Source organism: Echiichthys vipera (assembly GCF_963691815.1).
Source record: "Echiichthys vipera genome assembly, chromosome: 14".
Taxonomy (NCBI): Eukaryota; Metazoa; Chordata; class Actinopteri; order Perciformes; family Trachinidae; genus Echiichthys; species Echiichthys vipera.
Genome location: NC_139839.1, coordinates 24,374,422 through 24,499,863, shown reverse-complemented (window position 1 = coordinate 24,499,863; position 125,442 = coordinate 24,374,422). Strand labels below are relative to the sequence as shown.

The 125,442-nt window shown below is 41.1% G+C and overlaps 4 protein-coding genes across 4 annotated transcripts; 3 read left to right on the top strand and 1 right to left on the bottom strand.

Annotated features, from left to right (window-relative positions):
* Nucleotides 1-14,591: 14,591 nt before the first annotated feature.
* On the top strand, nt 14,592-57,002 carry samsn1b (SAM domain, SH3 domain and nuclear localisation signals 1b; the record flags this gene model as incomplete). Its single annotated transcript, XM_083926543.1, has 6 exons — nt 14,592-14,723; nt 53,826-53,949; nt 54,226-54,377; nt 55,993-56,193; nt 56,296-56,446; nt 56,818-57,002. 6 exons carry the CDS (start codon nt 14,592-14,594, stop codon nt 57,000-57,002), a joined length of 945 nt encoding a protein of 314 aa, XP_083782669.1.
* Nucleotides 57,003-58,490: 1,488 nt separating this feature from the next.
* gdpd5a (glycerophosphodiester phosphodiesterase domain containing 5a) lies at nt 58,491-91,721 on the bottom strand. The gene is made up of 16 exons (XM_083927560.1): nt 91,550-91,721; nt 83,407-83,581; nt 73,573-73,676; nt 73,239-73,332; nt 72,878-72,937; nt 72,702-72,800; nt 71,803-71,896; nt 70,091-70,236; nt 68,500-68,582; nt 68,014-68,164; nt 66,956-67,186; nt 66,532-66,677; nt 64,599-64,746; nt 64,121-64,203; nt 61,242-61,354; nt 58,491-59,533 (listed from the first exon to the last, which is right to left on the bottom strand). Exons 2-16 carry the CDS (start codon nt 83,521-83,523, stop codon nt 59,442-59,444), a joined length of 1,761 nt encoding a protein of 586 aa, XP_083783686.1. The 5' UTR covers nt 83,524-83,581; nt 91,550-91,721; the 3' UTR covers nt 58,491-59,441.
* Nucleotides 91,722-97,575: 5,854 nt separating this feature from the next.
* Nucleotides 97,576-102,897, top strand: serpinh1a (serpin peptidase inhibitor, clade H (heat shock protein 47), member 1a). The gene is made up of 5 exons (XM_083926520.1): nt 97,576-97,747; nt 99,123-99,744; nt 99,826-99,924; nt 101,542-101,774; nt 101,882-102,897. Exons 2-5 carry the CDS (start codon nt 99,147-99,149, stop codon nt 102,182-102,184), a joined length of 1,233 nt encoding a protein of 410 aa, XP_083782646.1. The 5' UTR covers nt 97,576-97,747; nt 99,123-99,146; the 3' UTR covers nt 102,185-102,897.
* A 2,097-nt stretch (nt 102,898-104,994) lies between these two features.
* acer3 (alkaline ceramidase 3) lies at nt 104,995-115,223 on the top strand (the record flags this gene model as incomplete). The annotated part of the gene is made up of 11 exons (XM_083926790.1): nt 104,995-105,097; nt 108,097-108,207; nt 108,425-108,477; nt 108,733-108,785; nt 111,232-111,313; nt 111,405-111,440; nt 114,160-114,218; nt 114,336-114,437; nt 114,670-114,774; nt 114,872-114,917; nt 115,014-115,223. 11 exons carry the CDS (start codon nt 104,995-104,997, stop codon nt 115,065-115,067), a joined length of 804 nt encoding a protein of 267 aa, XP_083782916.1. The 3' UTR covers nt 115,068-115,223.
* Between the last annotated feature and the right edge of the window lie 10,219 nt (nt 115,224-125,442).

Sequence of the window (125,442 nt, the reverse complement as noted above, 5' to 3'; positions counted from 1 at the left end):
CTATTGGCAGAAATGGAATATACATATATGAATGTATTCATAATTATGCTTTCATTGGCGTATAGTTAAGAATTGTTAGCTTAGAACAGAGGTCTTCATCAGGGGGGCCTGTGACCCCTAGGGGGTCCTCAGAGTTACTGCAGGGGGGGTCGCCTAATTATTGCTTGGTCATTTTTTAAGGATTTTATTTCTCCTAAAATTAAGAAAAATGCCTGGAAATATACATTAATACGAATCCAACATATTAATATCAGTTAGCAAAGATAAATTGGCCGATTTGTAAAAAAAGATACATATTAAAAAAAAAACACAAAACACCACTCATAGACTGACTGCGCTAAAGGTCAGGTAGCCACTAACATTAACATTAAAACAGGATGTATAAATATATAAAGTATTTCAATAGCTTAGTGTTGTATGCACCAAGGTTGGTGTTTAGGCCACCCTACACATTATTGTAGGCCCAGTTTAATAAACGCCTCAATTTAATAAAATTAGGCCATATATGTAGCAGGGGGTCCCTTCTTCTCTCTTCCAGCTAAGGGGTCCTCAGCCTTAATAACATTGAAGACCCCCCCATTTAGAGTGAGTCCTTATATCTACATAGGGGGCAGGTCCTCTTCAACAGAGCCCGCCATGTTACACTACCAGTTTCTACAGTAGCCCATAACGGACAAACCAAACACGCTCTAGAGAGAGCCTTTTGCGTTTTTACATTACCTAAAGGACACCATAGTTGGAAAGGCGAGGAGTGAGGGCCTGGGTATCCATTTGGTTGCAATCTGCAACCTCACTGCTTGGATACAGTTCTGCCGATCTTCCAACAGTACTGTCCTACCAGAGAGGAGAGGACTCTGGACCTGATGTAGGCTAATATGCTAACATTAAGGATGCATACATCTCCTCTTCTTCCCCCCCCCCCCCCCCCCCCCACCCCCCCCTCTGGGCAGGTCAGTTCAAACTTGGTTCACCTCAAATCCTGTTATGTGCCTCTGGTGAAGAGGAAGCCTATGACCACAAGGACTGTGAGGAGGTGGTCTGAGGAGGCTTATGAGACACTGCAGGGCTGCTTTGAAGTGACTGACTGGCCTGCACTTTGTGAGCCGCACAGGGAGGACATCGATGGGCTCACTGAGTGCATCACAGACCATCAATTTTTGTGTGGGCTGCGATGACCCATCTCAGACTGTAACCTGCTACGCTCCAAGGGGTCCAAGGGGGAAACAGACTTAGGGCGCGCTCACACTATCCTCCCGGACCGAGACCCGGACTTTAGGGTACTTGTCCCCCCTCCCTCTCCCCCCCGCGCCCCAGCCCCGTTTGTACTCACACTACCTGGGCCTCGGCCAATGCTTCTTGCTGTCCATACGCCTTCAAGCCGTAACACGTCACACGCATTGATCGCGTGTGTGGCTTTGTTTACAAATCTTTCCATAGACCTCGGAGTTTTTGTGCGTCTTGTCGACTGTTTTTGAATATTTTCATCCGACCAAATCTGCAGTAAACACTCCACCTCCGCACCACACCAACTTGAACCTTTCCCCACCATTGTTGTTGTTGTTAAATGTCCGCGCATGGTCCGTCCTTCTATTTACATGTCAGAACAGGCGGACATAACGCTACTGCCGTAGGGCTCGTGCTCGTGCGCGTACACGTGCGCACGCTCATGCTCGTACATGTGCAAACGGCTCCGCTAAAGCCCACCTCTTCCAAGCGGGCCGTGGCGGCCCAGCTGGCCCCAGTTGAGCGCGGAGCGGGTGCGCTCACACTACTTAAAGGTACTAGACTTTAACTGAAAAAACGGTTTTGGCCGCGGCCAAAACCGGTTTTTCAGTTAAAGTCTAGTACCTTTAAGTAGTGTGACAGCGTGCTCACACTGTCCTTTTGGCCTCGGCCAAAACCGGTTTTTCAGCTAAAGTCTAGTACCTTTAAGTAGTGTGAGCGCACCCGCTCCGCGCTCAACTGGGGCCAGCTGGGCCGCCACGGCCCGCTTGAAATAGGTGGGCTTTAGCGGAGCCGTTTGCACATGTACGAGCACGAGCGTGCGCACGTGCACGCGCACGAGCACGAGCCCTACGGCAGTAGCGTTATGTCCGCCTGTTCGGACATGTAAATAGAAGGACAGACCATGCGCGGACATTTAACAACAACAACAATGGTGGTGAAAGGTTCACGTTGTGTTTACTGCAGATTTGGTCGGATGAAAAGATTCAAAAACAGTCGACAAGACGCACAAAAACTCAGAGGTCTATGGAAAGATTTGTAAACAAAGCCACACACACGCGATCAATGCGTGTGACGTGTTACGGCGTGATGGCGTATGGACAGCAAGAAGCACTGGCCGAGGCCCAGGTAGTGTGAGTACAAACGGGGCTGGGGCGCGGGGGGGAGAGGGAGGGGGGACAAGTACCCTAAAGTCCGGGTCGTGGTCCGGGAGGACAGTGTGATCACGCCCTGAGCGCACCCGCTCCGCGCTCAACTACGGCCAGCGGACCGTCCAGGGCCCGCTTGAAAGAGGTGGGCTTTAGCGGAGCCGTTTGCACATGTACGAGCACGAGCGTGCGCACGTTCACGCGCACGCGCGCGAGCCCTACGGCAGTAGCGTTATGTCCGCCTGTTCGGACATGTAAATAGAAGGACGGACAATGCGCGGACATTTAACAACAACAACAATGGTGGTGAAAGGTTCACGTTGGTGTGGTGCGGAGGTGGAGTGTTTACTGCAGATTTGGTCGGATGAAAATATTCAAAAACAGTCGACAAGACGCACAAAAACTCCGAGGTCTACGGAAAGATTTGTAAACAAAGCCACACACGCGATCAATGCGTGTGACGTGTTACGGCTTGATGGCGTGTGGACAGCAAGAAGCATTGGCCGAGGCCCAGGTAGTGTGAGTACAAACCGGGCTGGGGCGCGGGGGGGAGAGGGAGGGGGGACAAGTACCCTAAAGTCCGGGTCTCGGTCCGAGAGGACAGTGTGATCACGTCCTTAAAATCAGGGAGGCTAAAGACAATTATAGGAGAAAGCTGGAGAATACACTCGAGCGAAACAACATGAGGGATGTGTGGAGTGGAATGAGAACCATCACCCGTTCCAGAAGGCTGGTGGCATGGGGTTTGAGGACCGTTTGGACCAGGCCAATGAACTGAACCAATTTTTCCTGTTTTGCCTGTTTGGATATAGAAAATAGAAGGACGGACCATGCGCGGACATTTAACAACAACAACAATGGACAAAGGTTCACGTTGGTGTGATGCGGAGGTGGAGTGTTTACTGCAGATTGGTCAGTAAAACCACAAAGCCAAAAACGGTACCATGTTTTCTGTGCTGCTTTCCATTATGTGGCCAAAAGACTGCGCGCTTTTGTAAACAAAGCGGCGCATCGCGATGACGTCAATCATTGCGTGTGATGTGTTACTGCGTGAAAATGTATAGGCAGGCAAGAAGCATTCCGCCGAGGCCCAGGTAGTGTGAGTACAAATGGGCCTGGGCCGCAGGGGAAGAGGGAGGGGGGGACAAGTATCCTAAAGCACAGGGCACGGTACGGATGGACAGTGTGAGTGCAACCTGAGTCAAGTTTTCTGCCTTACCCTGCACCACCAGAGGGTCCCTGTGCTGTGGAAGACATCCTGCCTCATGCCTGTGCCAAAGACGCCACGTCCTAGTGGCCCTCAGGACTACAGACCGGTGGCCTGATGTCCCACATCATGAAGACCATGGAGAGACTTATCCTGGAGCAGCTTAGGCCTATTGTCAGGCCCTTCACTGATCCACTACAGTTGAGGACTGCATCACTTACCTGCTAAATAGAGTCTACGGTCATCTGGACAAGCCTGCGAGCACTGTGAGAGTCATGTTCTTTGACTTCTCCAGTGCATTGAACACCATCCGTCCACATCTACTGGGTGAGAAGATGGCTGGGATGCAAGTGGAGGCCCCCATCGTGTCCTGGATTGTGGATTACCTAATGGGCAGACCAGAGTATGCACGCCTACAGAACTGTGTGTCTGACAGGGTGGTCAGCAACACTGGGGCCCTACAGGGCACTGTCCTCTCTCCCCTCTCTTCACCCTCTTCACCTCAGACTTCAACTATTGCACTGCCACCTGCAGAAGTTTTCTGATGACTCAGCAATAGTTGTCTGCATCGGAAAGGGGGATGAAAGTGAATACAGGACTGTTGTGGGCAACTTTGTCACTTAGAGTGAGCGGACTCAGCCCAATGCGACTAAAACAAAGAATCTCGTAGAGGATCTGGGGAGGGTGAAAACACCTGTGACCCCTGTCTCCATCCAAGGGGTCCCTGTGGACACTGTAGAGGAGTATAAGTACCTGGGGGTGTACTTAAATAATAAGTTGAACTGGTCTAGAAATGCTGAGGCTAAAAAAGGACCAAAGTCGACTCTTCTTCCTGAGGAGGCTGAGGTCCTTTAACATCTGCCAGACGATGTATATATTGTTTTATGTTTCTGTTTTCCAAATATATAGTATATTGTATGTATATATATTGTTGTTGTCAATATGTTGTTTGTATAGCTGGAGTTTGCAACAAAAAAAAATTTCCCCCTGGGATTATTAAAGTATTTCTGATTCTGATAGATGTCACTAAATCCCACGAGCCTTTACAGTCGTAATCCATAAGATTTGAGATACCTTGTTTTTAGCGGTCTCTTTGGTGGTAAGATGTAACTGAAGGTGAGCCTGTTCTTTCAGAGCCCTCCATCTTGTCACAGTTGCTATTTGTGTTGACTTTTTGTTTTTCTCTTTACAATTTACACAAACCTGACTATTAAAGTCATAAATATGATATATTCAAATGGAGGATCATCCTAAAGCCACTTTTGATTGTTCTCCTTTTTTGGGCCAACATAAAAAAAAGAAATTTAATTAATCATTTATTACAGTTAGCACCTTTGTGCATGATGGTCCTCACATGTTTTGTTTTATAATAAAATAACAGTCAAATACCAATCAATGGGCAGTCTGAAATCAAAAACCTTAATGGAGACTATACAGTCATCCCATAACCAATCTCTATATAAGAAACAGGATAATAAAAATGACCTTTTAGTTAAATGAAGAATTAAGTAAGAAATGCCTCAAACAAAGTTCTACTCAGCATCCCAGTACAAATCATTTGGCCTCTCCTTGGATATGCTCCAAAATCTGAGTTAAAGGAACATATCGGCCATAGTATTGGAGATTTACTACCTGCCTCAGCACACAGTGACCAACTGGAGAAAATGAACAGTAACAACGCCATCGCTGTGTCCTTGAACAAGGCACTGAGGGCCCGTCCACGCGAAGAAGCGTTTTGCTGTAACCCCATTTTTTCTTTTTTACATTTTGGCCGATCATCCATACAGAAGCGACGTTATTGGATCCTGAAACCAGGTCCCACAGTGGAACTCTAACCCTGTGACGTCACATAAGAACAACATCAATGGCGGACTACATGCTTGTGTTCATGCTGCAGAAGCTACTGAGCCTATTAGGTTGACTACAGTTTACTACTTGTTGTTGTAGTGTTGGGTTTGTATACAGCGCGCAGGGTTTGTATACAGCGCGCAAGCTTTGTGTGCGTACCTCGTCTCCGGTTTTGGTGAATTTCTGTGGCAGAGTTACAGCGCCACATATAGACCTATCATGTGTAATACAGAGTTGTTAGTCGGTTTCAATGGTTTCGCCTGAACACATGTTCTTGAGACAATGTCGTGTGGACCGATAACTTTTTATGAATGACGGGGGAAAAACAGATTTGTTTCGATCGTGTGAACTTGTGTCACATAGGCATCATCCACACTAAAAACGAGCGTACGAAAATCTGTTTTCCATCATCACAACTGTTGTGGTTGTTATGTGACGCCGCGGGGTTAGAGGTTGAAGGCTACAGGGTCAAGAGGTGGGGAGATGATGTCATCGTTTACCAAATTATGTGGCTTCGCCATCCAGATGAGAACGCAAGGGGTTTTCAGCCTGAAAACGGTATCTTCTGATCACAAAACACTGTCTCCTTGTGTATGGTAGGCCAAAACGATACAAAAGTTCTGCAGTTACAGGAAAACGCATCTCCCTGTGGATGGGCCCTAAAGTGCGAAGCAGGGTGTCATTTACAAACACCACATGTGACCATGAAAACTTTTGAAACGACTTAAAATATCAGGAGTACTTTTGACAGTAGATTACATTTTCTTTTTTTCTTTTCTGACATCTTGTGCTAATCTGTGCTATCAGGTCCACTTGCCTGCCGTCGGTCTTCTCAACATGGCCTTGAACAAAACGTCTCTAAGGACCTGGGGAACATCAGTGTTCTCATGAATAAGAACACAACAACATAACCTACTTCTCTCCTAGCTCCTCCTCTTCCTCCCACTGCTCTGCTATCACATTCACTTCACGCTGTGTTATTGGTCACTTGTATTCAGCCAGTTGGATACTGTGCCATCTAACCTGCTGCAACCCCACGGTGGTGTTTAAACAGTCATTCAGTTCATTGCCAGTAGTATAAACAGAGGCGGCACTTAACATGTCAGTCAGGTAAATTGGATAGTTTTCTATACAAGGCTGTTGTTCACAATAGGTGTTACCTGCAATTTGCATTTTGAGTAGTGAACAGCAGTTAAAAGTCTGATCAAAGTCCTCCCCAATGTGCTATTCATAAAAAGTTGATGTTGCTGCGTTTGCGATTGCAGCACGAGTGCGGTTCAGGACATTATTTTCGTTTTTGTGTTAAGCCTTAACTTAGATGAGCAGGCTGGCTCAGCAATTTGGATGGTATCTCACCTTGTAACCTCTGAACTGGAGTGACCTTTCATCTTTGAACTTTGACCCTGAATGCCACATAAATGGAGATACAATATCCTCCCTTTCAGTCCTTCCCCCAACCAGAACACTCTGAACTTTGCCCCTGAAGCTTTTCACAGACATGTGGATCAGGAAAACTCTGTCCTTTGACCTCCTCAAGTGTATGGACAGATTGTGGCTAACAAAAAAGTCTGACGCCTGTTTGAAAACATTTTGTCATGATTTTAATTTATGTATGTGATAAAACAGTCTGGGAGGAAGTGCATTAAGAGGAGGCTGGTTACAGATGTCCATACAGCTATGGCTAGTGACAGAGGAAGTGAAGAAAATGGAAAAAATGTGTCACATTCTAAAAGGGAAGGGTAACAAGCATTTAAACATCATTAGGAAACAGACTTTGTTGTTTTACAAGACTGACTTTTTACAATGTTGTTAACACTGTGCCGTCGTAAGTAAAACAGCGCTGAAGTGGGATTTTGTGACTGAATTTTATCCAAAAGACAAACAGCTGTAGAGTACGGTGAAAATTAGAATTTCAAATTACATTGAAAGGCGTTATTCAACAAACGAGGCATATTGTCATGTTGAATTTTGCTTCTCTAATTAAACAACTGTGTAGCTGATTAAAACAGAGAAAGCATTCTATGAAGCAACACTGAAAAATCAAAAGCAGCATTACTGCAGTTGACAAAACTATGGACCTGATTTTTCATCTGTATAATACTGTAATATAGTCACCTTTCATGTCAGCGTGAGTTCACTGAGCGGTTACTGGGGCAGATTATCATACAAATCTTTGGATGAGATGCAGATTTGATTTGTTCCTCCATTGAGGAATAGAGGAATCTGACCCCAGCCCTCTTTCAAATTGGTTTTCTATACACTTATACTGTACTGCGCTGAATGTTTCAAGGTAAAGCAAAAAATAGATGGAAAACATATGAATGCGTGGGCAAAGGTCGGCTCTGCAGTGGCTTTCTCTTGGCCCAGAAGTACAAACAGAGGAGAGTTTAGATTCAGACGCCTGATTGTCTCAGAGGGAGGGAGCCGGAGTGTCAGCAGACATTAACCCTCCACCTTTGACCTCTACTCCCCAATTTCAGCTGCAGTGTCTCCCAAGGTTTGGATTGAAGGAAGGCCCTCTTGGGGAGGAGGCAGGTGCGAGCTTCAGTGGGAGGGTTCGCTGAAAGTCACACCATACTGTAACCTTTGAACTGGAATGAGTATGGGATGGTTGTGACATTCCCCATGTATACAACAGTAGTGCCATGTGACACAGCAAAAACCTGCCCACGAAGAGACAGATGAGCCATATTTGCTTTCTTCAATTGTTTTGCTTAAATAAAACCCTGCGGTCACATATTTAATTCAACAAAGTAAACAAGGAATAAGCTGTTAATTGACATTTACCTTTTAACAAAGTCAGTCCTCGAACTTTGAGCATTGTCATGAATGAGACATCTTTTTACAGACTCAACACTGGCCTTGTGATGAGTGGATTATTCATTAACGAGTGAAACTGTCTTTATTGGCGCAACAAACTACGGACTGGGATGAAAATGCATGACCTCTGTTCAAAATAAACAGACAAGAGTGATTATGACTGGATTATGGCAGACAAGCTAAACAGCCATCTCAGTAAATATTCCACTTTTGTCCTTGAAGTGTGTCAGGGAGATGAAACAATGTGCGATAGACAAAAAAGATAATTCCAGTACAACACAGCACTGCGCTAAGAGAAGAGATACATAAAAGTCACAGCTGCCACTGTCATGAAAGGTGTGCCAAACTACTGATTCAGTGCAATGACCCCATCTCTCCTATTTCACATTATTCTCTCATCAGACTCACAATCAGTACGTTCTGTGTGTTATTTAAGTTTGCGCTTCCAGGAAAAGGGCTCCAGGAAAACAACATCATATTTGACTGAGGTCATCGCGGGACATTGAGAAATGTCTTCTGGGGTATTGACGCTCAGACAGTTGATATTACGGTCACTGTCCAGGTATGTCAGTGTTATTTAGTGCAGAGCTCCGTGTTGAGTTTCTCCAGAGAGCCAATGATCTGACTGAAAGGATCCACTCTCAAGTGCAGCGTCCCGCGAAGGGATATCATGATGTTGGCCTCACAATAGGGAGGGTGTCTGCTTTCCCATTCAACAGTTTCTTCAGTCTGCTACGGGCAAAGAGAAGAATAGGCTTCATAAACACCTATGGTTTCAAAAACGAAAAAGAAAAATCTCCAAGGCCACCCTGCCTGGAGCTGTTTAGTTAAGGTGTGACCGTGAAACTGTGAGATGTAATTCAATATTCTTCATGACCTGAAAGCACATGGCATGTCAGGTTTGGAGGTGAAACAGCTCCAAAAAGGACATCATCACTTATTATATCTGTTCATTTCATCATTTTTGCTTTTACCCTGCAAAGCAAATGCACTGCCAGAGAATCAATTGTGAAGCTGCTGACAGCAGTGGGAATGTTTACATCTCCCTACGCCTGTCCTCATATCTAATGCTTAACCCATACACACTTGCTCTGAAATAGAAAAATCAAGAGGAATTTTGGAGTTGTTTTTGGATAACTGTCAAAGTATGGGAAAACAGGTCACTGCGTAAGCGTGGCTGCCTCTGCTTCTATGTGCGAGCACTGTGTGCGTATGTGTGTGAGGGAGAGACACACACAGTTTGCGCGTGTGAATGGGAACGCAGGCAAGAGTAGGTCGACTCCTGTGTGGGTGAGTTGCCTCACGTCCCCCTGAACATGCACTGGCCCTGCATCTTGTTGACCTAGTTGGTGCTCTTTGACTAATCCCTGATGATTCTGCTGGTGTTCAGGGAGGAGCTCTCCTCCAGTTTCCTCCGCATTTGAATATCAGATGGCAAAGGCGGGGCCTCGCGGAAAAAAAAAACACCATCTCTAAACTGCCAAGGGATTTGACTGGAGCGCCTGCCAACACAACATGCTATGTTTTTGTAGCGCTCCCTGCATCTCCTCTCTCTCTCTCTCTCTCTCTCTCTCTCTCTCTCTCTCTCTCTCTCTCTCTCTTCTCTCTCTCTCTCTCTCTCTCTCTCTCTCTCTCTCTCTCTCTCTCTCTCTCTCTCTCTCTCTCTCTCTCTCTCTCTCTCTCTCTCTCTCTCTCTGGTATATGCTATCATGGGTTTTCTTCTTTTATCCACTTGTCAGACATAAAAGGCACCAATATTTTTTTGCTCAGTGACCCACTGGTTCAAAGCCACACTGATACTTTAATTGTGTTTGTCCAAGAGTGTGTGTATGTGTGTTTTTCTTCTGACAAATTAGATACCAGGTTGTAGTCCTGATCATGCAGCCAACCACACCATCGAGCTCTCACTGCTGGTCTCTCAGCTTACACATGTAACAGGAGTTTTCCCACTGACACACAGCTGACATGCTGTCCTCTTGTATGAGGTTTTATTACTTATGTTTGGGTGATCCAATTACTCTTTCACCTTGTGGTTTATGGCTCTTCTAACCCACTCGTTCACTCAGTATGGGCCATTTGCAAGCATAATGAGTCAAAGCTACACTGCCAGATTTCTGTAAAACACCTTCAGAATGAGGAGACCGGGAGTGAAATGTAAAAGCTATTATCCAGTTTCTAATCTTGATTTGGCCGGGAACATATGATGTGCATATTTGTTTAACATGTGTGTGACCAGTGTAGCAGGAGAGCAACACCTAATCTGTCGTCAAAGCTGCTGTGTTGATGTTGGTTTTACACTGGGCGAGTTGCTTTGTTTGACTGAGGTTTTACTGGGAGGACACAGTGGGGGCTGAGATAAAGAGTCAAATATCAGGGACAGAGGCACCTTACTGTACACACATACACATGGTGGGGAGCGAGGACAGTGAAAACACAGCTTGGTGTCCCTGGGCCCTCGTCCTTCCTCCACCCATCCACCAATAGCTGTTCCCACGGGGCCGTTAACATCCTATTGACCCTGCTCACTCATTATCAGATCAGCATGAAACACACTGGGGCACTTTAACCCACTAGGTATACACGCACACACACACACACACACACACACACACACACACACACACACACACACACACACACACACACACACACACACACACACACACACACACACACACACACACACACACACTGGTTGCAGATTACTCTGCTCTCAGAACAGTATTTTTGCCCGTTGCTTTAAACCCACAGGAGTGCACTAAGCTAGCTCCAGCGATCACTCCTCAGTGTTGTTGTGTTACGACAGAGTGCTTCACCAGGAGCTCAGCGCCCACTGGTACGTCTCCTCCACAGATGCTGGCGAGTCCCACGGGACAGCCACGGCTTCCAAGCATCCCCCCGCTGATTGTCAGTAAACGTGTTGACATAAATGTAGCGTGGCTACTAATGAGCTGCCAACCAACCACCACTGTCAGACCTGTCAATATGAGACGGAGGCTGATTTTAGCTCATTACGCTAAGATGTCTAACAATAGATTAAAGCATAAAGATCACAGCATTCTACTCATTTGAAGGCCAAATCATCAGCCGGGAACATATCTCACAGACATTAGAATGCAGTGTGGACACGTGTAGTCTGTGACGGCCCCTTCCAGCAATTGAAATTCATGACAGGTCCGAGGTAGTGTGATACTCATGTAGGCACAAAGCCTGCACATCTAATGTTTATTGATAGCAAAGCCTACACAGGCTGTTATAATTTCAAGGCAGTATGGGAAGGCTTAGTTTCTGTGTGTGTGTGTGTGTGTGTGTGTGTGTGTGTGTGTGTGTGTGTGCGTGTGTGTACGTGTACACGGCCTCAGTGTTTGTTTATGTCACACAAAAAACAGATTAGCGAAAACACTGAGGTAAAATAAGCAGCCTGACCTTGCTCTGAAACTGAAAGGCAATCCTCTGAATGATCCGCGGGTCAGTAGCTTTGTCCTTCAGACAGTTAAAGTCTACCCCCCCCACCCCCTGCCTGTCTCACTGTTTCCTCCTCTATCCGTCTCTCTCGCTCTCTCTCTTTCTTCTATGGTAATTGCATTCACATTAAATCCCTCGTTTTCTACACCTTCTGTAAAACTTATTCTCCTCTATTCTCTTTTTCTGAAAAAATGCCTGTCTTAATGTGGTGCACGCACACACACACACACACACACACACACACACACACACACACACACACACACACACACACACACACACACACACGCACACACACACACACACACACACACACACACATATGCATTCAGAACTCTTCATATGCATGTCATCTTTTCATGTCTGGTCTTTGAACACGGCTGTTTGTGTTATTTCAAGACGTGATTGTTCCTCATGACAAGCCATGATGGCACTGATGTGTCTGATCTGCCGCTGCGCCTCAAAGGCAGACGAGCAAGATGCAAAGACTGCAGCAGATACTACCAGCCATATTAAAGACTTCCCCCGCACAGTCTTTGAGCTGTGAAATGTTTGACGCCTTAAAGAGCGTAGCCAAAGTGGGTTGCCAGGTGAGCAACTGGCAACCCCCACCCCCCCACCCCCATCCCTTCATGTATAGGATGCCTCAAGTCTTGCTGCATTCTTCTGGAAATTGCAATTGTGTCAGCAAGTTCCAGATGTCAGTTATGCAATGTCTAATTACAGCAAGGAGAGTGGCTTATTGTGTTCCTTGTTGTTTGTGTGCACATATGCATATTGAGATGTCCGCTCATTGAGGTTTATCTTTAAAATGGACATGCTTGTATTCATATTAAATATGCTGGCCCTTACTTTTATATTGGAATTTGTTTGAATGTGCACGTGTGTGCACTGCAAATCTTACACAATTTATTGCCTCGTCTCACCGGTTAGTTTACATTTGAAAGATTTTTACCCTGTAACTTGCTGCTGCAACACAACACATTCAATAACTAGATTGAAACCCACAGGTTCTACAATGCAAGACGTTATCACAGAAGCTGGGAAAGGGGTTACACGGTAAATGAACATTAGCGTGCCTTTCTGTAGCTTATCTGTGTCATGTTATAAAGCCTAATAGAGATGGACAGATAGATTGCCTTTTTTTTTAATAAATAGCCCAGTGGTATGTCAACAATCGCATGTATGTGAATTCATTGTACTGTACTCTGCACCATCCCCCAACTGTTTACAAATGTCTTTGTTTTTTCGATGCACCTATTGTATTGGAATATATCTGTTTATCTATATATAAAGATGGTTGATGCTTCTCCACTCCCGCGGACTGTACAAAAGTAAGGCTAAAACATCCCAGTAGATGCTAGTTTGCACCCGCTGGACGTGTCATAGGTCAACGCCAACACAGATATACTTTACAGGCGTCAACACTTCAACACTGGTTCTGTCTGTTATCTGCGGACTGAGTGATGGAGTATATAGCGACACTTTCTACCATGAAAAATCAGCAATAAAGGCTTCTAAACCAAAAACTACACAACTGGACATGTTCTAGCAGGACTGTGATCCAAAACTGGGGCAATACTAACAACAGCTGCAAGAATGTTGCACTTGAAATTAAAAATTAACCCTAATAACCCTATAACCCTAAATTGTGTTGAGATTTGTTGTTTGCTATAAAAGAATACCAGATTCTTATATGTAGCTTTTCAAAACATATTTCCAATAGTTGGAAACTGACACCAATGACTTTATTGCAGATTAATTTAGTGACCCCTACTCCCCCTCCGTCTTTGTCCCAGCCTGGCATGGTTTCCTTCTCTAACCGTGACCTTTTGCTGTGTCAGGTCTGCCTCCTGCCCACAAGAATAGCCCTGCATGGACTGCATCCATCACATTGAAATGCATAAAACAAAAAACTGACAACATAGAGCAGGCATGTGCTGCTGCATGAGGCATTTGTTGAGCAGGAAATCATATTCAATAGAGAAACAAAGCTGTTGTCCCTGTAGGTTTCTTCAAACATAGTTAAAGCGATGGGTTGATCAACGACGTGTCAGCGTGGTTATAAATACAGCTGCGTGTGCTGTTATGTTAAAAAAGGCTATTGTGTTATTAGAGCACACTGACCCCCCCTCCCTCCCGGCCAACCCCCACCACCTCTACCACTGCCACAGAATGACGGATCGATTGAAGAGTGACAGCAGTGAGGAAATAGAGAGACATTCAGGATTTACATCGTCCTCTGACACTCTCATATAAACGCCCTCCAATGATAAAGAGACTACACTCTGACAAGGACACCAGTCCTCGTTTAGCTGCTCACAAGTTAAAAGATTTGCCATCTCCCCTCCCTTGTTCACTCTCTTTCTCTCTGTCTCGCTCTCTTTTAGCAGATTTCAGTGCAAAGCATATAACCTTTGTGAATTATTTAGTTTATTGACCTCTGCGGGGATTTAATATGAAGGTCGTTTCCTGCTGGCAGAGCGAGCGCCGGCGGGGTCCTCAGGTGACACGGCCAAGGTCGCCCGTCTCCCTCCAGTTAATAATATATTTGTCACACGCAGTGTGTTAGCCCCCGACACAGCGCTACTGCCTTCCACTTGATTAGTGCAACCAATAAGGACTGCCAAAGATAATAAAGTAGACATTGGCTTAAGGAGATGTGTCAAATGTCCACAGCATCTCTCTCTATCTCTCCCCACACAGATACTCAGTGCGCGGACACACACACACACACACACACACACACACACACACACACGCACACACACACACACACACACAAAGACACACACACACATTCACACCCTCTCTTTCCCTCCTCCTCCTCCTCCTCTCTGTTCTTGTTTTATTGTTTCCTAGATGAAGGTTAAAGGGAGATGCTGAACAGACAGAACAGCCTGAGGGCCGTCGAGGGCCTGGCTTCCTGGCTGCGGCAGGCGTTGCTGTGGGTACCAGCAGCCAACCTCTGCACCCCTTCCATTCCGTTGGTGTGTCAGAGGGGCAAGAGTGTGAGTCGGCCAGAGCCACGGGGGCAAGTGGGTTACAGCATCTGATGTACATGGGGGGCAGTCAAGAGCTGCTGGTCCCTGACTATGCCTGTCACTGATAATAATCACAGAGAGCTATGTAGCCTTATTAGCACTGCCGTTTGGCTGAGACAAAATGGCGCCCCATAGGTGAAACTCAGGTGAATTATGGCGAGGGGAAGGAAAGCTTTACAGTAGGGGTAGCAAATATATTCTGGCAGCGCGCTGTAATGAAGTTGGTTGAGTCTGTGAGGATATAGAGCAGGGGGTTTAAATCTTCAAAGGGTGAACAAGCCTTAAGTGCAACATTATTGATTTGATTGTATGAGTGGGGATAATAGAGAACACAGGAGGCCCAGCAATGATGGGCAGATGATGGTCGTGGAAAAGGTGCTGCAGTCAAAGCTGAGCCGCAGCGTTTCTTCTGTTTTTCCCTTTCCTGGAAGAGTTTGCATCTGGAGGTCACTGCAAGGTTAGTCTGGCAGACACCTGTGAGTGACTGGAGATAACAAGTGTCAATGTTATCAGATGGGTATTACAGATGCTGTCTATATTATGCATATACAGTCACATACAGTCTGTCTGACTATTTTGAGGACCAGTTGTGCTATAAAGTTCAATAGCATGCCACTGCAGAGCTCCAGGCTCGGTCCCACTTCAGGCTCTGTTGGTCCCCAACACCAGGAATATCACCATTCTCCATCAAAACGAAAGACACCGGACTTTGATAATGACTTGAAGTAGGGTGGGTTCATGGGAGTTGTAATCGTTATTGCCAATGACAATCTATCCAATGTGACTCGGGCAAAAATAATGTTCACCGATGAGAATTTAATAAAGTTTTATTCACGTTACGTTTCATAACGTTTGTTCAATTTATGTAATTTCATTCTTATGAAATAGTGTTATGTCTTTGTGGTGGTAACCAGTGTAACATGAAAGCAAGGGGGAATTATCAAGCATCGTTATTGCCAGATGACTGATGACTGACTGAACTTTGCGTTTTCTTTAACCAATGTAGCTAAAAGCATGGTGGAATTAGCAAGCTCACTAGCCAGTCCTCCATCTCTGGACCTGCCATCAGCTCTCATCCCAGCAACTGATGGGCGGAGAGACTTACCATAAGATGTGTCGATTGCCCATACAGATAACGTTACTGTGGCTAACATGACTGTGGCTAAATTTATATGGCTTGGCCAATCATGGCGTAGCCCAGTGTTGTTATCCATGGTCAAAACAATCATACAAAAAATAACTTTATGAACATTTTTATGTTGTTGTAACGGTTAACGTCATAATATTACATTGTATCACATACATGGCACTGTATAAGTATTATAAGCTAAGCCACACAACCTCCACCAATAACATCAAGAGAAACAATAAAACCATACAACCTCAGAAAAAATTAAGCAGCATGCTGTATATCATGGTGTAATGTGGCTAACGCAAGTATTTAGATTACGTTAGCAATCTCACCATATTTTGTGGGAGAGAGGGTGCTGCTAATGTTAGCTATGTTACACAATGATTAACGTCACATTACCTAACTTCATGAGTTACAGTTCTATCAAAGTTTAAGGTTCTATTTTGGACCTTGGCATTTTTGGCTTATTCAGACTAATGAACTTAAGCATGCTGTCACTGTTTGGCTCTGTGTCCAGAGGTTTTCAAATTTTTTGTTCAGACTGGACTGAGTTAAAGACTTTCTTGCTGTTTCTTTGCGTTTTCTATATAAGTTTCTATCTGTTTCCTCAGTTATATCTACATGAATTACATGTAGGGGTTTTCAATTCAATTTTGAGAAAAAAATTCCTTGTTTCATTCATTGTTATTTTGTGTTTCCTGTTGTATTTTTATATAAGCACCTCATGTACTTCCTGTTTTGTCGGTTATCCATCCTTGGTGATTATTGTCTGCCCTGCCCAAACTAGCTTTACCTGTCCTTTGTAAACCATACCGTCACCTGACTCTCCCTTCAGACACTCACTAATCATACCAGCCCTTTATTTTTGTTGGCAGTTCATCTTTATTGATGTTGGAGTTTGCCTGTTACCAGCTCTACCTGTCTGTTTTATACTCTGTACCAGTAAGCCTTTGTTTATTAAATTATTTAACTGCTCCAGTCTGCTTTCGCCTGCATTTGGGTCCTCCTGATGCCTGTTCTCCCAATCATGACACATGCCATCGTGTCCTGATCTTCTCCTTCCTGGTGTACAGAGTGAACAAAGCAGCGAAGGCTGTGGCTGCCCTTCTAAGGTCATGTGTCGTTGCCTTCTCCAGGCTCGGGTCCAGAAAGGGTCAGATGAAGGAAGTGAGCTGAGCGTGAAGCTCTGCAGCTAGACCCTTCTCATTAAGTCTGTATTTCTCTCAGAAAACAGAAGCTGGCCCATAAGGCCATCTCAGGGTCTACTCACACTTGGCCCAGATGATCCGAGCCTGCTTAGAGTGATGCATGATATTTGTTATAAACGTTTTCTTTTACTTCTGTTTTTAGGGGAAAGGGGGGGATTTTTCTGTCGTCTATTGTGTATTTAAATGTTAATTTTAATAATGATACATAGAGTTAAGAAAATATGTTCTCCCTGTCATTTCGATAAGGCCAATTTTAAAACCCCAACCATTGGAGGGGAATATGTAGGGAGCGCTATCATGGCAGTAAATAGATTAAAATTCTTATTTTTAGCAACTACAGTTTTTGACCAAATAAAAACAAAATTAAGGCAAAACCAAATATGTCAAACAGACACAAAGAATGAATGTATATAGTGATTGATCTTCCTTTCTAAAAACGTCACTTTAACAGTAAATGTGTTGGTTACTGATCAGCAAAGTGTTAGCACAGGCACAATTTCAGTGATGTTCCTCAGGTAATGCCAACAGAAACAAACAGCCACCAGAGTTTGTGCTTCATTGGAGTTTCCTGAATATCAAAAGACAAACACAAAGCTCCTTTGAAATCATCACATGTAAGAGTGTGTTAGTGGGCTCTGATGAAGCTGATGTCATCCCAAATTAAACAGTGGAGAGAAAGTCAAGATGGGAGGTGAAATCTGCCAGAGCATTAGCATGATCTATGATTGGACTGGTGGAAGGACACAGTACATTTTCACAGAATGAATAGATTTGTTGAGTCTATTAATGACCTTCTATTCTAGACCTTTTTCCCTATTATCTGAACTGCACAGCGCCATCCATAACTCAGCCGATTCCTATCTTATAAATCATTGTTCCTATCCCCATCTATGCTCTATCATGACAATTAGGCTCAATGCTAGGATTCGTGTTTGCTAAATCCAGATTAACTCATCTCACCTCTGTATCTATAGAACATATGAGGAGGATTAATGGATACAATGCGCTCCATTATATTTGAGACTGTCTTGTGTCAGAAGGAATTAACATTAGAGAGACCTTAATCGCTGCAGTTAGTCCTAATTGTAAAGGTTGACACTTTTTTTAATCTCGACATTATAAAGAATTAACTTCCTTTTTACAAGTATTACTCCAGCCATGCTAAACACAACACTAACAGGCCGATATACTGGATAAAATGTCTGTGAGCATGTTGCTTGCAGATTTAACTTTGTGTTTATGTAAAGATAATGGCACCCTCCTTTGGGGATCTCTCCTGCAGGGCCCCCCAGGCATCCCACTGGAGAGGTCACCAGTGCAGACACTTATTGGCCTATTCATTAAGGCGGACTGGGGCAGAAGTCTAGGGTAAGGTCTCCACTTCCAAAGTAACTCAGCGGCTCAGAGCTCATTTGCAACCAGACAAGCCTATTGTAACAGCAAATAAAACAATATTGATTTTGCAAGTGGCAACGGGGCTGTGCATCTTATTGATCAGGATCAAGCACTTATCACTCTCCAGACCCAGAGTGTGCCAATGTTAAGCGCAGGTCTCAGGTCTTAATTACGGCGGTGGCCTTTACATGGTTCCTTGCCTAATGATGTTCCAATAACAGCGCTGCGTTTGACCTTCCCTATCAGCGAGGCAGACAGAGGTGCTGTTCCTCTTACATAGGATACAATTTTACTTTTCAATAATTTTATAAACAGAACTGACCTGTGTTTGACCTATATGTTGCATACTCTTGTTATTTAATATTTTAGGCCTCTCCTCTGTGTCATATCCACTTACACTGTTTAGCTCAATCACTCTGTCAGTAGAGATCTATAGATACCTGTGAGCACACGAGGTGTCAGGATGACCTTGTGCACAAAGGGACTCCTGTGTCAAAGGAAGATTACAGTTTGTACGTCACATGTTTGACACTGCATTATCTGCTGAAGAGCTGCTGTGCAAGGCACTTAACACCTGTGGGGGGAAGTACGTTTATTCAAGTATTGGACTGAAGTACAGTTGCTACTAAAATATGCTATTCATACTTGTACTCCACTACAATTCAGAGACAAATATTTTACTTTGACTCTGATCCACTTAGCTACAATTTGCCCCACCATGACTTGCTACAATGTTAAAGTGCTACGTTTGTGTTAAAAATAATGAATGATGTAACAGTTTGAATGTAGGACTTTTTTACAGGGTGGCAATGCTACTTTTAAAAAAACATTTTTATTTATTTTTTGCTCTTTTGTTAACTTTATTGAAACAAATTTACCTCGCTACTTCCAGTCAGTCCCTATATGTTACACTCTTAAACACACACACACACACACGCACACACACACACACACATACACACACAGGCAGATAATGTGCCTATTACACTTCTGTCCTTACTACAAGCCTGTCCCAAAGGGTTGGAAGATGCCGATTTCCGATTACAAGTGAACGCAGCATAACCGTTAGCAATGATCTGGGCCGGCAGACGAAGCGCTGTCAGCAGCGTCACTATCATGGCGACTTATTTACATCTAGAGAGGGAATGTCTCCACAGACACGGATATTAGAATACTCAACAATAAAGGCAACAAGTGATTTCATTAGTGGGTCATGTGATCAATCACCATTGTTTTTTACTCACTATTTGATAGAAATTAACTTAAAAGGCAAATAAATAGATGAAAATCTTACAGAGTACAACTTTAATGTGGCTCAGAACCCAAATATAAGATAAATGCTTGAATATTCACATTACAGCCAACAGGTCCCATAGAAAATGTAATTTAAAAAGTGATTGTAAGTATGCACTTTAATTCTTAAGAAGCTAAATCATCTCCTAAAACAGCTGACTATTGTGCTTTTTAGCTTAGAAACCCAAACAGCAGTAAATGTTGTATTTGTTGGGGACTATTTTCAGCTGTGGATTAATACACATTTGGTGCTCTAGCGTGTATTTACAACAGCAGGACGGTGTTTGTCGGACTGAGTCAAAATAAACTATAGAGTGTGTGTTTATGGTAATGAAGGAACATGTCACCCAGAGCAACAGTGTGGCTCAGCGATGTGTTTTTAATGGAGCTCTATGGCACAGAGGGAGAAGATATCAGCCTTTGACAGACAACAGTTTATTGGTAAGATCACGTTTTTCAAGTTGTGCATCTGTCCCTCTCTCATGAACATGATATCTCAGGAACACCTTGATGGGATTTCTTCAAATATGACACAAACATCCACTCGGACTCAAGGATGTGAACAAAAGTGAATAAACTTTCCATCAGTCCTCTGTAAAAGTAGTCTCTAAATGAAGATATGTTTCTCACTGGAAATAATTCACTGAAATCATACATGGCAATATAGTGACAACCTTTTTCCTCTATAAATGGCTGAACAGTGCTGCTGTGTGAATTTAACTGTGAGTATTTATGCATTTACAAGAGAAATCAAGTTGTTTGTATGCCGTGGTTATCATCTCGTCTCGTTAGACGCTCTAACAGGAGGCCCTGTGACTCATCTCACTTAAGTTCAACTCCACCTCTTTAAGTCTGCTGTGGCTGAAGCCTGTGCATATATATGATCACCCCCCACAAACATTATGATGAAAATAAAATGCAATTATCCTTTAATAGACACTTTAAGCCATTATACATACAAACTCACTGTGGCGTAGGGTAATGAAATTCACCTTTTGCATATGCATTTATGTTATCAGCCTTGGAGGTAAAGAAGTATATTTTTGATTCTCGGGGATGTCATGCTGTCTGAAAGATGCACTGCATTATAGAATAAAATAAACCATTCAGAAACTCATGAATATATTTACTCAGCCCCACCAGGTCAACAAACCTTGATAAGACCATGAAAGAAACAAACATACTGCGTGCACAGGCAACCATAATGTGCTGTGAGCAGATTATATTCCTAATAAGGTGATGTATTAGACATGGTTAAGATGTTCTTAAAGCCGTATTCAATGTGACAGTGATGGGTTTTCACAAGTACAGCTCCGTTTTTTTTCTGAATGCCTCAACATGTTTGGATAGGAAAAGATTTGGCCTCTCTCTGTAAAGGCTTTATAAAACAGTCCTCCCTGAATGTCTCAGGGATCTCCGTTGTAGATTAGCGGGCTAAGATGGAGCATTGCCACTCAAGGTTCTGCTGTCAATCGTTGAATCTCAGTACTACTAGGTCAATCGATGGTTCCTCTGCTCTCTCTCTCCCTCCTTCTTTTTTCCTCTTCCTCTCCCTCTCTTTTCAGTGATCTTCTCAGATCAGTGGAGGAGGGAGAAAAATCAATGGAGTAAAGTAATCACTTGGCGGAAGATACAGCGAAGGCCCGAGGCCCGCCCAGCTACCTGAGTTCCATTTCACGCATCAGCAGCTGCAACACAAACACACAGCACTAGCCTGTACTGCCATCTTAAGCAACATGAGCAGCCTGACGCGCCATACCCCTTGTGACCTATTCCTCCCCAGAGGAAACTCACAGATTGCACTGCAGCACACGGGCACTGTCTACCAAAAAGCCAGCTATTGATCTGCAGTCCTACACACTCAGGCTCTGACAGTGCTAGCCATACCACATTTCCAAATTGCAAAGTGGCCAAAATTTGCCTCCCTGCCCCTGACATCATCGGCTAAAGTGTACGGAGACAATGTCATGACAGGCCCATAGTTTTACAGCTCCACTTCTACAAAAAGCTGCAATGAACCATTTAATAAATAAAACAAAATGGCCCCATTTGAATTGAGTCACTCACCATCAAGCTGAGGAGTCTTTGGCATGTTGCTGCAAAGCCAGTTAAACTTTTATCCCTTTTGATGAATATTTCTTCCACTAACTGATACAAATTATTCAACCTCTGACCCTGCTCTCTCTGGCTAACATTTGGAGCAGCTTTCACCGTATGCTTGCTATTACCTTTGGCTGGCTTGAGAGGAGAGTGGGTGGAGGGTCACAGTGGGTGGCAGGGAGAAGGAGCCATGGGTGGGTATTTGTTTAACAATTCTAAAATGCAAATGATTGTGTACACTGAAGAGCTGCTGTACTAACAAAGGACCTAAGGGAGAGGTCAGCAGTGTTTCACAAGGGTCAGGCAAAGGAGAGATGGTCGCCGCATTAAATCCTAACCAGACAGATTCCAGCATGTCCCCTGGTCTCAGCACCCATGTTGTTTATGTATGGGGTCAATATGAGCCCGTCATTTCTGGTGAGGTTATCCATTTTAGCTGCCCTTGTTCTGCTTTAGTAGCTTTATTAGTTTGCATAAGAGCAGAGGGTGCTGCAGCTGTGAACTATGAAGTACACAAGGTTATGTTTTGGAAGAGAGTCAACTTTAATATACTTATCAGACATGGTAAAATATTGCTTTGAGGAATAACATAAATATGCAATAGCTGATCTAAGAAGTGGGATGAAAAAGGGCATTTAAGATAATCCAAATCAAATTCAAATACGGAATTTGAATGACAAAAAAAACAAACAAATCTAAGAGGAACTAAAGAGTATTTGTTGTGTGAGAACACAAGTGAACAATTACTCTCTTTATGTATTAAAACAGCATGCCAGAGTCCAGCTTTAATGTTTATTTGGAGGATAAGTCTGGTGATATTCTATATTTTTGTTATTATCAACAAATCTTATGAAAAGAGCAAGACCAAGTGTTCCAAAGGCTTATACTGTATATCTTATCCCTCTGTGCCATAGCGCCATTATTTTCCAAAAACTATTAAAAACTTGGTTGCACTACAATATGTCTTTAACATGAACAGGGGCTTTGTAGTTTATTTAAGGATGATCCCACATACACTGTCTCACTGCCTTAAAGTGAAATTCGGGCGGAAAGAGGTAGCGTAAAAGTCTAAGGGCCTGATCACACTATCCTTTTGGCCGCGGCCAAAACCGGTTTTTCAGCTAAAGTCTAGTACCTTTAAGTAGTGTGAGCGCACCCGCTCCGCGCTCAACTGGGGCCAGCTGGGCCGCCACGGCCCGCTTGAAAGAGGTGGGCTTTAGCGGAGCCGTTTGCACATGTACGAGCACGAGCGTGCGCACGTGTACGCGCACGAGCACGAGCCCTACGGCAGTAGCGTTATGTCCGCCTGTTCGGACATGTAAATAGAAGGACGGACCATGCGCGGACATTTAACAACAACAACAATGGCGGTGAAAGGTTCATGTTGGTGTGATGCGGAGGTGGAGTGTCTACTGCAGATTTGGTCGGATGAAAATATTCAAAAACAGTCGACAAGACGCACAAAAACTCCGAGGTCTATGGAAAGATTTGTAAACAAAGCCACACACACGCGATCAATGCGTGTGACGTGTTACGGCTTGAAGGCGTATGGACAGCAAGAAGCATTGGCCGAGGCCCTGGTAGTGTGAGTACAAACGGGGCTGGGGCGCGGGGGGGAGAGGGACGGGGGACAAGTACCCTAAAGTCCGGGTCTCGGTCCGGGAGGATAGTGTGAGCGCGCCCTAAGTTTACAATCATCCCATTCTCTTTCGGAAAATTCACTCAGCATATAAGCCATTGAGACCATTATTTTCGTGTAACAACTATCAACAGAGAAATCCCAGAGAGTCGCCAACAGCCGAATGCAGCCAAATGCAGCCGAATGCAGCAAACACTGATTAGTTGGGGCAGTAAGGTGTAGGCATTAAAACGTCTTTTTTAACCAAACTTCTGCAGTAGCATGAGAAGAGTCCCTACAAATAAAACAAGTGAACCCAGAGTTTATCAAAAGAGCGGTTTGAAAGACTTACCTACTTGCCCCGCACAGTAGCGACAAACTAATACATTAGCCTATTGGTTTCGGTCTTTTTGTGTAATTTGCTGACAATGACAACTTGTCAGGCCTGCACTCATGCAAGCTATATGCTAACATAAGCATGCTATCACGCTCACAGTGACATTGCTAGCATACTGATGCTTGGTGTAATGTTTAAACATAAGAAGTGCAGTGCATCTTTGGAGTGAAACCGGTTTTGACCCAAAAATCCTACAACAGGGAAATTATATTGTCAGCACTCACGTGTAATTATAAAGTGCTTAAAATATGCACAGAAAATAATTTTGAAACCCTACCATTTTTCCATTTATATAACTCATTTATTTTTGCATTTTAATGTTTTATACCGCTTTTAATTGTTTTATATTGTGCTTAAAATATTTTTATTATTGTTTTAAATTGTCCTTAAATTGTTTTCTGCATCAAAAGAGTTGCACTCTAATTTCGTTGTATGTAATACAATGATAATAAAGGCTACTCTATTCTATTCTAATCTATTCAAATTGCGGAAATAGTGGGTTTGCATTGATATTTGAATTGTCAGTGGTTAATTTCATTCACGATATAGTCCATTCCCTGTGTCGTTCATTATTTAATAAACACTATAAAAGGAAAAGTGAGTGAATGACTGAGGGAACGATTTCGAACACAGCTAATGTTTTTACTGCTGCTGTGCATATTAAGTTTTATATACTTACATGCGAGTGCTGATGGCTTCTTTTACTCCTCTTTCAAACCAGCTGTCCTCTCTGTCCAGGATGTGGACATTATTGTCATCAACAATGTTTGTTGAAGATCCTCCTGAGTTTCTCTGATACCCCAGCCACATATGGAATGACTATGTTGTTTCTCTTGTTTTCTTTTTCAACCACTTTGGTTTTCTTTCTGGAAGTAGCTGCCATTTTCACAAAGGTCCAGCTGGGGTAGCCACAAGTTGTGAGGGCGCCTCTCAGGTACTTGCGTTCTTCCCCTTGGGCCTGTGGGCTGGTGGGTACGTTACTCCTTTGAAGGAGTTCAAAGCCTTGTCCTCTACCTCCTTCATGTATAGATTTGCCACATTAGGGGATACTGGTGAACACAGCCATGTTTTTGTCTGTAAAATGTGCCATTGAACTGGGAATATGTGGTGTTCAGGCACAAATCCAGAAGTTGGCAAATTTGGTCTGGTTTGAGATTTGTTCGGTTGCGTAAGGAGTTGTCCTGTGTGAGCAGCTCCCTTACTGCGGCCAGAGCCTCCATGGTTGGAATACAGGTGAACAAGGAAGTCACATTGTAGGATACCATGGTTTCATCTGTATCCACTTACATCTCAAGGAGAAAGTCCACTCATTTGATGGCAACAATGTCCACATCCTGGACAGAGAGGACAGCTGGTTTGAAAGAGGAGGAAAAGAAGCCATCTATGCAGAAGTAGAGAAACCATCGCTAAACAGAGGAGGAGGTCTGAGACACCACTTATCTCCAATTTACAATGCAGCCATCAGAATCAGAATAAAAAAACCTTTAATGTCCCGCAGACAGGGAAATTTGTTTGTCACAGCAGCAACAGAATATTACAAAGCATTTCATCCCTTTAGGAGATTCAACAAAACTAACATCAGAAGTACAACTGTTCACAAATGGCCTCCTGTAACTCCAACGACTGTCGTTCAGACTCATTAGAGCACTTACAAAGTCCAAACCAACTTCCCATTCCTCGAATGATGGTCGTTGGCACTTGGAGCACAAAGGGTTCCAGTGACATCATCGGCCTTGTGAGAGGTTAAATACCTGGATCTCCACACCAGATAGTTGGACCAGTCCCAGCCTGGTCAGATGCGTATATGAACTGATGAAGTCTCTTGGATAAGAGGTGAAACGTCTTCCTGGACAAATAAACAAATCCAGTTGCTTTTGACTGAAATTGCTTTGGGGGTATGAAGTCCCTGTGACCAGAGACAGCTCTGTCCTTAATGCCACAGACTAATGCACATCTTGAACAGGTTCACTAATAAGGATTTTGATGGTATGTAGCCTTCATTAAACCTGTCATATATCAAAGCAGGACACCATCTGCTGTGATGTTTTTGTGAGTGTGTTTCGTCAACCCCCCCCCCCCCCCTCCAGCTTTGGCACCCCTTGGAAAATATTTCCCTTCCGTGAATTAACTTTAGAGAAGTCTCCAGCCTGCAGTGTCTCTAATAACCTCTTCCTGTTTGAAGGTTGAGAGCAGGTGTATTTATTGTCTGTATTCTCAGAGACACTCGGCTAAAAATTTCGCCAAAACATGCTTCAAGCATGTCAGGCAGTTTTGAGAGCAGCGTGGCCCTGCGCTACAGGAACATGGTCACCGTCAAGGCTGAGTCCCCAGGATGTTGACAGCGGAGAGATTACTCAGTGGCAAACTTCAGGCTTCTCCTTTAGCTTATAGGCAGAACATGTTCCTGAGTGGCGCAGGGTCACCCTGATCTCTGATGACTCTCCTCCTCCTGCTCTCTCCCTCCTTCTCCCTCTCCTTGTCTGTGTTTTTTTTGTGATGTTATCTTTTCACTCTCCTCCCACTCACTGCTGTTCCCTGAAGCTGTCTCGGGGATGAACGCCTCATTGTTTTTGTCCTTGCACCGCTTTCTAAAAAAGCGTTTCTGGATATGGATGTTGAGCAGCTTCACACTCTTTATGACCTTTTGGGTTTTTAATGAGGGGAGGTCATGTCTAGGCCAATTACACATAATGCAATTAATCATTTTACTTTGAATGTGTCCAAATTCAGTTTCATTCTTGAGGTGTATTATTAGAGACGGCGTGCTCTCTGTTCACAAGCTGTGTTGCATGTTCTGTTGCATGCTCTGCTTCTTTTCTCTCTTTGTAAAATGGAGACAGATAACCATGTTTATGCTTCTGACAGCTGAACTTGCTGCTCTGAACTCTCACAGGGAGTGTTTTGCGGGGAAAAGTTCAACTGTTCATCTTTTTCTTCTATTTTAACATACAAGTTATCTGGTACTGTACAAATATACGATGGCAATGTGCAGTATGTATGTCTTACAGAACACCATATTGTTTTTGACAACTGCCAAGTTACTAATCAGTTGCCTGCCAGTTGTTACATGTTGTCTGAAGCTGTCTAGCGCCACATGTTGAGGGTGCTATCCATCTGTTTACCCAGGTTGTGTCTGTTTATTTTTTATTCCGATCATGCACGGCACCAGGTTTCAAACAAATCAAATGCACCTTCAAGATGTCGTTTCTCTGCAGGAGGCTGAGTGATCGAGTAGCAGACGCGGTGCCTCCTCATGAGGGCTCTAAAATTGATGTGCCCTTTTGGCTCTAGTGAGGGTGACCTTAAAAAATCAGAAACACTCAGCGAGCGGCACAGCCACTGTCTCACTGCTGATCAATCTCAACCCTCCACTCAGCTCTCTGCCACGCTATTCAGACTCTGGAGCAGTCAAATACTGAGTGCTAATGTGCTTAAATTCTTGTTATATGCAGGAAAGTTGAGAGAATGCCACACAGCTGTGGAGTCAGGTAGTGCACGCTTTGTTGAATATGAGTGAGTGTCTTGTGCAAAACTAAATTATGTCAGATAGTGAGACAGCCCTGATGGAAAAAGAAAGCTATAAGAGAGGTTGTATGAAGTAGCAGATGGTCCCAGAAATGTGGCGGGCCTTGACGACGACTGACAAGCTACCAGTATCATCGAGTGTCTTCTCAGACTTGGTGAGTATGAATTCTTGGAAAAAAGTATCTTTTAAGCTCAAGGAAAGGATGCAATCAAATATTTTATCAGTGGTTGGCTCAGGAACAATTATTGCACTTTGGCTGGCTTTGTATTTAGTTATTTGATAATTACTGTTGTCCCTGGAGATTTCTCATTAGCGTGTTGACCTTGGGGAGGTGCACGCACCATTGACGTCTTAACTATAGACCGGAGCATGCTTGCATAATGCACATGCAGGGACACTCTGATCGCATTGTCCGCTGAGAGCCAACTGGAGCGGAAAAGGCAGTGGAAGTTCAGGAAGCGTGGATAAAAAACTGAATGTGATGAAGTGCTGCAAGGGCAAGACGTCTTCAACACCCCCCCCCCCCCCCCTCCCCACACACACACAAACCAGGATTTCAAATGCCAGGACACACATACATGCTCCCTGTAGCCCATTACCTCAACCTGCCTCTCCACCTCCCCCTGACCCTGTCATTCCCATCCTCCCCCCTCCGACTCATTACTCCCTCACCACCTATCTGCCACCGCTCTCCAGCCCTCCACCTGTTCTTTCCCCTCGTCTCGTTCATGCTCGCTCCCCGCAGGTCGGCTCTCTGTTGATGTCAAGGCAGGTAGCGTGGTGAGTAATTCTCCCAGTGATACCGGTCTCCTGACCTTTCATTGCACCTTAAGGAAAGAGGGATTTCTCTCCCTACTCACTTCTTCCTTGCTCCTCATCGGCCATGACGGCTCCCGGTGCATTCTGGGGCCTGGCCCTGGACTGGGAGATGGTTGGCAGGAGGGGGGGAGGGGGCTGCTGTCAGTACACAGAGTGTCAGGCCTGACCCCCCAGGTGGCTTACAGGCTGACAGCAGACAGACCTGCTATTTGTTGCCTGAAACACCTCTGAGGAAGATGTCAGGTGGCATCACAGCTGCACGTCACCTGCCCCCGAGGCCTCTCTATGCACTCCACCTTCACTTTTATGAACAACCTCCATCAAAACACTGTACAAGTGACATACATCACGTCCATTGCGTCCATACAGTTGCCACCAGCCTTTGAGCGATGCCCTTATTTGCTGTGTGATGGAAAACCTTTTCCCTCCTTAACTGCAGTATCATCACCCTAAAGACGAAGTGTGTTTGCAACTCCTTCCCAAATGGTGAAACAATCGTCCTCGCCACTTGACTGGAGTCATAATCCTGTGTTTCGTCTGAGCTTTCTTGACAGTCAGCACTGCGGTTCAGAGCGGGGGGAGGTTCCTGTGTTCTGTGGTTTGCCTTCAGAGGAAGGTGTTTCATTTCCACCCTGCCAGCATCATAACCGCTATAGAAAACACAAATCCAGTAAACACATTTGATAACACACCACCATATGGAATGAAGAGATGAGATGAGAAATGAAACATACAGAGGAGTACGGGGAGCATCAGCGACTTCAGTACAGTTCATACAGGGGTTAGTTAGAGGATTCAATAGATCTGAAGTGTAAGTCACCATAATAAGAAATTAACCAGGACTTGATTTGAGATCCTGTCTATGTCCTCCCCTCCTTCTTCCAGCCTTCAAAGCCTCTTTGCAGCTTCTCCTAATTTACACTGAGTCAAAAGAATGGGTAATTGCTGACCAGAAAACCGGTTTATTTTGCTATCCTATTAAAAACACACATGGTGACAATGTCCTTCCTGTGCCGCCATGCGATCAGAGAGGCAGTATAGTTCTCTAAGCTTCACACACTCAAATGCACACGTAGGGGTGGGGGCCTCAAAATTAGAAGTGGGATCACACCGCTGGTATAACAAGCGGCAGTTCCCCCTTTATTTTTTTTTAAAGCAGGGTGTTGGTTGTTGTACACGCCTCTCGTTCAGGAGTCCTAATTTCCTTATGGTCCCACAGTGACAAACCCTTTGTCGGAAACAAGGGCTTTGTAGATATTTACGTGCCTGGGGAGAACATTTTTTTATTATTATTATTCCACACAATGGCACTCACACTGGGACAGAAATGGGTCACAAATGGATTATCTATTTTGTGTTTGTTTGTTTTTTTGACACCACTTCAATTGCGTTCTATATTTAGATGTTGTAAGGAAGTGTTTCATTATTGTGCCTTTGATAAAGTGGTGGCTGAGTGGAGCCGCTGCCATGCACAAGACCGCTTTAAGTCCTCAAATGAAAACATAGAAACTCTTCTGATTTGCACCTGAGTTTTACAGTCATTGGTGTCAGCCTGCTTAGGGAGAGATATTGACTGAAGAAAAGAGAGCTGTGTATATCTGGGCAAGTGTGTGCTGATAATTAAGAAAACATTCAATATAGCCCACCACCATTTTGTCATAGAGAGCACTGGGTTAGAAAGAGATAATCTGCTCCTACAGCCGCTTTAAGGTTAAAGATACATTTCTATAAAAGAAGTTTTGGAAATTGTGACCATATATCATAATGGTTATTACAGCCAGAGGTGGAGGACCCACAGCCTCACTTACACACTCAGGCAGGAGGTAACACATTATTTTCACTGTAACAGAGTATACACACTTTTTCCCAGTTATTAAGCTGTCACATGTAGCTTCAATTTAAATCACAAAAATAGAGAATACAGATCATCATTTAGCAACACTTTAGAAACTGACCAGCTGTACATATATTCATCGTATCTGAACATGATGAAATTGGATTAATAAATATTACATTAGTCTGTGTAAAGTATATTCAGAGATGAGTTTCAAAACACATATATGATGTTGTAAAATGGTTGCTGTCAATTGATATATGACAGCTATTGATGATTGCTAACAATATCTAACAGACTGAAAGTCAAAATCGCCAGCCCCAAAAACCCAGATTTGAACAAAAAACAATGACTTTAGCCAACAAAACAATGACTTTACCAACACAGGGTGACGGTTAGGGTCAGGCATGAAAAACACTTGGTTAGGTTTAGAATAGAGGCTATCGATTGGTTTAGTACGGATGGAAAATGAACCCCGCTCCCCTGGCTTAAAGTCCTGTGTTATAGGATGCAACCGGCCTCGTTGTCTTATACTACGTCTCATGCTTTCCCATTTCATGAAATGCTGCAAAAACACCCCCCTGTTGGTACAATTCCTCCATTCATTTGTACACATTGTAAGAGTGCTGTAAATAGCAGGAGCGAGCAAGTCATTAAAAGCCCCGACTGACACCCTGAAATACTCAAAGTGACGTTCGTCGTCAATTTCTCTCATCTGTAAAACCAATGACTGGAATTCTCTGTCCATATTCTGGGATGTGTTTAGTGTCTCACTATAGACTGTATAAAAAATGTACATAGCCTCTCTTTCGAGGCCCGTTCTCTCAACTTGATCCAACGAAATGGGAGCTGAAATGAGCCAGGTAACAGATAACAGATGTGAAGGTTAATAAAGTAATATTAGTTTGGTGATGTTACTGATAAATAAAGGTGGTCTTTTCTGTGGACTGTAAAATGAACAAATAATAACATGAATAAGCAATATACAGTATGTAGCCAGTATATGAAAATGCATTATTACCAGTGGCTCCCTGTTCTCTCATCCTTTCTTCTTTGCATGGGAAAGAAAATGTTAAATGGAGTGCATTTAAACAGCACTTTTCTAGTCTACCGACCACTAAAAGCTCTTTACAGCACAAGCCAACATTCACCCATTCCCACACACATTCATACACTAATGGCAGAGGTTGCCGTGCAAGGTGCCAACATGCTCATCAGGAGCTGCTCAGAGACCTGCCTCCTGAGCCATACCACCAATAACATATTCAACATATATGAAAAGAGATAAATGTTAAAGAAAGTCATTCAATTATCACTTAGTTTAAAGTCAGATTTTAGACTACATATTTGCTACAAGACTACAAACGAATATATTAATGAATCCATAAACTGATCAGTTCATAAATGTGTAATGTGGGAACACAAGGATTCATTTTAATTTAAAATGTTCTGCTGTTATGATAAAAGGCAAATTTAGCTCATTCTGTAATTACTGCTCAATCCACGTTTACATCATCTGCTCATTGATTGATTCATTGAAAGTGTGCAAATTCCTGTTTTGCTGTTTGTAATAAGTGCTTTGTACAGAGCTTTTTTTTTTTCAAAATGAGTGACTTCTCAAAGCTAGCCTATTCTGCTCACTACACTTATATTTGATGTGTATTAAGTACAGGCTTCTTCCATCATAATATGTTGGTACACTCACACTTCTGCCCACACCTTACTCATCAGCACTAGTGCACCACAAAATGAGCACCAGCATCACAGTGGTGTCATCTGACAGCCATAACTCCTTTTATGGCCCTCAGAGACACAGCGTGGGTAATTAGCCGGGCTGTCACCACACCAGTGGGAATGAAAGGACACCTCATGACCTCTGGGTCACACGAGATCACAGGTCACTTAAGGGCCAACAGTATGACCGGTGAGCACGCATCGTCTGCACGTAAACTCACAAAGAAGGTCCGCTGAGCCTCGTTATATATTTCAGTGTATCTCTGAGTTGAACGACCTACAGTGACACAGTAGATTATGTAAAATAGCAGTAAACAGCAGCCTTTGAGAGGCGGAGACGAGGTCTGGCTGCCCTCTCCTCTTTGCTACATTACTGTAAGGTTGAAGGGTGAATGTGGCCCCGGGGACACGAGCCAGTAGATGGTGATGGGCTTACTGAGAGTGACATTTAAGATAGAAACGACATCAAGTGTGGCACCGCTGTGCCCTATGGCAAGCCACCACATGGAGACAATGTCAGCATGATCTGACTTAGCCCCAAAATGCAGTGAATCCCCCACCCCCTGACACCGCACACACACCCACACACGCAGACGTATCTCTTACACATGTCAACTGCATCTCACATCAAGTGACAGTAAACAAGATCTGCCACCTTCCAGATGTGGATGTGCTGTTCCTGCCTTGGGGCGGGTTTAGCTGCATGAGATGTATATGAAAAAGACAATAAATGTTCTTGTTTTTCAGGGATATTCTATTTTTTGTTTTTGTTTTTTAACATTTGGAGCCTTAAAGCTAAATCCCCATTGCTGCATTTAAAATAATATCTATCTGACTGAGCTGTTCAGCCATATCTAAGCTACATGCGCTCAGGATGAGCAGTGGGGTCTTACTGTACCAGCAGTGTTCAAGAAAACAGATTTCATATCGTATGAGAGCAAAACAGGGAAGAAATGAATTAGAGTTGTTGGGGTGAGTAGCTGCATCACCTGGTAAGCTCTCAGTATCAGCAAGCCTCAAAATCCAATTATCTTATTCAGACATGGCACAATGACCTTTGACTTAACATTCAAATGGTCAATTTCAGTAGAACTCACAGAAGCACAGGAGGCAGGAGGAACTGGATTCCCTTTTTCCGAAAGCTTATCTCGAACCGTGCCATATTTCATAAGAGATCTCTTTTGTGTCCTACATAAGTCATCAGAACTACAACTCCCAAGGAGAATGGAGAACAGATAGGGAGGTCCAGCAACAAGGACAGGGAAGCCATTTAAAGGTGACATTTCAGTCAACGCAGCAGATGCTGCCAATCTATCTTTCCTCGGCTCTATCTCCTGCCCTCGTTTTACATCCCTATCTCTTTCTCCCTCTGCCTCTCTAGCTCTCTTTTGGCTTTCTTTTGCTTTCCTCCTCTTTCTCATTTTGCTCCCCCCCCCCACCTCCGCCCCCTCACTCACCTCTCCCTCCTTCCACCATCCCCCACTCTGTGACGTGCTGACGAGGCAGCAGCAGGGAGGAAGCGGTGTAATAAAAGGAAGAGCTAATGAAAGGTTGAGCGGGGTCAACGTACTCACATACCTTTGCCGGACAAGGGTAAGAGAGGTCATTTATTCAAAGGGGACAGACCGTTTCACTTTTTGACTGGGGGGTGTCAAAAGTTCAATAGGTCGCAATAAAGGACACCAGGGTCGTAGCCTCTGGGCTGAGGTTCCGTGTGTCCTGGGGTCAGAGGTCAGCGCAGGAATGCTGGGTAAACGGGAGGTTGTGAGCAGGGTCAAAGGTGTGGTCTCCATCCCTCGTTTGGATGAACATCTCTGAGTAAATTTGAATTGTACTCTGTGTAATTCCTGAGACTAGAGGTCTGACTTTACCTACAGCAGCAGCAGGTAAGGGCTGAAGGTGTAACTGATTTAATATTCTAATTACGCACAGTGGAAGGCATATAATGGGGATTAATGAATCATATTATATTCAGATTGTCAAAAGAAGAATTATGGCGTTTAATTAAACTTTTAAAGAATAAGTGTTGCTGCATTGTCAAAATTTATGCAAGTAATATAAGATCCCATGACAGTCATTGTTCCAAGACTCAAAATGTAGAGTCTGCATACTGAAACTAATTACAAGACTGAAGGATAATAAATAATTTAAATATACATGTGTAGAATATTTAACACTATGGAAGATAGAGCTACAAATGTTAGTTTCCATACATTTCTCACATTGATATTAAGAGTATCGAGCTCAGCTCTAATGACAGCTGAGATGAGCTGAGAGCCACTTTAAAATCTGTAGGTGTGACACTGCCATCTACAGGAGCAATATGAAACAGGCAGTGTAAGAAATCAGTCAGAATCACAAATACTGTAATAATCCCAGGGGAAATGATTTCCGCTGCAAACAACATATTTAACAACAACAATATTATACAGATAACATATATTTAAATATATTTATTTAAATGCTTATTATATATAAAATATATACATATATCAATAGCCGCATTTACTCTACTGTCGAAGACTACAGTTCCACAGGATAATCAAAGGAATGACACAACATCAATGCAATGATTAAGACAGTAAATAAGACTCTAAATGAGTGGAAATTAAAAAAATATTGATATATTGTATGCACCAAAAACATGGGCAAATTCCTTGAAAATAAATGATTGATAGTTTAATTAGACTACACAGTAAATTATTGACCTGAGAGTTTCCTATTGTAGTCTGTGTATAAAAGGCTCACGCTACATATCATTAAAAAAATAAATAGAACTAAAATGCATAATAGCTTATTTGATATTTAGATGTCACTGTGAGGCGTGTTTCATTTCTGTGCTTCAGTCTCATCTGGACACAAAAGACTGTTTTTGTCATCGCTGATTATTAGGTTGCAACACTCAGGGATTAAAGTAAGGCTGGCTGGGTCCAATAAATGTTGTATTTCTGACCAGTTCCAGTAGAGAGCAGTGCACATGATGAAACTTGATGATGAAAGTTTTAACTTTTATTGTGGTGTGTTGCCATTTCAGATATGCTTAGATGCTCTCAACCATGGATGGATTACTATGCAGGACTACAGGGAACAGCCGCCCACCATAAGGACTGTGGGGCCTTATGGGGCCCTTCTGTGTGGAGTTAGCATGTTCTCCCCTTGTCTGTGTGGGTTTTCCCCGGCTTCCACCCTCAGTCCAAAGACATGCAGGTGTTAGGTTAATTGCTGACTCTAAATTCCCCGAATGCGAATGGTTGTCTGTCTCTGTCTCTATGTGCCCTGTGATAAACAGGGTGTACTCCGCCTCACGCCCAATGTCCGCTGGGATCGGCTCCAGCCCCCCGCAACCCCGATAGGGACAAGAGGTTGAAGATGGATAGATGGATGGATCACAAATGACTACATGAACACACAAAATGGCCAAAAATTACCATAAAGAGACAAAAATGACTACAAAATGACCAAAAAGACATGCTAAAGAACTGAAAATAGACGCCACATGGACACAAAAGCGAATTGTGGTAATGAGATGGAAGCCTCCCCATTGTCTTAGCATCAGCCAACGGCACCCAGACTTCTTGGATCTTCTCTAAATGGAGCTTTTGAAAGCCCGGATTAAGAATGCTAAAAGAAACACTGTGGAAGCATATTCTACAACCATAAGGAAGACGTCACAGTCATATCTCACATATTTGACCCAGATTTGATAATAATCAATAGAAAAACCAAATAGGCCTAAATGAATTCCAAGGGTGGAATGGCAGCATAAAAACAATATACACAGTATTACGTTTATGTATATGTGGGTGTATGTATGTGTATATACAGTATGTATTTATGTACATATATGTATACCTGTCTATGTTTATGTATATACATATATGTATTTATTTATATTTATATATATTTATTTATTTATTCATCCATCTTTTTTGTACCATATTGCTTTTCTTTCTTTCATTGTTCATGAGGGGTGGGTTGTTGGAGGGTTATGGGTGGGGTGGGTGGGCGTGTGGAGTGTTTAGGTGTTTAGGTGTCTTTGACCACTATAATTGTAATTTTGTGAATCCTCCTCATTAAGAAAATTTAAAAAATTTGATCACAAAAATTATATGCAAAATGATTAAAAATAGATGTAAAACATGTTATATATATATACTGTATATATACAGTACAGTTTTTCAACCCGTTTCACCAGTGTTAGCAGTACCAGTGGATTTCTCAACAAGATATCCCGACAACATTTCCACATCAGCTGTTGTCATACAACCCTCTGACTGTGACAGATGTTCTGCAGCAGCAGCAGCCAGAACATATTAAATATGCAGCCATACATAAGTGTTTTAATATGCTGCAGCACTAATAGCTACTTAGAGGATTGTGACTGATGAGCTACAATTGGCTTGCGGTGAAAGGCCGTCCAGAGGTTACAGAAGCAACCATCACCACTGCTGAGTTGCCCTTGAGCAGGCATTTAACCCGTGACTGCTCATTGGACAGCAGATCAGACTGCGGTTGCACTGGGCAGCTTTCAGGTGTCAACGTCGAGCAGGGTGTTCCTGAAAAAGGCTTTTGTGCTCAGTGAACTGCCCCCAAAGCAATTTCAGTCAAAAGCAACTGGACTTGGTCATTTGTCTAGGAAGACGTTTCACCTCTCATCCAAGAGGCTTCATCAGTTCATGTACGCATCTGACCAGGCTGGGACTGGTCCAACTAACTGGTGTGGATATCCAGGTATTTAACCTCTCACAAGGCCGATGATGTGACTGGAACCCTTTGTGCTCCAAACGACCGTCGTCCGAGTGGCAGTGGTTGGTGGGAAGTTGGTTTCGACTTCGTTATTGCTCTATTGAGTGTTAATGACAGTCGTTGGAGTCACAGGAGGCCATTTGTATCATCTTTGTTTCATCTCCTGGGAAGGGATGAAAGGGCAGCATTGTAAATTGGAGATAAGTGTCCTCCAGGAGTTTTGATTTCATGTATTCACAACAATGGATATCATCAGAATGCAGTGTATTCTCATCAACAACTTCATATGATCTCTTAGCAAATATGATGTTCTATGTAATGCTATGAAAGAGCGACCGGTACATGACTGTGACATTAACTTAAGGCAACCCAGTTACCGTTATGTGACCGGTTAAGTTGAGGCAACAAAAGCTGACGGTTAAGTTTAGGCGACAAAAGGTGACGGTTAAGTTTAGGCGACAAAAGGTGACAGTTGGGTTTAGGCAACAAAAGGTGACGTTAAGTTTAGGCGACAAAAAGGTGACAGTTAAGTTTAGACGACTAAAGGAGACAGTTAAGTTTAGACAACAAAAGGAGACGGTTAAGTTTAGACGACTAAAGGTGACGATTAAGTTTAGACGACTAAAGGTGATGATTAAGTTTAGATGACAAAAGGTGACGGTTAAGTTTAGACGACTAAAGGTGACGATTAAGTTTAGACGACAAAAGGTTGCGGTTAAGTTTAGGCAACAAAAGGAGATGGTTAAATTTAGACGACAAAAGATGACGATTAAGTTTAGAGGACAAAAGCTGATGGTTGAGTTTAGACGACATAAGGTGACAGTTAAGTTTAGGCAACAAAAGGTGAGGGGTCTGGTTTAGACAACAAAAGGAGACGATTAGGTTTAGACGAGAAAAAGTGACAATTTCCGCATCAAAAGGACTTTGTTAAGATTAGAACAGAGGTTGTGGTTTGTCTCAGTACGGCGGGACATGAACTTTGTGTTCCTGGAGTACTGAGCCAAACCACAACCTTTTTCTAATCTTAACAAAGTCCTTTTGATGCCAAACACTAAACGTCACCTTTTGTGGGCTGTCTTGTGCTCAACTTCTGTTCGCTGTATCTTAAGATATTATATATAGTATACCTATATACTGTATATATATATATATTATATTATATCATATATTATGTATTACATCATACTACAAACCTGTACGTTGCTTAATTATTTGCAATAAACACCTTTTTTTTGTTTTACATATTTGATATAAAAATAATCATTGAAAAATTAATATGCACTAAACCCCTTAAGTTAATTTCAAAGTTATCCTCAAAAGGGCACTCATTTTACACATGGAATTCCCTTTTACTCCTTGTGAGGTGCATTACTCAGCCTGGGAAAGCAGTTCAATAATCCTGTGAATGTTCTCATTCGTCCAGGTCATCGTTATCCTCAAAGCAATTTCAGTCAAAAACAACTGGACTGGTTATTTGTCTAGGAAGACGTTTCACCTCTCATCAAAGAGGCTTCATCAGTTCATGTACACATCTGACCAGGCTGGAACTGGTCCAACTAACTGGTGTGGAGATCCAGGTATTTAACCTCTCACAAGGCCGATGATGTCACTGAAACCTTTTGTGCTCCAAGTGCCAACGATCGTCGTTAGAGTGGCAGTCATTGGTGGGAGGTTGGTTTCGACTTCGTTAGTGCTCTGTTGAGTCTAAACGACCGTCGTTGGAGTCACAGGAGGCCATTTGTGAACAGTTGTTCTTTGAGGTTAGATTGTTGAATGAAGGGATGAAAGGGCAGCATTGTAAATTGGAGATAAGTGGTGTCTCAGACCTCCTCCTCTGTTTAGCAATGGTTTCTCTACTCTTGCATAGAATGCTTCTTTTCCTCCTCTTTCAAACCAGCTGCCCTCTCTGTCCAGGATGTGGACACTGTTGTCATCAAAGGAGTGGGCTTCCTCCTTGAGATGTAAGTAGACAGCGGGGTCCAGGCCGGAGGAGTAAGCTCTGTGCTCCTGTGTTGGGCCATGCGTTTATGCAGTGGTTGTTTTGTTTCTCCAATGTAGAGATCTTTGCATTCCTCGTTGCATTGGACAGCATAAACCAGGTTGCTTTTGTGGGTGTGTGGTGTTCTGTCCTTGGGATGTACTAGTCTCTGTCTGAGTGTGTTACCGGGTTTGAAATAAACAGGGATGCAGTGTTTGTTGAAGATCCTCCTGAGTTTCTCTGATATTCTCTGAGTTCAATAATGACTTCCGTGGCATTCTCGAACAAGGTCTCCATTATTTAGTCTTTTATTTTTACCTTGTGCGTCTCCAAACCTTATGACAGTTCAATGCTATATAGCTGGAGTAGCCTTTTAATCACATACAGTTTATAGAAAAGTAAGATTTGATTGGTATTGATATGCAAAATAAAATAAATCCCCTGGCTGCAGTCAACACAGAGATGGAAATGTAAGCTGCTCTGTTGAGTAAAACATCTCAGTAGCATCTTTGTTTCTTATTACAAGGGAAATGATGTTCCCATTCTCTGACCTAATTCTGTAGTGGAGCTCTCATCACAACAACATGAAAGGTTGTCTTTATCTCTGGATGAGAGACAGAAAGACAGCGGGGCAGGAGAAGGTGTAGACAACTGGACCGAGGGAGGGGGCGGCTTTCAAGAAGAGATTAACACTGAGCCTGACAGCAATAATAATTGTAATAATGGTATTTTCAGAAGCCTGTTCACTGTGACCACTGACTGGAGAGAATAAGAACTGAAAAGCAATGACTGTAATAAGACGTTTGCATTCAGAGATTTATGGGATTCGCAGGGTAAAAGACAGATATTTCCTGAAGTACCTACTTAGAGAACAGTAGGTGTTTCTGCAGCTTCCCATTAGAAACACACTTTCTCAGAAGGACATGCTCAATCACTGTAAAACTGGAATAAACTGCATCAAACATTTCCCCAGTTTATTCATGGCAGAAGGAATGCAATGGACTATCAAATCCTTTCTTACAATTAGAAACAATGAAATAACATCGGCTGCATGTACAAACAGACACAAAACACAAGCTCTTGCATGATTATTTTCCTCAGTCACCTGAAGTTTAACCTCACTTAGTGATTACGTAATCTCAGGTCATTACCGTAATCATTTCAGACACGTGGCAAACAAAGGCAGCCTGTGTTGTCTATTGTCTTGTGGTTACGGGTGGCCTGGCTCTTCCCAGGCCAGTGTTGGACAGTGATGGCTCACTGCAGCTATTGGATTATGTGAGGGATTTGACACTAGGATTAGGCCGTTGGGCAGTGACCAGCGTGGGGGCTGTGTGAGCTTTTGCATCACAGGGGTGTGTTAGGGTGCGTGTGTGTTTTTGAGCGGGAGGGTGGTGTGTGAAAGTGCATCCCAGAGGCCACGGCGTGCTGCTTGTCTCCTCTCGTCTCCATTGTCTTTGGCACGGACCTTCAAACATGAACCTGTTCTGCTTCACACTGGTAAGATACACACATCTTCAGAACTGCTGTGAATGTAAAAAGCTTGTGTATCCAGGGCACTTGTTTAGTCCCTGCAGCCTTTAAAGAGCTGGTGAGCAGAGGAACCTAAGCGTGCTGCTGTGGGAGAGACTGGCGATGTTATTGTTGTTGACAAGGCTCTGAAATGGTCTCTCTGGGCAACGAGACAAAACTGCAAACAACTCTCCCTCTTTGTAAGATTCGTGCGGTTCCTTGGATGGTGCTGCTTGCATTCGCTGCATTGTGTTGGCTACTTACAACTGGAAGTGTTATTTTACTATTAGTGTACTCAATCATATAACGGCTTAATAATCCTGTTAACATGACACATTTCCCAATAATGTTACAACTTTAACTCTAATGTCTAATGTCACAGTCAATGAAGTGCATGTGCTAATTCTTGAATTTAATATGTTTAAGAAAAGATGAAAATGCATCTGATAATGTGACGAAATTCAATATTGTGACAGTGATAATAATGCTAATTGAGTGTGATGTAATTTGATTATTACACTAGAAGCTGCAATCTGTTACAGTGATAATGGTTTGTTGTCTGAATTGATTCCACTTTACAGCAGCATGCTCAATTTGATTGCTAGTGACAGTTAAGAGTGGTAGCTGTCGACACCACACTCACTCCTCCTCTACTCAGTGCCAGGTTTTGGGCTTTACTCAGGTAGAATCCTAAATTTAGCAACCCACAGCAGAACCACATTCACCCAGCAAACTCTCTAAAATGTTATGATTAAAAATAAAAAAGGTACAGTTCATTGTTCAGTTATATTTGTATGTATTGCACTGACTTTCCCATTTTATACTCTACAATGCCGGATAGTGTGTAATGTGTTATTTCTATTATTATAATTATTTATATGTTTTTTCATTTTGTTTACCTAAGGTTTAACCAATTTTCAATGTATTCCAATAATTTAGTTCTCAATAATATCAAAATATCATAAGAGCCTTAAAAAAAATCCACATTTGTAAGATGCGTCATTGTAAATCCATGTCATTAAACCTTAATTTGACGCTCCGCATGAACAAGGTAGAGATATTAAAAATGAAATGTTTTTCTTCTTTATTCTGTGTTCTTTGTTCGATCATCATACGTTTCCAAGGACTTGGAGCTCAGTTCAAAACACTTTTTGCATACTGCACACAGGACTTCTCACTCAATACATAATCCAGCATTTTCTTTTCACATGGCAGACATTTGGACTAAATCAATGTGTTCATGTCAGACTGCTGACCTGCAGTACCCTTAGACTGAGGAAATGAAAACCAAAAAGTACACCAAAGTGGGATGAATATTGATTGTACATGTTTGAGTGACACACTGTACATGCAGAATAATTACAGCAGTGTAGATGCCACACCATTGCATTAGAAGACATGCTGATCCCCCTGATGTGAGGCTTTTCATTGATTTTTTATTGCATAGTCGAACTGATGATTGATTCCAGACCATTCCTCCTTGATGAGCTTCAACAACAGGAGCCAAACAGTGTACTCTGTTTTTTACAGGAGGGCTCCACAGAAAGCATGTATGAACCACCCTACAGCGAAACACACAAGGAAGTCTTTCCCCAGTACCAGTGCAGCCCTTCTCCTCTGAGGCGACGACCTGAATGGGGCGGCTCAGATCCATCCATCAATACTGTAAGTGTATTATCTTAATCTTTTATTCAGACCCAGACCTTACCAGTGATGTCTTCCATAGTGGACACATTCTAAACATTCAAAACAATTTAAAAAGTGCTGATTTTGGAGACTATGGCACTACTCAGACTGTGTGATACAGGACAAAAGCCAGCTCTGGGAACCAGAAGAGAGCCAGACAGAGGGGTAACTGTGGTGATGATAAGGCATGCTCACTGTTACTGATGGCCTCTCTTAGACTAGAATCAAACCACCTCATATTGTGTGTTGCTGGATTCTGTACAGCTGATGCACATGCACAGGGAACAAGATATTTTAGCCGTGTTAGCAGTTCTGTTCTTCTCACAGCAGCTCTTTGTTCAAATGACAATACTAACATGCTGCAGGTTTACCATGACCACCATCTTGGTTCAGCATGCTAGCATGTTGGTCAGTCAGTTACATGTGCAGAGTTACAAAGAAATACTTCTGCAGCAGTGAAACATTTGTCAGACGTGAACAAAACTTCTCAAGTACACCATTACTTTGGAAGCAAGCTACATTAGCCAATTAGCACTAAACACAACCAAGTTTGGACCTAATTATGTCACTAGATGAAAAGTTCATTAAGTGTACAATTCTATCAAACCATTTTTGAGATATATTTCAATCAAAACCCTTATGTATTTGGTGCTAGAGGAAGAAGTAGGGGATCAATAGGATTCATCATCCAGGACTCGTTAATGTCTCTACAAAATGTTGTGCGCTTCTCAACGTGTAGATGTTGGGATATTTCACAGCATTGGTGAAAACTTACTTGATGAAACATTACCACCGAAGTCTTTACAATAAATCTTCTCAGCTTTCTGGATATCTATATTAAATTGCATGACAATCCAAGTATCACTTACTGAGATGTTTGATTCTGGACCAAAGTGTTGAGCTGTGTTCATAGAGCTAACCAGGCTGAAGACAGCACAGCTAGTGCAGAAACCCCCACATGCAAGAACTATACATGTTTCCAGATGAGATGGCTAAATGCTAGTGCATCCTATTATTTTTTGTATTGGGCTCATCTTTCCTTTTGCAATAAATTGTGTGTCTTTGTTTTGCACCACAGAGTACAAAAGTGAAGAGGAATAATAGAAGGTATGTGCGTTATGTTATGAGTGAGATGTCCGTGTGTCATTTGTGTTTCAGTCATTATAGTCTAACTTACTGTATTTCCCATTAGGACACTAAAATATTTGTCATTTTAGGTCATGTGTGCCAACATCACCCTTGGACAAAGAAACATTAGGTTGGTACAAAATGATCACACTGGTCACTGATGTTCATATTTTATAGTTTTTTTGTTTTGTTTTGTTTTTTTCAGAGTGCAAAAAGCAACTCACAATACTCATCTTGCTCTAACATAAAATGTTGAACCTTTCTGTATAACGTTCCAATGTGACAGCTTGTCCACCTTGTCTGTTGCAGACAAAGACATTAATTATTCCTGCTGGATGTCACCAGGGAACAGGAAGCACATATCTCATCAAATGAAAGGTAAAGAAAACCACCTGAGCAACATCAAAGTGCTTATATTAGGAAACCCTGGTGCACTGATGTGGCAGATAAGACCCAAGACACAGCTGTAGAATATCAGAGAAGTTATCAGAGTTTATGACAGCTAAAGGAAGCCATATGCTAAATAATGAATGTAATACTAGCTGGAGTCATTTACCTAATATCTAGGACCAGTGTTAATGGCATTTGCATGTTTGATAATATATGAATAAGGAGGAAATAAAGCCTTGTCTGACCCGTGTGGATTGATCCTACAGAGATGTGTAAAGCTCCTTGTCAGAGTGGAATGTTTACAACAGATGACGGAGTGAAAGAGCTGAAGACAGATCGACCCGTTCAGGTAAAACCACATTACTGTCACGTTAAAGCATGTGTAACCCGTTATTATGAATATAGTACAGTATCCATGTTAAAAGTAGCTTTAACTCTATATTCTATAAATAAAAAGATGACATTTTAGACTGGAGCCAGTGCTTATAGGGCAATATGATAGATGACATTTTTCACATCAGCCCAGTTCTTAAGACCTTCTATTGGCTCCCAGTCAGCTACAGAATAGATTTTAAAGACATGCTACTGGTTTACAAATCACTGATGGTTTTGGTCCAGAATACATGAATGACCTGATCTCTGAGATCTACAGACTCAGGTCAGATAGTGGAGCTCAGAGTTCAGACTAGACATGGTGAAGCAGCAATTAGCTGTTATGTTTGTCTTTATGTAAAGCCCACTGAGTAGCCTTGGTATAAGATGTACAATATAAATAAAGATGCCTTGCCTTGCCTTTCCCACTTCAAATGACAAGACCTCATTGTTTGCATGGGGACACAATCGCTTTAGTACCACAAGTGAAAGCTGTTTAGTCTTTTGTAATCCTGTATCCACATGCCGGTCTGTGCCAGATAGGCACGTAGATACCTGGCATACCTGGATGTTTGTTCACATGTAAGTGCATGTGAGTGTCAGTGCTGGTGCTCATTCTCCACACTCCGCTGATGTAAAAAACATTGTTTTATATTATATTATAAAAAGACTTAGGCTCTTTGACATTTGATACAGTAAAAGTACATTTTATCTACTGTTTAAATGTATCAACACAGAAATCTGGCTAATGTTTTAAGGTTGACTCGTTTAGTGTGTTTAAGTGGTATGGATGGAGGATGCAGAGGGTAAAAAGTGAATGTGAAGTAAACCTGAGGGAGGCCATTTGTATAGCTGCCAAATCAGATCCATGGTTCACTTTAATCTGCCTTATAATCTTTAATCTCCTTAACTGTTTCATAGAAAACAACATCACAAAGAAGCAATATGCAATGCAGTCATGAAAACAGCAACAAAGTATTTTTTTAAAGCTTACAACTCAAAGCTTTATTTAGAGCTGTACTCCATAAGATTTGAGATACCTTGTTTCTAGCGGCCTCTTTGGCAGGAAGATGTAATTGCAGGCGAGCCTGTTCTTTCAGAGCCTCCATCTTGTCTAGTTCATGGTCACTATAGCTGTGTACAAAATTGTTCCTTATCACAGAAGTAGTGCACTTTAGTGTGTGTATTAATTTTGTAGTGGTGTTAGAATTCTCCGTGGTTGATTTCCTTCACTATATAGTCAACTGTAAAATACCCACAATGCACAAGTAATCTGAGTGTATATACGATGCACACTACATTGTACTCGTGTATAGCACAATGTGGTCGTGTTTTACGGGAGGAGAAGAAGAAGCAGAAGAGGTAGCCAGAGAGCTAACTGCAGTTACCAACATCGGTTCCTCTCAAGCTGACTACCGTTAGTCGCTTGTGAAATAAATTAGCCGTTGGCTATTACAGTTTGCAATAGGGACACACAACCATTGGTAGCAAAACCACACTTTAACAACATTGAAATTTCAACAATCTATTCCGGATTTAACATTGAAATAAACATGCAACATAAATACAACCTTTGACCGTCCTCCTGAGTGCAGGTTTGTATCATAAACAGACTGAAAATAGGTTTACAGCTCCGATTGTTAACATGATGCTGCACGCACCTGCTTCCGTCACACATATATCCGGTGCATCTACTGACGAAACAATTTCTTAGAAAGATCCCGTGTAGATCCCGTTGGGTCATTCCCTATAGTGCACTATTTAATAAACACTATAAGTGGGATAGTGAGTGAGTGAATGAGGGAACAATTTCGAACACAGCTATTGTATTTTTGTAAGTTTTTGCTCTTTTGTAAACTTGAGCAACACACATTTACCTCTCTACTTACAGTCCGTCCTCTGTATGTTACCCTCTTAAATCTATACACACACATGTTCCTATTACACGATAGGAACTTAACAGACAAGTAACTGGATGAAAAATTTACATACATCTTTAAATCATGATGGCATGAAACAATTATGGTAATGGACTGTGCTTATATAAAAGAGCAGGGAGTATGTAGATAGATCAGCCTTTTAACACTGAACTGAGAGAAAAGAGAAAGTAAGAAGCATGTACACTTGGCCAAGGCCCAGGCAAGAAGTGCTTGCCTGGGCCTTGAAGGGGTACCTGGGTTGCTGGGCCTTTTCTAGCTCAAGTTCTGGACCAGAATGCATCTCAATTCCAAAACTGGAATAGGTACCGGACTTCAAACTTTACAGTTTCTATTCTGTGGTAAATCCAAATTCCACATGCTAGCTTAAGTCTGGAGGAAACTATTTGAATTAGAGTTAGTTTGAGGATGCTGCTGTGGCTTTTGTCTGGGTTTCTGGTGGATCAGTAGGCCGGGGCGATAACTAGAAACACTTCGCTCTGGACTGTAACCATCTACTTGCCATCAGCTGGCTTCATGCTCTGCGATAAAGCACTTCAACCTGACCAACAACGTAGTTGTGAGGCCTGTAGCATTACCAAACACTATTTTTTAATAAACGCTGGGTTCGCTAACATTGTTGTTGGTGCTTCGTTTTATGTGTAAGGACTCATATCCTGCTACTGCAGAGGTTTGGTGTTATCTTGAGCAGTATTAGAGGTTTAAAAAAGCCACTTTGGATGCGTTCGGCGCTCTGCCCTATGCCACTCAATGTTAGCCATGTCTGGCTGCTAGCGACTCTGGAATTTCTGTTAACAGGTGATCACCCAAAAAACTTCTCTGGATGGCTAATTTAATGTACATCTATGCCGGAAATGACCGTGGAGTCCTTTTTTGTACGCAACTGTTTTGCTAAAAAAAAAGCCCTTCAGGTGGCCAGCCACATGACCTGAGAAATTTACTGATCTAAACCTAAACCATGATCTTAAGTACAGCATTAGCTAATGTCTTAATTACACCAGGATCTGCACATTAATCAGGATACCAAATGATAAAGTTACATTACTGATTAATATTGATTTCACAGTAAATTGTTCCCTGTAAATTAGTTTGTCCGCTCTTCACGTTTGCATCGCCCGCCACAAATTTGTAAATTTGAGTAAAGCAGATTTCAGGAGGGTCCATTCGCTGGCACTTTTTAAGGGTCCAGTCATTTCTGTGGGCAGACCAGATTCCCAACACTATGGTGGAGGATGTTTTATAGTAAAACGAATACCACACTGAGAAAATACTCCATTACAAGAACTGCACTCAAAATCTTACTGAGTCTAGAGTAAGGACACATTATCACCTTAAAAAACACTGACAGTATCAAAGTAAGAACTCATTCACTGACCCTGATGCATCAGTGTGTAAGCAGCATTTTACTATCTGCTGAAGGTGGAGCTAGGTTGAACTACATAATCTGCATAACATTCATCTAATATATTCCGCTTTTGTAATGCAAAATCCTTACATATGGTAAGTGTTGAATTGGTGTACACTCCTTTGGATGCTCATATTGTTTCTTTATTACAGGGCAGTGAAACGGCTGCTGACAGAGCAGAATCAATACACACCACAGGAAGACTAAAGAAGTTACAGAACCTGGTGCAAACAAAGAAGGGTCACCAGAGTGGAGCTGGAAGAGGCAAGAGGAGCTCTGAGAATAACGGTGGGTTATTGTGGATGTTTTTCAACCTGCTCAGGAAGCTGCATTGAATCAGTTATCTTTAACAGTAGTTTCTGCTCATCTTCAGATGATTTGGCAGATGTGTTGAGTGACAACAATCCAGTGCTAACGTGCATCGGCCTGGGGAAGAGAACAGACAAGGAGCCGTCTGAAAAGGCTCCATCACCACAGCAGCAACAACAGGCCAAAGGTGTCCATGAAGATTCAGAAGAGGAAGGAGTTTGGAGCCCAAAGCTAGGAAATTATCTGTGGAACCCCTTTGAGTGTCCACAGCCCTGGACTCCCTTCTACCACACCTGTCACCAACCTCGACATGAACCGTTGGCGTGTAGTGGCACGTTGTCGCTGCCCCGGACGACAGAATGGGATCGTTTTGAGAGTTTGATACAAGAACTGGACAGCAAACAGTCTGATCTGTCTTTTCCACAAATGATGCGCTCCATCACGGATTTGCAGCTCTCACAGAACACAGTAAGAAACATTACGATACGAATTGAGGTCAGCTTAATTAACCAGTTGTGTTTTCAGTGCCAGCTGTAAGTATTAGTTTGACATTTTGGGAAATCCAGAGTTAAATGTGAAATTTAACAATTTCTGTCACTTTCTATCTGTCTGGAAAGTATGAAGCTATCAGCTGACTTTGTGAGGTCCAAAGTTCAATCAATACATTGTGTCCGCAATGAAAAATGGATTACAAAAACAAGATCTTAGTCTCACATAACAAGACCTATCTCCACAGCGCTAAGGGGAGGAGATGACATGTCAGGCTTTATCCCAGTATTGTACATCCCGTATCCAGTCAGTGGATTTTGTTACCTTTGGATAAAGCCAGGCTTGCTGTTTCCCCTTGATACTGTCTTTATGTTAAGCTAAGCTAACTGGCGGCTAGCTGTAGCATGGCGGTATATTTAACAGGCAGATATGAGAGTAGTGTTGTCTATCTATCTTAAAACACCAGTTAGTAGGATACAGGGCGATCTATTGGTAAAAATTAATAATAATATTAATAAGTTTTCTTAAGTGTATAATCTCCTGAAAATAATAATTGTTGTGTCTTTTTTAGCTTAGAATGAGACGATAATCCCCCCTCTCTCTTGACTGATCGTGGCTGAGTGTCCACTAGGGGCAGGTTTCATAATAAAGCAGTTTCTCTTTGACCCCCATGTTAAACAGGCCGTTTTCACAGCATCATTAAACCAATTTAAGGCCTGGTACAAAAAACATTCTAGTCTGTATGATTAGGTCATATCTCCATGACAACACTGAGAGAGGTGAACCAGGCTAGTTTTTATTTTATTTAGGGATAGCACTGACCCTCACTTCTCCTCGGAGGTATACGTCACCCAGATGGACGTACCTCCCCCCCCCCAACGTCACATACATGCCCTTTTTTGGTAAGAGGAAATTTGGCAGAGTTAAAGTCTAACAAGATGGCGACTCCCGTAGGCGAGTACGATTGGATCAAGTTGAGAGAACGGACCTAGTGGCTACGTCCTTTTTTTATACAGTTTATGAAATAGACATCAGGATCACGGTGATCGTGCTCGTACACGTGTGCATACTCTTACATGCGTTTTTCTAAAGCCCACCTCCCAACCGGCCCGGCTGCAAGTGTGCCATGCCTGGGCAGGATTTGATTATATATCGGTCCAATAAGATTTAGAAAGTCTAGAAGACCTACATGATTAAGTATAATCTCCATTCAAACTAGCCGGAGCGCAAAACTGGTAGCCAGCTCGGCCAGCAGAAGTGGAAGTAGTGTTGATCATCCCGGTATTTTTTAGACAGTTAAACTTTTTTTGACTCCGTATGCGCCACTGAGCAGCTTTCGGGTGTGGCTCAGAGGTGGAGCGGATGTTCCTCCATTCAGAAGATTGGTGGTTCGCTCCACCGGTCAAAGCGTCCCAAATTGGTGAATCCCAAATTGCTGTCGATGCTGTGCATGCGTGTGTGTATGTGGTCTGAATGATTAGATTAGTTGATGGGCAGGTGCCATCTGTGTGAATGGGTGAATATGACAAGTAGTGTAAAAAGGCACTATATAAGTACAAGTCCATTTACCAATTATAGGGAAGAACAGGGCTCCGCCTCGAATGCTTTATCCAGTTCTCTTACACATCCATGGCCTTTAAGCCTGTGAGCCTTTTTCCTGAAGTTTTGTCAGATAAAGCAAATCAACACATCTTCTGTGAGTAACCAGGGTGGTGTAGTCTTACCTGTTGAGGCTGTTTTGGGCCAAATAACTGTAGAAGCCAACATTAAGCCACAGTCTGTGATGTCTGTCACCCTCTATGTTGTTGCAGTGTGTCTATAGCCTGCTCCCAGAATCAGTATCATTAAAGTGTGCTTTGCAGGGCCTTACTTTCTTATTGCACCTCAGAGCTGTAGGGAACATTTAGTGGAATTTGAAGTTTCAGCTAATACTTGTTTTGTTTATTGCTTTTGGGGGTATTCTGAACCAAACACTTTATTTCTTTGTTTCATTTTCCACCTCAGTTAGCATCACTAATATGCCATAAACGACTATTTCATTATATCATCATCATAAGAAAACAAAACAGATGTCATGGCATTACACAACACTGTTTTGGAAATGTGTTGACTATTGTGTTGAAACTGGAAAATTAGCTTGAACTTTGCTGATCATTGGTCACGTACAATTGTTAGTACTATGCAGTGAAATTTGAATAAGCTGAAAAAATGAAGACGTTCTCACGAAATAACATGAAGCAACTTTAATAATCAGTATCAATGAGAGGTTCATGTGAAGGAGTGATGCAGTTAAAGGGCCAGTCAGCTTGTCATGCTTTGCCAGAGAAAGTGACATCACTTGAGTATCTCAGCTTGGGTTTGGGGACTAAAATGTATAGAGAGGTGAAGTCCCTCCCCTTTCGGTGGAGCACCATTGGACCATATTTCCTAAAAAACATATGTATGGTGGTGAATGGGGAGAGACGCAAAAAAAATGTATCCTGTTTGAATTATCATCAATTACACATATGATGTTTACATCAGTTTAAAAGACAATTTTGCAAGTCAACTCAATTTTGCAGTTTGTCATAAAACTATTTTTCGTAAAAAAAAATACTCACACGGGCAACTGGTCTCACTCGTTCTTTCGCTTCCCGGATAATAAAAAGAATTGCTGGATAAAACACCAGGTAATATATTACCCGTGTTGTGAAACATAGCTATGTTAGCTAGCTAGTGTGCAAGCTAAGCAAGCAAGGTGATGTATTTTGTGTGAGCCAAAATATGTAGTTCCCTGAGTGGTATTAGACAAACCTGCGACAAACTGTGACTTTCTTCACATGCAAAATGATCTACCTAAATTGACAAACATCATATGTGCATTACATGGTTCAATAAAAAAATAAGATTAGTCTCTTGACATTCACTACTTTACATATTTTTTCCTAAATAAAGTCCAATGGGGTCCACTTCTCTATAAGATGCTATCAAGTTGTTTGAATGGAAGTGTAGGATTCAGAGTCTTTGGAGCTTGACCAACACAGGACCAAAAGTCAAGATTTCTCCGTCTTCGCTGTTTCAATTTGGATAATTCTTTATTAATGGGTCTCTTTTTATTCCCAGCATTATTGAGATACAATAGTGCATTGCTGGAATGCCTCCCAACAACCTAAATTATTTGAAAACAAAGGCTTAATGATTCACTATCTAGCAAGATGATATAACTGTATTTTGTGTTGCAATTTGCTTTTGAATTTACAGCTCAGAATTCAGTTGTAAATGATTCTCTTATCTTCACTTGGTGTCATTATTTATAATTATTAATAATTCTAATAACTAGTTGATTGAAATCAAACTCCACACTACACATCAGAGCACACTATGGCATGTGTCACAGAGGGACGCAAAAACATTTTTAATTAAAACATTTTTTTGATACGGCTATTTCATACAATTGCAGACAGAAACAATGCAAATATTTCCATGTTTGTGTATCGTATCAAGGACAATGGTATTCATAGTTGCTTATCCAACCACTTAGTGCATGACAGTGTGGCCTCAGTTCACTAACGGTCAATGTTGGGAATGAGCCAAGAGTCAGTGTAACAGATGTTCTGAGGGCAGTTCTCAATGACCGCTAACTGAAGCTAATGGCAAACAAGTAAGAAATGAGTCTCTCCTCTAAATGAAGAACACAGATCAGCACATTATACGGATGAAGAAGGGTGGAAGACTTTATACATACTACATACTTGTAAAACTATATTTTTAACACAGTCAACAGTGCAAGATCAGAGCAACATGATGAAAAACACAAACTGTTTATGTTAAGGGGTCATGGGGAGAATGCACGCACACACATGCACGCACACACGCACGCACGCTCACACACACACACACACACACACACACACACACACACACACACACACAAACACACACACACGCAGGCAGATAATATGCCCATCTGTCACCAGAAAACACACATTTTAATCTCTCTTTTACCCGAACAGAGCAGATTTGGGAGATCTGACGCCTCCAGACAGCCCCCACTTTCAACGGAAGCACAGGATAATGGAAGCGTTCTGGTAAGAGAACAAAACTCCTCAATCTGTCGGTTTGTTCATCTAGGAATTTTATTTTTATGTCATCCACATATCCCACCAAATCCAATTTTAGACAGAAAATGTAAGCCATTTTTATTTATAGCAGTTGTGTGAGGGGAGCCCTCTATTTACTTTGGCTTGTTTTCTTTTTAAAGCAGGAGCAGAATAGGGATGTAACCAAATTGAGGCTGCAGAGGAGAGAGAGGGAGACATCATCACATAGTGACAGGAAGCACGTCAAGGCCTCACCTGAGAAAACACTGACGGCCATCATTGTATGTCACGCTCTCTACAAATCTTATGTTAATAGAACCAGTTTGAAGTTTATAGCACCGTGTATTTGCTGTGGATCACACCTAATGAAATAACATCTGCTACCATCCAGACAGCTCTCAGCCCCGCACCTGCTTTGCCAGACTGCATACTATCAATCAAACTATCTCTTGCCGTTTTACAGAAAGGTCGTTAAAATTGGCACTGGAAGTCCAGCAGCGACTGACACGTTCAGCATGCTTGTGGATGTTTCGCCCCTTATCTGGTTGACCTGGTTTAAAAATAACTTCAGGTTTAAAGCATGCATTAACAGAAGAGTATAAATATGAACTACAGTATGAGTCACAGCTGATGTGTGCAGGACAAGGAAGGGAGGACCAAGATGCAGACATAGAAGCAGGCAGTTGGCAGTTCAAGGATTTATTCACAAAATCAAAGATGCAAAAGCTGTGTGGCAAGTCCAAACAGAAGTTGGACCAAGGAAGATAGCAAGAATCAAGCATCGAAAAGTACAGTTGGCAGGAACGGGTACAGAGTTCGAGTCAGGGTCAGGGTCTGGTGGCTTGAAAACAAAGGCATGAAGCACATGACAACTTTAAAGGTCTGTCAGGCAATGAATAGAACTGAGCGGGTATGAAGAGAGAGACTGATGAGGGAATGTGATGCAGGTGAGGAGGCCGGCAGAGAAGGCCAGGTAACTGCAGAGAAAATGCAAGGTCTTTTAAAAGAGGCCGAGAGCAATGGGGTGATACACGTGTCCGATGTTGAGGGTTGATGAGGCTTACAGTAAACAGCGCTAGAAATAAAGGAATGGTTTCCGCTCTGCTGCTCTTTGGGTGCACTCAGCCTGACAGAACCTTTTGCTCGAATGTACAGTTCAATTCCAGCTTCGGGAGCTTTTTTCCATGTCATACCCGTCTCTCGCTCTCCCCCATTTCTAATCCGTCATCTGTCAAATAAAGGTGAAAATGGACAAAATATAATCTTAAATTTTTTTTATTTAATATATCATAAATAAATTAGATATCAGAAAAACATCTTTAATGTGAATCCCATCAAGCTATTAGATAATAAACGAATGATAATAGACAGCTTACTGTTACTGTACGTATGGATATGATCAGTGTGTGCATGTGGCCCGTTAAGTTGTGCTCTAGTCTAGAATATTAAGGTTCTTTTAGAAAAATGCAGGTGATACGTATGCAGTTTAGATAAACAAATTATTCCCAGGCATTCCCTCGCTTTAGAAGAGTCTGCTGGACGATTTCACATTCCAATCAAATCAGGTCATTTATAGAATGCACACTGCAGCCTATCCACAGTCTGACTCTTCAGGAACTGCACTCTGATGGACTGATGCAAATATGGTCCATGGTGTGAAAGTCCCTGAGTGAAAGCTGAGCACAGGTAGCTGGGGATTATGCTCGCCACACACCTCCTAGGTCAGCTATAAAAAGCAAGGCAACTCTTGCAGGATTAAGTGTTTTGCCTGCCAGAGGAGCTGCGTGTCCCAGCATAAACTGGGATATTGAGATGTTCCGTCACATGAGGAATCAAACACGGCAGCTTACTGTAGTGTCCTGACTCAGCTTTCTGCTCATTTAGCTTTCTCTTTTGTTTGCCTGTAGTGGAAGATCATGAATGACAGAACCAAAAGTGTATAAGGCAGAATAAAAATGTGACTTGGTGTTTTTGCTGTGCAGACTGGAAAAAAACAGAAAGATGAAGCAGAGAAGAGAGAAGTCGGTGGTAGAAGACCATTTAGCAAAGGACACAGGCGGTCCAGTAACTCTCTGGAAAGCCTCTACAGTGGACAAAGCTCCTCAAGTAAGCACCTTCCACTTTCAGGCACAGAGCCAAATGTACTCTTTACACCACAACCTGATGAATTATGCAATCCCTGCATGTAACCTCAAGTATCCTGTTACTCCCCTTAGATGCACTTATTAATAGAGCTACACTAACTTCAGACTAATCAAATAACGAATCCTGGACCCTGTACTATCACTGACTTGTGGATGACTCAGTTAGAAAACTGTAGAATTGAATGCAGTAATTAGCTTGCTTTTTATTGAAGTCTCTTGTTTGTCTGCTGTTCCCCAGGTGGAGTCACCAGCGGGTCGGGCTGCTCCAGTAACCGAGACAGTCTGAGGCTCGAGGACGATCTGTTGTACACAAGACAGTTCTGTGGCAGAGCAAAAGTCCATACAGACTTTGTGCCAAGTCCTTATGACACCGAATCCCTCAAACTCAAGGTAAACAAGTCTGGTAATGAAATAAACTAACTGTAGGACTGCATTTATATAAATGTATTATACTGGGGCTGGACAGCTACTGGTTTTAGGCTGACAATTGTAGGTCAATGTCAGGACTATTAGCCATGGTAGCTGCGTGCATGGTCAGTCAGATTGTTCGAGCCGCGTTTTCATCTAAATCTTCTGGTACCTTGAGAACCGTATGTAAGCTGTACAAGCATGTACCTAGGAGACAAAATTCAGTCCTCATTCTGTGTGAAAATATATTTAAATGTTTATCGGAAGTGGATTGAGCAGTCCAAGTTAGTCAAATCAAATGTATAACTTTCAAAGTACTAACCATGTTAGTCTAAAATTCCCTGTTTTCCCTGGAGTGTTGCCTGCAGTCAACTGCGGTGGAGGGAGAGTAGGACAGAGAAGGTATTTTACACTAAAATCTGAATCTTCACATTAGCTTCAGATAAACCTTTCAATATGCTTTTGCACGATATGAGGACTGTGGATTTCTCTCCCATCACTTACATTGGTTGAACGTTGGGAAGGAATCTCAGAAGGAATGATTACAACAAGCAAATCCTGTTTCAATGCTAATATGGGCACCTGACTATTATCTGACAGATTCGTCCTTTAAAGTAAAATTAGTTGACACATATTTACAGATGAGCACAAAATTTTGTTGAGACATTCATGTTTTCCAGATGTTGTTTCTAAAGATCTTCCTCTCATGCCACCATGAGGTAGACGATTGAGTTAAATGCTTTGCAATAAATTTAGTACAGAAATTCATGTCTACCTCAGGATGAATTCTAATAACTTTGTAATCTTGTGCCACCTTTAGGTCAAAATGTTAACTTGTCCCACACTTTGGTTTAAGACCAAATCCCAGACATTCCCATTAGCTTCAGCTATACATTGTGTTTAGTGCTAATAAGTAAACGTTAGCAATTTAACACACTGAACTGAAATGGTACTATGAAACTTGCTAAGCATCAGCATGTTAGCATAGTCTATGTGAGCATGTAAACTTTCTGATGTTAGCATTTAGTTCAAAGCACCACTGTGACTCACTTCCTCATTGATGTGGTTTGCCTCAACGAATCAGTGTAACCATGTTTTGTCTAAGTGGCTGCTAACAGAAATATGAAAGCTGAGAGTTTTTTGTATTTACTGCATTTTGAACTTGTATTTGTGTAATTTGAATTAGTGTTTGTGTCTGAGCGCAGATAGCAAGTAGCCGAGCTATAGCTAATCTGGTACAAAATATCGGGGTCATCCCTACGTTCCTCGGGTCCTATGTTCCCCGGTCACATAAGCCTCTGCCTCCACTGATTTAATTTAGCATTCTGTTGGGGGTTACGGTTAGGGTCAGGGTTAGGGGGTAGGGTTCTTTCGACACTGATTGTGAAATGGGACCCTTTCTGTGAAAAGGGTCCGATGTTCCCAGGTCACATGCAAAGCGGAGAACATAGGACCCTGGGATCATAGGACCTGGGATCATAGGACCTGGGGAACATAGCTACACTCCCACAATATCTCTTCTCTGTCTGCAAGATGAATATGTTTTGTTTTTACATGTCCCACTCAAATGAATGAATAAACCTAAACTTTTGTTCAGGTGGGAGATGTGATTGACATAATCGCCAAGCCCCCCATGGGAATATGGACAGGCATGCTGAACGGCAGAATGGGAAATTTCAAGTTCATCTATGTGGACATGCTAACAGAGGAGACTCCTGAAACACACAAGGGAACACAAACCCACAGTGTGAGACAGAAATCAACTCTCCAGGAAGTGTTAAGGCGCCTCAGTATGGAGGTATTTTCTCTTTTGGATTTGAATGTCTCAACAATCACAACCTCAATACAACAGGATGTTCCTTCAGCTTCTGAATGGCGCTTTTTCCACTTGCTTTCCCAGGAGTATTTCTCATCTCTACAGATGAACGGTTACCAAACAGTAGATGACTTGATGAGGCTGAGGGAGCATCACCTGACGGAGCTGAATGTGACTGATCCAGAGCACAGGCATCGTCTGCTCGCCGCTGTCGACTCCCTGCAGCAACTGCGCTGTGAGTAATGAGAAAGGCTGAAAAAGGTCATCCAAGGACAGTGTCAGCACTCACATTTTGTGACATGATATAACAGGAAAAAGAAATGCTGAGACCTTTAAATTCAGAAAGGAAAAGGGACAAGTGACATCGCACCTCAAGTAGATAAGACTGGGAGGGTATACGGGCCACAGCTAAAGAGGTTAAGGATAACGGGATAACCCCAAAGAGTGTTACTGAGAATAGATCGGGACACACAAGGATAGTAGCTGCACACAGATAGGCCGTTGAGCCTTTATGCACAGGAATAATAGCTGTAAAGGATTACTCACTGCTCATCTATTCAACTCTGGGACAGTACATCCAACCGACCTGTCTTCTCTGCTCCACAGCTGATAGTCAGTCGGGGAATGAGGCCAATCAGGAGGCCGAGACCCCCAGCGAGAACATGAAGGCAGATATAACCAACCGCCCGAGAGACTCTGGCTGCCACATGCCATCTGACAACAGCCCAGAGGACACAGACCTTCACTTTATCTCTGAATACCCTCTACCAGCTGAGACAGCAGCTTCATGAGAACAATCCATTCTTTATGACTTTTTTATTCCTCATGCTGCTGTTAAGATGACTTACATTTTTTATTTCCTCCACCATCATTGAAATGCACATCTCCACTATTGTATGTGTGTCTATTAAATGAAAGATTTTTTCATTTTTCCTGAAATAAAATATTTTATGAATCAGTTTTCTTTTTTTCAGCATAATTATATTTTACTGTGGCCTATAACAGACATCAAAGAGAATCACCATAAAATGTGTAAATGCTCTCCTACAATAAGACCATTCCGTAAAAAGATTTACAAACATAAACAATAAATCATCTGCTGATTGATTATCTGTCTATCGACTAAGTGATAGACAACTCATTTAGCTTTCATAGTTATGATATTACTAACAGTATAATGATGGCATTTTGTCTTGATCCTTGTCTTGTATCATTCATGTAGACCCTGCTGTTGCATTCATATGGTTTGAAGCATTTTATGCAATATATTAGACAAGGGAAAGTGCATCCTAGCTTCCTGTTGTGTTCCGCACCTCACTTACAACAAAGTAAGAGACCAATTTATATTTTAACCTGATGATGGCTCAAGATGAAAAGTCAGATGATCAAATCCCAGTGTTGATAGTTGTTACAATTCACCCTGACCCTGAGGACAACAGTTATTGAGACATTTCACTTAAACTCACATACATAATCATCATGGTGGCACTAGCAAGGGTGCCCAATTCTGGTCCTGGAGAGCCACTGTCCTGCATGTTTTAGGTTTCTCCCTACCCTAACACACCTGAGTCTAACAATAATCAAAGTGTGACAAGCATCAGCTGCTTGATAACCAGCAAATCATTAGAATCAGGTGTGTTAGAGCAGAGAGGAACCTAAAACATGCAGGACAGTGGCTCTCCAGGACAGGAATTGCCTACCCCTGCCCTAGATGAAAAGACAGGGCAACACCTAATTCATCTGAATTCAGACCATAAATCTTTAATGGAAACATTTAAATCCATCCAGAAGCCTAAGTGTTTGGTGAAAAAGTGGTGAACCAACCGACTGCACTGCCAAACAGTTCTGGTTAGAAATCCACATTATTGTCTTAACTACTAACTGCTGATAGAATATATGGAAAAAACTGTTTAACTAAGTACCTCAATATTCTCACTTATTGTAAAATAATCTAAGATTGTTTTCCTCTGAATCTGTTTCCATTTTGAGCATTTACTTTTGGATTAATTTGTTACAAATTGTCCAAAAAAGAAAAACGGCACATGTCACAGAGAAAAGATCACTTTTATTGAACAGTTGACATATCTGCACCTAAAGGCTTAGTTGTAACAGTTTGTCAAGTTTTTAGCCCTACTATTAAACTAAAGGACAAAACATACTGTATTTAACACTATTCTACCAGTTCATTAATTTAACAAAAAGGCAGCCATGTGAAAGTTGTAATAGCTATTATGACTATATAGTAAATCAATCATGGCATGCCAGAAAAGAGGCAGAAAAAAGATTAGAACATTGAACACAAAATACTCTCAAAACCCTGCCATCCCATGAAACAGAGAGAAAACAAGTTTCCACGTAGGCCCTAATCTGCCGTTTGCATGTAAAAGAGGAAATCAGTCATAAGGATAATAAATGAAAACAGAAAATAAACAATTGATTTGTCCAAACCATTGCAAAATAATAAAAATAACTCATATTTACATTGGTGTATAATACAGAACACGGCACTACTGTTATAAAACAACAGTGAAGTACATGACATGGAACAATATAACATTATAGCCCGTATTAGCTCAAATATAACTTTTGAGAAGGTCACCCAAGCAAACAGACTAAACGGAATTAATTTTTTTCTCATGGTAGTCAAATGGATTTTTGCCCCACTCACCACACACATCACTTTTTTTAAGTTTAGCTAGTAATCATGCACTGTAGAATGAGTGGAAGTCATGTTTCTACATTGAAATGTGCCATTATCTAAAACTGTGATTCAAACAAATCTTCTAAGAAACGCGATTGAGACCATGACTGCAGAGAGGAAGTGTGTGTGTTCAGCCGTGTGTTCCCGGTGAAGATCTATAACACTGACTTCTTACAGCACCTTTAAAGGTAAGTGGTGAACTATTTTCGAGGAATGTGGTTAAGCGACAGTTTTATGGAAAAAATACATTAAAAAAAAGTATATTACATACGTACATATATTACATTGAACTTGCACATAAGCAAGCGAATAATGTGTTATTTTTAAAATACGAATAGGCCAAATAGAAGAAATTAGAATTCACGGTATCCTACATGCCGTCAAAACTTCTCTGGTAAATTGACTAATAGACCAGTTTCCCTGCTGTGCTCCTCTTAGTTCCAATAAGAAAATAACATCCAGTCAGTTGAGCTCTGAAATCAAACTAGCATCTGTTATCAGTTTTGCCAGCTTCAGTGTTGTGTTTGGTTCAGGGACTGTGGCCTCCGTGAGAGTATCTGGCATAACCGTTCTCAGGGTACAGAGAAAGCTCCTCTGTACTGCTGAGCCCATTGTTGAGTTCTGAAAAAGACGACAGAAAAATGATTAGCAATGCTAGTTCCTTTAGAGAACGCATTTAACATATGTTGATATACTTGTATACATGACATGTATTTAAAGCAAAGCTAAAGACCCACTTGTTTACTGCTACACAAGTCCAGAGGTGTGTTGTTGTGTTTTATTGTTTATTTTATTTTATTTTATTTTTTTTCTGAACTGTTCTTGTTTTTACTGAACTGTTCTGCAGCAAATATGAATTAGTTTTTTTCCAGAAAGTTACTGACCACAATGCAAAGAAGTGCACTATGCGGCATATTGATACTTTATTTTTCAACCAAGTAGAGGAAAAACCAACATGTGAAGAATTTCAAAATGTCAAACTTTGGCACCTCCAAGAGGCAGAATCATAAACGTGCATGCACTTTGTTTGATTCATGTGTGAAAGTAACTGTGTCTCTATACCTAACCATGTGATATTTGTGATACGTGCCTATTTGCAAAATGTATTCCTAGTAACCAGGTGCCCACTAAGACTGCAGTGTGTGTGTAAGTTGATTTAGCATATTGATTTATTATATTATATATATCATATTTATATCCCCCTGCAGGTATGTGTACGACCGAAGAGGAAAGAGAGAGGAGAGAAAAGGGGAAAAATAGAAAACAAAGTAACATATGATTTAAAGAGGGGGGGGGGGGGGGGGCACCTTAATAAAAAGAATATTTTCTCCTCTTCACCTTTTCGCCATCAGACAGCCCTTTAATGTGGCATTGTATTTTCTCGTCATATTCCTACACATAAACTCAACTTTGTCATGCACTTTATTAATCCCCAAATCAAATACAAGAAAATATAAATGAGTCATTAAAGCGGCGATGAGGAAATTCTATTCACTACTGAGACGAGAGGATCCATTTATGAACCAGAGTATACAGAATAGGAACTTCTGCAGAGAGACTGAACAGCTGAAAGAGAGAAAGGAAACTGGGAGAAAAGCTGTCTGACAGCAAGGTAGAGCGGTGAAAATGTTCTAAATATAGCATGAAATGGATTTTTCAAGTGGCTAAAATACATTTACAGGGCTGCCTATGTCCACAGCTGTACAGCACATTGCTTAGCTGTGTCTATACTCCTGTCTGGTTCTTCAAACTGGCTGCGTGGTCACTGTCCTCTACTGTAAGTAACACACTGACTATGGATAAGTATCTCATACAACCCTGTTTTAAAATAGACAGACTATCCCTTAAGAAGAGAAGAAGCATGGGTTTAATATGAAATATATAACATATAATAATATCCAGCATGTCATTAACTTCAACTTCTTTATTGTCAAATCAGCATCTAGATGAATTACTGCCAAAACCTGGACTGGTGCTGCGGTAGATCATGGTGAACTGTGGGATACACTTAGTGGGTTAAGTGGACTGTGTGTTTTCAGATGGGAGATGTCTATCACCTGACCACTTGTGAACGCGCACCAAAGTGACCAAAACTGCAAGTGTGGGTATTTGGAAAGACCTTGTCTTACAATGGGAAATACTGGTTAGTAGTAATTGCTGTGTGCTATAATAATGATGAAATGAATGTGTGCCCACCACAAGAGCTGATCTGCAAGTTAAGAACCTCATGTGTCATGGCTGTGTTTCCACCTGGATCTTATACATGTTTGTTCTGCCCAGTTATAAGCTGAAACCTTTATTTCCAGGTGTGACCGTAGTAAAGCTGCACCTGAGAATATGAGCTTTTCCTTCATGATGTTGACATCCCGATTGGTCTGACGTGTCACAGCGCTCAGCATAATCTGTTCTGGGTTATAGTTCTGCATCCCGCTCATCCTCCACCTGTTACACACAGATACAAACCATCACAAGCATGTGGACACCATGAGTCCATTAAACCATACGACTAAATAATTGTGGGGCGAGACTGGGCATTTAAGATACACTTACACATAATATAATACACAGATAGAGGGAAATGCACTGTGATAAACAAGAGGCAAACAAGTACAGTGAAAAAAAGGAAGGAAACGGCTTTGGGCAGTCGGGCAGAAAACGCACAAGAAGGACAGACAAGGAGGCAGAAACAAAGGCCAAGGCAGTCGCAGCAGTTACCTGATCATATGATAGCTGACAGATGCCAGGGGGCAGCGGAGGAAGGTTGCATGCAGATCAGGCAGAGCACAGGACAAGTACAAATGTCAAAGGAGAAAGAGAGAAAAGGAGGACAGAGAGGACAAAGAGAGGTTATAGTAGGGAGGAGAAACATGGAAACAGTCAGAAGACAAAAGGCAGTAGAGAAAAAAAGACATAAAATAGATAAGAAAGATAGAGGAGGATGAAGACACCCTGCTTCGCTCAGGTCCAATCACACTCAGAGGCTGGTGTTAACACTGTGCAGTATGCTTTAACACAATACCACTGTTGGTATATTCACATATGTGCTGCTCCTGCCCAAATCACTGCAGATCATATTTGTTGACATATTTTATTAAATTGATAGAAAAAGGAAAAACATTTATTTTATTTCTACAGGACAGTCATTCTAACTGTGTGCACTAAAGCAGACACAATGGTAAATTGCATTTGTATTAACAATTCTCAGACATAAGAAACTTCTCACTGCATGGTGGGAAAAATAAGACCCTTAAAAGGATAGTTTTAAAGGGTCAGTTCAGTTCTTGGCAAAATGTGGAGGCTTTACACACATCTTCAACCTGGCAGCACAGAAACATCACCACAGATTCAAGATCAGTGTCACCACTTCAGTAATCTAACACATGTCTCCCCTTCTGTTCCTTAGTTATGAAACATTTTGATTTCACAGTGAAGTTGACCTTAAACCTCTTGGATATAATATGTCGTCGCTCCATCAATTTAGTTGTGTGAAATGTGGTCGTGATCAGTGTAGGAATAGACGAATGTGGCGAAGTACTGGAAGTGAAGGAGCCGCCATTGCTGCGGTGGCATCTCCCTCCAGTGTGCGCGGGATTGAACAGGAGCTGTGAACCTTTTCTACAACTTTCACAAACCCTTACCTCATGAAGAGAGCTGTGATTATTTACCTCCATCACTAATTACCTCATCTACTTGACCATTACATTGTGCTCATTAGGTTGCCCAGAGCAACTTACGTTATATTTCAAAATAACACGACATTGAGTCAATTTACTCTGTGCACCCACGGCAGCCTTAATAGAGGCGTCTAATATGAGCTAGCTAAGCAGTGTTAGCATAGCTGACATTACTTTCTCACTGTGTTAAGGTATGCAGCCTCATGCTGTTCACTGTGAGATGTTGAGTGTGAACCAAAACTGAGCTTCTGTTGCTGTTGGGAACAAAGTCCCCTCTGTTAATGGTCTTGATCCACTTCTGGAAAACATCTGCACGCCCAGGGAAACGATAAAGGCCATACGGCCTCAGACAGGGGCACTCTTCATGAGGTAAAGGTTAATGTCATTCATTCAAATTTTTTCCAAAGTTTCCCACTGCTGTTGGAGCGGTTGGAGGCTCTTCCCAACTTCCTAGACATCATTGTCAAAAGTAATGCTGCATAAAAGGAAAGGTAAAAGTAGAAAAGGTCCACTTATAATGACAGCTCCCATTCAAGTGCGCACATACTGGAGGGAGACGCAACTGCAGTAATGGCGGCACCGTTAAGATGGCAAAACACACAAATGGCTCGCCTATTCTAGAGTTTTTTGCCAAAAGTGCTTTTTGTGAGGTCACAGTGGCCTTGACCTTTGACCTCCAAAATCTAACCAGTTCATTATCATTGAGTCCAAGTGGAAAGAAATTCCCTCCAGGTGTTCCTGAGCTATCGTATCACAGGTATGGGATGTACGGATGGATGGATGTACAACCTGAAAATATACAGCCACGGCCACAGAGGTATGATAAATGTGACACCGCTTCTAGAAAGACAAGTCGATGTTGAATGTTAATGTAATGTTTGAATACTGTGTGCACCACACATTAAACTGCATTGCATGTTATTAGGTAACCTAAACCAACTATGGTCAGATACCACTAGAGATAAGTGCTAAATATGTTTTTGTTTCACACCTTTTCGTTTTGTTATTTAGGTGAACTGACTCTTTGTGAACTAAATCACCGGTTTCCAGCCTTTATAGTCTATGATCCCTAAAACAAAGCAATGTGTACTTGTAACTTTTTGTCTCTGTTTTAGTTGAATCACTTTACAGCCCTGGAGAGGTGACATTATCCAGCAATTCACGATAAACAGCAATAATTAGAAAAAAAAAGCCTGAAAACATTAACATGATTATTTTGCAGCTTAAATATGTTATTTTTTGTTATGTTTATGTTTCTTTCCAACTCTTTTAAATCATATTGTGACTCTTGAGATTTATCTTGTGACCCCTTGTGGTCCAGGCCCCCTGGTTCGAAATCAATTAAATCACAGTGTACTGTATATATCACAAATGATGCACCATAAAGTAAAATAAAGTAACTTAATGTAAGAACTCAAAACAGACTAAATGCAATGATGTTCCTTTCGTTTTCTCTAAGTCAGGTGCATGAGGAGTGTAGTTGTCAACATAGGTCTGTGACGTTCAACATGATCACAACCCAAACCGTACTTACTTCTGAAAACAGAAAATCCCTATGACCACAGCGAGGGACACCAGATCTGAGGTGATCCAGATGAAGTTGTAAGCGTTCACACTCTGCAAGAGAAGAAAAAAAGAGAAGTAGTTTCCAGTCAGCGCCACTGGAGGTCCCCATTAACATGCGTGTCTCCTGAAGCTAACACATGGCCCTGACTAAGACAAAATCTGGCTAGACAGCTGCTCTTTAGCTCAGATCTGCGCCCGCCCTTTGTCTCAGCCTGTCTCACATTCTTTCCCAGGGTCCTGTTGTTCCCTTACACCACGCTGAGATAAAGTCTGCCGCTGCGCTCCCTCATATTTCTCTGTGTCCTTGCCCTTGAGTCTTGCTGGGCCCTCGTCAGTCTCTGTCCTCTCCTCCTGCTGTCCTCTCGTCGCTGTGTGTTGCTGTGTGACCTTGTCTGTGCGTGTGTGTGTAGTGTCAGATGAGAGACAGAGAGAAGAGAGCTGTTTACCATGAGCCAGATGGGGAAAGGCACCTTTCGGAGGACTTGGGGGGCATCAGAGGACACAGAAGGCACCCCGCTACACCACAGAATGGAGTAGAGCCAGGGCTCATTCACTGGGTAGACTGTCACACTCACATTATTGGCCAGATACTCCCTGGGAAAAGGAAAAAAATACATGTCAGCACTGAGAGAAAAGGCCCTCTCCCTTTCACTCCTTGGCTCCTTTCAATCGCAGCGCAGAAAACATTGTCACTGTAAATGTTTTGTGTATGAGAAATGAAAACAGTGTGAAATCTAGAACCTATAGTTAGTCACCTAAAGATGCTATACAATTTGGTGTCGCCGGTGAAGGTGAAATAAGGTGAATTGAATATTAAAAAAAGTGAGACTTAAGTAGATGGGGTTCACCTGGGAAAAGATGATGTCACACATTTCCATTTAATCAGAGTTTAACACCATTTGAAACACAATGATGATCCTGGGGTTGTTCGCTAATGTTTGCAGCATTTAATCAAACCTGATCCAACCACAGCCCGACAGTCCTCATGACGTGGATTAGGTTAGAGTGTTTGACTGTCAAACTCTTTATAAGTAATGACTTTTTGGGGTACAAAGGTTTTAAGGAACACTGACTTTGATTTTTTCTTCATTTAGTGATGAATATTTAATCGTGTTAAAATTCTACTCCACTGATTTAGCATTACACTCCACATTAGCACAGGAGAACCAGAGATATCCTCTTTCATATTCCACTACTTCTTCTTTGTCAAAACCTAGTGCCTACAATACCCACAATGCAACTTGACTGCAGACAGTTGGGTTGGAGATTGGGAGGTGTGTTATGCTAGTAGCAGAGCAGAGGAGCAGGCTACAGATGTCTGGTGAACTCACTTTTTCCTAACCCCACCCTCCAGATTATTTCGGCCTAGTCCACACAGCACAGGTATTTTGAAAACCAAACTTTTATGGCCCCCGGTTAAAAAAGAAAATTCCACTCCACGCCATCGGTGTGATAAAAAATATCTCCGTCCAGATGAAACCGCAAAATCCGCCTCAAACAATGTCATGCACATGCCAAAGCAGTAGGTGGGGATAGCATTCCTAACAGGAAGGCCATTGTAGCCAATCACAAGGCTGGAAAAACAATTATTAATAATAATAATAATTATTATCTTAATAGATTGTGCTGATGCCTCTGTTGCAGAATAGGGTTGAGTAGTTGTATGAGACACACACAAAGCGCTGATAAGTTGCTAAACAGCAGCAGTATTTTGGAGAGGTCTTGCATAACAGCAACTCCGTCAGCTGGTCACGTCTAGAGTGCTCCACAAGTCTCCATGGATACTACTGACTGTTTACCGTCGCACAGTGTCAAGTCAATCAATGTCGACAATAAATTGCGGTTTTCCTGTCCACACATGCCTGCTGAAACCAGACTTTTCGGAAAAAGTTCACCCAGGACTTCGGTGACACAAAACTCCAGTTTCAGGAGCCCACAACTGCGTTCACGTGTGGATGAAAGGCCAAACCGTGCAGAGAAACACACGCTTTCAAAAACACCCATGTTTGTGTGGATGGCCCCTTCACTATCAAACATGTAGTCTTTTACCAACACTGACCCAAGTCACATCACTTGCAGACATTTATCAGATTTCACACAGCTCCCTCTGGAGACACTAAAGGCTTTCAAAGACTGTTGCCATATGCAGTAGTACTGCCCAACACCTGGAAACAGAAGGGCTTACTGTCACATCTCTTCTGCTTGGAGGAGAACTGACTAGACTTCCCGTACATGTTTACCACCTTATCATTTGATATTGTTCAGAAATATGACAGAGCTGTAGTTGTAGAGTTATAGTTTACTAAAAGTATGTATCCATATAATTTTCATGACCCTGGGCCCTTTCCTTGTTGCTTAGCGGTGGATGCTTGCTCTTACTGTATGTCTTTGGGGCTGGCCTTGCTGTAGTGGAGGGTCAAGCTTGTTATCCCCCTCTGTTTTATCTCTTTCACCGATAGCTTCTCGTTTGTGGTCTGCTGAAGCCCTCGCACCCTCCCCCTGTCCGTGTCGGGGGTCCACGTCACCTGGCACAAACACATATGACATGGAGAGACCCTGGTCAGACAAAAATGCAGAGTTCTTCATATCCAGAGATGTTACATATCTATGGTAAAAAGGCGCTACTTGTAGAATTTAAATATCAATATAACGTGTGTGTGTGTGTGTTACTTTGGTATACAGTAATTACAGTAAACAAAGAAGGACAATCTCAGTGACAGTGGTTAATGTACTTGATTGACTGAAGTTCTATACTACAAGCAGCAGCTTTGAGTAATGAAAGGATTATAATGGAGGGACCTACAGTCCTCACCCTCTTCTGGGAAATCCCTGCTTTCTGCACAGCCCACAGTGTGTCCATGAACCAGCTCCGGTAGCGTGGGTGCTCTGGTGGAGGCTTGCGGACGTTGAGCAGTGCAGAGCCGTTGGCCCTGGATGCCAGGCGCAGCATTTCCACAAGACTGCAAACCGTCTGGTTGCCTATTCTGCTCCGGTCCTTCGCTGTCAGGGTTTCTACTGTCCAGTAGGGGTCACTCTGGAAGCAGAGGAAAGACACAGAGACGTAACAGAAACCATGTTTTTCTGCATAGAATATATTCTTCTGTAAAGCATATTCCAAGTAATTGTGCTTTTTTTCTATATTACACTTTTATACTGTTACTGTTACTGTACATCTTTCTGTCTTTGCATCCCAATACTACTGAAAAACAATCAAAGCATCTGCAGACTTATCTCCATTGCAAACACAATCATCAGTTCCTTCTTGCAGGGCTGTAGTCAAGAGCAACTTAATCGAGTCCCAGACCAGGTCCATTCAAGTCCAAGTCAAAACCAAGTCCAAAGGCAAATGGACTAAATCAACAGCAAATCAAGTCCTATTCAAAACCACAATGATTTGCCTTTCCAATGCTAATGTAATGATTGCGGAGTTAGGATGGATCTATAAAGAAGATTGATCCATTATCTAAAATCAAACTAATCAATTTAGGCAACGCCATGTACAACTGATCCTTTATCAGTGGCCAGGTATGACTAGACCGTTTTCAATAGCCGAGTCCAACGAGGTACGACACCAAGACAAGTGTAAGTCTTCAAAAAAGTGGACCCAAGACCGGACTAGAGACTGTGACCAGACTCAGGTAGTCCAGCTCTGCTTTCTCGCATCATATTCTTATTCCAATTTCAGTGGAAGATGTCCTGCACACTCCTCCTCCAGTACTCCATCAAAACTGAAACATTTTATATTCCTGAAGGACTTTAATGCAATACGGAGAATGGCAATGAGGGGGGAAATTACATCATAGCTATTATGGAATCTGCATGATAAATCAGGGGGAGCTGAGTCAAAGTGGATTTCAGTACCTCCAAAAACCACTGGCCTGCGTTGAGAGAGCGAATCTCTGTCCAGTTGAAGAGAGAGGCATCATCATCCTGTCTAGCTGGGAACACCTTACTAACATCTGTGGTTCGTCTCAACGTGCGGTCTCGCATAAGGAAGGGAACACCGTCCACACTGGAGAGACAGGAAATGCTTAAATTATGATAAAGTATATATAAATATATATATATATATATATATATATATATATATATATATATATGTATATATATAGTATATATATATATATATATATATATATATAGTAAATATAATAATCAAAACAGCAGCTCAGTAAAAAACCTCACAAAGCAACAGTGTAAAGTGTTAATAATCAACTCACAAGGCAATATATGGCTGCATCTCTTGCATTAAATGGAAATGGTTCAACCCAGCAATCTATATTTGAGCTATGTAGAATTTATAAATGACCCAGGATTAAAAATTGATAATAATGTGAAGTTAATAACCTGATAGTGACGTCTGCCTCCAGGGAGCTGGCTCCTTGCTGCAGCGCTCTGTTGAAGGACACCATGGTGTTTTCTGGGGCCAGCTAGAGCAGAGAGGAGACTAGTGTCAGTCACCGTGCATAGAAAACACACATTATAGAGATGTGACAGAATTATAAAAGAACAGTTCAATTTATATATAGAAAAAAGTAATTTATCATAATACACACCACACATGGTTTATTTATTTAAATTCTTCATGGCATAGACCACTTACAATATGAGTGATTATAGAAATGAAAAGAGCAGATGAAATGTGCGGTAAATACAAAACAGAGAGAGAAACAAACAAAGATTAACAAAGACAAAAAGTCAACTCGTTGACGAAAGCAAGAGAGTTGTTAGTAAGAGCTACTGCAGCTGGTGAGATAGCCACAGCTAGCCTTTGTTAGCCATGCTCTCAAAGTAAACATTAAAAGAAATCTAGTGACATTTCTCAGCTCATGACTCTTGTGGAAGTCCAGAGATTTGGTAAAGTTGAGCAACCATTATATCACAAATTTCAATTATCAAATTGTTCATGATTATTTTCAGTATAGTCTTAATATTAGGGTAGACACAAAGAGACAGATGCCTGGGAAAACAAGTGTGATTCCTGTGAAATATGTTCATTTTCTTCAACAAACTTGTTGAAATGTGTATAAAAGCTTAGCGAAACACATTGTTTGTAGTTGCTGCTCTTTGTTTGCCTTCTGCTTTGCAAGAAAGAAGTGAAGACATTAGAAATCCGAATTGACAGGCAAAAAAAGAGCTTCCTTCAGGGAATTAATCTCCATCTTTCTGATCGTACACGGTTTTCTAGCGTTTTTCTTGTAATGATTGTATCCAAGTCTATGAAATCTCTGTTCATCACAATAGCTAAGTACAGAGTATATCTTATCTATAACGCACCTTTTTTAATAATAATAAGGCTTAAAGTTTTGCATAATTGCTCTCTGCTGCGTGGTGTTGGTGCAGAGGTAAGACTAAACTGACTCGATGGACGCATGTGTAGGTGCCTATGGGTAATATAAGTATTAACGTCATGGAGCATAGTAATATCTAAATAATTCAGATTGTACTGTGATTGATTTTAAAGCCTCCATACAGCTGAAGTGCAGTGCAGAGAGGCGAAAGCCAGGTGGTTATTGTGATTTGTGTGTATACGTGCGTGTGTGTGTGTGTGTGTGTGTGTGTGTGTGTGTGTGTGTGTGTGTGTGTGTGTGTGTGTGTGTGTGTGTGTGTGCCCAGAGAGCAGGAAAACGCAGCACTGAACATCACTGTACATTACAGCTAGTCATCTGGAACAGTATTTGCTTGCCCAGCTGTGAAATGACAGTTGAGTGTGTTGTTGCCTCTCATGCTCACTGAGCCTTGTGGCAGTAGGCTCGTGTACTGTAGCTGGATAACACTAGTGTAGTCCATAAATACACTTAAATAAATATCAATCGCTCCATTGGCAGGATTATAAACATGTTAAAAAGGGGACACCTGAGGTCTCTGCAGTGACATGTTACGCCCACAGTACAATTAAGAGGATCAGACAGTGAGGTCTGGCAAACCACCAACTCACCATGGGAGCTCCCCGTCGACCAATGATGTCTGGTCGAGGTCTGAGGCTGTGGCGGTCCATGATGCAGGGGCAGGTGAATGTGAGCGGTGCCAAATAGAGAGCCAGGAGGATCAGGGTGTAGATCAGCAACACCGTCACCTGGAAATCTAAGAGAGGAGTCAGGGGGTGTAAGTCACTTTGTTCACTATGACAAGAAATGCTAAGCTTTGTCTGTGTTGATTTGTAGAATTGGTAAGATGCTTTTAAGCATTTCCAACCTAGGTTATCCAAATCTTTCTGATTTTTATCCTTCCGTATGTTTTTGGCGGCCTCTAACTGCTGCATACGTTCAGCTAAAAAAATGTAAATATCAAAATGGTCAGCTGATGTTTCACTTTTTTTCTGCCTTTCTCATATATTCAGCTTTTCATAATTTTTTTTTTTAATAATGAAAGTCTATGGAGACCATCTTAAACATGCTCCCTTTTGAAATGTAACTAGTGTCACATACTTCCACCTACACACTTCATTTCAACTTTAAACGATTTGCAAGACTTTAAAAAAGGACTTTTCCTTTTCACATCTTGAGCAGTTTTTCAATAATCACAGTAAGGGTTTATGTTTTTTTGAGACCTGATTTCTGTTAACATGGAGTGTGTATTGCGCAGTAGTATTGTTGTATGTTGCCTCACTGTCGGTGAGGACTTCCATTCTTTTGACAAAACTTTCTGACAAAAGGTCCTTCCACTACTTTCACTTCTCAGATATAATTTGTATATTTCTTGTCTTCTTTCAGACAGTGTGCTCATTGTAGCAATAGGACTTAAAGTTTTTTTTTTTTAATTCTGTGGCTCCTATAAATGATAAGAGTCTCCTCTCCCTGGTGATACTCATATTTTGGACATTGGACTCACGTTTTTTTAATTAATAGATGTTGTTTGAGAGGTGTTATCTCCATTAAATTAACTTCCTGACCTGTGTACAGTAAGTTGCTGTCTGCCTGTCACCATGGAAACCAGGGCTGGTGACTTAGATTGATGAAGACAGTGACCCAATGACAGGAAAACAGAAGACAGCATGAATCTAATTTGACGTTTCCAATAGATCTCTGATTGGCCCTCTGTATTTTTGCTTGGACTTTATATTGTATCAGGCTGATGTAAACATTAAAGTCAGCATCTTCACTTAAGCCTCCTCTCCTTCACACTTAAACAGGTTTTTCAATACAACTTTTGGATTTTGAGCCAAGAGAGTATTGTTGATGATGCCTGAGTGATACAAACGCTACCACATCCTGCGTCTGGACAGATTTCCTAACTATTGTTTGTCTATCCCAGGGGATGTCCAATCCTGCTCCTACATGTTTTAGGTTTCTCATGTTAGAGCAGGGAGACACCTAAAACATGCAGGACAGTAGCTCTCCAGGAGCAGGAATGGATACCTCTGGTCTATCGTGTGCTACTACAGCCTTGTTTACTACTACTACGACTACTAACCAACTTCTGCTATTACTCCTTTTGACCTTAGCATTGGGATGTGCACCAAGTAGCAGAACGGGTAAAAGTCAAGCCCACAGTTAAAATTTCTTGCAGAATTTTCTAGCTCATAATACAATCTGAAAAATGATTTTCAGATTCAGTCCTCATCACCCTGTAAAAGCCGAAGAAATCTAAAGCGGGTATCTGCTCGGGTGATGACAGGGATCGTTGCTTGAAATACAAGTCAACACTTACTGGATCTCTCTCTGCGGACCACATATCCAGCTACCAACCAGCTGATAGCTGTGACTGTTGCCAGGGCTCCAATGTGCAGGAAAGGTGCTGTGGACTGGTAAAAAACCCAAACATAAAAAACGTTACAGAGAGAACAACATAATAATGATAAATACATGTCAGAAATAGGAAAAGTGTAATCATTAGAGTTTTGTCTTAGTATGTTACGGGATAAAGTCAATAAGTCAAGAAAGCTGGGCTCTTCCGTCGAACAAAAGAAAATGTGTGTACTGTACTAAGGCTTGATATGGTTGTTAACGCTGTGGGTGAGATTCTATAACTTTCAATGATTCAGTTGCCATTTAAAATCCAGAATGTTCTGTACCATCATTTTTTAATACTTAGGCATGCATCGAGAGGCTGTTTTTATAAAGAACCCCAGTCCCTTTCCCTCCCCCCTACTATTTTCGAGCTGTATCAGATGTTTTACTGACTATTTGGATATTATGCCGGTAGCCTATTTGTTGCCATTGTTGTGATTTATTCCTTGTTTTTTCAGTGTGTTTTTTTCCAGTTAATTTGATGATGCTAGTGGACTCCATTTAGCTCCATTACTGTTGGTTGTAGGTGAGAGAGACGAGGGACTCGGGAGCATGCAGAACGTCACATCCTTCGGCTCCCGTATTTATTACACCTCCTTTTCACTATCATGTTGCCTGTCTGGTTGAAACCTCATACCTCCATATTTCATCTTATTGGATCCTCAAACTGTCAAAAATTTCACATTACTGAAAAACAACGGTTTTGGTCATGCAAAGTTTATGCCTGACAGCAACGATATTATGTCATTTTAGTCAAAACCGCAAGAAAACATGCAGTAAGCTTATTGCACAGTCATGTCTTTGTGACTGTAGACCAACCTGCAGTGATACAAGCAGGATGTCCCACTCATCTCCCCATAAGTCATCAACAGAGATGACACCAGAGATAGTGGTGAGCAGCGTAGCCAACACTCCAATCTGTAGAGAGAGATGATATTTGAAAATTGTGCCTGGAGTAAATGGAGGGCAAAAGTGGAATATGTAAATCACAGCACCTTGTGAACCCAGTAGAGGTTCAGCTGCTGGCCCAAGGTAATATGGAAAAGTGCTAAAATCTGAAAAAGAGGTGACATTCAGTCAGATATATAGTAATCTTGCAATAAGCAAGTTTGCTTACATCTAGTGCAGGGGTGGGTAATTCGGGTCCTGGAGAGCCACTGTTTTAGGTTCCTCTCTGCTCCAACACACCTGATTCTAATGATTTGCTCGTTATCAAGCAGCTGAAGCTTGTCACAGTTTGATCATTGTTAGACTCAGGCGTGTTAGGGTAGGGAGAAATCTAAAACATGCAGGACAGTGGCTCTCCAGGACCAGAATTGCCTACCCCGGATCTAGGGGTTTGAAAAAGCCTGTTACCATTAAGAACGTGATGTAGCTGAACCCCACGGTGGTGGAGGCAAGGATGGGGATCGTCTCGTCCTTCCATTCCCCAGAGCGGTTGTATACTGACCTGGAGTGTGAACAGGTAGGGTTTAACTGAACAAAGCTGAAGGTGAAACAAAGTCAAAACTGAGAACTTTCCCTTTACCTTTAACTGTTCAGCCTGGTATCACCTAGAACTCTCTACAATACACATGTTGGCGGGCCTGCCTGCCACCCTGCTGTGTTCACTCATCTGAACTAGTTCCATCCTCATCAAACATGCTGGTCACAAACAGTTTACAGGCACAAAGTGGAATAACTGACTCACCAGTTGAACTCATTGAAATCATTTTGAGCCACCAACCAGAAGTAGGCCCAAAAGAGAAGCAGGAAGAAAGAACTGCACAAGATGATGAACCATGTACACTCCCACTGTGAAGAGAAGCACAAGCAACAGTTTACTTTTTCAGATTTTACAATGAGACTTTTTCATACATAGCCAATATAAGACTATGACAAGTTTGTTCTGCCTCCGTGCCCAGCAACAATCAGCCAAAGTTAGCTTCTAGTTGATGAACTAGTGAGCTTGCCGAGAGCTTAGCTGTTACTATAGAGACAGAAATTACCTTTGGGAGTTGGTGGAGATCAAAACCAGAGATTGAAAGTGAGTGAATGGACTTATATTCACCAGTTTGTCAGACTGATAAATGAATGCTAAGATGGATGGATGAACCAAATATCAAAATCAAAATCAAAATCACAATAAAACACAAAACACAGGGGCGGACAGTGGAACAGTGGTTAGAGCAGTCGCATGTAAAGAGGCTGAAGGTCCTCGAGGCAGAGGCCGCAGGTTCGACTCCGATCTGCAGCCCTTTGCTGGATGTCTCCTCCTCTCTCTCTGACCCCATTTCCTGTCTGTCGTATCTAATAAAGGCTTGAAAACTGCCAAAAATAATCTTAAACAAAATAAAAAATAAAATACAAAAACACAAGTACTTATTTAAATGTTATGTCAAAGGACACAGGAAAAATAGCAGGATGAAGATAATGTATTCTGTGGGTAACGGGGCGGGACAAGATAAGCTTTTGCTTCTCCCGCTTTCCCTTTTCGGTCATGTGAATTGTAAACCACGATAATGTGTGAAGATGATTTATCTAACTGGCATGCCCGAAATAAACACAATAAATAAATATAAATTAAGAGTTAAAAGTTAAAAAAAAAAAAAAAAAATTATATTACGTATATGTGTGAAGACTGGATGTGCTTTGGATGTGCAAAATTTAAGTAATTATAAGTTAAATGTACAAAAGAAAAATTGCACTTTGCCTATTACAGATAATCTAACTCTGACTGTGCGCAGGTCCATTTCATTACTGCTGACTCACAGTGGAGGATCAACAGACAGAGAAAGAAGACAGCTCAACTTCCAGTCCAGAGAAAAAGAAACAAAAAATGAATCGAAGTGAAGAGTGCAAAAAATCAAGAAGCATAACAGCCGCGAACGTGTCAACATGGAGGGCTCTGAAAGGACAAAAGAGGCTGAGGAAAGGCCCCCTGGGAGATGAGGTCCCAGACACTCGCCTACAATATCATCTTACTGTCAAAGTGGCTGCTAGAAAAAACGTATCACAAATCTTATGTTTTTTCTTCATAGACTGTATAAAAAATGGACGTAGCCTCTCCGCCGGGGCCTGTTCGCTTAACTTGATCCAATCATATCCTCCTCATTTCCTTTTATGGAGGGCATTGATGTGATGTTGGGGGGAGGGAGATACGTCTGCCTGGGTGACGTTTACAGAATTAGCCACATTAGCTCCACTGCAACAACACATCCCACAAATGACCTCAGTCGACGCAGAGATGACGGCGTTAGCATGCTAATCCTGACAACTAGCCTCTGAGGAGAAGTGAGGGCCAGGGGCTAGTTGTCACTCAAGAGGCCGTGCCCCTAATTTTTTTATAAACTTTAACCTCCACTAAAATAAAAATTAGCCTGCTACAAAAAATTCACCCCCCTCAGTGTTGTCATGGAGATATGACTTAAACATAGTGTTCTTTTGTACCAAGTCTTAAATAGGTTTAATTATGCTGTGAAAACAGCCTGTTTATCATGGGGGTCAATGAGAAACTGCTCTATTGTACAAACCTAGTGGACACTCTGAGAACTGCAGTTTTTGGCACTTCTGTATTGGATCAACCAGGAAGTCGCCGTGGTGGGGGCTTGGTTTTATTTTTATCACACATTCTAGGATATTTTGGTGGAAAGTACATTTTACCTGGGCTGACAAAATAACAACACACTTGAATTTTGCATATCCTAATTGTATGCACAGTCAGGCTGATTTAGGAACTGCAGGCATTAAAGTGCAGATTCTCAGCCTCATTTTAAAAACAGACTAGTTTTGCTTTTTTTTGACAAGACCTTAGGTGATATGTATGCAATGATACGTGACCGTCACTATGGTGTCTTTGCACTGCACTTCCAATAGAGCACTTTTCAATGAAATATTACTTTGGATATTCTCTTGGTTTGATGTTTTATATCCTCAGGCTAACTACTTTTCTCAAAACAATCTGCTATATGACAACCTTCTGTAATTCCTGCATGCCATTACAAAGACATAGTCAAAACCAGATGTATACATTATCATATGCATAAGTGTTATTACTTGTTAGGTTTCGACCCCCCTGTACAGTCTTCTGGTGTGATATGTGGAACAAAGGTACAGAGGAGAGCTTGTGTAGCACTCAAGGACTCTTCCCTTCAGTAGTTAACAGGATTAGTAGCTCATGTAATGTTAAGTATGAAAGGGCAGTCAACAGATCCTGTTGAGCATTGATCAGCTTTGCACCACATCGTGGTTGGACTCACCATTTCCAGCAGCTTATGTAAGAGGCTGGGAGATAATTAGATGTGTGTGTGTGAAACGAGCAAATGGCTGAACTGATGAGGCTGTTGATTCTACACAGAGCGACTTGTGAAAGGTTTCAATTTTAGCCAGGAACTGAAAGTGGCATAAGCATGCATCAGAGAATGTCTTCTTCCCTGATAGAGTAGAGGTTCATTAGAGATTGGGGTATTACAAGTAGCAGTGGCTGTTTTTAATTGGTATAGCAGCTACCTGGAGGTCAGGTGACTGTTCATGGCTATGAGGCACTGAGCCAAGGTCTCGTTTATAGACTGCACAACAATTTACCCAAATCCCAAAAAGCCAAATCAGACCACTTCCTAAAATGGTCGACCTATATGCATTTCCAGAGGTTTTTGTTTTTTTTAACTCTCCTCTATCTATGTATATGTCTCCTCCAGAGAACGGATGTTTGATGGATTAGGATTCCAGTTTCAGGTGGGATCATGAGTGTGTTCAGAGAAAGGTTATGAACAGGTCAAGTAATCCGTGGCTGAGGAAATCTCCTAGGTAAAGTAAATTGTTATGAGGAGAAGCCTGCTCAGTAGCCACTGTTAAAGATCCCTTTAGCAACACATTCGATATTCAGCTGTTCCAGCGGGGCTGTCTGTTCTGTTCCACAAGCAGGGACTACCTCTGAACATCCTGAAAATCAGCCTGCTCCATAAAGAGGAGTCTGAGCATGGGCCGCGGGTGGATGAGTCTGTCAAGTGGTTAATGATGCCTTTCTATAATTAGATACCGCACAGACCAAAGATATGGTCATTGAGATTGTAGAACAGTACAAGACTCTTGGTGCACTTATTGTTAAAAACCTGAACTGTGATGCATGCTCTGTAAGAAGACACAGCAACATTTCTACTTCCTTTGGAAATTAAATATGTTAATTACTGTATATAAAGAATGTCCTTGTTTTATAAGTGTATTATTGAATCTCTTCTGACTTTTTCAAGGATTGCTTGGTATGGTAACCTTAACATCAGGGATAAAATCCAGCTATATTGTGAAGGTGGATGGTAAGATTATAGGCATCCCACACACTGCCTTTCTTTGAACAGCAGGCACTCTCCCCTCATGCTGTAGATTCAGAGTGTCCCGTTACCCTAGGGGCAACAGGGGGTCAAAACTCTGTTCCCTGTGCAATAACTAGGCTTAATTTGCACTTGTAGTTTACAGCAGTTTGTAGATACAGCTTGTTGTTGTATTAATGTGTATTATGGTGTTCTGTTTATTGGTATAAAGGAAACATGTTTGACCTGTTGTATTCAGTTTGGTACTTGTACTTTTGTACTTGTGTGTGTTTTTTTAGATCATGTACCTTTGCGCAAATTAAGTTTCCCATCTGGGATAACAAAGTTAATAAACTGAACTGAAGGTGTGTGTCATAGCTGGAGCGGGTAGGAGGACCCAAATGCAGAAGACAACAGGCAGGAGACGAGAACTCGAAAAATAAACTGATTTCTTTAACTAAACAGGCACGAGGAATAACCAAGGCTTCTAACCAGGAAAAAAATGACAACAAACAGAGAAGGAACAAAAGGCGATCAGGGTATATAAAGACAAGACTTATCACAGACAAGACACAGCTGGAGAGGACAATGGACACAGGTTGAACGAATAAGGGCAATCGCAGACAGGACTACAAGAAGACAGAGCAAAAGAGGAGAGAACTACAAAATAAAACAGAAAACAAACTAACTATGGTCATGACAGTGTGCAATATGAATATAATTTCTGTCACAGTGAATGCAACCCTATATCACAATAAGACTAAAGCTTGTGATATCGTGAATCTTCTGGAAATAGTCTAAATACTATAGATAAAGCTGATCATTTTCATCAAATGAAAAAATGATCCAAGCCAAATAAAAGCAGTTGATTTGCAACGGCAATTTGAATGGCACAGTGCAACTACAGTTATCAAAGGGATACTTGCCTGAACATCAGTTTTAAAGTTGTACTCCATAAGATTTCCATCTATTTCATTGTCTTTTAAATTTCTATCTATTTAAGAGTGAGTTAAAACATTGGTATTTATCATATGACCCACTAATGAAAGCACTTGTTGCCTCTTTGCAGAGTATTCACATATGTGTGTCTGTGGCGACATTTGCAGGCTAGATGTAAATAAGCCGCCATGTTAATGACGCTGCTGCCGTCCTAGGTTGTCACCAACGGTTACGCTGCTTTCACTTGTAATCTGAAGTAGTATCTGAAGTAAAACATTTGATAGTGGAAGGGATCTACAGTACAAAATAGTATCTGTGCTTGAAAAGGGGTTGAGAAAAAAGACGTTTGTAAAACTGTCTTCTACTAAACACACTTACTGCATTTTATCCATCCATCCAAAGTGTGGTAGTTACATCTATATCACAGCCACCTTTAGCAGGGCATTGTGCAGTACAAGTCATTTTCAGTGTAGCTGTGTGATATCTGACACTTTCTCCTGAGTGCTATATGGCCTTCAAGAATCCCTCCATCTCTCCAATTAGAACTTCTGGTACACAACTTCTGACAGCCCTCTTTCTTTCCTCTGCTGATAAATACTGTACAGAACGACCTATATCACACAGTTAGTGTCAGCTGTTCATGGACCGTGATAAAAGTACACCTGGGTCTATGCAGTTTGCAGATATGCAGATATGCAAATAAAAGGCACATTTAAATATATCAAAATAAATGGACATATGTAATAGTAGAAAATGAACTGGAATAATAGAATTCAATCAGTTACAAAGTCCTGTGTTTTGGGACCCGTCCACCACCCTGACACTCCCCCCTACACAGATTTAGTGTTTATACTACATCATCGGATTTACTTCTTTTCTCCCGACATAATTTATACAGTAATAAATACTGTAGTGGATTACATATGAATTACAGTGCATTACATTTCATAGGTACAAACAGAGAATGAGGACACCTGAAATATTATGTTTTATATTTATTTTTTGATCAGTTCAACCAGGTAAATGTACTTTCTTTGTCTTTGTCACTTGGTGCTGGAGAGGTAGGCTGGTGCTTTATCAGAGCTTTTTCACATAAACAGCTGCCTGTGGTGTCTGAAAATGACGCTGATGAGAGCATTGAGAGAGAATTAAATCATAAAACAACGAGTTGAAAGATGAGAAAATGCTCAGTAGAGCTGGGGGAGCTGCAGAGTTACAACTCATCACATTAAACATTTGATCCAGTGTCAGTTGTCAAGTGTCATGTTTTTTGCAAGGTTGCGATCTCTAGCGGTGGAGGTATTTATGGAGGGGGCAAAGGAGAAAGCCAAGTGACGTAGCATAAGAGCACCAGAATCTGCCTAGAGGTGGAGGTTGGAGTGAATACATGGGCCAAAGAAACACAAGACTTTCACCCAGGAGACCACTCTCCGTGTCCATGTTCAACCAAAAGTCAACATTGAGTGTTTTCAATCAAGCTTCCTTAGTACGTAACCACGTCATGGACAAAAACCACTTCAGAAACATAACTATCATGGACTTACGTCTGTGCCAAACATATACTAATGTCAATCCATGGTCTTTTAAACCTAACCAAGTACTCTTGATGACTTAATTTGGCCATGTTCTGTTTCACAACGTTAACCATGTGTTTAAAACTGCGACCATTTCAAAACATTCATAAGTCATTTTGGGAGTCTCTGGCAAACTTTGTTGTTTAGGTTTAAGAAAATGTTGCTGGAGTAACTGTGCAATGTTTCTCTGGGTAAAGATGCCAAAGTTCCCTTTACCCACACTGACTGAGTGTGAGACGCTGAGGTTCAGAGAACTGATGATGTCAAAGAGAACTAGTTACGTCCTTAACAATGCAATCAGTAAACACATCAGTGTGTTGCAGTGTAAACAGACAGCATTTCAGTGTATGAATACTTCCCTCTCTGCTTATGTGCTAGCCCTGTGTGTGTGTGACTATATGAAGCTTTGTAAGTGGAGACAGAGAGGGTAAAGAGGCAGCTGTGTGCCTCTATTTTTTCCTCTTGGTCAGCACATCATCAGTGCCCGCCTCACACATTCAGTAAATGGACTAATTTACGGCAGAGCCACTGGCTCTTTGTGATAAAGAAGACATCAAGCAGCAGTAGCTGTGGCTGCCCAGTGGGTCTCCAACACAGCTGGGTGTCCGACTCTGCTTTACACATCCAAACACTGCACTGTTTCTGTTACTGGCTTTATTGTAAGGATCATTTTCTCCAGTTGCTAGGGGCTGATCTAGTAGTCACTTGGGAATTCAGTAAATAAAAAAAAAATTAACTTCAAATGGATTTGTTTTGGAAACAACCTTTTAAAATTAAAAAGTATTATATTTCAAATGTTCTGGTTACTAAAATACCCAAAGACTCACCAAAGTGAATAAAGATACAAATACATTAGATACTTTACAGACAGTGTAGAAGGATAAACAATGGTTAGGCTGTGGTATTATCAGTTTTTGGTGAGTTTAAATAATGACATTAGATCAAAAAGAAGCTCTTTGTTACTGTCTTTATGAACTATTGTTATGATGAGAAACATTCCATAAATCGACAGGATGTTATTTTCAATGCAATACTGCAGTCTTTAAAGTATGCTCTGCAGTATGTCTAAAGAGCGATGTGCAATACAAGGCGTGGCACCTAAGGAAAAAACTTAGAGGAAGTCCAGGGTACAAAATGATCCTGCAATGATAAAATCAAAATGACTGAATGTACACACTGCTTTACTGTTGTGTACTTTTCTGTTGCCTTTCACAAAGGCTGACCTATTTTCTCGCCTTCAAAACCATAAAATGGAAAATAGTTCATTTATCCTGAGGTGGGATCAGGTTTCAGTGCAGTGTCAGCAGGATGGTGTTGTCTCATCAGCCTCTATTGTGCTCTGCTGCACCATGTGCAGTAAGCCAGTGGCCACATGCACTTAACTCAATCTACTTTTTTACATAAACCCCTGCATATAACTAGCATACATGGGAATTAAGATACCTGTTTAGACTGTTAAGTTTAAAGTCACACAATTAATTCAGAGATGTTTACACACTCTCTCTGAGCACATCAACAAAGTTTCTTGTTCTCATTGCTGCAAATATTTTTGTTGCAACTCTCCCGCGCGCTGATGACCAAATTGTTAGCCGATTTATGACTGAAACCGATGCATTGTAAAAGCCATTGCTGAAGCACCTGTGATTCACTTAATAACCTTTGTTCTACACTCCTCCTGCTGACAGCTGAGGTGTAATGAGCAGTTGAAAGATGACACTCTTTCTTTGCCTGCTTTCCATGTAAAGACTGATTCCCTTTAGGGCTGAAGCAGGCGCGTTGTTAGACCTGGGCATTCAGGGCTATAGCCCCAGATCTCTTCAGAATAGCCCTGGTCCTCTGCGCCGTCTAATTAAAAAAAACGAACATAATGATGATGAAAATAGCCCAGTACATTAGACTTTTGTGTGGCTGCATCACCAGCAGCCACAGATGCAACATTGTAGCAGAAAAAACTGCAAAATGATGACGTGTCCACACTGACAAAAGATAACTTCAGAATCAAACTTAAAGCAGACTGACTTGATAACTTCAGAATCACACTTAAAGCAGACTGACTTGATAACTTCAGAATCAAACTTAAAGCACACTGACTTGATAACTTCACAATCAAACTTAAAGCAGACTAACTTGATAACTTCAGAATAAACCTTAAAGCAGACTGACTTGATAACTTCTGAATCAAACTTAAAGCAGACTGACTTGATAACTTCACAATCAAACTTAAAGCAGACTGACTTGATAACTTCAGAATCCAACTTAAAGCAGACTGACTTGATAACTTCACAATAAAACTTAAAGTAGACTGACTTGATAACTTCAGAATCAAACTTAAAGCAGACTGACTTGATAACTTCAGAATCAAACTTAAAGCAGACTGACTTGATAACTTCAGAATCAAACTTAAAGCAGACTGACTTGATAACTTCACAATCAAACTTAAAGCAGACTGACTTGATAACTTCAGAATCACACTTAAAGCAGACAGACTTGATAACTTCAGAATCAAACTTAAAGCAGACTGACTTGATAACTTCAGAATCAAACTTAAAGCAGACTGACTTGATAACTTCAGAATCAAACTTAAAGCAGACTGACTTGATAACTTCAGAATCACACTTAAAGCAGACTGACTTGATAACTTCAGAAACAAACTTAAAGCAGACTGACTTGATAACTTCACAATCAAACTTAAAGCAGACTGACTTGATAACTTCACAATCAAACTTAAAGCAGACTGACTTGATAACTTCAGAATCAAACTTAAAGCAGACTGACTTGATAACTTAAAGCAGACTGACTTGATAACTTCAGAATCAAACTTAAAGCAGACTGACTTGATCACTTCTGAATCACACTTAAAGCAGACTGACTTGATAACTTCACAATCAAACTTAAAGCAGACTGACTTGATAACTTCAGAATCAAACTTAAAGCAGACTGACTTGATAACTTCACAATCAAACTTAAAGCAGACTGACTTGATAACTTCACAATCAAACTTAAAGCAGACTGACTTGATAACTTCACAATCAAACTTAAAGCAGACTGATCTGATAACTTCAAATCAAACTTAAAGCAGACTGACTTGATAACTTCAGAATCAAACTTAAAGCAGACTGACTTGATAACTTCAGAATCAAACTTAAAGCAGACTGACTGACCTGAGTAGTATTGAACAATCAAGTTTGAGCATGCTTTGGTTGCGTGTAGATAAAGAGTCTGTGTGGAGAGGCAGATCGTATTGCATCTCAAGTTGCTAACCGGACTGTAAACAATAATCCTCGCTCAGAAAAGGAAGTCTTGGCCCAGACATCTGCTGGATACGCCGGAAGCCTGAATTATTAGCTGTTGCCCCCGGGGCTGAATTGACATCAGAATGATGGGTTCGATGGGTTTTGAGATTGGTTACTAACAAAAGAGGAGAAATACGACTTTTGGTAATTCAACTGTTATTTGTGTTCTGTGTTTAAGGCAAAGTTCTTGTACGGCTGGTTTGACATTTAACATTTGAGAACTTCGGCTTCTTTTCTTCAATGAAATGGGTTTTGTAGAAAAGCGTTTATCGCTCTCAAAGTATGGTATCAAAAACTACTGTAATGGAAATAAAATAGTATTTAAACATTCCAAACAGAAACCAGTTCAGTAATAAAAAGGTATTTATAAGTATACCAAACATGCCATATTTGAATTATACAAAAATAAATTCTACTTAAAGATCAGTCTTACCCTGGAGCTGTCGTCTTGGGAACGCTGGTAGCGTTTCCAGCGGCAACCATAGATCCCAGTGACAAAGGACACAAAGACCTGTTTCTCATAGACCTGTAAGGGTTGGTGTTTCACCATGCTCCTTCAGCCTCAACGCGCCTCCAGTCTGTTAACATCCCACACAGGTCTGGGAACCCTGGAGAAGATAAAAGTGTTACTGAAAAGAACAAGCGTTCAAATTATTAGCTCAGTCTTTGTACATACAATTACACTTTTCATCAACAAGCCATGTCACGTCATGTTGTTGAGGTATATTTTCACAAAATATATTGACAGTCCTGGCCCTTGTTTGGAGTCACAACACCTGGGGGAGGAAGTCAACACACTATTCAATAGTGAGTCATGTCTGAGACAGACATAATAATAAGGTATATGCTTTACAGTCTATGAGTCAGCCCTTACAGACCTAAGGATTTTTGACAGTGAAAAAGTAGCAAATAGGAAGCATCCATCTGTGGGTATATCCTGATTCATTAAGAAGAAGGGCTTCAGTAAAAAGGAAAGAGTGAGATGGAGGCAGTGTGTTGCCCTAAAACTCACTGCTGCCTCAAAGAAAAGCTTGTTGCCTTGGTGGCAGGTAAAAATGTCTTGGCACAGAAGGTATTTTATGGCTCTCTGAAAGTCTCTCTTTTTTTACTTTTCTTGTAGCATATTGACGTCTCTTCTATATGGAGTTAGCCTTGGAACTAGACGACTCTGCTGTGCCGTGCTTTGTTGGCCCTGGCAGATGCGTTTGGTCTCACATTGGTCACATTCAGACAGATTTCCAGCCAACCAGAACCTTGGCGAGCCAATCCAGAGGAGCGTCACTGGCCCGGATTTGGAAATTTACATCACACATTTTGCTACTCTGATTAGTTGTAGGTTTGCGTCCAGTCTGTTGGTCTGTCCAGTGCAACGCAGCAGCCTCACAAACCTCAGATCAAACTGTCAAACTATGCAGCGCTGATCAAATATGAATCCAGATTCTGTTACTGTACTGCCTATTTCTCACCACAAATGTTTTCTGAAACACATTTTTAGTGTACTGTTTAGCTGTACTTGGTGAAAGTGTGTGACTAGGCAGCTATTTTTCCTGCTTCAAAATAGACCAAGCTCTTTCTCAACTTGCATGTGTCATTAAGCGCTTCTGTTGTAGGTCACATTTCATTACTGTGATTGAGTGTAGGTCTATCCAATTGCATACAGAGGCACTTTGGTCTGCACCGTTGATGACACCACCTTGGAAAGTTGAAATGAATGTCCTAGACTGCTATTCCAGGCTAGTGTGGAGTAGCTTATGGAGAAAGACTGTTTAATCTCCAATTGAGCCCATGTGTGAATATAGCCTGTGTATTCACAGGGAGCGGGCGGGCGTCTTAATGTTTCCATAGTGCTGCAGCCATCATCTGCTGCGTGACATTGTCCAGGGTTCATATGTAAAAAACAGCTTCAGTGTCTAAACTCATTGCAGGCAAAGCAGAGGAGATTAGTCTGGACATGTTCCATGGTTTTACCCAGTTTGTGGATACACACAAACATATACACACCCTTCATACAGGCGATAGCACTGTATCAAAAATTTCTTATTTCAATGAGACGACTGCTTTGGTACAGCCCAGATGACTGCAGAGGGCCTGCTGTTTTCATTTCACAGGTGCACCCCTGATCCTCACACTGCTTAAAACAAAGCCATTTGATGCTGTGGGCCCTACTGTAACCCCCATCATGACCACAGTTAATTGGCTGGACTGGACCATGAGGATGAGGATTTCTAGAAAGAAAAACACTCTCACCACCTACAGTGGCCCTCCAGGGCCAGAATTGGGCACCCCTGACCTAAATAGAAACAGGAGGGAAGTAGGCTACAGCTGAAATAAAATGTCTAACATTGTATTGTTTATCTTTGATAAAGGGCTGCAATGAACAGTCCCAGGCAGATAGAGGTAGATAAGGGTGTGTTTCCTGGTCAACGGCCCTTCACAAAACAAACCGCTGCTTTGTCCTTATCGCTGAGCAGAGAAATTACAACATGACAGGGGGACAGGGCTATAATAGCGAAACAAATGTTTGCCTCACAATCATTAATAGTAAAAGAAGACAAGCTAATTTGTCATTTGAAGATGTAAAGATGGATAACATAACAGATTATGTTTCCAATCAGCAATCTGAGCTTTCTCCTTAATAAATTGCATAATGTGTATTGGATTATTTAAAAACTGATAATGGCTATTTTGACCAATATTTGACTGGTATTCTTGTCTCCAGTTGTTGCACTGTTGCATCAGGGCTTGAGTTGGACATAGAAAATGTCTTCCCACTTGTGCTCTTTAATTTCTCTCTTTGTACTGTCTGACAGAAGCTGCTGAAATTACTTGAAAACTTCTGACAGAATAACAAAATATAATCCAACTTCATGCTATGTAGCTCAGTGTCTATGTAGTCAATAGTTGCATGAAAAATATAATCTGGTAATGTGTGTCACATGCTGTATAGTACTTGAGCTGTTTCCTATTCAACTGTTCTCAGGGGATTAGTGTGAACGTTAATTTAGGATTCACTGCTAGCGTAAATCTGTGCCATCTTCAAAAGGGGGAACTTGTCATGCATCCAGCTCGCAGATCTGCATCCTTTCACTGTTGACTGGTTATTACATGGGAACTCCCAGGCCTGAGGGAGCCTTCTCCCAGACTCAGACGAGTTGGCAGCTTCCCAGCATTCAAATCCTGACCCCATCCTCAAACAAGGGCCAACTGGAGCTGAAATCATGGGGCCTTATTCCAGCCAGGTTGGCCTATTGTCTCATTGTGGCTTTCTACCACGGTGCTAACGTCACAGAGCCATGGGGATCAGGAGGTAAACTAGGCCCAGTCAGGGATGAGACACTTCACTTCACCACTGCTGCATAATTTCAAGCTTCTTTACTAAATGTACTGTAATTAACTCCACATAAATGATGTCTAGTACAGTATGAACTCAATGAAAGGATGAATGCATTGTGCATTCTTTATAAGTGTGTCTTATCTTTCTCTCCTAGTGGGAGAAAACTGGACTAAAGAGAAGAGAGCTGATTTGGTCGCTAATATGGATAACAGGGAAATGCTAACAAAGAAGCTTCTGTGCTTCTGTCTGATCAGGGTTAATAGAGAAAGATCAAAGGCAAGGCAACACAAAATATCACGAGATCCAAGGAGAGGTGCAACTGTTATCGGAAAGTATTCCTGGATCCAGGACTTCCATCAACACCTAACAGAAAAGATGAACCTGTTAATAAAACAAATGTGCAGCATAAACTACTGTGCCTTTGAAGTAATGTCTTCAACACAAGTTCTATTTACAGTAAAACCACTGTGAAATACCACACACAGACAATTCACACTGGACGCAAAAGCTTTCCACACCAGTGAATGTTGGTTTTGATGAACCTGCATTTACCTGATGGAAATAAGCTTTAGCCGTAGTATAAGTTCAACGTTGTTTATGAAATGTGCTATGTGGGCAGTGTAAGCTAATTTGATGGTGTACTTACAGTAGCAGGAACTGTACTGGTGATTGGACTCTCGGGTGTAATGTGCTATTCATTTTCAATGTATAATTGCATTTAAAACCAGCAGCTTACAACTTTGTGAAGAAAGAAGAGCGCTCTCCTAATATAGGCTTGGTATTGTTAAAAAAATGTTCAATAAGGTACTAATACCAATACCTTGACTTCAATACCGGCTCCTGAATGATACTTTTTTCGATACCAATTTTATAAAATCCAGAATTAAAACAAAATAAATTATACATTTTTCAGATCCTTTACATATATGTGTCTCACAATGTAGTCAAGCCTCACATATGTAATTTCCGTCATTAAATAGCCAATCACCAGTCTTATTAGATCTTGGTAAAAGCATACTGCTTAGGTATTGAAATTTGGTGTTGAATGACAAGGCATTTTTAGGTACCCGAAATTTGGTTGGTGCCTATGAGTGTTAGAGTTTGGTACCAAGCCCTGTCCAAATATTACTCACCCAGGTTCAACTGTACTCAGCCTACAGCCAAGCTCACTCTTGTGGCCTTTCAACTGGCCTCTCATTCAGCTTGCTTCAGATCAGTTACCTACCATTTACTGAGAGGACTTTACTGCTCCTTACCTTCTTGCCAGCTGCCAGAAGTAACAAGGCTGCAGGCACCTCGCCGTGTCAGTAGAGTTAGATTTATGTGCTCATGAATGATAATACAATAATCCACTAAGTCTCAGCCAACCATTTGCCACAGAGCCTCTGCCATATGGGCCTATTATTAGCCTTTTATCTCGGTCACTGTCGCCTCTTTCCAGGCTTCCATCGTTCACTCCTTCATGAAATTTATATGTGCATGCATAGTATCCTTAATCTTTCAGTGGATATAGCCAAAAATAGGAGTTTCCATCAGTGCCACATGCTCATTACTGAGGAGGAGTATGAGGGCACAGTCTGGAAACAAAGTTGCCGTTGAAGCCAATGAGTTTATTTCAGTTAATGTTGATGTTTTTTCAGGAACCTTGCACTAACCTGCATCAAGCAAGTGATCATAAGACATGAGCTTCTGCTTGTTAAAGTGAGACCCTGTTCTCCTGCTCTGCACAACATCCGCCAAGCAACACCTGCCAGTTCTGAAGCAGCCTGATTTATTGAAGGTGATATTAGCCTGGCAGATGCAGTGAGTGGAGCTGCAGGAAGGCTGGGGTACAGATAGAGATGACAATTACAAGTCAGACATGTCTTCTGCCAATTCGATTTGAGAGAACAAAAGGACAGAGCAATGTGATTAAAGCTTAATTTGCCTTGCAAAGATGGCGACATCACCACTTGGTTTTCAAAGACTTTAAGAAACCTACGACCAGGGCTGTAGTTCTTTAGTCTGGTCTCAAGAACACTTTTTTTTAAGTATTGCACGTCTTGGTTTCTTGCTTTGTTGGATTTGGAATTCAGCTATTGAGAAATGGTCAAGTTCTGCTGTTTTGGGAATAGTTGAACAGAGCATTGCCTAAATTCTATGCATTGATAAGTTTGGAGATTGATCAATCCTGTTTGAATCAGGTAGGCTGAATAGAATCTATTCAGCCTACCTGATTCCCATCAAAACCCGTCTGCAGTGATGTTAGATTCTCAGAGCAAGTGCTCCAGGATTAAAGGTGGATTCATACTTCCGGATCTGGACAAAATTGGTCTGTCCATACCAAACGTTATCTCCGGCACTATCCTTCATACCTCCGTCCGGTTTCAGCAATGCCGTGTCGCAAATGACCAGCATCAACAATCACAATCGAGGTGTCTGTAGAGAAGATGATTTTGCTTTGTGTCCTCCGAAATTGGCAAAAAAGGACCGAATCCTAAATGGTAAGTTTTTTTCTTTGGTTTTGCAGATGAGAGAGCTGGGATGTACCCCCTCATACAACTCACAGATTTTCTCCTCAAAATTTTGCACCATTTTAAATGTTCACTACTCTCTTCTTCGTCAATTTTCCCAAATGGTTGGACTTCTGACTCTATACTGCCGCCTCTATTTCTGGTGGTATTGCTCCATTTCATCCGGAGCACTCCAGATTCGTAAGCTCTCTGGCAGCAGTCCCACTGAAACGACCTTCTGGACCAGACAAATGGGTACATATCCATATTTACAATAGGGTAAGAATGGGCCTTAAGAGTGCAAAACCCTGCATAAGGAAGTAGGTTGGCGTGGTGGAGGGGGTTCAGGATTTTACCCACAAGACCATGGTTGACTGTAGTTCCATTCCAAATGCACATATTTTAACTCTACACACTATCTTTTCCCAACTCTGGCCAGCAGGTTTTGTTGCCTAAACCTAACCACATAGTTTTATTTGAATTCATAACATTAAAGTCATAATCCGTAAGATTATTGTTTCTAGTAGCCTCTTTGGCGGTAAAATGCAATTGCAGGCAAGCCTTTTCTTTCAGCGCCCTCCATCTTGTCACTTTTAAAGTCACTATGTGTGTATATGTGTTAACTATTGGGTTTTTTTTGCTCCCCTATGTGTTACACTCTTTAATCCATACACACACACACACACACACACACACACACACACACACACACACACACACACACACACACACACACACACACACACACACACACACACACACACACACACACACACACACACACACACACACACACACACACACACACACACACACACACACACACACACACACACACACACACACACACACACACACACACCTATTACACTTCTGCCCTTACTACAAGCCTGACTCAGAAGTTGGAAGTTCCTGATTTCCAATTACAAGTGAACGCAGCATAACCAACAGTGATGAGTTACAGTCTATGGTTCTAGCGGCAGACCAACTGCAGTCAGCAGCATCACTAACATGGCGGCACATTTGCAGTTAGAGGGGGAATGTCTCCACAGACACGGATATTGGAATACTCAGCAAAAAGACAACAATAGATTTCATTAGTGGGTCATATGATCAATCACCATTGTTTTAACTCACTCTTTGATAGATAGAAACTTAACAGACAATTAACTAGATGAAAATCTTATGGATTATAACATTAACTACATGTTTCCTATAGATAAAACAATGGAAGTAGTGGCATTTGATGCACAGTACGTACCCAGTGCATTGACGAGCGACGCCAAAGTGTCCTAACAAAACAGCTGTATGTGGCGAGTTGGGATGAGGACAGGTTGATCCATCCTAACTCCTTAATCATTATGTAAGTATTGGGAAGACACAATGGCCTGGTTTCCTATGTTTCTGCACAGATCTCGATTTGCTCTGGATTCTTCTCTAGACTTGGTGTCGACTGCCTTTGAACATTGTCTTGACTCCATCAAGATAATAAAACACCATCAGTGGTACAGTATGTCTCGCTGTATCGTAGATGCTATTGACACTACTCATCATTGATCATGTTTGCCACCATAATTATTATCATTTTCATATTCTATCACCTTAGATGTGCTTGTTTCTACTATTCTGCTGTATTAACTGTCTTAACATATGAGTCATATTCACATTACTATAGATATTATTATAGTTACTGTTACGCTTTGGTTGCTTGCATCTCTGGAAGTGTGTCTGTCTGTCTCTCTCTGTCCATCTGTCTGTCTTTTCTATCTTTCTCTCTCCTTTTCTTCCTCCCCAACCGGTGCAGACAGAAGTCCGTCCTCCACAGAACTGGGTCTGTCTGACGTTCCTGTCTGTTATAGGGAAGGTTTTCGTTGCCACCGTACTCTACGGGGGAATTGTTGGGTCTGTGTAAATCATAAATAAGTCATAGAGTGTGGTCTTTACCTACTCTGTAAAGTGTCCTGAGATGACTTTTGTTATGATTTGGCACTATAAATAAAATTGAATTGAATTGAATTGAATTGAATTGAATTGAATTGAATTGAATTGACTCAGACTTAGCCGGACCTGGTCTTGGACTTGACTCAGGCGCGATTAAGTTGGTCTTGACTACAGCCCTGCCCACAACAGGTCAATGACACAGCCTTTACAGACCTTCATTAGATGAAAAACGTAAACACAACACATCAGTAATAGTTTAATTCACCAAAGAACCCATCCACCTCATCAGTTCAGTGTTCATCATGGCAGAATATGTTGCATGCATGATGGGAAAAGGAGATCGAACTAATCCAGTTCAGCTTGTCTTCATGAAACAGTTTCTTATTGTAGTGTTCTGCCAAACATCACCATTGCCTTCCTGTACCCATTATTTAGTTCTGCAGCAGGTGTCACCAAAGCTGCAAAGCAAACTGAAGCAGGTTGACTTATTTAACGACTGTCAATCGACCATCATGCAGGAGAACATATGCAAACGAATGAGCTGTTTTGTCTTTAAACATTGCATATCCATCATACTGTATGTACCCTTGTGACAGTAGGGTGTCATCAGTCCTAATGCTGCTAATAGCCTGTGCTGATACTGACCATAACAATGAAAGAGGGTCTTCAAAACAGTTTGAATAGATTCATACTTTTAAAAAATCCACTCAGTGAGCAGATGACTCAACTCATTTCCACAAAGATCTACAGTGCCAAGTGACAGTTCCTCAGATTATGAAGATAATCCTATAGTGCGCACAAACACCTACCTTACTTTCCACGGCAGCCTTTATCCCGGGCAGTGTTTTGGTAACGACAGAAGAAGCTCTCGGTTAATCAGTTATTTCCATGGATGTTGACATAATGTCCCTTCACAGTTGGACTTTACGGATTCATAGAAGTCTATAAAGTAACTTTGAGCGGCCGCGTTTGGCAGACGGATGGCACACATCAGCCTCCTGGGTGCTCCAACAGCGAACCGCTTTAACGCAACAGATTACGCGCTTTAAAAATGACTGTTTAGATGACTCATAGGATAGTTTCTCCTTGAATAAAGACGAAGCCTACCTTCGGTGTTCATAGAAGAGTTAAAAGCTGTAATCCGTCAGACACGGTGTGGGTGGAGCTGTGGAGCACACTGTAAAAGAAGTACTCCATCTGAGCCGTATTTGGACCCACCGCAGCGCCAACTCCTCTGTTAAAATGGCTACTTTTTATAGTGTGCGTCATGTCTCTGCGTCAGGTAAATGGACCTGAGCAGCAAAACTGCAGTTTTACTACCTGCGGTGTTGATAAAGTAGTTTGTAGTTTTTCTGCAGTGAGTGAGTCGTGTTATTCAGACAGAAAACAGAAAATAGAATCACCTTATAAGGCATACTTTTTAAGAGTTGATAAGTTGTAACTGATGGCTGTACTCTGATCTTTTACCAAAATAAAAGTAGTAACACCAAGGTGTAAAAATACTCTGTTAAAAATATAAAACAGTATATATATACTGTTTTATATTTCTGTTTTTATAAATACGTTATACGTACATAATAAATATGTTATCTGTATAATATTGTTGTTGTTAAATATGTTGTTTGTATCGCTGGACTTTGAAACAAAAACAATTTCCCCCTGGGATTATTAAAGTATTTCTGGTTCTGATTCTGATTACTACCTCGTAGACTTTAAATAATAATACGGTATATGTTAATATCATTTAGAATAATTTATTTTATTTTGTAATAATAATCTCATTCTGTAACTAGTAACTAATGTTGTCAATAAATATAGTGGAGTAAAAATGACAGTGTTTACGCTGTGAATGGCTTTAGTAATGGCTAATAAATGTCAAATCCCTTTGACTGGCATATGGCCACTTATCCTCTAGAAAAGAGCTGCAGGGGATCTGGACTAAAATCCTTTCTTTAATGACTGATTAAGCATTCATTCACGGATGACTAACATTAATAACTACATTACTTCCAAACAGAAAGGACAATACACCAACTGAAGGGGTTTCTGCCAACATGCCAGCCCAACATATGTTCTTATTAATGACTTATAACTGATCTAATAAAGCATTATAGTACATGCTTATGTATTCATTATGACTCACCTTGTATACATCTCTCATAAAGAGAAGCATGTTTGGATCATTTCATTTTGCTGCTGAAGGTACTGAATTTAATATTTATGGACTAAAATGATCCCGCTGCAAGAAATATCGGCAACAGGTTGATAGTTTACTTTCAATTCATAATATTCTTAGAAAAAGTGAAGAATTCACTTAATGAAGTTGCACATGTATTTTCCAAACAGCTTAAATTTGCTTCAGGAACTTTGTAGGAACAAGAAACAACAACTGACTGTCTTGAGACGAGACAATTCCTCTATAAAACAGTACGGACATGTGAACATATTTTATCCTTCTCTATATTTTTGTTCAGTAGTTCCATATGATCTTTAGACATTCTACTTGATCAAACGTATGGTTAAAGTTTGCAGTGTGAGGGAACAAATACATGGAGCTCCAAAAATCACTTTAACTCCTTTCTACAGACATAAATCTTACGCCATAAATTTGGCATTGCGGATATTAAAAATGCAGATGAATGAGACAGCTGAAAGAGAAGAGATGACACATACGAGAAGTCATCCGGAGAGATCTGAAATTCGTAACTCTTCCTCTTCCTCCAGCCTTCCATTTTGGACATGATAGTGTCACATGTGCTGAAGATGAGGGGTGTTTTGAGAGGGTTAAATCAAGCGTGAGGCTGGTTGGAGGTGTGGGTGGAGATGTCAGGAGGGAGAGATCTAAGGGGGATAAGAGAGAAATGATTTAATTAAACTTGTCTGTGGGAGGGCTGGAGTCACCATGGAGGGTTGGCACTGGCCCCATCTCTAGGAAATGTCCGTGCTTCCTGGAATGTACCGAGCAGAACTACAATGGCGGAGGTGAGGAGGTGAGGAGGTTTGGACGGAGTCACACACTGTGACAGAGTTTTCACAGAGCAGATATGATCTTCGAAAGGTTTTCACATGCCTCACAAGGTCAGAACATGTTCCAAACATATAGAGAAGCATGACATCTTAAAGTTTTAGTCATATGGATTTGAAAATGGCCTACTCCTGTCTTCATTTTAGTGCCACTAAACTATTATTATTTTTATTAATAATAATAATAATAATAAAAACACTCAGTTGTACCTCATTGTATGAGACCCAGGAGGCCTTGCATTCCCAACACCTTGAAAGAGGTAGAGCAGATGAGTAACGCTTGCAGGTCTATTCTAGGCCCAGCAGTCAGAGATTAACCCTTGGTCCGGGATAATTACGTCACATCCCTTTAATCCCATACAATTTAGCAGTGGCACCTCACCTCAAGTCCCTCACCTAAAAGTTCTCCTACAGAGGAAACGTACGCTGGTCCTGTCATGGAGCCTTAGTGGAGAAATGTCATGAGCCGACAATGTGGAAACATGTCAGAAGAGGCAATTAAACACAATCAAATAATATTCTAGATCTACTTTACATGTTTAAATTGTACCTGTTTCCAACTCATCCCAGTGTAAATTGAATAATTTCCTGTCAATTAAGTATGGTGATGATATGAAGGAGGTGGTGATAGTAACAGCAGTAGCACTAGAAGAAAGGATGCATCCTGATTTTATTGTTAGCTCTTTGTTGACCTCCAGTGGTCACAGGAAGTACTCCCAGCTGCTCAGCTGACAACGAGTATTTCAGCCTGCAGAGGGCGTCTCTACCCTCAACATGGGATCATGGACATAATGTGAAATTAATTGCTGTTCTTTTGGGTGAGGCAATGCTCAGATGCACAAGACTCAGAGAAACTGCAACCTGTCACTGAATTAAAAGGAATGTTAAATTAGAAAGCAAAGAAAAGGTTGAATGAAGGCCAAAAACAGATACAGTGAAAAGATCATTGGATCAATTACATAAATACACAATGTGGGGGAAGCCTGGACCCTCCTGGGAGTTTATGGAGAGTAAAAGAGGAAGTTGTATAAAGTATGTAGGCAAAATTACAAATATACCGCCATTACACAGCATCCAAGATCATCCAAAAACAGTTTAATACCAATCAGAAAGGATCTTCACACACCAAACTAGGATGTCAGACATGAAAGCATGCATTCATTATTGATTTCTACTGCTTATTTAACACAGAAAACATGTTTACAATCGTTAGGTCCATGGTAGTTTGAAAGCCAAATGAGAGATGCGACCCGTTGCATTATGGAAAATTGTGCATCTAGAATTTTGGGAGCTGGGCCTATATGAGGGACTAACAACTTCGTCTGTTTACTGTAAGGGCAGACCAAAGGGTCATGGAAGTACTCCTTTAAAAAGTGAGACATGCAGTCCTACTTACTGTATTTGTACTTCAAAACACGGAGTTTAAATACATTAAAACAAATAGCTGTGTATGACGGGCAACCACGAACCAACATCAGAAAGATCATAATAAATATAACAAATTGACATTATTATTAACATCAGCTCTAGGTGTACTGCACTGGTGTGCAGACCTACTCTAATATGTCCAACTCTGGGAGTGAGACTGTGTTGGTCCATAGTGCAGACCGATTGTTGAAAATACAGCCTGAAAGAATGTGTCCCCCTGTAACTTTTGATAGGAAAGAAGGGACTTCTCAATAATTGCCAACATTATCACTTATGAACTGAAATATTCAACTCTTGCATTTTAGAGAGGGGATACATTTTGTGGCAGACCAAATGGATTGGTGATCCAAATTCTGGACCTTGGTCCTCCAGGAGGTTCAGCGTGTGTGTGTGAATGATGTGCTGCAGTTTTGCTTCCTGTCCGTAAACCTAAAAGCTGCTTGACATCCTCACATATCCCTTTACTTAGTATATTTGGGTCATTTGGATTGTGTACAGTATACTAGAATTTTGTTTTGTATGTCTATCCTGTATTCATTGCATGCCTGTCCACCCAAGAAAATGGATCTGTCCTCTTGCTTGCTCTTTCTGAGGTTTCGTCCATTTCCCCCCCCCTGTTGAAGGTTTTGGCTTATCCAAATCAGAGGTCTAAGGACAGAGGGTGTTGTATGCTCTACAGATTGCAAAGCCCCTCGAGACAAATCTGTAACGTTGGGTTATAAAAATAAAACAACTTGACTGGATTTAACAGGGGCAGTGTTACAGCGGACATGCATCCGCTTCTTCTGTAATTTCCTGCTGTCTGATCCACTTCCAAACACACATCTCCCAAGCAGGGGGAGGATACACACAATACCAGGAAGAAGAGAAGGAAGCATCCATGGGGAAAAAATGCAACCAGTGATCAGTTCCCATGCTCCTTTCACACATACTGAACCGACTCTACTGATTTTTAACGGGTGGATGTTTTATTTATAATACTGAATATAAAAAGTTACTGAACCAGCAAGTTTGCTTTTGGTGCGTGTTGTGGTGGGGAACCCGAGTCAAACTCATACAGAAATGAGAAAATAAGGGCACGAAGGTTACAACAGAAGGATGCTTAACCTGGCCAAACCACTTCTCTAACATAGTCAGCGCAATTAGTTACGTAACACTAAGGTATCAGTAGCTTGAGGTTATGTCTCGTTCATGTTACTGTCGGATGGACAGGTATGGTTTAAAAAACATCCTGTTGTCTCCTGCAGTCTATTTACGCTCCGCTGGTGATAGGGCAGTGCAGCTAACATACAGTAATGTGACTTACTTACTTTCCCTCCAGGGCTTTCTTGCTTAAAGGGACACTCCACCAATTTCACACAGAAAGGTCAGTTTACTAACCAGGAGAGTACCGTTCAGCCCGTGAAAACTGCTGTGTAATTTTAAGCTCATGGCTTTCACTTTAACTTTAAACAGGGTCTCTGACTGCCCCCCTAAAGTCCCAGATCCAGTGGCAGAGGGGCAATTACAGGGTGGGGGAGGGAAGAAAAAAGGAAGTTAAAGCCGTGAAGGTTTAGAAGGAGTAACAGTTAAAACCGTGACCCCAAAAGTCTGATTTGCCTAATGAAATACGAAGCAAATTACAAACGCCGCAATCACATATGAAGTCAGTGAAAACGTGAATTCATGCAGAGTGAGATAAATATGTGAAATTTGTGTAATTTGTGCAAAAATGTTCAACTCACACTGTATGTGACACTGAGCCTATTAGTGTTGAGACTCTCCCAAACTCACTGACGTTGTTGAATCAGAAACAGAGGAAAAAAATGTTGTTGTCATATGTGGGCGAAATTTACCTATTTGTGTGCTCCCGACACGTAGTCATTTTGGTCTAAGCAGCAATAACGGCTCGTTCAGCCATGGCTGATGACGGAAAGAAACGATGGGAAGCATGGTGGTATCTACATGGAGCCCATCTTACGAATAAGCACAAATGAGCCCATTTTCAAACCTGTGAGTAATGCAAGGTGTGAATTTGCTACCCGTTTGGTGTGAACACATACCAAAGCTATAGGTGCAGCTATATTTTATGTAAATACAAATACACATTTTTATACATTTTCCACTTTCACTTACTGTATCACAAATGCTACTCTCTTGTTGGAGTTGCTGAGTAAATACTAATAAAACCATCTTACATACTATAGGGAAAACTATCATATATTCCAGTAGCCTACAACCGTGATCATTAAGTAATGGGGGGTTACTCTAGTATGGGTCATAAAGTGGTAGATGTCTGAGTGCTCCAAATGGGCTATAATTTCAGGCTTTAGGACCTGGAGGGGGAGCATTCTACTCCCACTGCCCCTGAATACTCTGGGTGTGACCGGCCTGGGAAGAAGATTCCAGTGCAGAGATTTGAGTTCTCTGAGAACCGGGCGTGACGATTCCTGCGACTGTCTCACACACACAACTCTGTTTTGACCATTAAATGCATTGGTTTCACATGAGCGTTGGGGATCTATTTGCAAGCAGCTTGAGGACAATCTACTGAATTATTGAAAGAGCCTAAGAAGGTAAGATGAAAGAACTGGGAGTAAGGGGGGAAGGGAGAGTATTCAGTGCAGGGTTCAACTGGTGGGAAAAGCCCAGGCATGTGAAAAGAGGCCACAAAGTCACATCTGTGATATGCAGTCAGTGATTCCGTCGAAGATTTACGTACCAGGATTCATGCAAGTTATTGGATAGGATTTGAAAAATAATTAAGTTGCAACTTCTGACCTTGTGTTCATTGGTGACATGACTCTTTCTTACATATTAGATTCCATTGATGGCATATACACACACAGAGTCTCTTGTGCATTACAAGAGCATTTCTCCTCATTCATCCATGTGTCCAGTTAGATGAATCATTCGTACAGTGGGCGATAGACTCAAAAGTAATTTTACAAAAGGCAGAGTGTCCTAAAAACATTCTGACATTGGTAAGGATCTACTTAGAGGTTATGAAGATCATAAATGAAATACATACGCAACCAAATGTACACGTGTTAGTCACTGGGTCATTTAAAGAAACGATGTATGATGTTAAAATATCACATGCAGTGTTACTTTTCAAGTGCTATTTAAAACACACAATCAGCATGTGATGAATGCATTCATCTCTATTTATTCTCTTCTAAACTTGCAACAGAAAAAAATATTTATCTACATGTACTATTTACTACTAACTTAGTACTACTAAAGGTACTTTTTAAAGAAAAGCGTAGACAGAAATTCTAAACTCTAAGCCTTTTTTAAAGTTATCTCTTCTGTGTACAGATCTCGGTCAGATATCTGTGTGGGCCTGTGTGAGCTGGTAAAAACATGTCTAGGAAGCTTCTGAGAGGCCCCTTTTGATGTATATCACCCTTCTCTTATAACTGTGGTTTCCTTAATGTATTGTATTAAGAGGATGATGCTTCATCTGTCAGTACAAAACAGATTTTTAGGATTCCAAAGACCACAACTCTAACTGGCTATATGCACTAACCCTTCACATCCCCTCTATATCCGTGGACTGGAATAAAATCCTGACATTGCTTGAGTGTGTGTCAGTATGTGGTCTCTCACACCATCTTAAATATTTTGTGTTGCCAAGACACGATAACTCATAGCTAGCTGGCCAATATTATGGCTTAGTTACATCCTGCAGCTGGCTACGTGGCTGTTATGTAAGTCTTGCATTTAGGTCTACTGGGAGGGATCTCATTCTCAATGGCAATGGCTAACCCAACTCTGCTATTTTCCTTAAAAACTGCTGAGTAATCCCTAGATATGACTAAATGAGCTCCCTGCATTTGGAAAAGCAAGGAGAACAAACTCAAACATGAGCCTAGAAAAGAGTTTGTCTCACTTCTTTGTCTGCTGTTTACATTAATGCCTGATGTTTGTCTTCATGTCTTCTCGTAGGTTTTCTTTGATTAGCATTACATCATGTGGGTGACAAATCTGGTAGCCCTGGTCCTCCTGGCCACTTCAGCTTCAGCTGCCACCTCGGCTTCACCAGACAAAGTCCTGAGTAACCACGCCACCATCCTGGCTGACAACAGCGCAAAGTTCGCTTTCAGTCTCTACCAAAACATGGCTAAGGAAAAAGACGTAGAAAACATCCTCATTTCCCCTGTCGTCGTGGCCTCTTCTCTGGGTCTGGTGGCTCTCGGGGGCAAAGCCTCCACTGCCTCTCAGGTGAAAACCATTCTGAATGCAGCTAAAGTTAAAGATGAACAGCTGCACTCTGGTCTGGCTGAGCTCCTGACTGAGGTGAGCGACCCAAAGACCCGCAACGTCACCTGGAAGATTAGCAACCGCCTGTATGGACCCAGCTCTGTCACCTTTAAGGAGGCTTTTGTCAAGAGCAGCAAAATGCACTATAACTGTGACCACTCTAAGATAAACTTCAAAGACAAGAAGAGTGCTGTGAACTCCATCAACGAGTGGGCGGCAAATTCTACAGATGGAAAACTGCCTGAGGTCACCAAAGATGTCGAAAAGACTGATGGGGCGATGATCATCAATGCAATGTTCTTCAAACGTGAGTATGCATAAAACCTGTGTATGTGAGGTGTCATTCCTTTCAATGCTCTCAGAATTAAATTATTTTTATTCCTCACAGCTCACTGGGACGAGCAGTTCCATCATAACATGGTGGACAACCGTGGATTTATGGTATCCCGCGGCTACACTATTTCAGTACAGATGATGCACCGCACAGGTAGGTGGAGACAGTCCTGTTAGTATGTTCAGAAACAACACTTGTGACACTAAAAGGAACATCCACATGGTGGGAAATATGCTTTGAAGTGTAAAAACCAAAATGACATTGCCATTTGTACTATTGGAAATAACCAAAATGCAGCCCTAAAACATATACACATACCTTTTTATTTTTTTATACAATAACTGTCAAAAAGTAATGTTCATACCTGTACACATCATGCTTTCATGGTAAACATACATGTGGAAGCATATCTGTATTTGTATCTGTGATTGGCTACCTTATAGGCCCATAAGCCAATCATGAATGTCGTATACCTTAAATGTTTTGTTTGCTATTTCACAAATAGGCCGATTTATCTTGCTCGTCATATGTTGTATTCATGTTAATGTATATTTTCAGACATATATTATTAACAGAGACGCATAGCAAGTTTGGAAGTGTTAATTCGACTCCCTGGGGGTTAAATTCAACACTTTCAAAGTGTCTATATTGGTCCACTCTAGATCGAGTTAAAACAACACTTTTGAAAGTGTTAAACAGTTTACACTGTGACAGAGTTGGAGCAACACTCTCTTGAAATTTGACACACATTGTTGAATTTAACTAACACTAGTGTGTAGTGCCAACAGTTAATACTATCAGTGTGTTTTTTAACACTGAATAAGGTTCAAATTGTATAAACACTATGGAGAGTGTTGTATATAACTCAACATAGAAATCTTCTATAGTTGATTTCAATTTTAAAAACACTACTGTTATCCAAACATGTTTACTTACGTGAAGCAAATGATGTAAATTCATCGACACATTAATGCACCCATCAAAATAGAGTATACAACAATCATGCTAACCTTAACATGGGACTTTGTCATGATCACAGTCCAGTAGTCACGGTGCAGACAGGACTTTGTGAGACTTATTATCCACACATATAAAAAACTACTGCATAGAACGTATTATTAAAGAGACATGCTGCATCTCATTTACTTACAAACAGATACTTGGTTTAGTCAAACGAAGCGAAAACAAAGTTAGTCGTTGGAATTTTGGGAGCAACTCTGTTCAGTGTTGATTTTAACAGAGTTGCTTAGATTTAACTCACTGGATTAACACCAGCTCTTTTAAGGAAATAACTCTCACATAGTTGAATTAGACTGAACAAGTGTTGAACTGACTCTGTATTTTAACACACTTTAACACCAACATGGAAAACAATTTTTGATTTTGCTGCGCAGGCTCGTAGCCCCCTCGGTTACAGTATATAAGCTAACCAGTTTCTGGCTGTAGCTTTACATTAACACACAGACATGAGATTAGGCTATGTGTCTTCTCATCCAACTCAGCAGGATTTATAGATTATTGTACCTGTTAACAGAAGCTAGAGCTGCTTCAATACAGCTTTACATGCAAACTTATACAGGCCCCCTGTTGGATTCACATAGGTGTCTCTGCAATGCTAAATTGTATTTGTAACACACCAATACAATATACATACCTGCTGTATAAGACAAGGAGAAAGTGGTTCACAACAGAAAGCTAAAGAGCTCCACTAAAACGTATCGCTAAGCAGAGATTGATAATATTCGTAATACATTCAATGTGTTTCCCCAGGGCTCTATGGCTTCTATACGGACAAAACCAATACGTTAACTATCCTGAGCATGCCTCTGGCTCATAAGAAGTCCACTGTGGTGTTCATCATGCCTCACCAAGTGGAATCTCTGGAGAGACTGGAGAAGATGCTGACCAAGAAGCAGCTGGATACGTGGATGGGCAAGCTGCAGCAGACAGCCGTAGCTGTATCTCTGCCCAAAGTCAGCATGGAAGTCAGTCACAACCTGCAGGTAAAAGATGCAAGAGGCAAAAGATACACCTGAGTCTTAACTTCTTCTGTCTTAACGGCTTCTTTTATATAATCTGATTTATGCCTCAATGCTGTGCTCTCATTTAGAAACACCTCGGGAAGTTGGGCCTGAGAGAGGCTTTGGACAAATCCAAAGCTGACTTTTCCAACATCTCTGGGAAGAAGGATCTCTACCTAGCCAGTGTGTTTCACGCCTCTGCCATGGAATGGGATACCGATGGGAATAAAATGGACATGAGCATCTTTGGCACGGACAAGCTGAAAAACCCTAAACTGTTCTACGCTGACCACCCTTTCATCTTCCTAGTGAAGGACCAGAAAACAAACTCCATCCTGTTCATCGGCAGGCTGGTCAGGCCAAAGGGTGATAAGATGAGAGATGAATTGTAACCTTGTTAAGTCAAAAGCCTGACTGCGTGTGGTGTGAGTGTGTATTTTCTATAGCAATACACTGAGAGAAGTGGGGAATGAAATGTGCATTCCTTTATGTCACATGCCAACAGCATTCCACGATACATGGCTGAAGAGATGTGTTTCAACATTTGATCCTGTGTTTTAATGAGCTTCCTTTTTATCTTGAAGAATATTTGATATTTTTGTTTGAATAGGCAGACCACATTATGGAGTGAAGACTTACATTAAGTATAAGTTCCCTGATTAATGTCTGAATGCAAATACAAATGAGGAGGATAATACCTGTGGAACATTATCTCTAGTATGTGCCAGCACAAAAAAAACGTTCCTTTTGACAAGTCTTAACAAGTCTCTCTAGAAGGTGCACAACAATCGTACTTTTGTAGAGATTTTAGGGTGCTTGTTGTTTAATTTAACAACATGTTTTATTTTGTCGAGCATGGCTGTTGTTAAGTCAGTTTATCTTCAAAATAAAAGCCCTACCCCCTGCACTGCTTTCCACAACAAGCATATATTTTAGCCAAGAGATTACATTGCTAGTTTTATTATTATTGATTCTCCATGAATGCACTACACTGGCAAACAAACCAAATTATGGCTTTTTTAAGAACTCTCTATATAAAACAGGTGTGATTTGAGAATTCGAAAATATGGATGGTTTTAGACTTTGACACATTTCCAATTTTTACAATAAAAGTGATGAAAAAAAAAACACACCGACAAGTGTCATCCTTATTTTAGAAGTTTGGTGCTGACATTTTGCTTTGTGTAGAAGACTCTGACTCATTCAACCAGTGTCTTGATTTGGATGTCTGTTTGCAATAGCAGTTTAGCCCTGGGCTGGTCTGTTGCACTCAGGTCTCCGGTGGGATTTTCCAGCTGAATAACATGAGAAAATTCCAGTGAGAGTGACCGTGTGACCTCCTGGGCAGCCCTACTTCAGTATGGAATGTTATAGAGTCCCTATGGTATACACTGTATGGTAAACATTGCCTCTTAAAGAATAAACTGTCGATATTAAGATTTATATTTGGGCGCATCCAGATGGGCTCTTCAGCTGCTCCAATGATCCAAGCACTTAATAACCACATCATCAACCTCCATCTGAGTGTTCACATTAGGTGCACAATAAAAACTTCTGGAAAAACAGTCAATAATGAGCAAATGGTTCATTATTTGATATTCAGTAATATGACCTAATAATTAATATAATTTAATATAATATAATTTACCTGGCTAAGGAGAAGATTACATAGGTAGTTAGGCATTAGTAGTTTGTATTGGATATTTTGTATTGTCATTGTTGTGTCAGTGTATCTGGAACCTCCTTTAAGTCTATCACACCACCTGGAGGACATCTGGGTTCATGACACAGCAATGATGTGGTTGATGTTTTTCATGTAGTAGACAAATTGCATTTATACAATAATAGATTTTAATACATTTATTAGAGCATTGCATAAAGAATGTACCATCTAAATTGTTATATATAATTATAAACCTTAAGAACTCTGACGGACTTTAAGTTTACAAATTGAGGCCTTTATCTAGCTTCAAAAATGCTTTTAAGAGGTCTAAAACCATTATTTGTGATGTGTTAATTATAGCTCCATACTTAATCCAAAATTACATTTAAAAAATGACCTTAGGCCATGGGTTAATGTTAAGAATATGCAGCAATCATCTTCTTCAAAGTTATGTGATAAATGTTTAGGATTTAAGTGAGTGCTTTAAATCACTGTAAATGATATGTAGTTATACAGTGGTAAATGGTTGAGTACTGCATATAAAATAGGTGTTTGAGTTGCTTCTCTTTTTTAAGTGCTTATTTCCCTAGAAATGATGTTGTTAACATAATCATCACCATCTTAAACCTTCAATTAGCCTACGGTGCATAGGCCTATACTTGAATTGCAGAGCTGTAGCTGTTTAATGCTCCTTAATGACGACTACCCTACTCTGAGGAGAAATGGAGAAGCTTGCGGTGTATGCAGTTCATCAGTCACCTGCTATAGGGTGGGAGGTAAAGGAGAATGAAATGCAGGACTGCTTCAGAGTCCATAAAGCCATCCTTTCCTTTAGAATTCAACAAGCTGAATTTATCTTTTTATCTTTTCTTCTTAGATGCTGTTGTTTTATCTGAAGGCGACATCCTGTTTTGCTAGTGTTTCATAGTTTATCTTGACTCCATGTTGTATGCTTGTTGTCCTGTGTTCCTCTTTTGGTCTGAGCTGTATGACCAATTCTGTACTGAACTGAAACTATTATTCACTGGTTGCTATGGCTTGCTTCATACAGTGTACACAGGAAAATAACTATTAAGGTTTTTCCAGTTTGTTATAAAAAACACTGGGCCACTTTAGGGGTGTTTTGTGTAGGTAACTAACACACAAATACCAATAACATACTTAGTGTCACCAGGGGATTAATGGCTACCTAAACATCACACCAATGAAACTCATAAATAACACAGGAATATTTCAAATGACACACATTTGTATGGCATCCAGGTTCATCACATTAGCTTACAACTGAGCCTAAGTATGGCCTATCAAATAAAACACTTGGAATGGTTTCAAATGGTGCACTAAGTGTGACATTACAGCCTACTACAGTGCTAATAGCTCATTAATGAATAATCATTCATTAGAGTAACAGCGCTGGAGGTCAACTGGACGTAGTTCCGTGTTCGCATCGCTCGCGAGGAGGAGGGCTCGAGCTCATAGTGCTCGCGCTCTGATGGGACTACAGATCCGTTAGTGCCCACAGCCTCCACCTCTTCCATCATGGCTCCCTCCGCAGACAGGCAGGGATACTGGGGGCGGCCGACCTCAACGCTGGACTGGTGCGAAGAAAATTATGTCGCCTCTTTCTACATCGCGGAATTTTGTGAGTATAATATGAGTGCGATACTTACAGTGAAAACAGGACATTTTCTGGTTCGTTTAAGGAGCCATTTGGGGAGGGCATCGGTGTACGCACAGTCGTCCCCGAATAACGTAAACATGAAGTGGGAGCAACGGCTGGAACGGTAATTTAGTGGATTATTGCTGTCGTGTTCGCTCGGCTGATACGGATTTTCGGTCACTTAGTATAAAATAAATGTCGTTTAGCTCCCGCGACGTTTTGACAGCTAAAAGGGCAACGTTAGTGAGGGAAAGGAAAAGCTGTGAGCCGTGGAGACACTGTCAACCTGTTCTGTGGAGCTGTTTTGCATACAGCTACTGTCGGTTATTACTCCGCGCGGGTGAGCGCTAGCTAACGTTATCACGGAGACATCACAGTTTCGCCGGATAAAAACCTGCCTCTTATTTTTATACCTCTAGTCTTGAATGTTTCCCTTCACACGGTGCGTTATATTCACTGTGAACACTTGAAACTTGATGAAACATTTCCTCCATACTACCAGGGCGCCTCGGTGCTTTGTCTAACGATAACAACTGGTTCCTCAACAACCACTATCTTAGATGTGACAAATTCATTCAAAAGCATTTAGACTAACTACATTGGACAAGCATTCTCACTGAAAATAATACGTTACTCATTATTGTGCGGCTCTTGGAAGCGAACTAGGTAATGTAGGCCTATTCATATTAATTATATACATATTAATGCCTGCCTGTCATAATTCCTATATTCTACTCTAGTGTGCAGATTAATAGTAGATTCAATGTAGAGTTGAAAGCAAACCAGTTTCAGTACAGTTTTCACGCTATGTTGGGGACCTTCCAGTTACTGTCATTGTGTCAATAGCTTTCATGCTAAGTGATGCAAAAGTTGGTCTGGATACCTTCTTGCAGGTGTAGTTGCTTTTTCATCTTATGTTTAATATATTTTCTCAATGCCAAGAGGCCCTTGTATTGACATACGCTTTATACTTTATACATTTTATTGTCCTAAAAGGTCCCACTAGTTGTGGACTACATGTTGTAGGTCTACTGTATTCATTTATTTCATAGAAATGTTTCCAAACATTGGCAGCGGTTTGAATGCCACATATAAAGGGTACACACAGTTGAAGCTTTTGTTTGCACAAATGACACACGTGGGTTTCTGCTGCAGAACAATTGTTTGGCATTCAAGTGTTGATTCAGATAACAAGGGCTGGAATGTGGCTTTGTTCCTGTGGGAAAAAGGCACGACATAATTCTAATCCTCATTTGACGTGCGCTATTGTGTGTTCTCTCTCTTTTTAAAACATCAGCACATGATAACGAGAGAAAGCAGACACATAGGGAGGTTATGAAGAGTCTCTCAGGGGACAGGTTTCTCATCACATTCATAAGTTTGCAGTTGTCATTGCAGAACACAACACTCACATACTGTAGTAGTCTTCGTGTGTATGCTTTTATTATCAGTGACCAAAGTCCACACATTTTGAATGGCTAATCGGATGACTTGTGGAAACACCTTGACTTTTATCAGACATACGCAGATGAAGGAAAAGTGTCATGTAAGTTATGAAAATACTACCAAATAGTATTCAAGTTCTATCAACTACTTAACATCCTGTAAGGCTGCCTGATTCCACACCTCAGTGTACCCTACCACACCCAGAAAGAGCAACGTCAGGATCAGTGTTAACCTCTGTTTTATCTGTTTCCCTGTGGGCCTAGGGTAGGGAGGTTTACATATATAAACACTATACCAGCTCAACTATTGGCAACTTTTGCAGATAAGATTGTTGCTTTTTCACCTCCCCACCCCAGGTTTTCTTAACTGTTTTCAGGTTTAAAACCAGCAATGCTGTCATCACACTAAGGTTGTCAGAAATATTGATACTTTGATACTTTTCAATACCAGGTCAATACAATATACACATTCGATAGTACCTAAATACCAAAACATCAGATTTTCAACCCAAGGCTGCATAAATGAAACAATGGGGAAGAAATCAATGAATTGAAATAACAACAGTACTACCAGTGCAGCAATATTAATATAATAATCAATTTACTATAATGTAAGACCAAGTAAAAAAGCCTATTCACACTTTTGAGAATTTGGAACTAATCCTTTTTTTTTTGCCTTATTTACTTAAAAAATAACATTAAGGATTAGTCTATCAAAAGAGTTGCTGATTAATTCAATGTCAATCGTTTAATCGGTTAATTGTTGCAGTTCTAAAAACAGTTAAAAAGTGGCACCTTATCCATCATGTATCTGCCCCTTTATCTTTTACCTGTGCCTGCATTTCAACCACTGAATTACCAATATTGTATACGTTATATAGCCTAGTTAAAGTGATGCAGAGTAATTGTTGTGTTATACATTTGAGATCAAAATTAGAAAACAAATTATTAATTCTTGATTTATTCTGAACTACGATGTCCCCTGTCACACTGTAAAACAGTTGAAGCAGTTCCTTGAAGCTAAAAATATTGAAACAATGAAATGGCCAGCGCAGAGTCCATATCTAAACCCCATAGAGGATCTCTGGAAAATCTTTGGCAACAATGTAATGTGTAAGAAACCCACTACAGTTAGTAAACCTCGGAAGAGAGGGAAGAAGAATGGACCTTGGTTATTAAAAAAAACATGCTAGTACAGCAGTGGTATAGCCACAGAGGATTTTCTATCAAATTCTGAACAGAATTAATCAAGCATTCATTATTTACTCCCTAATTTTGATATCCAGTGATGCGTAATATACAAATAGAAAATTCACCTACAGTGGGGAAAAAAAGTAGCAGCAGCGCATTTATGAACTCTTAGTGCAATGATAAGGTCTCCGTTATAAGATACCAGTCATGCTGGTGTTATAATGATCACAACATGTAACCCAGCCTGTAACCCTCACTGCTGTCCTGTCACTCAATCACTGAAGCCATCATCCAGGGGTGTTCAAATGTCACACGCTCTAATTTGTCTCTTGTCTTTTTGAACAGGGAATACTGTCAGCAACCTGATTATGATTCTCCCTCCCATTTACGGGGCCATCCAGACATTTCGAGACGGCCTTGAGTTTCGCTACATCTGGTCTTTCCTCGGACTGGCAGGTTAGTCCTTTGAAACCACAAACTACCTGGCTCTACTTTAGTGGCAGTACTGAAGCAAACACAGGTTTTGTTTACATACCGTAGTTATTGACATCACACTTTCCAGTTGTACAGAATTTATTGCTGATGCCATCAATCATATTGCATACATTTGAGATTCAGAATGTTCTGACTTTCAATTTTTAATGTTTTGTGGAATTTTCTGTGAATTGTGCAGCTGTTGGTGTTGGTTCCTGGTGCTTCCACATGACGCTGCTATATGAGATGCAGGTGGGCTACAGTGTTACATTAAAATATTAATATGTCAGCAAAAAGTGGCTACAGAGTCATGGCAGGGTGACCTCTGAGTAGGTCTTTATTTTTTAATATCCATTTCTTGCTGAAACTGCATGAATCAGACTCATTGTTGTCTTGGGAAATATTCGTAATGAACTTATGAGGATTTAAGAGAAGAAGTCATACTCAAACAATGTCATTCTATAGTAATTTATTGATACGTGTTTTCTTTGTATTCTCATTTTTCAGTTACTGGATGAGTTACCGATGATTTACAGTACATGCATCTTTGTCTACTGTCTGTAAGTGACTCAACCTTTTGGATTTATTGCTGTTGAAGCAGTGACTGATGGTCACCACTGAGAACATTTTTAGTGTGATTAGGGCTATAAAATGAACCATTGAATGCCTTGCTGTTCGCTTAATCCATTCCAACAAAGTAGTCTATCATATTTCTGTGGGTGTAGTAGAGTGTACTATATGTAATGGAACCAGGGCTTAAAGTTCTCAAGCACCGTGCCTGATTCAGGCAAAGAGCTGTTTTAAATTCATATAATACTTAATTCAGTACGTTGTACGCATTTCCTGCTGGACAACTTTTCAGATTCTGAAATTGTTTCTTAACCGAAGCAAGGGAATGGAACAGTTGATTCCAAACTGAACAGGAGTATTTCTTCCACCTAAGTAGGGCTAGGTAAAAATATCTAATTATCAGTGCATTGCAGTATAATATTTTCCAATTCAATATTGATTCAAAAAATCCTGAAATTAATTATTTCTATTGTAATGAAGCCCTAGTCGAGTGGGGTCGCTGTGGGCAACGCCGTAGTGTGATTCGCACTCGACCAAACAAGTAGCCAAAGCGAGTAGAAACAGCAGGGCGAGCAGGGTTCATTTCCCTGGTGGTGGCTCTTTATGTGCCAGTGCCGTTCATGTCATGGCCATACTAAAGCAAACCACAGCCTTTTTTCTAATCCTAACCAAGTGGTTTTCATACCTAACCCTAACCGTCACTTTTTTTAACGTATCAGTCAGGTAGCAGGGTTTTTGGTGTGTTGTTGTCGCTGACCATTTTCAGTCTGGCGGCTTTTAGTGGTCGACTTTACGGTCAACTTCCGATCTGTCGCTGTCTTTTGTCTAACTTTTGTTCACTGTTTTACAAATTTCTGTGCACAACTTTTCATACAACGTCCTACAGACCTGTTCATTTAGTAATTTTAATAGTAATAATAATATTACCTACCCTGGAAATCAAGGCCCCCCCTCCTCTCCTGCCACTAAATTTCCGTTTGCTCTCCTATTGGCTCTGAGAACTCTCCATCGGAGCTTATTAACTATGGCTAGAAAATCCCGTTTCACCAATCAAATCATACTATCTGTTATGGGTGGGCAATGCGCCATCGTTTTAATAGTAAACAACAAAGATGGCTGTGGATGATGAACAGGGGTTGTTTTAAACGCCTTTGGCCATGACTCTGAACGACTTGGACATAGCTTTTTCTTTAAAAAATGAACAGAAGATGGAACTTAAATATTTCGTTTGCCAGAAAGATGTGTTTGTTGTTTTGCCAACCTGATACGCCAAAAGTTTAATTTACCGATTAGCCCTGCTAGTCACAAAATGAATGGGACTTTGGGAAAACTACATATGTCACTTTTGATCATTGGTCTGATTGGTCGTAGTCGGTCATAGTGCTAACCAATTGCATGCTTTGGGAAGGTCTATTGATCGTGCCCAAACCTTATGTCTATATTGATGTGGGTCTGGATTTCTGGGCTAAATATTACCTACTATCTTCTCTTAATTTCTGTTGGGGTCAGTTTGTTCTAAACCAGTAAAAAAACTGCAACTGAATTATTATAATTTAACAATAATCAGAAGGTACTATAATTAATTATTTGCATATTTGTCATCTACACTTATTACTGAATCAATATCGAATCGAATCAATATCAAATCATGACCTAAAGAATCTAAATCGAATCAAATTGCGAGGTTCTTGACAATACCCAACCCTACAGCTAAGCTCGGCTTGTCAAACAGTTCAACTATCTGAAGCTCACTGCTGGTCAGGTCTATGTACTCACTCATCTCATCACTCATCTGATCCGCTTATCGGGTCGCAGGGGCAGCAGCTCTAGCAGGGCACCCCAAACTTCCCTTTCCCGGGCCACATTAACCAGCTCTAACTGGGGGATCCTGAGGCGTTCCCAGGCCAGTGTGGAGATCTAATCTCTCCACCTGGTCCTGGGTCTTCCCCGAGGCCTCCTCCCAGCTGGACGTGCCTGGAACCCCTTCCTAGGGAGGCGCCCAGGGTTCATCCTTACTAGATGATCCTGAACCACCTCAACTGGCTCCTTTCAACGCAAAGGAGCAGCGGCTCTACTCCGAGTTCCTCACAGATGGCTGAACTTCTCACCCTATCTCTAAGGGAGAATCTAGCCACCCTCCTGAGAAAACCCATTTTGAACGCTTGGCCACTCCTGCTTTCCAATCAGGGTTCACCAGAGAGGCCACACACATTTATATAACCATGTGCTGCTTATCAGTGGCCATCACAGGTGATTTCTTTAACCCTAATCATATCAGCCAGGGGTCAGTCTTCGTACATATGGAATATGTAGGGTAGATATAATCTCTTCCCTCAGAGAACTTTGGTTCCACATTTAATCGTCTGATGTTTGCTCTCTATTCTTTATGGTTATTCAATCTGAACATATGAGATAAACATGTTTTTCTCTTCTCAGATATGAGTGTTTCAAAGAAGGGAAAAGCATCAGCTGGTTTCCCATTGCATTATTATTAATCTTCAGTGTCTCAGTCACTGTGGTGAGTATTCACTTTCACTATGCAGGTGGTCATTTAGTTAGATCCATAATGTAAATAAAGCATAACATCCTTCATATATTTGTTTTTGCAGGTATACTTACAGTGGAAGGAGCCAGTCTTTCACCAGGTAAGGGCGTCCTCTGCATCATACTCAACTAGCTCAGATTGCTTGTTGTTTGCTAATAGGGCTCAGCATGCCTTAAGTCATTTTTACCTTGTGTAAACACTGGGCTTGCCAACACAGTATGCAACACTCAGTTTGGTGCATTAAACAGAAAGTAACTTTCATACCCAAGCAAATGCAAAATTATGCAACACTTAGTGTTATTTTACGTCTGCTGATTAGTTAAGTGTCTATTAAAATGTAGCATTTAAAAAACACAGATACCGTGCCTTAAACTCAGTAAACACTGTTGCCAAGAAAAAGAAGAACAATAACAATAACCATTTAAACCTTAAAAGATTCACACAGCCACTTTGCCTTTTTCTGTTATAGCCAGAGTTTGTCTGTACATGTTTAGAGTCTCATATTGTGTGTTGCTTTACAACAGTAAGGACAATGTGACAAAGCTGCCTTTGTTTACTCTTTGGAACTGACTTTGTTTACTGACCACATTGCTTCATGGTGGTTCATGGGGGGACTGATTATGTCCCTGTTGGAGCACAGTGAACAAGTACATAAAGTGTGGTTTAATAGGCGACTTTCAGTATGAGTAGCTTTCTACTTCTTTCAAATAGAGATTGTCCTGAATGCATGTTGCCATTTGTGTTGGTTTTCCTAAAATATGTGGATTTTTGCAATGTAACAAGCAACAGTTACACACGTGTGTTTACTGTAATCAAGTCAAGTCTACTTGTGACTCATCATTTCAGATGATGACTTTAGAATGGACATGAGTTGTTGTTATGCCTCTGTGCCTGCGACAGCCATGGCCTGAGGGATTACATTATCTGGTTGTTGTTGTTGTTCGTCCGTACATTCCTACAACTGTCTCATTCTGAACATGAAATCTCAGGAGCCCTAGAGGGATTAGGTTCAAATTTGGAACAAACTTCCACTTGGATTCAAGGATGAACTGATTAGACTTTGAAGGTCAAAGGTAAAGGTCACTGGGACCTCACAAAATGCACTTTTGGCCATAACTCAATAATTCCTACACTAATTATGACAATATTTCACACAGATAGTCTCTTGATATGATAAAATGAGGAAGTGAGGACATTTTCTATCCAAAAGTTTAAAGGTCAACTTCACTGTGACCTAATGTTTCTTTCCAGTATTCAACACTGTAACTCTGGAACAGAAGGGGAGATATTTGATCAGTTACTGAAGTGGTGACTAGGGGTCTGTGATATTGACAAAAATCAATATCCCAATATTTTTGGGGATTATGCTGATAACGATAATTGACGATATTTTGCATCCCTCAAAATGTGTTTGTAAAAGCATCAAAGGCCTATTGTACTAGCTCTCTGATGTTAGTTGTATATTCGATCTTAATGCTAATATTGACAAAAACAACTTGTTCAAGAAAAACAGGTCTTTCATTCAAGTAAGTGTAAGACTGAAATCATCAGTGCAAGTATTGAGATCCAGCAGTGCAAGTATACGTAAACCATTTCAAAGTGGCTTATATGATTTACTTTAACAAAAAAACAATAGAAGAAGAATTCCTTTATTTGTCCCGCAATGGGGAAATTCAATTTTCACTCTATTATTATTTTTTCATTTTAAACACACAGGCCCGAAATACACACACATGCACAAACAGGACCTACATACATGCAATTTATGGAGAGATGTTAGAGTGAGGGGGCTGCCAGTGACCGGCACCCTAAGCAGTTGGGGGTTCGGTGTCTTGAACAACAGCACCTCAGCAGGGCCAGGGAGATGAACTGGCACCTCTCCAGCCACCAGTCCACGCTCCATACAGGGACTTGAACCAGCGACCCTCTGGTTCCCAGCCAAGTCACCTATGAGCTGAGCTACTGCCGCCCCAATAATAATCATCATATCTGAACTACAAGGCATGAACATTAGAATGTGGATACACATTTAACTGCTGTGTTGAAAAGGGAATTGCGTAGCACACAGCCTTAGAAAGAACAAAACTGAGTCTCCAAATCCAGGCTTCAAGTGTCAAATATTGCACTCAGATTGGTGACAGCTTTTGTTATTGCTTGCCATCTGTTGCCCTTTTTCTCATAAGGCACTCCCTTGCCTCCCTTCTTCTGTCATCATCTTGCAGATGTGTGTGAATCAACCCCCTTTCGCCCCAAAAAACCTGCATTATACTGTATATATATATATATATATATACATATACATATATACAGTATATTATGTAAATATGGACAGACATGAATGTAGACTGCAACTTAATTGTTTGGCAGAGGCATACAACTGTAATGTGGTAATTCTAGTTTCTTCTTATTCTAATGTTTTAAGAATTATTAAACCTAAAGTGGTAAAAAATAAAAACAATAATAAGGTTTATTGTAAAAATAATTTATCCTGCAAGAATACCCTCTATAGCCCTAGTAAAGAGCTCACACTCAAGTGTCAGAGCTGTAAATGCTCATTAAACTCAATGAAACATTTTTGGATGGGACATTTGGGAGACAACAGCTTGTATTGAACAGTTTTTGCTAGCAGAGCGTGTTAGCAGGCCATGCTGTCAGTAATCTAAATGTAAAGCTTAGGCTGCCTTGCATTTAGCTGTTGATAGTCACTAGAGCTCAAATAGTTGAAAATGTGTAAATTGTTTGTAGTCAAAACATGTATTTGTCTTGCCCCACAAGCTCTTGTGTTTCAAAACCAAATAAATAATTGTGTCTTCTTCCAGGTCATGTACGGTGCTCTAGTAGCTTGCCTAGTGATGCGATCTATCTTTATTGTCACATGGTGAGTTTCAAACAATTTAAAAGAATTAGCATACTGTATCAAATGGTTGTTCATTCATTTTCAATGAAGTAACAACTTGCTTAAGACTTTTCTTTGCTGTTTTTGTTTAAATGTTAGGGTGTACCCATGGCTCAGACCACTCTGTTACACCTCCTTAGGAGTCTTTCTCTTAGGGTTCCTACTGTGGAACATTGACAACATCTTCTGTGGCACATTAAGGTGAGTATTTGCAGTGGAAATTACATTAATCTCAACGACAAGTCATGCAGACTCAAAGTTATGTCTGTGCCTGAAAATGCAAAATAAAGTACAAATATCTATAATATAAAACCTTTATAAAGATAATTTACAGTATTAGCACCCTGTTCCGGAGGATGCCATACTGTTGGAGATATTTTTTGTTTTGTTATTGATCTATGTTGTTGGGTCAACACCTTTTGTGGTCTCTCAGAGCCAGTAGGAAAACACTTCCGCCTGGTGTTGGGGTTGTGACACAGTTCCATGCCTGGTGGCACATCTTCACAGGCCTTGGATCCTATCTACACATACTTCTCAGGTAAGCTCCCATTTCAGGAGCAGGAGACAGCCACAGTGTGTTTTATTGTAGTGAGAATTTTCATTTGCATTGAAATCGTATGTTCATCTTCTTTTAGCCTGCAGATCAGGTCAACCTACCTCAAGCTCAGACCAAATATAAAGGTATGTTTAGCCCTTAGCCTGCGTATATATTGTAGATTTTATTTAATAGCATTCATTCATTCATTTCATGATTTGTCTTGTCCTTACTTTGTTCAGTTTATTGGTGGAGTGTGGCCCACATTGCACATTGAACCACAGAAGACAAGTTAAATGAAGGGATGGGGACTAACTGAAGAATGGTGACTGCCATATCCAGACACCATCGGCACAGGGACCTGAGAATGCCTACTGCTGGGAACTCAGCCCACAGCTAGGAGACCATTGGACTCCAAGGCACCACCCCAGGGACCCTTTGGTACAGCACTGTAGGGGATTTACCAAGAACAGTATAGCACTGAGTCCAGTTCAAAGAAATGGAAGATTTTTTTTCATTATTAATAATTTATTAGACTAGCTTTTCTGTTATCTTATTGAAGTGTAATAATTTCTTTTTCAATGCAAATATGATGTTCAGTCCACTGCAGTGGTAAATGTTGAAGGGGTATGTGTCTTATCTTAATTAGGGTTTGGGAAAAGGGAAAACTCATTAGAATTTGCATATGTATTGTATGTTTGATTCAGTGGATAAATGGAGCTTAAATAAATTTAAAGTGTAAGTCCTGGGAAAAGGGACCCCACGGCCCTTTTAGGCAAGAAAATATATTAAATAAGCCATGGAAGACAGTTAATTTCATTGATCGACCATGTATGAAGAAATCTTGGATAAACGCTAACAGCCCCATAGGGCTAACACTGATTAGCTGGAGGCGTGCGCTGAACACATCCATAACGGCATTTTTTAACCACTAACATTGCTCAAAATAACACCAAATCGCTGCAGCAGCATGAGAAGTCCCTACACATAAAACAAAGCACGAACAACGTTGTTAGCAAACCCGGAGTTTATTAAAAAAGACTGTTTAACAAGTCTGTGCCTTACCAGTAGGTCCATGTTGACAGGTAGTCATTACAAGTCGATTACCAAATGCAGTGGGAAAGGAAGGAGCTGGATGGAAGAATGCAAAACCACGTATGCCTTGTGGTTTGTGGCAGTTTGGTGAAATATAAGTTAATAATAGATTATAAAATGTTTGGAAAAGTTAGACAGCAACTTTGTCTGCAGCACCGAAATGTCACGCAAGATCTTTGGGGTGTCGATGTCTGTTGCAGGAAGGGGCTACAGGTCGTGTTAGATCACTTTAGATCAGTGGTGTCCAAGCATTGCTAGATTGCAAGATTAAACACTCACATAGGAATTGAATCAGTCAACAGATTGGCAATCAGAACGGTAATCCACTTGTATGGACTAACTACCAACATGGACCTACTGGTAAGGCACAGACTTGTAAAATAGTATTTTTTATTAAACTTCGCTAACTACGAAGGCTTTATGTGAAGGGACCCTAACTATGCTACTGCAGAGGGTTGGTGCCATTTTGGATGCATTCACTGCACCGTCCTGAGCTAATCAGTGTTAGCCCTTTGGGGCACATGTTTAAAAAAACGATTGCTGATGTATTTTCAAACCGAAAAAGACCAGGGGGTCCATTTTCGCCAGACTTTACACAGTTCCTTTAACTAAAGTATAACTAAGAATTTTGCTAATGTGAAGTTTTACATATCCCTTTTCACGTAGTGTTGTGTTGTTTTTGGATATGCTCACTACATATGGGATAGAAACTGCCAACCAGAAAGTGAAAGTGACTGTGTTATTGTAGCTCTGCTGTCCTGCTTCATTTCCTTGCCATCAGGCTCGGTTTTTACTTGAAATGTTCTTATGAAAACATGCCAAGACTGGAATTATTGATTTATCCTTTCTTTCAGTGCCAAAATGCTCTGGGTTTTAAAACAGTCATGTTATGTGTGGGATATGTTAATATTGTACCTGGTGATATCAAGCAAGAGATGCAATGCTACGTTTTGTTACACAACATTATTACACAGAACCTTAATTAGGTTTCGGACAGGGTTCAAATTTTCCCAGCTACTCGAAGCAAGTTAAACCACTTTCAACGGCTCGAGTTTCCTGGGACAGAGACATGCTTTCACAGTCTTTAAAATGATACTGCACACACATTTGTTCTCTGTGAAGGACTACAATATTACAGCCACCCCTCAAGCCCACAGGGGGTGAGTGTTGGGTTGTGTCAGAATCACCTCGAGCCTCCCTCAGGGTGTGTAAACCTGTTTGTTGGGTTGTGACCAGCATCTAGAGGGTCAGCACAAACGTCACTGGAAATGTATCAGCTTCATTTGCGGCTGATGTGTGCAGCTAGCTTGGACAGGTTCCTATGTGTAATTGTTATGATTCAGTTTTAATTGTTAAGTCGTTCATGCAAGGACCAAGTGAATGAATGGAACATGTCTGAATCATTGCATCCTCATAAACTGCAGAAAATGGTGCACTAGAGCCAGCCAGTTATGCCTCCTCTGTGTTACACTAAATCCCTTTTGTACCTGTTGTCACACTGCCCTCCCTTCTTAGTAGACACCCCTTTATCTACACACTTAAGACATAAACATATCCCTCAATACTTCACCATTTTATTCATCACACTTTAGTCATTTGTCTAGTTTGTTTCATTTAATTACACAAATGCATCAAGGTTAAAAGTCCATTGGCACATGTACACCATGTAGGGGAACATCCCTGTGAAACAGTGTGTGATACAGCCACTAGGTGGCATAAATCTCCAGCTTATATCAGACATTGCCAAACATGCCATTGTGCATGGAGGAACTACTAGCTACCTACTGTAGAACTCTGAGGATCGTTGACTCAGTTTTCATGTACCAGATGTGGTGTGACATGAAGGGCTTTTCATTTACACTGTTTGTTTTGCTGCTGTGAAATTGTGGATATGTAGTGGTAACAATAGAACCTGGAGCTTGAAGTAACCGTTTAAAGATGCACAACGTTATTGTTGAACAGAGATATTAGTATTTGTGCAGCCTCCTAAACTGCTGTGCTGCATTATCTCCTGAGACAACACATGATACATTCATATTGCAGTATGCATACATGCTACGTCACTAACTCTCACATGCTTGGGTATAACAATTGTGTGAACCCAGTGATACAAACATTCATAAGCACAATGTATGAAAGATAAGTATTAACATCGTTCAAATGTCTGTGTGGAATCTTCAATGTATGTTATTATGTGGAAATCACTGCTCATTAGAGGTGAGCAGTGAAAAAGGGTGCCTTATTGTTATCCTTGCAGTCCGAGTAATCCACGCTGCCTTGATGTTCGTGATACACAAACCATTCAACTGTCCCTCGTGCTGTGTGCTGTGCCCTTCCCCTGTTTCTAAGCAGTTTAAGCATCAGGACAAACAATATCTGCGTGTAATGCAAAGTCTGTGCCTGATTCTTTGGCCTTCCAGTCATTTCATGTGTCCAACATTTGAGTTACACCTTGTTCAAATACTCTATATTATCTTAAGCTGTAAGTTAAACAATGTTTGTGTTGAGGCCAGAAGAGCAAACTGTCATTTTTGTTGAACCTTGTTCATGTGCCAGTCCATAATGATTTCCTGTATTGTCAAATTAAAAAAAAATGTGTCAAATGATTTGTCTGCAAAGAACTTCAGTCTCTCTTTGAAGCAACACACTCTGTCTCTCTTCATGTTTATAACATGTTCATTTTTGGGAAACACTATGGCTGCTCAATGCACCCCCTTAAAAACCCGTACGTCAACAATATGACATAGGACATATGACATCAGTATCCATGGAATACCAACTCATGACTCATTCATTCTTTATCTACAGTTGTGTGCATCTTATCACAGCTAATGTTATATTGTCAGAGGTTTGGATTGAGTCATGCAGATCCGAGGTGTGGCGGCTGTGGCACAATACACAGCACACTGCAGCAGGGAGGTGCACAAGGCTGGGCTAGTGTTCCAGTCCATTGGCCCTCTTTGGCAGCGCTGCCCCTCTGGTTGTATTTGTATACAAACAAGTAGCCTTTAATTTCTAAAGTTAGACCACATTAAATTACCATATCACATCATCCAAACTTCTATTACTCTGACAGGCCATGCAGGGCAGAGAGATGGGGTGACCCAGAACCGTATTTTATTTTTTTAAGATGTGACGCAAAGTGATGCCCTGTGTCCCCTATCATTCGACACTGTAGCATATTGTTGCTGCTCTCTGATTCCAGGTGGTCTGACGTTTGCATATTCATAAGCTTATCATCGCTCATGTTCAGCCACTTACCAGGAGTCGGGTCGCGGGGCAGCAGCTCTAGCAGGGGACCCCAATCTTCCCTTTTCTGGGCCACATTACCCAGCTCTGACTGGCCGTTCCCAGGCCAATGTCAAGATATATTCACTCCACAAAGTCCACGGTCTTCCTCCTCATGGATATGGGTGGTTTGTTCTGCGTTTGAGCTTGCTGGCATTTTTAGAGTGGATTCAGATATTTTCCCTGAGAGAAACATTTTAACCATTAAGCTTCAGAGAAAAGATGTCGGGAATGATTTTGTGACCAAATGTCATACTTTTGACAGTCAGCATTACCCACTCACGAACAGTGAGTGTTACCCACTCAACCCAAGTTGAGGAACTGTCTACACCTTGGCGAAGTGCTTTGGCATCACTGTAGACCACAAAAACCGCAGCACAGAAGGCTTGTTCCAGGCTCAAAGTACTTGTTTATTTTGGATACAGCTCATAATGTGTGTCATTCAATGTGTTTCATTCAAGTATTCAGTTACTGATTTGCTCTTTTAGTCACTAAGTCCTTGGGTTCGTCACAAGGAAGTGCCCAGAGGGGATGAAGGTGTGTATACATGCTGTTTGTGTTGCTGTACGTGCAGCAGAGCATGTTTGGACAAAGCTCGCTCACAAACATGTCCAATGACTGAGCGTAATGACAGTAATGTGCGTGAATATAATACTGTACTCTTTACGTGTGAGCCTTTAGGCAGACAAAAGCAGTCATCTCTGTGCTCTCAAACAGAAAATTCTGTTGACATCTGCTGACCAGATATTACGTTTATTTAGCATATTTTACATGTAAGTAAAGTTTTAAACCTTAGTTTCTGATATTTAGTGCCATGTACCTGTTTATGGGACATGTTACATCTTTGATTACCATAAAAGAGCCCATTTAATTATAAGACTTTTTTAAATGGTTAGACATTGTTAACAGGGTTCAGTATTTAGTAGCATGTTATTTGAATTTATGCCGAAACAGTAATGCACTGGAATATTTGCAGGTGACAGATGACAATTCAATTCGATTCAATTCAATTTTATTTATAGTGCTAAATCATAACAAAAGTTATCTCAGGACACTTTACAGAGTAGGTAAAGTACATTGACTAGATTTATTTAAAAATAAATAAAAAGCAGATTTAGTACATTGACTAGATTTATTTAAAAATAAATAAAAAGCAGATTTAGTACATTGACTAAATAAATTTAAAAATAAATAAAAAGCAGATTGAGTACATTGACTAAATTAATTTAAAAATAAATAAAAAGCAGATTGAGTACATTGACTAAATTAATTTAAAAAATAAATAAAAAGCAGATTTAGTACATTAACTAAATTAATTTAAAAATAAATAAAAAGCAGATTGAGTACATTGACTAAATTAATTTAAAAATAAATAAAAAGCAGATTGAGTACATTGACTAAATTAATTTAAAAATAAATAAAAAGCAGATTGAGTACATTGACTAAATAAATTTAAAAATAAATAAAAAGCAGATTGAGTACATTGACTAAATTTATTTAAAAATAAATAAAAAGCAGATTAAGTACATTGACTAAATTTATTTAAAAATAAATAAAAAGCAGATTAAGTACATTGACTACATTTATTTAAAAATAAATAAAAAAGCACATTTAGTACAAATACCTTTATAATGACAGACGTTTGGAGTTGAGTCATTGTATCCCGGATCTCTAGTCACTAATGTAAAGACTTGCAAATGGACTTGGACGTTACTCTCATAACTTGAGACATGATGACTCAAATTACTTTCTATTTTAAAGTTATAGTTTTATAGTTATACTATTTTACTTGAGTTTATGATTTTAAATATAAAATATGAATGTTAATATTAACTGTTGTTGACAGAGGAAGGTTGAACTGCTGAATGCTCTGTTTTAAAGTGATGGAAAGGGATGGATTTTTTTTTGTTCTTGATTGAGAAGAAATTAAGAACAAATAAGCCTTTATAAAGGTATTTGTTTTTTGTTTGATTACATTTATTTACCCAAATATCAACAAATAAAATACCCATTCAATTCATTGTCATGTTCTTTGAACAGGTTGGATAAATTGACCACTAATATTATTATTAGACATGTACACATGTGAGACGGGATACTGCAGATAAGACTGCACTATCTTAGGGGGAAAATTGACTTGACAGGGGACTTGACTTATCTGAACTAAGGACTCAACTTTACTTGCCCTGACCGTTCATGTCCCATGCCTCCCTGTAATAATGTAACACTCACATTTATTTTGACCCACCCGTGTTTTTTCCTAACCCTGACCAAGTGTTTTGTCGCCTAAACCTAACCACCTCATTTTGTTAGAATTTCCAACATTAAAACAGCAACTGTAGTGGAGGGTCATGCGTTTGATGCCCAGGGCTAACCAGAGCCAAGACAGCAGTATGTGAAGAGTTGGGACGAGGACAGAATGATCATGTCCAGGGTTTCTTGACATCTTTGTACCGTCAGAAGAGCGAGTTTAGACAAATACGTTCGGCATCCATTGGCTGCAGCACATTCCTCTCAGGGTATCATACGTAAACACTGTGAAGTAAAGACAGTCAAGGCTGCGTGTTCCAGAGTGTCGTTACGTTCTTGCCAAGTACTGTATGAACTCAAACACAACCTTTCAACATGATGTGGAATTTAGTATGCTATAGAAACAGAACTGGCATTCATTAATCCAGGTAATGTCATTGTGCTGTACACACATCAGGCTTTGCATACATAGTTAATACTCTCACAGTGTCAGAGTAGCAGAAGGGAGGCATCCTGAGCTGTCATTACTCAAAACACAGAGCTTCTCTTTAAACCTTTTTGCAAAAAAACACACAAACATTCCACACCTGGTACAGCTTTATGGATGCATATGACACAACATCATTGGTTTATTGAGAAAAGGAGGAAAACACCTCTTCAATGTGGTGAGCGATCTGTAAAAATCCCCTTCTTCCTTCAGATGCCTGGAATTAAAACAGCTCTTTTCTATAACGGAAAAGATTGATGCCATAAAGCTGTTAAAAGTTTTATGGTTAGTTTGAAACTATTCGGCAGTGCCTCTTTATGGAAGAATGGCAAATGTTTTAAATGTTCAAATGGATTTTCATTTGAAGATTCACCCAGGTACTGCAAAACCACATGTTATGTTAGAGGTTTTGATCAAATCCAGTCTTAGCCTGCAGGGACAGTGGGGAGATATAATGAGTCAGGTTCAAACTGCAGGTAATAGAGTCCTAATGAATGTCATTAGCAGGTTTCTTTTCCAGTGTTCCCACGTCCTTTGACTCAGTATTATAGCAGTGTTATCTGCCACTGAAACTTGTGATTAGATTGTGGTCAGACATAGAGGTTTGGTCTTGGTGCAGCTGAGTGCCCGAGCTGTAAGACAGATCCAATGTGGGTGATGTGATGTCAGTATGAGTTGACTCATGCTGGGAATGCCCGAGTTGCTGAAGAGGCAGATAAGCTGACGTCACTGCTGAAACACTTGGCATATGTTTTGTTAGGTGGGATACTTTTTAGTTATTGTTGTTTTTAAAACACTGTACGTTTAAAGGTAGACTACATATGCAGCTGTTGAGTGTAGTTAAACCATAATGTGTCTTCTTTGGTATCTCTTTTTTAACTGTACTTTAGGATCAGCTTTAGTTATTGGCAGGTTGTTGCAATAAACATGTAAGTGAAGATTAGTAGCATCCTCTAGTTTAGCTATAATTTCTTAATGGTAAATCATTTTTCAGTTTATTTTACTAATGCAGATTTTTAAGAGAATTGGGATTTCAGTGCTCATCATCCTGTGGTGATGGTCAGCTACTAACTGACTATCAGGAAAGCTTGTATAAGAAACTGCACTGAGTATTAGTAATTCACATAGAATGCACATTTCTTGGTGAGCTGAAATACATGGTCTATAGCAAAAGCAGCTCCGTGTGACTATAATCAAACACAGCAGAGCTTTGAGCTAAATGCCAATATCAGTCATGAAAATGCTAACATGATAGTGATGTCTAGCAGTCTAATTTGTCATCAGAACATGAGGAAGATCGGTTTGCCGACTGTGAAACGGCTGGGATGAGGATCAGCACCTGTAAATCATGGCCATGGCTCTCAGCAGGAAACCGGTGGATTGCTTATTCCAGGTAGGAGTGAGTCCTTACCCCAAGTGAAGGAGTACAAGTACCTTTGGATCATGTTCACGAGTGAGGGCACGATGGAGTGGAGTTTGGCCGGAGAATCGGAGCAGCGGGGGCGGTGTTGCAGTCGCTCTACCGCATCGTTGTGCCAAAAAGAGAGCTGAGCCGGAAGGCAAAGCTCTAGATCTACCGGTCAATCTTGGTTCCTACCCTCACCTATGGTCATGAAAGCTGGGTCATGACCGAAAGAACGAGGTCGCTGGTACAAGTGGCCGAAATGTGTTTTCTCAGGAGGGGGGCTGGAGTCTCCCTTAGAGAGAGGGTGAGAAGTTCAGCCATCCGTGAGGAACTCGGAGTAGAGCTGCTGCTCCTTTGCGTTGAAAGGAGCCAGTTGAGGTGGTTCGGGCATCTGTAAGTATGCCCCCTGGGCGCCTCCCTAGGGAGGTGTTCCAGGCACGTCCAGCTGGGAGGAGGCCTCGGGGAAGACCCAGGACCAGGTGGAGAGATTAGATCTCCACACTGGCCTGGGAACGCCTCAGGATCCCCCAGTTAGAGCTGGTTAATGTGGACCGGGAAAGAGAAGTTTGGGGTCCCCTGCTAAAACTGCTGCCCCCGCGACCAGACCCTGGATAAGTGGTTGAAGATGAATGGTGATGATGATGACATGACAAAGAACACACTGTCTTGTCTTCGTCACAGAACCTTAGAGGTCTTTCATCTTGATGAAACACTCAAACCCCTTTTTGCTAAATTATCCCCTCAGAGCAATGTTTTACATTTCTTTGGATATCAGTCATATGTCTATAATTAATACCTCTACATTCTAAACCAGATCAGAGTAGTGCAGTACAATAAATCAGTTTTACTGCTGCATATAGTTCAGTAAAATAAAGACTATAATTACTGTACAGTATGTCTGTAGGCTATAACGCAGAGTTTCCTATAATGATTCAATGATCCTCCATCATAAAATTACATTGTAATGTTCCGCAGCACCAGAGCTGTATTTCACTTAAACAAAAGCAATGACAGACGAATGATGTAAAATGATATAGAATGGCTCACAGCCCAGTTGGTTTAACTGGAAGTTAATGAGATGCTGTCTTTGGCACTGTTGTTGGCCTGCTCCCATGCTCCAGGGACATCATGGGTAACATCATACAGGCATAACTGCTTTGTCTTGATTGCTTCTATAATCTGATAAAGTGCTGGAGAAATAGGTGAAGTGGTTATTTTGGAGCAATTGAGGTCTCACAAGTTCCTTCTCAAATCAGAAAGTTTGACAATGTGATTGAATCAGTGGTGGTTCTAGACCATTTTGGGATGAGATGGTTGGACAAGGGAAAGAACATTAGCTTAGCCAGTCAGTAGAGCAGGTTTATTCCCATGGCAAGATTGATCTACGTGATGGCAACAGGTGACGTGACACAGATGCAGATACTTGGATGAAAACAGCAAATTTTGCCAAAAGGTGACAAGTTTGCACCTCGGATTTCAAATGGGGCCATGTGCAATTTTAGGTGTACCACACAAATCACCGCCGATAGACCCACCATAGACGCATTTTTGTCATTTTTAGGGAGTGACAAGGGATCTTTAGGAGCAGATAGCAGGTCAACAGCAGATACCATAGAAGTGGTCATCTGAAAGCTGGGACCAGCTCCGTAATGTGTCTCAGTGAGTTTTTTTTTGTCCTAATTCAGAAATAAACATTGTTTTCAGGTGGGGAGCTTATTCAAATGTTGAACGATTAGAGTGCATAATTCAAACCAGCTCCGTTCAGTTTAATTCAATTCAATTCAATTAAATTCACTTGTATTTATAGCATTAAATAATAACAAAAGAGGGGTCTATATAGAGGAAGTCTAGACTACATTATTTTATTTACAGAGACCCAACATTTCCCCCATGAGGAAACAACAAGTGGTGTTGACAACATCCAATACAGCGACTTGGTAACAGTAGTGATGAAAACCTTCCTCAGGCAGGAACCTCAGACAGACAGAGAACATGATGATGGAAGTATGTCATGGTCATTGTCATTGTATGTTTCATAGGTTGTTGCAGCAATGTTGTTATGCAATTCCAAGAATACTGGAGTGACCCTTGTATGCAGAAATGATAAACAAACAATGTTTTCATGACCAAAATAATACATAGAAAT

Excerpts from the sequence above, each read along its gene's own strand:
- gdpd5a (XM_083927560.1), bottom strand. The coding sequence starts at position 83,523 with ATGGTGAAACACCAACCCTTACAGGTCTATGAGAAACAGGTCTTTGTG. Across the intron at positions 68,583-70,090 it reads GTCGACGGGGAGCTCCCATG|CTGGCCCCAGAAAACACCAT; the intron begins GTGAGTTGGTGG and ends TCTCTGCTCTAG. Across the intron at positions 64,204-64,598 it reads CTTTCCCCATCTGGCTCATG|AGTGTGAACGCTTACAACTT; the intron begins GTAAACAGCTCT and ends CTTCTCTTGCAG.
- serpinh1a (XM_083926520.1), top strand. The coding sequence starts at position 99,147 with ATGTGGGTGACAAATCTGGTAGCCCTGGTCCTCCTGGCCACTTCAGCT. Across the intron at positions 99,745-99,825 it reads CAATGCAATGTTCTTCAAAC|CTCACTGGGACGAGCAGTTC; the intron begins GTGAGTATGCAT and ends TATTCCTCACAG. Across the intron at positions 99,925-101,541 it reads ACAGATGATGCACCGCACAG|GGCTCTATGGCTTCTATACG; the intron begins GTAGGTGGAGAC and ends GTGTTTCCCCAG.